Source organism: Scardinius erythrophthalmus, assembly GCF_964197995.2.
Source record: "Scardinius erythrophthalmus genome assembly, chromosome: 9".
NCBI classification, from domain to species: Eukaryota; Metazoa; Chordata; class Actinopteri; order Cypriniformes; family Leuciscidae; genus Scardinius; species Scardinius erythrophthalmus.
The window spans coordinates 24103806-24247984 of NC_138229.1; the positions used below are offsets into that span (position 1 = coordinate 24103806).

Below are 144179 nucleotides of genomic sequence, written 5' to 3' on the forward strand. Positions count from 1 at the left end.
CCGCCTTTTTTAAGAAAGCCTTTTATTTATTCTTTTTGCGGCATAGTTTTTCACCTATATTTAACAGCGCTTCGTCAGAAGTACAAATACAACAGCCGTTTTTTAAATCCTATCCAATGGTTGAAAGGAAAGGAGTAAACACAGTCACTAGTAGGTTGTGACGGCTGTCAATCAAAATGTGGAGTGGTGATTCGTTCCATGTGTTCACTGTCAGAAAACAAATGGATAATTCGGTAAATTTAAATTGAACAGAATTGATCAACTTGTTGCCTGCTGTGGTTGTTTTAAATCACATCCTTTCTAAATAAATATGAACGTTTTTGGTTTAATATATTCTTAATATAGGCTATAAGACTGTCAATGATCTAATTTCATGTTGTTTTATCTTTTATTTGTTCATTATTTATTTTGTTTGATTTTAGTTGGACTTGGTCAGAACTGTTTCAAAAAATAGTTATCTGCATGATGCCTGCTGCCTTTTGGCTCAGTGATGTTGAATTTAAATGACATTGAAAATAAAGACATGTTATGTTACATTGTGATGTAATGGTGTTTTCTGGAAGGAACTAAAGGACAAATAATTTTTATCAGCTGAAAGGCAGAAAATGTTTTTATTAAGTTATAAACATTATATAACAGTGTTATGTTTTAGTGTTGTTAGTAACAAGTCCCACATTGTCCCACACAAACTTACAATCGTCCCACATTTGGTTTGTTTGATGGTGGTCACCCTAGCTGTCACTTCAGCTTGTCTAACACTCAAACGCTGTCAGGTATTGAGTGAGTTTTGTCTTTTTCACTCAGAAAGACATATTCTCAAACCAGACTGACATTAATGGAGCAGCTTTAACTTTAACAGGAAGGTTTCCAAAAAGGAAACTGATTGCACATGTTTTATAAAGAGAAACACTGAGCATGATGTTTTCATTGAGACCAAAGTTTTCAATGAGTCTGCATAGTATTATAACTATTAATAGCCTTCTATTATAACTGATATTCACATCACAAATCTCCCTTTGATTTATCATACATGAGCTGTGGGACTTAAATGTTTAAAGGAATAAAAAGAGACCAGCAAATAAATGAATAAATAAATGTTTGTTTGCTTGCATATATAACAAAAATATTCCCAAATTTTTTGAAGCATTGAGCTTTTTAGCCAATCACTGACATGTCTATTTAGTGCAAAATGCAATGGCCGATCAAATGTTTTAAAATAAAAATGCCACAAAGTTCAGTGTGAGCTGTTTTGTAGTGTTATAACTAATAATTATTAGCATTTTTAACTAACAAATTTAATTTAGTTAATATATTTTATTTTAAATTTGTAAGATAAAACTAGGCCAAGTAGTTCCAATATTTTTGCTATGGTACCGAAATCCGTACAGAGAACTGTAACGTATTTGGTATCTGGTATTGATAGCGGCTGAATTTTGGTTGCGTGCCAACACTAGTGATTTGTAATGATGGTATTTATCAATTCCACAATGTGCTGTTTAGCCCCTTCCTCTTTCTCAACTGGTTTTTCTAGGAATTTCTCAGAGGAAAGAGGCAAGGAAAAGATTTCAGAAGAGCTTGCGGACTCTGATAACAGATGTAGCCTAGGCCTATATAGTGGAGCGGCTAAGTGATATAATCGTTCAGTTTATGATACAAGCGTGAAAATTGGCATGAGCAGTCTCCATGGGTCGCTTGACAAGAAAATTGTCCGAGCCACTTCTTCAATTTCAAGATTTTTCATTTTTCAAGATGGCCGACACCTTTATGGAGCAGTTAAGTGATATAGTGGTTTATTTGGTGATACAAGCATGAAAATTGGCATGAGCAGTCTCTGATGGTCACTAGACAATAAGCCACCCACAGCTACTTGAAATTTCAAGATGGCAGCCATTTTTCAAGATGGCCGACGCCTTAGTGGAGCAGTTAAGTGATATAGTGGTTTATTTGGTGATACAAGCATGAAAATTGGCATGAGCAGTCTCTGATGGTCACTAGACAATAAGCCACCCACAGCTACTTGAAATTTCAAGATGGCGGCCATTTTTCAAGATGGCCACCACCTTAGTGGAGCAATTAGGCTCATGGCAATTTTCATGCTTGTATCACCAACTAAATTATTTCTTAAGCTTAATCTTGAAAAATGGCCGCCATCTTGAAATTTCAAGTAGCTATAGGTGGCTTATTGTCAAGTGACCCACAGAGACTGCTCATGCCAATTTTCATGCTTGTATCACCAAATAAACCACTATATCACTTAACTGCTCCACTAAGGTGTCGGCCATCTTGAAAAATGGCCGCCATCTTGAACTTTCGAGTGGCTCGGACAATTTTCTTGTCAAGTGACCCATGGAGACTGCTCATGCCAATTTTCACGCTTGTATCATAAACTGAACGATTCTGCCAAAAATAAGCACTTAGCCACTCCACTATTACTAAAGTAGTATGTCAATCCTTGAGATCAAAATCTGTATGTAATGCACATTATCTTTTAGTGCAAAATTACTCAGGGCATGTCATTCAAAGATAAAAATGTTTGTCATATTCTTTCATCAAATTTGAATATCTCCTCCTTTTTAGCCACCTGCTAAACAGAAACCTTCTTTGATGATCTAATCAACTTCAGATGGAAATCTTCATTTTTTTGTCTCAAAAATACATCATATTATGGAAGTTTAATGGGTTCTTTGAGAATGACGTTTCATGTTGACCTTAAAATAACTTTAGTCTGAGGTAATGACACTTCACAAATTTAGAAGAGCTTGCTATAAAGTTTATTTTAAATTACATTATATACAACATACATGTACACTTCAAGAAAGCAGTGAGAACCTTGTCACGAATAGCTCAATATTTTTGTATCCCTTTGAGAATAAGAAACATCCTTTGAAAAGCAAATACAAAAGACATGCAACAGACAAAAAAATAAGATATGATGAAATATTCATAAAAATATTTGTCATGTAGACTGATCTACAACCCACTTAAGACACAATCATTTTACTATTTTATACAAAAAGTGCTGCACGCAGTACCTTAATGTGTTAAATTACTGTTAATAAGCAAATATTACATTGTAGGTCACTTGATGGCCGTTGTCCCATGCATAAAGCATGCGTTCCTTAGGGTTATAGTCGATTTGTGTGGTGTAGCTGTAGCTGTTTATAAAAGGGAGACGGGGTATCATCTGGGTGTGTGTGTGCGTGTCGAACGCGTAGGAAATATTGGCATGCGTGCGCTCGAAACTGTCAATGGCGTACAGAACGCCGCAGATGACGAAGCAGTTTCCATAGTAGTTCCTCCTCAGGCCCGTCCTCCAGCTCTTCACTTTCTGTAAGTCAGACGGTTGAAGCTTGCTTAGGATGATCACTTCCTGGTGAAATCCCTCTTCGTCCAGAGCTGGGTACACTAACCATAACCCGCTCTCGTCCACACTAAAGTTAACGTCTGAATGTCCTCCCCAACCCCAGGGCGCCTCCTCCTCCTCTAATACTGCATCATGAAGGGTGGTCCAGGCTGCTACGTACCGGAGACGAAGATCAAACCTGATTATATCACGAGAAAAAGCTCTATTGTAGAAGAAAGAGCCACCGTAGACGACATGGCCGGTGCCAATCCAGTTATAAGGGAGTTTGTAGGAGTTGCTGAACTGCCCTGTGAGAAAAAGAAGAGAAAGAAATGTAAAATATAAAGGCAACTGTATATTTGCATGTATAAAGAATCATTTATGCTATGCGAGAAAAGAAATTATGATCTTGTGATATGTTGTCTTCAAAATTGAATAATTTGCTTTTTATAATATTGTAACTGTACTACTGTAGCTGAAATGATTAAGATAATATCTGTAAGATGTACTTTGTGGTTTGTACTTTTACCATATATTTTTTGTAGTACCACTAAAGTAATGTTATATTACTTTATATATTACGTTTACTGTATTGCTATGTATAAATGTGAAGAGAAAAAGTTTCAATCTAAAAAATCTAAATAAGGGTGAGTACGATTTTTTTTATGTTTTTGAAAGAAGTCTCTTATGCTCACCAAGGCTGCAATTATTTGACAAAAATACATTAAAAACAGAAATATTATGAAAAATTATTACAATTTTAAATAACTGTTTTATATTTAAAAATGTAATGTATTCATAAATTCATTCTAAAGGCCCGTTCACACCAAGCACGATGACTATAAAGATAACGATAAAGATAACTATATATGCGTCCACACCAACGACCGATAACGGTCTTTTTATTCTAAGCACGCGCGCGCCCGGATGATCCAGATCCATTTTAAACGCGCGAGACCTTTAAATTAGAATGGATTCTGATTGGCTGTCAGTGTTTTATCGTTCGACAGCTGGAAAAAAATCGTTCTGAAAGTGATCCCAACGATATCGTTCCTCATATCTTTATCGTTATAGTTGTGGTGTGAACTCTGTTATTCTTTAATATGGAGAACGATTTTTAGAATTATATCTTTATCGTTATCTTTATAGTTATCGTCCTTGGTGTGAACGGGCCTTAATATGCTGATTTGGTGCTCAAGAAACATTTCTAATTATCATCAATGTTGAAAACTGCTTAATATTTTTATTGTGGAAACCGTGATACTTTTGTCAGGACTCTTTGATGAATAGAAAGTTCAAAAGAACAGAGTTTTTTCAAAAACAGATTTTTTTTGTAACATTATAAATGTCTTTACTGTCACTTTTGATCAAGTCCTTTCTGAATAATAGTATTTATTCCTTTAAAAAAATGCACTAACCTAAAGCTTTTAAACAGTAGTGTAGGCTATATGCAGATTTGTTATTATTTTGTACAGTTATGGCTCCAACCAGTCCAGTTCCAATCAAACTGTAAGAATATACAATTTGATAAAAATAAACTTTTATTTATTTATTTACACTGTAGACCCCCCTAGCATCCCTTTGCAGACCCCAAGTTGAAAATATACAGTACAGTATGCTTCAAATGACTATTTTAAAGTCAGATGTACCTTGTTTAAAGGTGTCCATATCACGGAATTCCAGAAGCTGGTTCCCATAGTAGTAGTCGGTCACATAAATAACTTTTCCATTGCCTTTTGGGTCTCTCATCCAGGCTCCTTCATTTTTGCCATATGTGTTGTGTGTAACAGGATCAGCAATGCTTGCTAATGTGTCCTTGCAGATCCCTGTCAACAATAAAAAAAGATGGGAAGTATCTACATATCACAGATCATACAGCCCCTTTAAACTCTTTTAGTTAATAATCATCAAAGCGGGCTCTAGATTCAAGCTTACCTTGTTCTTTGGTCTTCTTTGGGGGTTGTGTGTTTGTCTGAGTCGTAGCTTCATCCCAGCTAAGTTTGGACTTCTTTGCGGGTGCTGTAACACTGGCCAGCTGTTTTGGCACTGCAAGAGAAGTTGCAATGCTTGTTGTATTAGTGCTTGGTGTCGTTGTGGAAGCTAAAGTCACTGAGGTTGGCAGGGTTGCCCTTGCTGTTGTAATTGTGCCTGACTTCTTGGCTTTTACAGTCTCTTCTTTAGTTTGCTTTGTCACATTCGGCATGTTTGCAGCAGAAGGGTCTCCATTCTGTGGGTTGAGCTTCATTAAGGGTGTCTGGGTCACTGCTGCAGGAGTTCCAGGTCTTGTCACAGATGCAGATGCCTCTTGCTTATGGAGCTGGTCCTCAATTATTAAATCCACAGAGCCATCGCCACTTATAACCTCATGTGCTGCTGTGGCAACTACTGAGAGAAGAAACATAAAACGCTTAAGTTGAACTTGTTTGAAAAATTTCACCTGTAGTCTGAAAATAAAGGGTCTTACACAGTGCCTAATTTGTAAATGAATAATTGCCAGATCAAAAACAGCAATGAAAAGGCTGTGTGACCGACACTGACCATACATACAACTTAGTAGTACAAGACCATACAAGTTTTCCTGGAATGTGTCATGTCACTAAATGGTGATCTCACAACTATAAGAGCATCATATCTTTCTGCATGGCCCTAACTACATGTGTATAGCGATGTTGAGACCAAATATTATTCCGTTGATCTGTAATATTCTTTTGCATTTCATTACAGCTGTTCTTGTTCCGCCCACGACCACTGACGGACTGTCCCGTATTAGCATATTTCCGATCTCAGCCATACTGTCTGCCAAGGCATCACTTTACTTGTCTTGTGTCCACACCCCCCATGGAAGAGAGGGGTGGGGTGAGCAGTTCTCATTATTATTTAAAGAGACATGCACTGAAACGGGTCGCTGTGAACAGAGCTGTTTTTGAGGTTAAAAGGGTGTTGTTTTATACAATCATTGAGGATTTTTAACCAAAGTACGTTACAAACTTTACAAGACCCTAAAGAATCATACCAACTTGTGGAAAATGTTGAGGCATCCGATGACCCCTTTAAGGGATGTGGTGGTGGACAAAATTTGGGATGGGAGATTTTTTTTTTTTAATCTTTTGCGTTCCCTCGCAAAACTTTTGCCTACCACCAAGAAACTTTGTGTTCCCTCGCAAAGATATTTGAATTCCCTCGCAAAACTTTTGCGTTCCCTCACAAAGATATTTGCGTTCCCACGCAAAAACTGTTGTGAGCTCGGACAGACACTTCCTGTTTAATGTCCCGCTGGCAGCGTTTCAGACAGCTCCGTACGTTAACAATGAAGCGTTTCACAGTGTTTGAACTTGGACTCAAATGTAAAGAAATGCGGCCAGTGAGTGCTTTAGGAGTTCAGTAAAGTTGGCAATATATTCACAGATTCGAACTTCCCGGATCAATATTTGTGAGCTAAACGTTGTTAAAACATAAATGACACCTATTTACAATCATAGTAACGTAGACAACGAGCTACAACCCAATTTTCCTCAAAACGAGCTTTATAATATAAATTTGGTCTCTCAACATGCGGTTGAACATGGTCTGGTGCAATATAGCCCAAAAAACGTGACTACAAAAATAGTCACATACATTGAAATAGGATAAGTCTGTTTTTTAAAACTGATCCAGTATTATTATTATCTATTAAAACCAGTACCAAATCAGCATCTAAGTATGATTTCTGAAGGATCATGTGACACTGAAGATTTTAAAAAATACTAAAATAGAAAAGTTATTTTTAATTGTAATAATGTTTCACAATATTACTGTTTTACTGTATTTTTAATCAAATAAATGCAGCCCTGCTGAGCATAAAGAGACATAAAAACAGTGACCTCAAACTTTTGAATGGTAGTTTATTTATATGCATAAATATTTTGCAATACATTTTAAATATATTGATTTTAAACTTACATTTTGCTATAAATTAATAGTTGTACATTGTTTTAATTTGATTACATCATTTGCAGTAGTTCATTGCCTCATACCAGAAGACATTAAGTACACATACTTTTTTTTTCTCCAGATTTTCATATACCTTTTTGTTTTACATTGAATTTTGTAATGTGATTCATTTCAAAACTGGTTGGTTTAGTTCATGGTTTAGAACTCATTACTGAAGTGTTTTTTGAAAACCCTATGGATAAAATAAATAGGGAAAGTAGTACTTCTGGAAACAAGGTTGCTGTTAAAATAATGTGGGCGGTCACTATGTAATGCTATGAGTGATTATCAGTGTTGAACTTTCATTTAGCTTCCTGTTGAAACACAATAACTTCTTGTTGTTCCTTCTTAGTTTTTTTCCCCAGTTGCTAACATCTTTCATAAACACAGGAGCTGCAACTCGAGGTCCCAGTGTGACAACATACACTTTTAAAATGGATATAATAAAGTAAAATGAGATGCTGGACACTCACTGTGCTCTTCCCCCTCACTATCCTCCATCGTGTTGGCTTTGTAGAAGGTCATGCTTTTGATGGTCATGTCATTGGGACCTGCTTTGGTCTTCACAGGTTTATGTGGCTCCTCCTGATCCCCAGAGTTGCTTCTCTTCAGCACAGGCTTGCTGGGGCCCTGATTCCCAACAAACTTCTCCTCATATTTCCTCTGCTCAGGAACAGTCAAATTGCCAGTTAAATTATTATCTTCACAAATGCATGTAATTATCGCTGCATCAAATAAGCAGCATTAATTGTCTCTTTCCAAGCCGCCCATTTTTGTGTGGCTGCATAAATCTCCTGGATGAGATGGGGGAATTTGTGGTGTATTAATGACTTGAGCATGCTGTGGGAAAGTAGGATGGCTGTAATCGACTATTTCTCTACTGAAATGTCTTCAAGCTCACAGTAAATTCAACCACTGTTTCCACTGGGCAGGGTTTAGTACTGGTGGCTTTGCCCTTTGCATGAATTTTATAAATGACATTTGCAGTGTGTATTAGTTATATGTTGGCAGTTGCCATCTATGTGAAGTGAGACAAATATCAAGGCATTTGTAATGGATTGTGCTAGTGTGTCCTGTACCTCGGTGTGAGCAAACGCCGCGGCCACATTCTTCTGCAGCGAGGGCTCCAGCACACTGAGACGCTTCTTCTTCTCTTGCCGCTGGTTGGAGCGAGGCCCCTTCCCCTGCGCTTTTTCACCTTTCACGCTCATTTTCTCCTTTGTCAAGTTTCCGGAAAACGACTGTAGGGAGAATGTAAACACAATAGAGATCCATGGGTGGCAGTTCCGCCTAAACCACCTGAACTCAATTCCCCTTTGTCCAGTGGCAACATTTGAAAGGACACAGTGATTTCTGTTGCCATGGTAATACTGAATAGTGCACAGAAGCAACATTGTTGTTTTAGGGAACAGTATGATTAAAAATAAATAATGTGACAACCTATTCTTGTTCTTAATGAACCATGACTGGATTGGTCTGCTAATGTGGTAAAGGAAGCTTAACTTTTTTTTCTTTTACTATCACAGCACTTTTTTACTAATAAAAAAAATCACTTTTTAGTTATGGCCCACACAGCAAGTAATTAATTTACTGATTTATCATTGAGTGTGTAATATATTAATAAATGTAATGTACTATATATATATAACTCACTCACTTTCTCTATATTATCGACCCGTTCCAGAAGTTTTGTTGTGACGGAGTGAAGCTTTAATAAGTCCATCCCATAAAATGCTCCCTCTAGCAGGTCCATTATGGTTGAAAGCTGAAACATTAAAAAATAAGAGTTTAGATGGTTAATAGAAGTTATTTATAAATATAATACGCATTTATTTAAGTCTAAAACAAGAAGAAATAGGATAAGTCTGGTTTTAAAACTGATCCAGTATCCAGTATTATTAGGGATCATCTATTAAAACCAGTGTTGTGATGATTCCCTTTACCTTGATATCGTCCCGCCCGGCGTCTTGCAGCTTCTTAAACCTGAAGTCTCCCTCACAGGGGTTCAGGGCGGACGGAGGGGCGATGCAGGCACACTTCTGGCAGCTGGGTCCTGCAGTGACTGTCTCCACTGTGTAGAAGTCCTCAGCCTTGGCTTGACCTTCTTCAATGCGCTTGCATGCGCTCCTGCTCAGAGGCCTTACTACACACTTACACCGACAGTCTGAGCCCTCAGAGAGAGTCTTCACCTTATCGTAGTCCCCAATGAGCTATTAGAGTCAAGAATGGAATCATTATTATTTATAAAGTATAAATAAAACAAAATTATTAACCCAAATTAAAATTTTCAAATAGTGCTTTAAAGATTATTATATTATGTACATATGACTTGACATATATATTATGTGCATATATAAATTGGTAATGCAAATTCTTTAATAATATAATACAATTATTGTTAATAATATTACTATTAATGTAAAATGCACTCACTAACTATCATACAGTATGTTCATGTAATCATTTGATTAAAAAAAAGTAGATAACCAAGAATTACCTGTGTTAAGATGTTTTCTTGATTGTCCATTTCATCTTCTAGAGTTGCATGGTTTTCTATATTGTCAGCAGTCTGTTGCTCCGTCACACTTGCACGTGTAAAACAAAACGCGCCACAGCAAAAAATCAAAAACAATAATTCCATTATAAAAATTCTTCAGACAAGAAGAGCTGCTAAAGCAATTTTAGTGTTTTCTTTGTCTTTTCGTCCAAGAAAAAATGCAATTATTCTTCATGTAATCTATGCATCAATGGTCCATTAATTAATGAAGATGTAAAAAGTGCCCCTGGTGACGTCAAAAGGGTCCTTGGTTTGGTGAAAGCAGATGCTTATGCTTTTTACAGACAGAAAGAAGACCTTCAGTGTGTTGGATAGCCAGTGATGAATGGATATTTGAAAGGTTTGCTGTATGAACAGAAGTCAGTGGGCAGGAACCTAAAGCGGTGTTTGAAGACAGGGAGGAGTTCTGCCATTGGATCAATGACCCAAACTTTTTTACTGCTCCACATACAATAAATAAATGCAAAAACATAAATAAAAACAAAAACAGTACAGCTATAAATAATAAAAAATGCCCAATAGCGTGTTCATGGTAAAAGTATTCAAAAGCATTTCACAGTGGACATTAATTATGTCTTAATTATGAATAATTCTCTAGAGGTTTTAGATATATTGATCAGTTGTTTATGAGTCAAAAAACATCTATCTATTTTTGCAAGACATCATGATTTACAGAAAGAAACTCTCCAAATACCAATGAAGCTGCATCAGAAGTAGAGCGTTCACGCCATCTACTGCCATTTAGACGAATTGCAAGTTATCAAAACAAATGGGAAAATGTTAATGTGCAAATTACCTGTGTGAGAATATTATTATAAAACTACTTGGTTATTTCAACTCTGGGTAGTGTTTATTTTTCAAAATGAAAAAAGTGTTCAAAATATTAAGCAAAAATCAATTTGATATATTTATGATACTATCAAAAAAGATGTAGGTTTCCCTCCTTATCCAATGAATGACTATAAAACAATATATGCAACTAATTATTTATTTTAATCTCCCCTCCATATCACTCTGCCTCTTCCTCTCTCACTCATTTACTCATTCTCACATACACTCTTGCACAATGCACACACTTGAATTAGGGGGATATTGCCTAGACTGTCCTAAAGTGAACTGTCCTGAATTACCAAAAGCAAACAACATTTATTTTGACCAAAGTTATGTATATAAATTTTGACAATTTCAAAGAGATGTAAATTGTTTGTACAGTATAAAGAGTTGGGTTGACATAACAGTTAATTGCAGACGTCAAAAGTGGGGGAAAAAATGTCCTGGGTTACCTTAATTCACCCTATACCAGACTAGAGCACTGTTACCAGAGTTTTGCAGAGACCTCAGATTTTACATTTATGTTCTTAGCAGAACCATTCCTACCAAAAAGTGCATTTCATTTGTTAGTATTTACTACTTGAGCAGCTAAGAATAAAAACTCTAAACTTCAGAAAGACAAAACATTACAAAATAAAGAGAGGGTCCCCGCACCATCGGTGCTCGGGCACTGATAATAATAATAATAAGACAATGTTTCATAGGTTTCAGATAATAAAACAAAAGATATAAAACAAAGTATTTACACTTTCTAGTTGTCAAAATTTGTGAAACATACAGTTAACTACAGTTATGTCCTGGGGTCACTGTAGTTTAATTGTAAATGTTGAATTTGTAAAAAAAATAAAAAATACCCTTCCATGATAAAAGCATGTCATAACTCCTTATACATGATTGCATCAGATTAAATAAATGTACAAATACCAATCCAATACTGTCATAACTGTCTAACATTAAATCAGCACAATGATCGTGTCATTGATTTTAGGATGTCTCGGATACTCTAAAATGCCTGACAGATAGTTCTTTGTGTTTGGTAATGCTTGATCTACGTTTCACTTTATATTACTGGGAATGTCCATATGTCAGTGTCTGTAAGAAAAAGATTCCTACAGTTTGGCAGCTCCAAACAAAAGTCTATTGTGTAGGCACAATGCCCTTTAGCAGTGTGAAGCAGCACTGAAGCTGTTCTTGACATTGACTCGCACCTACAAGTATGCTGCTATAGGTCTTTAATCAAAAGTCATGTTTTTTTTTTTTATCACAGGTGTCTATTGTTTCATATATCAAGTGTTTGCAACAACCTGGCATTGTTCCCGTGTGGAGTTTTTATTCTTGTTATATCATGAATGATGGAGTCTTAATTGATGGAGTCTAAAAATACATGCACGCACACACACACACACACACACACACACACACACACACACACACACACACACACACACACACACACACACACACACACACACACACACACACACACACACACACACACACACACACACACACAGGGTTTTCATGTTCTATGGGGACATTCCATAGACATAATGATTTTTATTCTGTAACAGTATATTATATCCCCTACCCCTAAACCAACCCATCACAGAAAACTTTATGCATTTTTACATTTTCAAAAAACATAATTTTTGTTATGATGATTTTGTTGATTTATAAGCTGTCTTCCTCATGGGGACCAAAAAATGTCTCCACAAGAACAAGAATTTTGGATATTGCCATCTTTTTTGGGACATTTGGTTCCCATAACGTAGGGTTTACCAGGAACACACACACACACACACACACACACATAAATGCTTGTTCAATGTTATTATGCTATAGATGGATTGCTCTGATGTTTTATTTCGCAAATATAATATATTGGAATTAACAGCAACAGAATAGTGGGTTTACTTTATTATCCAGCTGTTATTTTTAAGTGGAAAGCACAGTCAGGGAAATCAGTGGAAGGACACAGAGCTCTTTTGCGGAGTGTCTGAACATGCCGTGTTGTCAGAAACCTAGATTTATGGTGGCATGAGAACAATATATAATGCCTTGTGTGTTGGTTTGAATATAATTACTCTGAGAATAATTAATAAGGTAATTAAACTAAGATTGTGTCATTTTTATGGACTTTCAGGGCATGCACACTATCGTTCAAAAGTTCCGGCCCGCCAATGTTTTCGAAAGAAGTGTCTTATGCTCACCAAGGCTGCATTTATTTGATACAGTAATATTGTGAAATATTATTACAATTTAAAATAACTGCTTTCAATTTTAATATATATTAAAATGTAATTTATTACTGTGAAGGCAAAGCTGAATTTATAGCATCATTACTCCAGTCTTCAGTGGCACATGATCCTCCAGAAATAATCCTAATATGCTGATTTGCTGATCAGGAATTTTTTTTTTTATTATGAGAGTTGAAAACAGTTGTGCTGCTTAATATTTTTGTGTAAACCGTGATTTATTTCCCCGATGAATTGAAATTTCAAACGAACAGCATTTATTTGAAATAGAAATATTTTGTAACATTAGAAATGTCTTTACAGTCACTTTTGATTTAATGCATCCTTAATGGATAAAATATTAATTCATGAAAGAAAAAAAATCTTACTGACACTAAACTTTTGAATGGTAGTGTACATTCAGTGCAGTAGTTCATCACATAATGATATGCATCATAATATCCAAAAGATGGACTTGAATAGGCTATATTTCATATTGTAACTGACAATGTTCATTTCGAGGGGAAAGTAAGCATCATGTTACAGCCATTGAGCATAATAAAAGCAGTTTGCTACATGGAAATGGTCCAATAACCCCTTAAGATTATAACATTTTCTTCTACACATGTTTATGGCTCGAATTAATTATAAAGAATATGTCAATAGCATAAAACTGACAGGCTGTGATCAGGATATCATGTTAAAACATGCCAGGTGATTGTGAGTGAGCTAGTAGCCTTTGTGGAACTTTGTCCTGTTATTAGTAGTAGTTCACTCAGACCAGTTACATGACTAATGTAGGCAAACTTCTGTTTCTGGGTCCTCATAGAGATGGATGCTGTACTTTGAAATTTACAAGGTCAATCACAGTAGGTCTGACCAGCCCCCTTTCTTTTCTTCCAGCAGGTTGTAAAGCCATTAATGCATCAAGGCTTTGGTTCACCGTTAGACCTCAAAGTGCGAGCCCCTCTCTCTCTTTAGTCTTTGGTTAAGATCAGGGGGGCGAGGTCTCCTTGTTCTCAAATGAACCATGTACTGTCTCTGGACTGCAAGATTCGGACATATTCTACTACACTACTTTGTCTTACACTTATGGATTATTAATACAGCAGCAGGTGCAAATGTTAAGGTAAATCGCGTTCATTTTTGTATATATCGCTGTGAAACACTCTTTGGGCTTGAAGTCGTACGCTTGATCTACTAACGCTGCTTTGAATAAGCGCTCAGTTACAAATGCCGGTTAAAATGCGGGAAGCGAGAAGAGCCAGTCTGTGGCGGGAGTAACGTCAAACTTTCACACCAAAACACGGGTTTGACCACGTCCACGAGCACGGCATTGCTCTTTTATACCGCGTTTTGAGCTCATTCGGATTCTGAGATCAAAGCCCAGACAGAGTTTTTATGTCTGGAATTTCCCAAATTAAAACTGCACATTAATATTACTTTTTTTTCGCGATTTATTAACCCACACGCACGTTTTAGTCATTCGCGAGAATAGCACACCGTGAGCCCAATTTTTTATTTGCCTATTGAAAATGTCTTTTTCACTTGCCTTCTGTACTCCGTGCCGGTGACAACTTTTCTTTCTGTTGCATGTTTGAGTTGATTCGAGGTGAATCTAGTGATGGGAAGTCCGACTCATTTCCGTGAATCGGTTCTTTCGAACGGTTATTTTCAAAGCACCTTGCTAAAAGACTGATTCAGTCGACATTTACGTCACCGCACGTTGCTATTATTCTGTTAGTTTACACGCTGTGCTCTGGGGGGTTATTTTCTTGTGTTCAGTTCGTTTTGTTCCAGGCATTATTCAGCACATCTTGACAAAAGTCGTTTTGATCGTAAATATAATTGGTAGCCTATTTAACGTTATACTAAACTGGTTAAAATTAATTTAAATCGCTCGGCTGGAAACGTTTTTGATGTTATTTCTTAAAACCAACATCTGTGTTTATAAAGCTGTCATTATTACTATTAAACATCCTATTTTTTCCCACATTTTCGATAGAGCGGTTTCAAAGTTGACTCGAGAACCGCTGGCGCTGATTCAGTCCGTTTCGTGAATGGTTCAAACAGGTTTTGTAACAGGTCTTTCTACCGATTTACTAAAAAAGATCCGAATCAAAAGAACGATTCGTTCACGAATCCCTATGGTTGTCCATAAATAGAGCATTGTTATTCGCTCAGTTGTTTGGTCTAACATTTATGGGCGTTATAGCCATAGCCTACATGTTGTTTGAAAGCAATACTGTTACTATAAAATATGTTTTGATGCTCATTCAGAATGTCAATATAACCAGTTCGACCTAACCGGCGCCGTGTTCTAGCATCAGCAGACTAAACTCAACTGAAGTGACATTTCGAAACTCATTGGGCCCATGTGGTCTCCATAGGGGGTCTCCAGGACTGCATTAGAAAGTGGGGAAAAGTCTATTGTCTATTTAGAATATAAACATCTAGAGGGCATTCAGATAAAAAACATATGGGCATGCAGACCCTTGTTTGGACAAGATCCCCTTAAGATCCCCTGTGTTTGGGGCGGGGGATACTGTGGCTCTAGCCAAGCTGTTTGGGTTTGTAGAGGGGGGCTGCCAAACCTCCTTAGCCTACTACAAAACATCCCATGATTATGCATTTCTACAAGCCTGCAGTAATAGTCAGTGTTCTTGCTTTAAGGGTCATATTAGTCCGTATTCTACTGTAATCATGCTTCTAAAGAGATTCAGTCGTGAAAAAAGACACAGCTATGTGCACATCTTTGTCAAAATGTCACTTTCATGCTTAAATATACCATAACTTTCCAAATGTCAGTTGTGGACTGAACAGCACACTATTCAGGATGGGTCAACGGGTGCATAAAGCTCTAGGAAGAAAATGGTCTTTGTGTAAATCCGCCTCCTTATACCAAAATCCAAACGTTGACCATTAAAGCTGGTTTGAGATCAACCATGCTGGGCAGCTCTTCTCTTTGAGAGCTTCACAAGACTTTCCAAGGAGCCGTGCCTGTGCTGTGTTAAAGCTCACTGATGCACGGCTTGAAGAGGAGTGATTAACCTGCTGTCTAGACAACAGGAGTCTGCTTAATTTGCCTACAGCCGCTTGCCCTTTCATCTGGGCCGTTAGGGGGGCTCCATCCACCTTCGTCTCCATCTCTTCCCTAAAACTGCCCTCCACTCATCTCTCTCTCTCTCTCTCTCTCTTAAGTAACAAAGTCTATCTCATCTTTAATGTCTAGGCTTGTCTGAGTTTCTGAATTCATAGACAGCCAGTCTGTTTCCAATTTCAGCCAAAGTGTTTTCCTTACTGTCCTATTTTTCTTTTTTTATTCTGCTCTCTATTCTCTATTCTCTCTGTTTTATTTATGAATGTGTCTTGAGTTGCTTTTTGTCTTAAAAGTTTTTAATACTTGAGTTAATACTACATACTGTAGTAAACAAGACCTGTACTACAACAACATTTGACTTATATTAGTGCCTTGAGAGTCATGACAGCTTTTACCCACAAGTTACACAGAGAAGTCGTTGTGTCTGAAAATAATTGCCATTGTTTACAGATTTTCCATGTTATCATGCAAGTGTGCAGCAGTGAAGCACTGTGTCTCTGTCTTTGCCAGGACAGCAGTGAGGGGAGGGATGATTTCCAGAGGCAGCCAGACGAGGTAGCTCAGTGGTGGGGTGAATGGAGCAGCTGGTCCACCTGTTCCCGTACCTGCGGAGGAGGAGTGCGCTCTCAAGAGCGTCACTGTCTGCAGCAGAGGTAAACCACTTTTAACTTGTACACACATGCTCATTCAGATCCAGCTCACCCGAGGAAAAAAGACCCTCTGAATCTGTACTAATCAGAAGTGACTGTCATTTTGACCCTGGTCTGAACCCACTTTTCACACCGGGTAATGTCACTCACGATCAACTAACAAAATTCATTTAATGTTGGATTATTTGGCCCTGAATTCTCAGTCTCTCTTTAATGTTTTTTACTTTGATTTCATGGACAATTTTGATCTGTAACTGGTTTACATTTAAAGTCAGCATGAAACGGAAGTTGTGAAAGTCTTTTCTGCCCTATTGCGATGTATGTCCGAGTCAAACGGCTTCTCAAACAAGAAAGAATGTAGGACATGGGACTTGATTTTGATTGGATCTTTTGATAGTTGTGGTTTGCTATTGCTGTGATCTCATGTGAGTGAAAGGTTGTCCAGTCCTCACGCCAGTAAACATCATCAGAGAAGAGATTATGAGAGCACATGGATTTAAAAAAATAATGATGTGCATTGATAAGTTATTAATAATAAATACAGCAATATTTCATTAACAAAAAAGATTTGTCAATTTTGCCCCATGGGGACTTTAATTATTAATATTATTATTCTTTTTTAACGAATTTATTTATGTTTAGTATTTATTTTAGTTTATTATTTTCTTCAAAGAAAGAGAGAAAATAGTGAACAATTGTCCCATCCATTGAAGATAAACCGTGTATAAAACAGTTTCCCTTCCTCAGCCTATACCAGAACGCAGACTAACCCAAGTGAACCCTCACATGAGAAAGGGGGGAAGTGGGAGAGAATTCCCCTTTGACTAATATCCTCCAGAGCACCCAGAGGAATGTCATGTGGAATTAAAATCAATCCACTGGCCCACATGACACAGGGAATTCTGCTCAGAATGACAAACATATTTATAAAATGGCTCTTAAAGCAAATGGTCAAACATTTTGAGGAGATTCCATTGAAGATAAGGGCCCTGGCTGAGCCAGTCCAGCTGGCTCCCATTAGCACTTCCCAGTATGGTGGAGGCAGCGTAAGGTGTGTGTGTGGGGGGAGGGAACGGAGAGAGCTAGAAAGATGAGGAGAATCATATACGGATACGTTTAGAGAGATCCCAGTGGCATATGCTGTGTTTTGCATGCTGGTTACCACCAGTATGGGATGCTGGTGTGCTAATGTTCCCAGTAGGGTTATTATCGTTAACTAAAACACAAACTATTAAACACATTTATTTTTTATTTTATTTTAGCTTCATTTAAATTAACAAAAGTCAATAAATATAAGATTAACAACTTTTAACTAAACAGCAATTAGAAAATTTGCCTTGACATCTAACTGAAATAAGTTTGATATGAAGCACTAAAATTGCTTACTGGAAATAAATAAATGCTAATACTGAACTGAAACTAAAACCGAAATAAAAACGAACCCAAAGTGGAATATTTAAAAAAAAGACAAAAGCACATGACGATGACAAAAAATGTAATTAAAGCTAATTAAAAATATTAATAAAAAACTATAGGCTAATATAAATACTAAAATAACACTGGTCCAAAGCTGAATAAACACTAGACCAGTGCTAACCCCAAAAAATCCCAGCCTTGACTGGTTTGGTACAGTCCTGGTGTCAGTTTTTTTTTTATATAGGAATGATATATCAAAAAAACCCTGAAATAACATTGTTATTTTCTAGGAATATCGATCCATAAAGGTTATCAGTCCATATTAAAGATTTATTGGTATTTGCTGATATTAGATATTTAATTGTGCTGCTCATTTCCCCTATTTTTATATTTAGATCACCTTTGTCGCCATCTAATGCCCATTAAAAGTTAATCTTTAAAAACACTAATAAAACTGTTAAATATAATCTTAAACTAATTTCAAAATTAATTTCCATTTTTTTATCATGTTGCGATGCCTTAATTCACTTGTAGCATTTAAAATGACAGATCTCAAAGTGTTTTATTTTTTAAGAGGGAATAGTAAAGAATTTTAATGTCGCCCATTTATCGGTTGTCCGCCATAGCAGATCCTTTCATGAATGAGTAAAAATGTTATGTCCCGTCAAGATGGACTTATATACAGATGAACTGTTTTCAGACTGACGTCGACACACAACATCAACAGTTCCTTCTGCACTGGACCATCCAAACAGTATCAGCTGTGTACAAACCAGGTATGACCTAAAGTTTATCTTCATAAAGATGCTTGTGTATAATTCAATTATAACCCATAATGTGACTGTGTTTACTGGGTGGAATACTCCATCCAGGCCAACTGGCATAACTGTGCATTTTTACACATGTTGGCTTGAAGCTCTAATATCTGCAGGCTGTTTGACCTGCTGCCTGGCTCACGAGCTGTGTCTTTATTGTTGTCTGGATGTTTGCCTAGCCGTGCCCAAACAGCAGAACCAGCTTCAAACAGCACCAGTGCTCTCAATTCAATGCCAAAGCCTTCGGCAGGAAGCACTATGAGTGGGTTCCACTTTATCCGGGTAAAAAAACGTCCCTCAGTGTTTTCTTTTTCCACCTCACTCTCTTTCTCTGTTTTTTTTTTTTAGTGTTCTAGTGTTCTGAGTTAATTTGCTCTCCTTCTCCATCTTTTAGCCTTTCAGTGTTCTAGACTCTTCTGAATTTCTTGTCTTGGCCCCTGGCCAGCTCTATTATAGCTCACAGATGCCCCTTTAGGATTATTTCCTCAGCCCATAGTCCCCTATGTACAAAAGAGGCCTCTCAATGCCATAAATACCTATTATCTCTAGAGGAATTCTCTAAAGCCTAGATCGTAATGATGTTTTGCTGATGTCACCTCCTGTTCAGATGATTACATCAACATCTCCAATAAGCCATGTGACCTCCAGTGCACCACAACCACAGGAGAAAGGCAGCTGTTGGTGCCTGCCCATGACGGGACCTTCTGCAGGGACGGCATCTACCAGGGCGTTTGCATCGAGGGACAGTGTCAGGTGTGTCAGAATAATATTTGGTGCAAAGATTATTTCCAAGCTTCAAGAAGCCAAGGTTCTGAAAGACGAGAAGGCTACGTTAATGATATATGTAGGATGCTTGACATTCTATCAAAAGGAGTTTTTTAATTGAATTTTTATTTGTTGATAGCATTGGGTCTCAGCTAACCGTTTTGTGTAGAAATCATGAATCATCAATAAGCTCACACTTAAATTTATCCGACATTTATAATAAAGCCAGACATGGAAAAATTGATTATGTACTAATATTTAAAATTCTGACCGATAATTATTTGCTTGTTAGGTCTGACAATTAAAATAACTAACCCCCAGTATCAAAATTACTTTTGTCCAGTTACATAGTGGACCTTTAAAAAAAACTGAAAAAAATTAAAATAAAATTGTTTACTACACATGTATTTAGGCATCACTACATTATAATATAAAAAAAGAAAATTAGAAATTAATTTTAGTATTTCTAGAGATTACATTTAACAGTGTTATTAAGCTATTAGTGATTTTAAAAATTAACTTCAAATTAGTGTTAGATAGCAGCAAAGGTAATCTGAATGTAACAATAGAGGAAATTAAAAGGAAGTGTGTCCTAATGGGATGGAGATCAGGGATGGAGGGGGCCTATTGCATAAACTTAGCAACTATGTTAAGACTATGTCTCAAGAACTAGTTTGACCCACTTACTGTTAACCAACGGGTAATTTCCATCTAACTTTTCCAATTCAGATTAGACCGATCTACCATCTCATGTAACTGACTTTAAAAAGTTATGACCAGTCTTGGAAAAAAAAATTAGGTGACTAAATTTTAAGACTAGTCTAAGCATTTTATGCAACCGGCTGATTTAAGCTCTTTGGTGTCGTAAAGTGATCACTGTAAACTTTCAGTTCAGTGCTAACTGTTCTGTTGTCTTTGTTGCAGGTAGTAGGGTGTGATGGGAAATTGTATTCCAGTAAAACCATAGACAAATGTGGAGTCTGTGGTGGAAACGGAGGTTCTTGTTATCGTGTCTCAGGATCTTACCGGAAAGGGATCACACAGTTAGGTATATCTTATGTTAGCATTAAGGGTTGATTAGACCATCTGTATCCTTTTTTCCATGCATTTAATAAATTAAAGGAATAGTTCACCCCAAAATTAAAATTCTGTCATCATTTACTCACCCTCACATTCTTCCAAACTTGTATGAATTTCTTTCTTCTGCAGAGCACAGAAAACAAATATTTTGAAGAATGTTGGTAACCAAACAGATTTGGTTCCCATTGACAACCATTGTTGTTGTTTTTTGTCCATACAATAGAAGTAATTGAGAACAGAAACTGTTGGTTACCAACATTCTTCAACATATCTTTTATGTTCTACAGAACAAAGAAAGTCATATGGGTTTGGAATGAGATCGGGTGAGTCAATAATGACAATTATTTTTATTTTTGGATGGATGTTTCATTTGACACAGTCATTAAACACAAGCATTATTTTAGCAAATAATTTCAAATGTTTTCGTTTGTCTTTGTGTCTTTAGGTTATGTGTTCATAACCAATATACCAGTTGGTGCCACTGATATCCAAATCATAGAGCGGCGGAAAACTGAAAATATTTTGGGTCAGAGTTCCATTGGTGGATCAGTCAAAATTCTGGTGGCCAAAGAGAACAATAAAGAGTGATTAAATGTATCTTTCATTATCTTCTAGCTCTCTCTGATGAAGCTGGTCACTTCTTCTTCAATGGGAACAGTGTGATTGACAATCCACAGAACTTCCATGTTGCTGGGACGGTCTTCAAGTATAGGAGGCCGGCTAACCTCTTATCTGATGGCTTTGAGTACATCATGGCTCAGGGTCCCACACATCAGGCCCTGAATGTCATGGTAGGTATATAGGTATGTAAAAATCACAACCATGTTTTTATTTTATCTCATATGTGACCATCTGATAATATCTCAGACAGCATGTAGTATATATAATTAAAGACAGGATTGGTTCACTTCAGAATTAAAATGTCCCCCCACATCATCCAAGATGTTCATGTCTTTCTGTCTTCAGTCGAAAAGAAATTAAGGTTTTTGAAGAAAACATTCCAGGATTTTTCTCCATATAGTGGACTTCAATGGGGTACAACGGTTTGAAGGTCCAAATTGCAGTTTCAATGCAGCTTCAAAGAGCTCTACACGATCCCAGCCGACAAATAAGGGTCTTATCTAGCGAAACTATCTGTCATTTCCTTGAAAAATTTTTTTTTTACATTTATATACTTTTTAACCACAAATGCTCATCTTGCACTAGCGAATGTTTCCCTTTTAAAAAATGCGAATGTTTTCCCAAAAACCTTAATTTCTTTTCGACTGAAGAAGGAAAGACATCCACAGCTTGGATGACGTGAGTAAATCATTCAGGAAATTTTAATTCTGAAGTCAACTAATCCTTTAGTAATATTTAACTGCACTGACACTATCGGATGAGAAGAAAATTTGAACAGAATTGAGCTGAATAATAACTGTAACTTTGCAACATCAACACTATTATAACAGAATTGAATCAACATTGAACTGACTTGAGCTGAATGACACTGTTGTCTTCAGCAGAGCTTGTTTCATAATTGATGAACTTTGCAACACTGGCATTTATAGAACTGAACTGAAACAACATTGAATTAAATTGTGCTAAATAATGATGCTATTATCTTCTTGTAGGGTATTTTTACAGCTAAAATTGAATTTGTGTCATAACTGATAAATTTTACATTAACACTGTTATTCTCCTGTTTAATAATGTGAAGCTGCTTTAAAACAATCTATAAAGCGATAATAAATGTGGCTTGACTTTTTTAAGTACAGTCTGTTTTTTTTCTTTGTATGTTTATGTGCAGTATTACAACCTCAATGGAAAGATGCCTCACATCACATATGAATACACAGTTCCTCGAGCTCCAGAGTTGAGAGCGGCACCTCCCATGGCCTCCACCCCTGAGCAACCTCAAATAAGCAATCTGATGTCAAAGACATCCAAAGACCCTTCATTGGCAGAGCAGAAGGTTAACGCGTCCTCTACGGAGCTCTTCTCCACTCATAATGAAATCGAGGCTCGTAAGGAATATGGAAAGAAAGACAATCAGAGCAGTTCTTTGGTAGCCCAAGATAACGTGGAGGTGCATGTGGGCCATGAGGAGCTGTTGTGGGGACTTCAGGCCTCTGTAAACTTCAGTGAGCTCCCTGGTCTGGTGTTGTTTAGACCTGCCAGTGAGGTCCTCCAGAACGAGCTTGATGATGAAATGCACCATCTTGAGGCACAAGGCAGTTTTGGTAAGTCATTTTAAGGGGGAAACTTTTTGGGTTCATTCGTTGGCATTTCATTCTGCTTTCACATTAGAGGTTTTGGTGCAGACAAGGGTAAAGTTTAGTTTAGTCTGATTTGTGTAAAAGCTGTTTTGCTTGGGAATTACCCGTGGGTCTGTTCGGAAAAGGGGGTTCTGTTCATGTGAACTACAGTATGGTTCATGATTGATGTAAATGCGGGAATATTTTGCCAATATGAAACAAACATTGTTCATTGTACAATTATATACACTACCTTTCAAAACTTTGGGGTCAGTAAGATATTTTTTAAATGTTTTTGAAAGAAGTCTCTTATGCTCACTATGGATGCGTTTATTTGATCAAAACACACATGGTATACACATTAATATTGTGCAATATTATTACGATTTAAATAACTGTTTTCTATTTTAATATATATATATATATATATATATATATATATATATATATATATATATACACTTACCTAAAGGATTATTAGGAACACCATACTAATACTGTGTTTGACCCCCTTTCGCCTTCAGAACTGCCTTAATTCTACGTGGCATTGATTCAACAAGGTGCTGAAAGCATTCTTTAGAAATGTTGGCCCATATTGATAGGATAGCATCTTGCAGTTGATGGAGATTTGTGGGATGCACATCCGGGGCACGAAGCTCCCGTTCCACCACATCCCAAAGATGCTCTATTGGGTTGAGATCTGGTGACTGTGGGGGCCATTTTAGTACAGTGAACTCATTGTCATGTTCAAGAAACCAATTTGAAATGATTCGAGCTTTGTGACATGGTGCATTATCCTGCTGGAAGTAGCCATCAGAGGATGGGTACATGGTGGTCATAAAGGGATGGACATGGTCAGAAACAGTGCTCAGGTAGGCCGTGGCATTTAAACGATGCCCAATTGGCACTAAGGGGCCTAAAGTGTGCCAAGAAAACATCCCCCACACCATTACACCACCACCACCAGCCTGCACAGTGGTAACAAGGCATGATGGATCCATGTTCTCATTCTGTTTACGCCAAATTCTGACTCTACCATCTGAATGTCTCAACAGAAATCGAGACTCATCAGACCAGGCAACATTTTTCCAGTCTTCAACTGTCCAATTTTGGTGAGCTCGTGCAAATTGTAGCCTCTTTTTCCTATTTGTAGTGGAGATGAGTGGTACCCGGTGGGGTCTTCTGCTGTTGTAGCCCATCCGCCTCAAGGTTGTGCGTGTTGTGGCTTCACAAATGCTTTGCTGCATACCTCGGTTGTAACGAGTGGTTATTTCAGTCAAAGTTGCTCTTCTATCAGCTTGAATCAGTCGGCCCATTCTCCTCTGACCTCTAGCATCAACAAGGCATTTTCGCCCACAGGACTGCCGCATACTGGATGTTTTTCCCTTTTCACACCATTCTTTGTAAACCCTAGAAATGGTTGTGCGTGAAAATCCCAGTAACTGAGCAGATTGTGAAATACTCAGACTGGCCCGTCTGGCACCAACAACCATGCCACGCTCAAAATTGCTTAAATCACCTTTCTTTCCCATTCTGACATTCAGTTTGGAGTTCAGGAGATTGTCTTGACCAGGACCACACCCCTAAATGCATTGAAGCAGCTGCCATGTGATTGGTTGATATATAATTGCATTAATGAGAAATTGAACAGGTGTTCCTAATAATCCTTTAGGTGAGTATATATATATATATATATGTATGTAAAGTAATATATTCCTGTGAAGCTGGACTACAGTCTTCAGTGTCACATGATGCTTCAGAACTCATTATAATTTCTTATGATTGTCAATGTTGAATTTTTTTTTGAAACCGTGATACATTTTTAATGATACAGCATTTATTTGAAATAGAAATCTTTTATAAAATACATTTTATTTTTAATATAAAATATTTTTTTAAATAAATAACTTTTTATCAATTTAATGCATCTTTGCTTGCTGAATAGAAGTATTAATTTCTTTTAAAGAACATACCCCAGGCCCAGACTTTTGAACGGTAGTGTATATTTTATTATTAAATATAGTCAATTTTTCTATAGTACATTCTGTAGAAATAATTGAAAAAAAAATCCAAATTGTTAAGTGCATATACTGTAAAAAGAACATTTATAATAGCAAGGAAATCTAATCTTAGCTAAAATTTCATGGACTAATTGACAGATTTCACATTTAAGCATGCTTTGCTGTTGTCCAGGTCCTGATTCCAACTTGATTGACGGTGATTCGTCTAGTTCCAGTGACTCCAATCACACCTCTATGCCAGTTCTGAAGAGTCTCTTCTATGATGGGGCGCAATGGCCCTCAGGCTCCAGACAGCCCTGTAAGGACGGTTCTGCACTCTCAGGTTGTGCCATCATCAAGCTCAACTCCAGCTCTTCACTGGACAACAGCCTGACACTGGAGATTTACCCGGGCAGCCTGGACATGCACGGTTCAGATGGAGAGTCTCAGCCTGAGCCCAGGACTAATGACTCCACAAAGCACCAGTCCAACCTTCTCCTGCTCCACCAGGTGGAGCCAGTGCAGACCCCCCACAGCGAGAGGTCAGACAGAGGGCATTTTGAGCGGATTGAGCCTTTTAATGAATGCTCTGACATATTTATTGCCATGGTCTGGCTTGAGTTGTTATGAATGGAAATGTGCACCAATCTTTCAAAACGTCAATGCATCCTTTCCACAGATGTGCTTGTTAGGGTAGAAAAAAGGTAGAAAGCTTTTCCTTTCCCAGCCTTCAATGTTTTATTCTCAGAGGGCAAGTTGACATGAAATTATGAACCATAAATGAGCCTTTTCTTAAATTATGGATATACAGGAACTCAGGGGATTTACATTTTATGCTGTAGTAACTGTATTGATGGTAATGTAGTTCAATGAATCAAATTCTGGTTCAGACTTAAACTTAAAAAAAGTGTGAAAGCGACAAAAGTGTCAGGGTGGGTGAATTCATGGTCTGATGAGTTATGTGCACTATTTTAGCCTATGTAATCTAAAACAACAGGCTTTAGTTTTTTTTTTTTTTTAAGCTATATTTTTGTGCCTTTATTTGATAGGACAGTTTGAATTAAGACAGGAATCACAGGAACAGGATTGCCAGTCTCACCTTATTCAGTCAAATGCCATATGCCATATAAACTCTTGTCTTATCGTAATTAAATTACTAATTCGAAATAACTAATTTCTGATTAATTTTCCAAACTACACCAGAATTTTTTTTTGTGCTGGTTTTTGTGGGTTTATTTTCACTGTCCCAACCACAAAATAATGAACATTTTCCTTTTAGCAATATATTTTTAAATATAATATGTGTAAAATATATACATACATACATTTTTTAAGTTTTCTTTATGATTTTTTTTCTATACTTTGCCTTTTTGCTTTACAAAAAAAAAAAATACACAATTTTCTTTAAACCAATTTATTTACTTTAAAAAAAGTAAATTTGAAAAAATGTGTACAGTTATACAACTACAACATAACTGTAATGTATAAGTGAAAACAAAAAAATCTGTATATTTTGTCTATATTGTATGATAGCATATAAAGGTCTATTTCCTTAAAATATACTTGTTTTTTCCCTGTGAATAAATATGTTGACTGATGAAAAACATTATTTTAACACTATATAAGCTTAATATAGTATATAATACATAATATTTCAATTGTGTGACAAATGTCAAATGTCAAAAGTAAAAAAAAAAATGAATCAGTCATTTGAACCAGCACTGCTCACAAACTTTTTTCTGTCCTTTCTCTCCTACTCCGGCAGTAATGAGTTTGAGGTGGAATCTCTGGATCATGACATCAGCATGTCCGACATGTACAGATGGAAGGTATCTGCGTATGCACCCTGCAGCTCAACGTGTACCACAGGTGAAATTACAAGCACACACAGAGCATATACACAGACACTGATACACATTTGGAAACACACAATGAACCTGACCTTATGCTTGGTGTCTGTAGGTATAAGCACTTCATATGCCTTATGTGTGAAGTATGATGGGTCAGAGGTGGATGAGAGCTACTGTGACGCTTTGACCAGGCCGGAGCCCACACATGAGTTCTGCACAGGGAAAGAGTGCCTGCCCAGGTTTGATACTGACACTTCATGCTGTGAATTGAGTTTAATATAATTTGCTTCATTATACAGTAAGTAAATTCTTAAGCATAGATGCAGATGCTGTTGATGATAGGTATTCTGTATTCTGAGACAGGTGGGAAACTAGTCGCTGGAGCGAGTGTTCCCGGACATGTGGGGAGGGGTTTCAGTTCCGCACGGTGCGCTGCTGGAAGATGATGGCGCCGGGATTTGACAGCACTGTGTATGATGCGCTGTGTCAGGCTGCGGAGCTGCAGAAGCCCATGACACGGAAAGCCTGCAAGAGCAAAAGCTGCGGCCCACAGTGGGAGATCTCAGACTGGTCTGAGGTCAGTGTGTAAAGCCTTTAGTCTCAATACTTTATTTAAAATGTGAATGTGAACTTAGTATTAGATGCCAAAATTGACATATTCCTTCACAGTTAGTTGCATTGATCTCAATTCAGTTTATTTGTATGCTCCAAATCAGCTTTACAGAAAACCCTTGTGGAAAGGAAATTAAAAAAGAGAAAAATAGTACTTATTACAGAAATAATATACTTTAAAAGAATATACTTAAGTGCGTACAGAATGTAATGTTTTCAGACACTTAATTGCATGATAATTGGAATTAAATGAAAATGTATTATAGTTTAAAATGATATTAAATGCAATTAGCTGAACTTTAGAGAGCTTTTTTAACCCAATTGAGTACAACTTTTTATGTAATAAGTCATTTATTTGACAATACTTCTATTGTCTTTGAAATATGGTTAAAGTGTACTGCCAAATGGACTGACAAACATTTATCGTATACGAAATATCTATTAAAACCTGTATGTTATGCATTTAAATATATTTGTAACTACACATTTGTAATGATCAAGTGTTTTAAGAAACAGTCATAAAAGTATACTCTCTTTAAGTACACTTAAGTGGTCTTTTATTTCATTAATTTTATATTATCTGCATTTACTTTGAAGTACAGTAAAAGTTCACATTCAGCACAATTAAGCACACTTTTTGTTTTTCACAAGGGATGTGCCTTTCAAACCCAATGGACCCACATCTCCGGGGTTCTCAGAAGCAAAATTCGTCATAGTTGGGTAAACTTCTATAGTGGTGAATGGGACAAAACAGCAAATATAATAAAAAAAAATACACAATAGTGTTTCCACGACTTTCCATAAGAGGGAAAAATATAGAGAGATTGATTATAGCAGTCAGAAGAGAGAAAGATTCCCATCACAACACCCTTGCAGCAGCATTTCTTTTTTGTCATTTACTGACAAGGTAATATAACACAAAGTTTAGAGTCATAAATGTGTATCTAAAAAAAATTCAAATTTTAATCACTTTGCAATGATTTGCAATGTTGATAACTGTGGAAATGCGTCCATAGTGAGCCGAATGTGGCAGGAACCGTAGTGTTTTTCATTGTGACAGTGTTCAGCGCGGTGCGGCGGTCGTGGGGTGAGGAGCCGTGAGGTGCGCTGCTCCATGGAGACCAGACTCTGTAACGAATCCACCAGACCGGCCAGCCAGAGAGAGTGTGAGGGGCCGCCTTGTGACCGCAGGTGGACCGTCTCTGACTGGGGGCCGGTGGGTTTCAGAAAACATCCTGTAAAATATCACATAGAAACTTCAAATAGATTGTCCATTAAACATGACATTATGTGTCTTTGTTTCTCCCTCTCTAAGTGCTCAGGGCCGTGTGGGGAGGGCAGGATGAGACGCTACGTGGTGTGTAAGAACAGTAATGGGAAGGTGATTTCTGATGGGCAGTGTGATCCAGAGCTCAAGCCGCTGGCGGTGCATCCGTGCGGAGACAAAAACTGCCATTCCCACTGGGTGGAACAAGAGTGGGAACAGGTGAGCTGAACTGCAGTTTATGAACGCTAACTCTTCCCATCCAACTCCTATGCTGTGTTATTAGCATTATTTATGTACTATTATAATATTTATCAATATTTTTAATTGGTTTGATTTTAGTTTTAGTGAACGATAACAACACGGCTCCTATGTGTATGAGTTTTTTACTGTAGTATTTTGTCTTGAACATTCCCAGTGTAATGCCACATGTGGCCGTGGGGTGAAGACGCGTCAGGTGGTGTGTGCAGGGCTGGAGGGTGGTGTGTTCAAGGAGTTCCCCGAACGGATGTGTGACAGATCCCTCAGGCCTGCAGACAGTGTGGCCTGTTTCGAGAGACCCTGCTCCAAGTGGTTCACCACTTCCTGGTCCCAGGTTAGGAGTGGTTATTATAGTTTAACTGGTTTGAAAACTCATTATTAAATCTGATATTTTCTATAGAATTCTATTTATGCCATATGTAGCAAGTTCATTTGGATGTTTACATATTAGGCTCATGCTGTGACAGTGTAGTTCAAAATTCTAAATATTACACAAAATGTCATGTGCCATTTTTTAACTGTACAAATCAATTTAAAATCTCAGTTATAATTTTGATTTCCATTGAGTAGATGTTCAACATCCTACTGATCATTTATGGAAGCCTTTTTAAAATAAGAAATAAAGTAATTGTGAGACATAGTCACGTAGTGAGAAATGGAGCCTCAGTTACAAGAAATAAAGCCACAATGATGAGAAATCAAGTTACAGTTGTGAGATATAAAGTCACAATTACAACAAATTGTCAGATTTAAACTCACAGTTATGCAAAAATAAGTTGTTTGAGATTATGAAAGTCAAAATTGTTCGATAAAGCCAGAATTATGAGATAGTATAGAATTGAATTGCAATTACAATAAATAAAAGTCACAATTACAGGAAATTGTGACATTTAAAATCACAATTACGAGAAATTAAGTTGTGAGACAATATAAAGTCAAACTTGCGAGAGAAAGTCTCAGTTATGAGATATTGTGGGATTTAATTAAAATGACAAGAGATAAAAGTTGCAATTACTAGAAATAAAGTCTCAATTCTGAGACATGAAATCGCACCTGTGAGCTCAAGAACATGTCCTATGTGAACGCCTCCTAAAGGTGCAGTCACATTTGCTTGGGGTAATTTTGCGAGTGAAATCCAGTCATCTAAATAGGAATCTGCATGATCTGGAATTTCATGTGACGGTGTAAAAGTTCCCCACAATTTTGATGATTTTGCTCATGTGCAGGTTGGTCACACATATTTGCCACATTGACCAACAGGCTTAAAAGTGACTTCTATGTGAGGATTGCTACATGCATCAAGGACAACAGATCTTTTGTTCCGAAAATGAATGTGTCAGCACTTTAAGAAACACTTCTGTATGGTATCTGATGCACATGACTGTTACCTAATTACAGGGCTTCTGTAAGACCAACATTTTAGAAAATATTTGCTTTTGCACATCTCTTTGAAAGTCATCAGTGCAAACAGTCTGTGATTTCTCTGTTCTGGTTAATAGTTCAGTAAAATGTTAGCCGCTCACACATGTGTTTGTGTGTATGTCTGTGTCCTGCAGTGCAGTAAGACATGTGGGATTGGAGTGCGTGTGCGAGAGGTCAAGTGTTATCAAGGAGAAGAACTGGGCCATAGCTGTGATTCAACACTGAGACCAGAGGCCAGACAGAGCTGTGAGGTGCAGCCCTGCACCACTGAGCCACCAGGTACTGTTAAAGCAAACCACAGCACTACAATACAAATAGATTGAGGTTTCCAGGCCAGCTTGAGATGGTCTAAGCTTGGATACGGACAGCAGATTTTCAACAAGACAGGCCCTGAGAGAATTGAAAAGAAATCCACTCTGTCTTTATTTGGAAAGATGCTATAAGGACGCACTCTGGCAAGGCTGTTATTTGATCATGCCAGTTGTAAGTAGTTTACGCTGTACCTTTTAATAAAACACAGCAACGAGTGCGTGTTAAACCGCTTGGCTCAATTAAAAGCACATGTGGATCTATCTTGGCACAACACAAGCTAATTCCTGTGAAATTTAGACCAGATTAATGCTTTGTTGTTTTTAAGCTTTGCAGGGCAAGTGCATTATGCATGTTGTCAATTTGGCAGCCAATTTTGTGTTTTTGGACAGCAGTGACATTCCTTGTTCTCAGTCAGAGATTTAGTAGGGAGAACATGGTACAGACCTGCAGTCGCTGATGTTCATCGAGATCTACTTAAAGCACTTTCTAGACATCTCTGCAAAGACTTGCCTTATGAAGGTGAAGTGTGTAATGTGTGTGCAACAAGCCGAACTGCAAAAATCATGATAGTTTCCAAACAGGTTTCCCAAACACTCCACCCATTCCAGTTTTTTAGTCAAACAGACAGTCCCCTGGGATTTGAACCTGACTTCAGCACCGGTCCTGGTCCTCTTTTTCCTCTTCATTGTTTCTAAAAAAGGCATAAAAATGCCACAAATATACTTATAACAAAAAAATAACAAATGTCCTATGGGTGATTCAGAGAACGAATGTCCGCACAGAAAATGTGCGTACGCCTCTTCCAAATGTGAAATCTATACATTGCAAATGATCTTAAAATGTTGCGCAGCTGAATGATTTCAGATCTCCACCTTATAAATGCCACCTAATTAATATCATTAAAATATAAAAGAGTACCAGTCAATGTCCAAATGCTTTAATTGAGAATGGCGAACAACAAGAATTGTTTAGACTTCCAAATACCTGCAATGACTTCGACTCTCTTCCTCAAGGAAAAGTGTGTACGTCTGCTTAGATCCTGACGTCGCGCTAAGCACTTTTCCACCTCAAAGACCGTTTTTATAAATATGAACGTTGACGTGGATTTCAACACTCTAAGTTTAAATCTGCCCAGACAGCAACACAGTGTCGGCCCAGATCCGGCCCACATCTGGTACGCGTTAAATCCACATGTACCAGATGTGGCCCACATCCAGAGGTGGACAGTAACAAAATACATTTACCTGAGTACTTTACTTTAGTACACTTTTTGAGTATCTGTACTTGAGTATTATTTTTTTCTGGAAACTTTTTACTTTAACTTCACTAGTATTGGTAGTTGTAGTAGTAGTCTAGTCTAATCTAAAAATTTAGATCTGTTCTTGGTCAGAAGGTTTGGGCAGAAACGACGCCTAGATGGCAGTAGTTTAAAATGAGATGCCAACAGGTGTGTGTAATCACATACAATATTATTGACCTTTCTCACCATTCTGTCTTTGTAAATGTGTTCAATGCTCGGTAGTGTTATCCCAAGTAATTTGATGGCTTATTAAATTTACTGATTATCTTTTTCTGTGATTTAGTGGCATTTCCGAACCAACAGATAATACAGCAAGTTAAAACACTTTCAATAAAAGTCAAGGTCCTTGAGTAGATAGTGGTAACGTCAGTCAGGGGATGATTTTGGTTGGAAATGAAAGTCAGATTGACGTCAGAACTCTACTGATGTTGGTTTCTGACGTCAACCCGATTTTCATTTTCAACCACAATACAACGTCTGTCCAACGTTGGAGATTAATGTCAATCTGACGTTGGATTCTGACATTCAACGTTGAGTTTTGGTCTTCTAAATGCGAATTTTGTCATTGTTTTGGAGCACACTAGCTTATAGATAACAGTAAGGTTAACATTCATACTAAAAGCCAAAAAACGTTAAATAGGGCACTATTTGAGGGAACAGCCATTTGTGTGTCTGAAACCATTGTGGACATTACTGAGTGCACTTATTCAATCTCACATTCAATCCCACTTCTGGAACTGTGTTCTAGAAATAAATTTGATATTGATATGAGGGTAGGTATGCAGGCATAGATTCGGAGGCATAAGGTACTGTAAGTATTACACACAACAATGCAACAATAATAAAACAATGCATTGACATTTACAGTACTTTTTACTTTTGATACTTAAGTACTTTTAAAAACAAGAACTTCTGTACTTTTACTTAAATAAATGTTTTACTTGTAATGGAGTAATATTTGACCAGTAGTATCTGTACTTTCACTCAAGTAAGGAAGTTGTGCTGTTTGTACTATTGCTGACACTATGTTTCTGTCTGGCTGTGCAGTGTGCATATGTATGTTTTTATAAATAAGGCCCATAAAGTCATGTGAGATGATATAAATGCAAAATTGTGTGATAAAGCCACAATTATGAGATATTATGTGATTGCAATTACGAGAAATGAAAGTCACAATTACAAGAAATTATAAGTTTGTGGTCCTTTGCATGTCTTGTTCCCCTCTCTCCTCCCATTTTTTTTCCTACATTGTCCTATATAATAAACCAAACAAACAGATCAATCTTTTGAAATCTTAATTATGCCAAGGAAATAACTCAGGATCCAGTCGTGAATGCAGTTCAACAGTTTATTTAATAAACAGTAAATAATCAAAGAAATGTAGTCAGATGTCGTGGGACATCTTATTTCCCATTATAAAACATTTTATTTATTTATTTATTGCTATTGTGATTTTAACATTTAAAAAGTTATAATAATTATATAATTAATGTATTTATTTCATACAAATGAATGATGTAAGAATCAAGTTTCACATCTTTGATGTCTTTTAAAATGTTCTATTTTTCCCCAGCTGAGGATGCTTGTCAGGATAAAGCGACCGCCAACTGTGACCTTGTCCTGCGGGTGAAGTTGTGCACTCACTGGTACTACAGGAAGGCCTGCTGTCTGTCCTGCAGGAACAAGAGCCAGTAGAGTCTGTCTGGCTCCTCACTGTGGCCTGGCAGTTAATGTGAAGACCCTCCTCCATATACTGGACGCACTGAACCCAGAACTTTACCCCTGCCTGTCCATAGTCCAGCCCTCCAACCCTCAATGCTGTCACTCTCCCCTCCTTAAAGAAAGGTGCTATATCAAAAGGGCACTGGCCCTTAAGTGGTCCCAGGAAAGGCAGCTCCTGTAACTGGACTGCGGAGGAGCCGTGGGTCTACTGATGATAGAGACACACTGTTCTCTGATCAAACAACTGTACAGGCTCCTCCTGTGTACTGTAGAAGCCTTGATTCTGCTCTTACATACTTCAAAACACATCGTATGATATATGTATGTACAAAGTTTTTTTGTTTTGTTTTTGTTTGTATTTTGTGTCCACTTTTGGTCTGGAAGAAGAAATAAAACTAAAGCGGATTTGAGATCTGGGCTGTGTTTTTTTTTTTTTCATACATCCAGACTCTTGTGTTAGAGTTACACCCATACTGTAAACATTCATGCTTTTGTAACTAACCTGTAAAAGACACTCTTGCAGAAGTAAAATGAATGAAAGCAAATGTACTGAACTAAACTTTTTTTATTTTATACAAAATAAAATTGGACTCTCATATTGCTACAAAATCAAAGCCACATGTCTAACCAAGTTGTTGATACAAATTAAGCATGGTAAGGCAATGTCTAATTTCAAGTTTTGAGTGTTTAAGCTTTAAAATGATACCTAATTTATGATAATTACTAAAATATCTGATAGGAAAAAAAGTGCACAATTTCCCACTACCGAGACACTGACATTTAACAGGCTACATAGTCTTAACATTTGATACAAGCTTCATTATATACTGTAAATATAAATATGACAGTAGGGTACAACAAGGCTTTTATGTTGCCCTATTAAAAGAAAAAATATTTATGTTACAATATCAATATATCATTGAAAAATGTAATATATTTTGAGACCATAAAAATGGCTTTTTTAACACCATTGTACTTCAACAATATAAACCTATTTGAATTTTAAACTAAAAGCCTATAAAACTGATTAGATTAAGGATTTTGTCCAGGTTTTTTTTTTTTTTTTTTAAATAATTGCCAGCAGAGGTAGAAAAAAAAGAAGACACCATGTGAGAGATGTTGATGGACTATCGTTAGTTGTTCGGTTGGGTGTGGAGACTGTCACGTTCGGTGGGGAGACTGTCACGTTTGGAGGATTTGTTGCCAGAAATCTAACAGAATCACTTTGAACACCAACCCAGAAGAGAGAGAAATTCTGCACAAATGTTGCCCTGCAAAAAAAACAATTAAATCCATTTACATTTGCAATGACAGCAGGAAAAAGCAGTTACCTGAAAAAAGGCACTGCACATCATAATTTTTTGTTGAAAGCATCTTTTAGTGTGTCATTTCAAAGGTAATGAGGCAAGGGAAGTGAAAATCCTCAATTGCTGCATTATGAATGCAACGTTTAAAAATGCTTGAAATATGATTAATCACTTGAAATAGGATGAAATTGCTTATCAATTTTGACCAATAGGTGCCGCTGTTACCAAATTGATGTTGTGTGGTTAGTGTGTGGAGACAACGACATGCACAAAGTTTGGTGTCAATATGCCAAAGCGTTGCAGAGATACAGCCTCAGAATCAGCTTGGCACCATGCCAACAATTTCGTTTATGTGTATATTCAAGAACGGTTTGTTCAACCAAAAAGCTTGTAATTACATTTGGCCAGCATTGTCTAAAGATGATCTGAGAATATATATAGGCCTATATGTTTTCAAAATCAGACCAACAATCTAGGATGAGTGCAAAAAGTAAATTCAAAATGGCGGACAGCAAGTTCGATCGGTATGACTCAAGAACTCTACCAAGACCAGTTTCATTAAAATAGGCAAAATTAACCAAAAGCTTTTAGCATTATTTGAAATTTCATTATAATTGGTGAACCTTTTTGAGAACCTCCAGGGCATGGTCCTGATGACACACAACAAGTTTCATAACGATAAACTAATGTGTTCAGAAAATAAAGCAATTTATGACAATCTTCAAAATGGCCAATGCCCAAAATTGCTGCTATGGGAAAATCGTATGACTCGGGATGCTGCAGTGAATTAAAAGAGAACCGTTTTATGATATTTGGGCAAACTGTATAAGCAAACTTAGCCATTTTTAATGTTATGCTGTACCGAAACATTGCCTCAGGTCATGCTTGTGATGGCATTTACCAAGATTCATCGTAATACACTAAAGCTATGCAGAGATATATCCTTGCAACCGATTTGGCGTGCTCTTAGTCAAATTCGTTTGCACGGTATTCAAGAATGGTTGGGTTTATCAAAAAGCTTTTAATATCTTTTTGTCTGCATGGTCTGGAGATGATCTGAGCCAATTTCGGTGAAAATTGGACGAACAGTGTTGGACAAGTTCTAAAAAGTTTTCTCCGAAAATTCCAAACAGCAGAAGAATTTTCATGACAGAAAATGAAATCATTTGCATGACGGGCAATCGAATCTTCTTGAGCCAATCAGAGTGGAAAGGTTTTTTTCTTTTTTTTTCTAGCCTTACGGTTCAAAAGTTATTAGCGTAAACGTGAGTCAGTTGGAGGTGCTTGAGGGAATCCAGAATTCCCGCGGTTAATGTTGAGACTGTCCTTTCAGTGTGGCAAATTTCATAATTTTCCCGCAAGCAGTTCTATGGGCTGCCATAGACTCAAGAGCAGAAGAAGAGGAAGAAGATACACTAACATATACAATAGGTGCCTACACACCTTTGGTGCTTGGCCTCTAATAAGTTTTACCTGAAGTGAATATCTGTGTTGTTACTGTTGGGAGCTTTCCAATGAGCCACAATAGTTGATTTGACATCATTTGAAGTATGACTGACAGATGTGCCCTGAAAGACAGAGTATGCTGGTTCACATCAACGAGTACAATCCTATCTTCATTCCTTCTTTGATATATGTAGATATTTATCAAGTCACTTAATTATGTAATGCAAGGTCAAAACTTCTTTACTGAAGGAAGCTTCCCAAAGTCATATATGTTTGGAATGACATGAGGGTGAGCAAATAACAGGAACGTCCACTGTCCCTTTAATAAAAGTTTTACCTCGGTTCCACAGGTGAGTAATTGAGCATTGCTCCCTGTGACTGTGAAAGTTCCTACTGGACCCTTCTCATTCCTGGCCTGAAGAAGAAAGCCCTTGAATCCAGTATTATTTGCTTGTAGTGTCACTGACAATAAAACAGTGATGTTAACTGTGAACTTGAGGAAAACTGACACATACATCCAATACAAAAGATTACAAGACTCCACACTGAAAAAAAAAAAAAATCATCAAAATAATTTTATTTCAACTTGTTTTTGTTTACGAGAATTAACTCGATTTCTTTAAGTTTAGTATAATTTAAGTTTAAATTAGTTGTACAGCCAATTTGATAAAAAAAAAAGGATTTTGTTGCTTAAAAATCATTGCCAAAATGGTAAGGAAAAGGGGTAACACTTTACAAGTAGTTAACATTAGTTAATGACCTTAGTTAACATGAACTAAGAATGAACAATACTTCTACAGCATTAATTAATCTCAGTTAATATTAATTTCAACATTTACTAATACTAAAAAATAATTTAGGCTACTTTTAAATTATTAAAATCAAAGGTTGTATTTGTTAACATTAGTTAATGCACTGTGAACTAACATGAACAAACAAAGAACACCTGGATTTTTATTAACTAAAGATTAATAAATATTGTAACAAATGTATTGCTCATTGTCAGGTCATGGTAGTTAATACATTAACTAATGTTAACTAATGAACATTATTGTAAAGTGCTAGTGGAAAAGTGGTTATTTCTGAGAAAAGCATGTGTTTGCAGATAGTGTTTAATGAAATGTAATTTATACATGTTTTCACAGATGAATAGGGTTGTCACTAACCTGTGATCACCTGACCATCTGTGTAGCTTGAGGCATCTGAGGTGACAGTATATGGAGGTTCTAATGAGGTTAAGTTAGTCCCATGTCCAGGAGTCATAGACATGCATGCCGGAGTCACCTGTCCATTTTTATATGCCGTTATAGCATGAAGATTCAGTCCAAAAACCAGGATGAGAAACTGTACATGCATCTAAAACAGGAAAAATCAAAAAGATGGATTTTCAATTTCAATAGCATATAGATAACAAGTTTAAATATTCCTAATGACAATTATTGACATTTGAATGAAAACAATAAAGTCAAGTGCACTATTTTGTACCAATAAATGTTTTAACCAAGAGTTACCAACTTTAACAAAACCAAACAGCAATGTTGTGTTGCTTTCCAGAAAATGTCACTATCTGATTTGTGTCAGGAAGAAGAGGGATGTTTATAACAATGTTCAATGTTCTCGAATGTTCTATATATCAATGTTCTTGATAACAGGAATGTAAATGAGCAGGCTAAAAAAAGCATCCTTATTGCTATCGGAAAACAATAAAGAAAAGGGAGTGGATATGTGATGTATGAGGAAATAAAACATTCGTCTCTCTTCTAGAAGCTAATATACTTTCATAATTTCACTTTAGAATACTGTTCCAAATAAGTCATTCCTTCTGAAGGATTTGGTAATATTTAAGTCATTACTAGTAGGTTACCATGATCTTTACTTTAGAATAAATTATACATTGTGCATACTCTCATTAATTATGAACCTGTATTTAGTAGTTCTTAGTCCTCTGGGAGTTATGAAAATAATAGAAGTTACTGAATAGTTCTCGAATGTTCTATATATCAATGTTCTTGATAACAGGAATGTAAATGAGCAGGCTAAAAAAAAGCATCCTTATCGCTATCGGAAAACAATAAAGAAAAGGGAGTGGGTATGTGATGTATGAGGATATAAAAGTGGTGAATTGTGAAAAATAAAAGTGGATATTAGAATTATGAGGAAATAAAACATTCTCCTCTCTTCTAATATACTCTTTTCATGTCTTTTGTACTTCTTAAATGTGTAAAAATGGATGAGTGGAGTTGAGTGCTTTTCTAAAACTAACAGAGATCACCTGAATGTGCATCATAAATTGTATCCACGTGACACATATATATTTATTATTGGACAAAGTTCACGAAGTGATAAGAAATCCGATTTATTACATGTAAATTGGTTGCCAGGTTTCTTGGCCCACTTTGAGTCATGTACCAAAAAACAAAACAAAAAAGCATGCCAACGGTATATTAGCTTCTAAGAACACTATGCCTACCATGTAAATATATATTTGTCATAACTCCATCCAATCCCCCAGCGCTAGACTCCTCAGCTCCACTAACTCGTTCTCTTTCCCTGGAATATAAACCATCTGCAACTTAAGAACTGTTAAACCACATTCACACTTACACCGTTGTCTGGTGTATAAAGTTTTAGGAAGTTTATATAACAACTATTTCTTTGAAAATATATTCTCTATTTTTATTTATAAATGTATTAAATTATTTTTTTTAATTATTAATTCTATTTTATTTTTAATACAAATTTTATATAATTTTATATATTATTATTTTAAATAATACTCAGCATAAATGAAATTTTGACTTGTTTAAATATCAAATAAATTTTGCTCTATGGTAAATCTAAATGAATGAGAGTAAATGTCCCAATCACAACCGAAATACATTTACATGGGAAAACTAGAACACAATATAAAGTTACGCATGCACAATCACAAATACAAAAGAGTTTTTATACACCCACATGAAATTCAATCTGTATTCAGTCTGTATTTATGGGATCGAAATGTCCTCACTCTCAATAAAGAGCATTCAAACAACTCCACAATCTGGATGAGCAAACTTCTCACTCTTACACAGTAGGTTTCACTTTGCTGTCTTTGAATGAGAATCTAACAGCTGAAGAACATGCAAATTATATTTTTTTAAACAAATTTTATTGGTTCCACAGCATCATAACAAATAGCAGAGTTATAATGCTTTTCACTTTAGAATACTGTTCAAGTAGTCATTCCTTCTGAAGGATTTGGTAATACTTAAGTCATTACTAGTAGGTTCCCATGATCTTTACTTTAGAATAAATTATACATTGTGCATACTCTCATTAATTATGAACCTGTATTTAGTAGTTCTTAGTAGTCCTCTGGGAGTTATGAAAATAATATAAGTTACTGAATAGTTAAAGGGTACATAACATGCACAGTTTCACTTAATCTCATGTTAATCTTGAGTACCTATAGAGTAGTCGTGCATCTTTAATATCTCCAAAAAGTGTTTAGTTTTATTATATTCATAAAAGAAAAATACAGCTTCCGATTCTCTCCGGAAAAGGCTGAGGTCCTGGAGGCGGAGCTATAGAGTCTAGCGGTAGTGCTTGATTTCCAGCAAAAGACAGAAATCTGATCCAGTTGTACTTACATGAATGGGGTCTTTTATCACTGGGACCGCTCCACGTTTTAATAGCAAACGATTTGCAAATCCAGCGTCGACCTGGGCCTTGTTAATAAAACATTCGTCACTGAAATGACCAGAACACACAACCGCACTTCCTACACTCCGTTGCTGCCTCGGAAAAACAGACTGCATCCACTGTTCCTGTAACACTGGGTTCTTTGGAAAGCTGAACACGGTAAGCTTTCCCTCACATCCAAAAACGTCTCCGGTTACTATCGTAACCTCGGTTCCCTGAGAGGCGGGAACGAGACATTACGTCACTGACGTATATGGGAACTCCCTTCCTCCTCATTTTCACTGAAATCTTATAGGCTAACGCCAGCTGGAGACAGCTGGCCAATTGACGCAAAACATGCAAATGCTGACCGGACCGCGGGCAGTATAAATAGCATGGGCGCGGCAATAACGTCAGAATCAAGACTGAACGCTAGCACAGCTGATCAAACGGCGAGCACGGCGGCTGACGTAATGTCTCGTTCCCGCCTCTCAGGGAACCGAGGTTACGATAGTAACCGGAGACGTTCCCTTTCAAGGCGGTCACTTCGACATTACGTCACTGACGTATATGGGAACTGTATAGAATCCCGCCGTGAGCGCAGTGAAGATAAGCCCTGAACGGGGTCAAGCTACACTCCCACGAGAGACAACAGTTCTCAGCCAGCAGCGCCGCTAGGAGCACTCGAACTGATAGGCGAAACTAGAGTAAGAAACGTCTGTTCCGACCTACCCAGTTGCAAATCCAATGCAATGAAGCGAAGGCTGCACTGGACAGGGCAGCACAACACCATAAGCACTCAGCATAAGAGTTAACACAGTGTCAACGGCAAAGCGGTGACAGCTGCATAACCTTATAGCCATACACAGAGTTAACAGTACATTGAAAACTACTGTGTAATGCGGAAACAGCTATGTATAGTCATTATATACATTATAGTCATAACACAGAGTTAGCAGCAATGGTAACTCTGGATAATGCAGACTACTGTACAGCTGGTGGTAACAGTTCATGAGTACATTAATAAAACTCACCAACCCACGACGCTATAGGCAGTGCATAAAACTTGAAACCCTGGCGAACGTGTTCTGAGAAGACAGCCAGCATACCTAAATCCCGTGGGCATTAAGCCAGATTGAAAAGCGTCAAATTCAGTGAGAAAGTCTCAGTCCCTAGTACCATCCACCAAGCACACAAACAGCTAGTCAGACTGCTGCCTAGTGGTCCACGTACATCCGCAAAGCCCTTACAGGGCCAACAGCACTCTGAGTATCAGCATCATGTGAGGCTGACGGCTCAGCAGAAGGCGGGCAGGGATCAATCTGTGCTCTGAACGGTGTAAGCGACTGGAACGCAGCCTGGTATTGGACGGAGAGTGACGCTGCAGTCACTAGGTCCGAGACAATGCAACATCATTCATGTAGAATGAGCGTAGGTCTCCAAGTGCTTCGCTGGGGCGAGAGCAGGTGGAAGGTCATTCTCAAGGAGATCTCTCAGCACTTATTAGTGTGAAGTGTCTTGTTCAACTAAGGACCCAGCAGCAGACACACAAGAAGGTTCCACACCTTGGGGCTGGGGTGCCAATCATCTGAGGGGGATAGTCATGGGGGAGCCCCATAACTCTCTCAGGTCCGTGAACCGGGGATGATAGGCCAGTAAGGGGGTCACGAGGAAACTGACACTGCCTTGTAGAACATAGCCAATGTTCTAAAGCCGATGTACCGAAGTGCAAATTAACACATAACTGAATGTACATAAACACAGTGCCAGTGGCCGTAGCGACAACAACTGTGAATATACGCAGTTAGAAAATAGCCTTCCATAATAGCATAGCACCTCAGAAGTACACAAACACAGTCGTAGCCGTAGCTAGAACTGTGAGTATACGAGTTAGTACAGAATAGCCAGTTGCACTGAAGGAAACGGGGCAACATAACAGCGTAGCACATGTACGTAACAGCATCGGTCGCTGTAGCGCCAACTATACGCAGTAGCTCAGTATAGGCACTGAAGGATACGGGGCAACACCGCAGCATGAACACATCCATGTGCAATAATGCAGCGCAGGTCACAGGTCGACAGAGACTGTGAATATGCACAGTTCGACTGGGATAGCTAGTCGCACTAAGATACAGGGCAACATGACAGCATAACACAAGTGCGTAAGAATAGCGCATCCATGTATGTACATAACGCAGCGTAAGTCACCGTAGCTGAGATGCACGGTTAGATCAGGATGGCTAGCTGCACTGAAGGAAACAGGGCAGCATTACAGCATAACACATCCGTGCACATACATACATCCAGAAACTGTGAATATGCACGGTAGATTAGGATAGCTAGTTTTGCACTGAAGGAACAGGGCAACAAAATAGCAAAAACACATCCTTGTACATAAGTGCAGTGTAGTCGCCGTAGCGATAGAACTGTGAATATGCACAGTTAGATAGGACAGCTGGTTGTTGCACTGAAGGATAGAGGGCAACATAACAGCATAACACATCAGTGTGCACATTTAAAACATCTGTGTGTATAATGCAGCGCTAGTCGAAGCGACCGAAACTGCATGAATATGCGCAGTTCAAACACAATGGTCAGTTACGTTGAGGGCAACATAACAGCATAACGCTTCAGTGTGTACACAGATGAAGCGCAAGTCGCCGTAGCGACGACTGTGACTATGCACAGTTAGATAGGATAGCTAGTTGCCCTGAAGGATACAGGGCAACGTGATAGCATAGTTACATTGATGTGTACAAAACACAGCGTCAGAAGCATAGCGACATCGACTGTGAATACGTAGTTAATCAGAATAGCCGGTTGCACTGAGGATACAGGGCAATATATAACGGCATAAACCATAGACACATATCAATGTACATAACACAGCGTCAGTGGCAGCGCACAACAACTGTGAATACACAATAAGAGTAGCCAGTTGCACTGAAGGAACAGGGCAATATATAACGGCGTAATCGTAACACATATCAGTGCGTAGTGTGTACACAGCGTCAGTTGCATCGCATAACAACTGTGAATATGTAGTAATCAGAATAGCCATTTGCACTGAAGGATACAGGGCAATATATAACGGCAAAATCATAACACATATAGTGTGTACGTAAACACAGCGTCGGTTGCATCGGGCAACAACTGCGAATACGAACTGTGTAGTAATCAGAATAGCCATTGCACTGAAGGATACAGGGCAATATATAGTGGCATAAATCCAAACACGCAGTGTGTAGTGTGTACATAACAGAGTCAGTTGCACCGCGCAACAACTGCGAATACGTACTGTGTAGTAAACAGAATAGCCATTGCACTGAAGGATACAGGGCAATATACAACGGCAAAATTCATAACACATATCAGTGTGTAGTGTGTGCATAAACACAGCGTCAGTTGCATTGCGCAACAACTGTAAATACGTAGTAGTCAGAATAGCCATTTGCGCTGAAAAATACAGGGCAATATATAGTGGCATAAATCCAAACACGCAGTGTGTAGTGTGTACGTAACACAAAGTTAGTTGCATCGCGCAACAACTGCGAATACGTACTGTGTAGTAAACAGAATAGCCATTGCACTGAAGGATACAGGGCAATATACAACGGCAAAATTCATAACACATCAGTGTGTAGTGTGTACATAAACACAGCGTCAGTTGCATTGCGCAACAACTGTAAATACGTAGTAGTCAGAATAGCCATTTGCGCTGAAAAATACAGGGCAATATATAGTGGCATAAATCCAAACACACAGTGTGTAGTGTGTACGTAACACAAAGTTAGTTGCATCGCGCAACAACTGCGAATACGTACTGTGTAGTAATCAGAATAGCCATTGCACTGAAGGATACAGGGCAATATACAACGGCAAAATTCATAACACATATCAGTGTGTAGTAATCAGAATAGCCATTTGCGCTGAAAAATACAGGGCAATATATAGTGGCATAAATCCGAACACATAACAGTGTGTAGTGTCGTGTGTACGTAACACAGAGTCAGTTGAATCACACAACAACTGTGACTACGTAGTAATCAAAATAGCCAGTTGCACTGAAGGATACAGGGCAATGTCGTGGCATAAGCATAACACACACATCAGTGTACATAAACACAGCGTCAGTGGCGTCGCACAACAACGGTGAATACATAGTTGAATCAGAATAGCCAGTTGCACTGAAGGATACAGGGCAATTTATGGCGGCATAAATCATGAACACATAACAGAGTGCGGTGTACACACACAGCATCATTTGCGTTGCACAACTACTGTGAATATGTTGTAATCAGAATAGCCATTTGCACTGAAGGATACAGGGCAATATATAACGGCACAAATCATAGCACATATCAGTGTGCAGTGAGTACATAAACACAGCGTCAGTGGCGTAGCGACAACAACTGTGGATACGTAGTTGAATGGCCAGTTGCACTGAAGGATACAGGGCACAAACATAGCACATATCAGTGTGCAGTGAGTACATAAACACAGCGTCAGTGGCGTAGCGACAACAACTGTGAATACGTAGTGAAATAAGCACATCAAAATGTAATGTTACGTAGGCCCAGCGTCAACAGCATAAGCGGTAACGACTGCGCAACCCCGTAGTCAAGACTGACTAGGGGTAAACAACACTCACCGGATTGTGTGGCTGTGCACTTTCCATTGTCAGAGCGAGGCGGCTAGAGACCTCTATGCTAGAGACTCATAACATCCGTACTTCCCTTTTTTCTTTTTGGACACGGAGCCATGGGCTTTGCCTCGTCTCTCTAGACGCGCGTCTTGCGCACGACTACCAAAGGACGCCGTGGAAGACGGCGTCTTTCTTGAAGTAGCCTGGCTGAGATAACGTACCGGGCTAAGTATCCTTATCGACAGAGCCTCTCGCGTCGAGTCCTTCTAGCGAGCCCGCGAAAAGGACCGGTCACCGGAGTGGCGACGGGCGGCGTCAACTCGTCTTAGGGCGGGAGAGGGCCCACCAGCGGCCTGCTGGCGGCAGTGGGCCTCGTCTCCGCTGATGCCCGAGTTTATTCCCCTGAGGGCGCGCACTGTCCGGCACATGCCCGCCGTCGTGAGTGCGGCCTCGGTTGATCCTTGTAAGGTAGAGCGAGTCGATAGGACCCGCACATATCTGGCATGAAAGTTAGCAGCCATCGGATGCGGGGAGGAAACATGCTGAGTAACCTCTATTGCAACTTCCACGATGACTTCAGATAAGACTTCTAGCGTGAAGAAAGAGATTCTGACGTTATTGCCGCGCCCATGCTATTTATACTGCCCGCGGTCCGGTCAGCATTTGCATGTTTTGCGTCAATTGGCCAGCTGTCTCCAGCTGGCGTTAGCCTATAAGATTTCAGTGAAAATGAGGAGGAAGGGAGTTCCCATATACGTCAGTGACGTAATGTCGAAGTGACCGCCTTGAAAGGGAACAGCTATGTATAGTCATTATATACATTATAGTCATAACACAGAGTTAGCAGCAATGGTAACTCTGGATAATGCAGACTACTGTACAGCTGGTGGTAACAGTTCATGAGTACATTAATAAAACTCACCAACCCACGACGCTATAGGCAGTGCATAAAACTTGAAACCCTGGCGAACGTGTTCTGAGAAGACAGCCAGCATACCTAAATCCCGTGGGCATTAAGCCAGATTGAAAAGCGTCGAATTCAGTGAGAAAGTCTCAGTCCCTAGTACCATCCACCAAGCACACAAACAGCTAGTCAGACTGCTGCCTAGTGGTCCACGTACATCCGCAAAGCCCTTACAGGGCCAACAGCACTCTGAGTATCAGCATCATGTGAGGCTGACTGCTCAGCAGAAGGCGGGCAGGGATTAATCTGTGCTCTGAACGGTGTAAGCGACTGGAACGCATCTTGGTATTGGACGGAGAGTGACGCTGCAGTCACTAGGTCCGAGACAATGCAACATCATTCATGTAGAATGAGCGTAGGTCTCCAAGTGCTTCGCTGGGGCGAGAGCAGGTGGAAGGTCATTCTCAAGGAGATCTCTCAGAACTTATTAGTGTGAAGTGTCTTGTTCAACTAAGGACCCAGCAGCAGACACACAAGAAGGTTCCACACCTTGGGGCTGGGGTGCCAATCATCTGAGGGGGATAGTCATGGGGGAGCCCCATAACTCTCTCAGGTCCGTGAACCGGGGATGATAGGCCAGTAAGGGGGTCACGAGGAAACTGACACTGCCTTGTAGAACATAGCCAATGTTCTAAAGCCGATGTACAGAAGTGCAAATTAACACATAACTGAATGTACATAAACACAGTGCCAGTGGCCGTAGAGACAACAACTGTGAATATACGCAGTTAGAAAATAGCCTTCCATAATAGCATAGCACCTCAGAAGTACACAAACACAGTCGTAGCCGTAGCTAGAACTGAGTATACGAGTTAGTACAGAATAGCCAGTTGCACTGAAGGAAACGGGGCAACATAACAGCGTAGCACATGTACGTAACAGCATCGGTCGCTGTAGCGCCAACTATACGCAGTAGCTCAGTATAGGCACTGAAGGATACGGGGCAACACCGCAGCATGAACACATCCATGTGCAATAATGCAGCGCAGGTCGACAGAGACTGTGAATATGCACAGTTCGACTGGGATAGCTAGTCGCACTAAGATACAGGGCAACATGACAGCATAACACAAGTGCGTAAGAATAGCGCATCCATGTATGAACATAACGCAGCGCAAGTCACCGTAGCTGAGATGCACGGTTAGATCAGGATGGCTAGCTGCACTGAAGGAAACAGGGCAGCATTACAGCATAACACATCCGTGCACATACATACATCCAGAAACTGTGAATATGCACGGTAGATTAGGATAGCTAGTTTTGCACTGAAGGAACAGGGCAACAAAATAGCAAAAACACATCCTTGTACATAAGTGCAGTGTAGTCGCCGTAGCGATAGAACTGTGAATATGCACAGTTAGATAGGACAGCTGGTTGTTGCACTGAAGGATAGAGGGCAACATAACAGCATAACACATCAGTGTGCACATTTAAAACATCTGTGTGTATAATGCAGCGCTAGTCGAAGCGACCGAAACTGCATGAATATGCGCAGTTCAAACACAATGGTCAGTTACGTTGAGGGCAACATAACAGCATAACGCTTCAGTGTGTACACAGATGCAGCGCAAGTCGCCGTAGCGACGACTGTGACTATGCACAGTTAGATAGGATAGCTAGTTGCCCTGAAGGATACAGGGCAACGTGATAGCATAGTTACATTGATGTGTACAAAACACAGCGTCAGAAGCATAGCGACATCGACTGTGAATACGTAGTTAATCAGAATAGACGGTTGCACTGAGGATACAGGGCAATATATAACGGCATAAACCACCATAGACACATATCAATGTACATAACACAGCGTCAGTGGCAGCGCACAACAACTGTGAATACACAATAATCAGAGTAGCCAGTTGCACTGAAGGAACAGGGCAATATATAACGGCGTAATCGTAACACATATCAGTGCGTAGTGTGTACACAGCGTCAGTTGCATCGCATAACAACTGTGAATACGTAGTAATCAGAATAGCCATTGCACTGAAGGATACAGGGCAATATATTGTGGCATAAATCCAAACACGCAGTGTGTAGTGTGTACATAACACAGAGTCAGTTGCATCGCGCAACAACTGCGAATACTTACTGTGTAGTAAACAGAATAGCCATTGCACTGAAGGATACAGGGCAATATACAACGGCAAAATTCATAACACATATCAGTGTGTAGTGTGTACATAAACGCAGCGTCAGTTGCATTGCGCAACAACTGTAAATACGTAGTAGTCAGAATAGCCATTTGCGCTGAAAAATACAGGGCAATATATAGTGGCATAAATCCAAACACACAGTGCGTAGTGTGTACGTAACACAGAGTTAGTTGCATCGCGCAACAACTGCGAATACGCACTGTGTAGTAATCAGAATAGCCATTGCACTGAAGGATACAGGGCAATATACAACGGCAAAATTCATAACACATATCAGTGTGTAGTGTGTACGTAAACACTGCGTCAGTTGCATCGCGCAACAACTGTGAATACGTACTGTGTAGTAATCAGAATAGCCATTTGCGCTGAAAAATACAGGGCAATATATAGTGGCATAAATCCGAACACATAACAGTGTGTAGTGTGTACGTAACACAGAGTCAGTTGAAACACACAACAACTGTGACTACGTAGTAATCAAAATAGCCAGTTGCACTGAAGGATACAGGGCAATGTCGTGGCATAAGCATAACACACACATCAGTGTACATAAACACAGCGTCAGTGGCATCGCACAACAACTGTGAATACATAGTTGAATCAGAATAGCCAGTTGCACTGAAGGATACAGGGCAATTTATGGCGGCATAAATCATGAACACATAACAGAGTGCGGTGTACACACACAGCATCATTTGCGTTGCACAACTACTGTGAATATGTTGTAATCAGAATAGCCATTTGCACTGAAGGATACAGGGCAATATATAACGGCACAAATCATAGCACATACCAGTGTGCGGTGAGTACATAAACACAGCGTCAGTGGCGTAGCGACAACAACTGTGGATACGTAGTTGAATGGCCAGTTGCACTGAAGGATACAGGGCACAAACATAGCACATATCAGTGTGCAGTGAGTACATAAACACAGCGTCAGTGGCGTAGCGACAACAACTGTGAATACGTAGTGAAATAAGCACATCAAAATGTAATGTTACGTAGGCCCAGCGTCAACAGCATAAGCGGTAACGACTGCGCAACCCCGTAGTCAAGACTGACTAGGGGTAAACAACACTCACCGGATTGTGTGGCTGTGCACTTTCCATTGTCAGAGCGAGGCGGCTAGAGACCTCTATGCTAGAGACTCATAACATCCGTACTTCCCTTTTTTCTTTTTGGACACGAAGCCATGGCCTTTGCCTCGTCTCTCTAGACGCGCGTCTTGCGCATGACTACCAAAGGACGCCGTGGAAGACGGCGTCCTTCTTGAAGTAGCCTGGCTGAGATACTGGGCTAAGTATCCTTATCGACAGAGCCTCTCGCGTCGAGTCCTTCTAGCGAGCCCGCGAAAAGGACCGGTAACCGGAGTGGCGACGGGCGGCGTCAACTCGTCTTAGGGCGGGAGAGGGCCCACCAGCGGCCTGCTGGCGGCAGTGGGCCTCGTCTCCGCTGATGCCCGAGTTTATTCCCCTGAGGGCGCGCACTGTCCGGCACATGCCCGCCGTCGTGAGTGCGGCCTCGGTTGATCCTTGTAGGGTAGAGCGAGTCGATAGGACCCGCACATATCTGGCATGAAAGTTAGCAGCCATCGGATGCGGGGAGGAAACATGGTGAGTAACCTCTATTGCAACTTCCACGATGACTTCAGATAAGACTTCTAGCGTGAAGAAAGAGATTCTGACGTTATTGCCGCGCCCATGCTATTTATACTGCCCGCGGTCCGGTCAGCATTTGCATGTTTCGCGTCAATTGGCCAGCTGTCTCAGTGAAAATGAGGAGGAAGGGAGTTCCCATATACGTCAGTGACGTAATGTCGAAGTGACCGCCTTGAAAGGGAACACACTTTTTTGGAGACATTCTTGAACAAATCCTATGCAGCGCTGGCTGCCGATGATTTCCTGTTGAAGCGCGTTGATGTGCGCGGTCTCGCTCTCCTCTGGTCGACGTGTGCGCGGGCGCGCTTTTCGAGAGAAATGCTCATAAGGAGTTCCACTCTCATCTACGTCATTAGATCCACGATCGAAAAAAAACAGCCGAAACTTGTAGCAACCCGGAAGTAAGATTTTCGGCACAGAAATGATCCGTTATTCGTCCAAAATATATTTTTTAAACTTTGCCCATGTTTAGCATGAGAATCCATCTCTTTAACACTGTAAACAACTCTGAATTAGAGGGCTGCATTGGGATTGAGTCCCGCCGGTCCCGCGGCACCCAACGCAAATCTCGCGGGAGCCGGCGGTTTGCTGCGGGCGGGAATGGGCGGCTAAAAAAAACACTGCGGGATCGGGATGTAGCCTCGCCTCGCCTCGGATAGACTCAACTCGCCTCGCCTTTGTTTGAAAGTTGTAACTGCATCTGCTTCCAGGTACTTTTTTTCGTACCACCTCCTGCGAGGTTCTGAGCGAGCTGAGGCGATACTAAAATGTGACGTGAAAACACGGCAGACTGCTGATCAGAGAGAATCATCACTATTCACTGCGTCATCATTGCACGCGCCAGACGGAGTATCCTGAATAAAAAACAGCAAAAACAAAACCAAAACCATCCAAAAACAGCATACACTCGATTTCCTCCATTGTCCTGTGTATAAGTGAATAGAATACATGCCGGCCAGGAAAACGAAACAATCAACCCCATGAATCTCTTTAATAATAGCAATACAAATAGGCTCTACTCTGAATACATGAAACACCATTGTACCCCCCCTTTAATAGTGACTAGCCCATTCAACTGAGTGCTATTACTAACTAATTCATTAATCAGAGCTTCTTGTTAGTTAATAGTAGTTACTAGAATGTAAACATTGTGCTACACATTTGTTCCTGTGTAGTGATTCATTAATGACGGAACCATATTCTCTAAAGTGTTACCAAAAAGTGAATGGGACTTTCCCATTTTAGAGATCATCTGATTGGACAAAAATAAGTGCAGTGCAGGATGAGTCATTAATATTTAAGACTACATTTCAGAAATTGCTAGTAAATTTCACAGTTAATTACAAAGACACGGCAAGAGACATTAATAAAATGTGACATTTTGAAGAAGAATGAGAGGAAAAAAATATTTTCTTGTGAAATATACCCCAATAATCTTTTATTTACATCTATTTTTTTTTCAGTGTATACATTTTAAATGCCCATATCAACTAAAACTGAATTTGTCAACGATCATGTAGGCCTTATGCGCTAGAGAAACAAGCGCGCAGCTATCTTTAGAATTTTGTGTTTGAACTTGCGTTTTTGCAGTAGCTCTGTATATTTCTATGGCATTGCTATCAAAGAGTAATTAGCTGGTGATGTGGATTTACTTATTGTAGAGTTAGCAAAAGTTATCATGAGCATTGTAATTTTTCAAGGGGATGTCATTACATATGTAAGAAGATTTTAAAACAAGTTCATTCATAAATCCGTAAGATCTTACCTTCATGCTGTGCAAATACAAACAGGAAGACAGAGCGCAGCGCTGAAAGGAGGCAGGGTTACATAAGGTCTGTAGAGTTCATGGGGTCTTCTTAAAGACTTTTATTTGTAATTCTACCTTAACGCCTTAAAATTACGCTGCGTTGTTAAGAGTAATTTCATGGTTTCACATTATGCCACATCACTACCATTGTAGTTTCCCCAATAATGAAAAGCTCATGATTATGTAAGCGGCAGGGGTCAACTCGAGTTACGCTGACAGGCCCGGAGAGGTCAACACACATCTCTGTGTTTAACTCTCAGTAACCCTGCAGGCGGCGGAGAATGCCTCCGAATTCCAAGGCTTCATGTTACAGGCTCGAGAGGTGGACGGAAAAACTGCAGTGGGACGCTTCACATCAATAAATACCGTCCAATCCCGTGCCATGAACTGCTTTAATATAGAGGTGCTTTATTGTTATTTTAAGATGGAGTCAATGTATTTCATTGTTCATTCGTATTCATTGCAGACATTTAAATATTAGCTGCTTTAGTGCTAAAAGGAGGCATGAGTCATGGAAACACTCTGGTTTGGCCCTCAGAATTCAACTCTCAGCCAAGCATCTGCAGTCAAGAAATCCCAGTTTGAGGCTACATGGGAAGCACCGACAAACACCTCCCTGTGTTGATATTCAGTTTTTGTATGTATTTAACACTTGTTTAAATAGCCAAATTATACTTTGCAGTCTCTTAAATTATTAAAACTCCTTGATCATAATTCTCCATTATTTTAATGCCCTTACAGTGTGACATTTGTCAGAGACTATACTGTTTTCTGGACCATGGTGAACAGCTCTACAATTCGTTCAATTGACAATCAGTCCCCTCCAAACAACACTACATCTACAACAAGACCACCGGCTGGTTCTCAACAAACTTTACCAGTGAGTGTTCAGAGACAATGCGTCTCATTTTCAAATCATCAGGTGCTTGAATGTTGTTTTTTTTCTTTTCTTTTTTTTCTGACAGAATTCCTGCCACAAAAACACACATTTGAGTGCGATGCAACTCACTGTGATTCTCCTTGCATTCACTTTTACTTCAATCAACCTTTGATAGGTATAAATAAGTTCTATAGGAAAATAGTCTGTTTTAGATTAAAGGTAATAAAACTTGATGATAAAAGATTAGTATTTATAGAATATAGCCATGCAATAATTGTGGAGAATGCGAATACTTTAAACATGTAATAAAATAAATTGCTGGCAACAAAAATGTCTTCGCTTTCTGAATTAAAATCAAAAAGTTATAAAGTTTAAAAAAATAACATTTTCCAGATACTCAGTCTTTAAACCTTTTTATTTCACATTTATCCATGTTTTTAGTTTTTATAATTATTCAGTCATTTCAAACAAGCAAACAAAAACATTTTTTTTTTGAGTTGAGATGCATCCTAACCTTACAGCAGAGTGAAAGACGTTTGTGTGCAAAGAAGAAGGACTAACACCACACATTAACTTACAGCACTAACAATGGGTTAAATGGTTAATTATAGGTTATACTAGACATGTTCTGAATATTCTGACAGAATAACGACAACATTTTGACTATGCTCCTCAATTCAGCTAAGGGCAGATTCACAGTCTCTAGTAGTCTAGCAGAAGCTGGACGAGGGATGGAAGACAGTGAAACAAGGAAATATCGTATTAACATTACTGGAAGTACAGCATGTTGTCTTGTACTTTACACTGAAGCTCAGGGAGGTGATGTGTCCTCAGACCTGTTAAAGTAAAGAGCACACAAATAAGATTGCACAGGATCTCTGCTCACAGGTCATGAAGAATCTCAAGCACAGCGGCAAGAGACCAGGCCTGAGTTTCACAGCTAAAAGGGCAGTACTGGCCATTCTCATTAGTGAGCTCTGGCAATCCCTTCCAGGATGACCTGAGGAACAAAACACAGATATATCAGATCCAGATGACATGGGATCTCCAAATACAGCATAAGATTCAATCATCTGTTTTCATAATCATTTATTGTTCCATTCACATGCATAGTTTCTCAGTTGTTGGAACCGCATTTTGATGACTACAGTGGTATTGAAATTACTCACTATAAACTGGATTATTGAACAGGTGTTTATCTTTATGAACTTACTACCTCATTTGCTACGTAAGTAATATTTGCACAATACCAGCCATTAGTCATGGCACCAGTAATTTAAAAATCCAATTTGTTCAACAAAATAATTAAGAGAAAATACTGTTCACTGCTTCGGAGAGCAATAATTGATAATGCAATGGCTACCGTTCCATGTGGATATAATGGCGAGAGAGGACATTCTTCACCAAATACACGGTTTTGTCATAAGTGTCTTCGCCTAACTTCTTAGCAAAGTAGATCTTTGCACGGAGGAAGAAACCGATAGGCCAGAGCCACTCCTGATGAGGGTAAATGAACAGAAAGGTAAGTGATCCCTTAGACTGAAAAGCTGAAAATGTGCTGATGAAGTAGTACATATATGGATCTTACAGGGCCTTGATGGTAGTTGAAGCCCCTGGCAAGGTTGTAGTTGTCATTGTCCAGAGAATTGTCATAAACGCCACAGTAAACCATGTCACTATTCAAACAAATGATCTCGAGTCACTCACAGGAAGCAGGAATAATGGTAATGCAGTATAATTAATGTAAGCCGGTAGAAAAACATGGACTCTCACTCAGGGTCTAAGGTCTTCATCCCAAGAGGTCCAAGCAGTTTCTCTTCTGTAACATTCAGTGCTTCCCAAGCACGCTCCACGGTAAACAGCTCTGGAGCCTGGGAAGGGAAACCATTAGAAATATACAAATTACAAACTATAAATCTTTTATTAACTAACGAATAATTTGCTCCCTATAATTGATTTTCACTGGCACTTTTGAGCATTATGGCATTTTTTTCCTACCCATATAAAAACTCAGCATGTGTCGCTCATTTAAATAAAATACTTGACTTGAATGATCTCATTTAAATTAACTGCCGATCTAAGTAGTTATTGATGCTACATATAAAATCAAATGAACATAAAACACAAAAATATCTGCAAATGATTCTAAATGCCCTAAATAATGCTAAAGATTAGGATAAAACATGAAATACACCAAATATTAAAATATCAAATAAATAAGCAAACAAGCAAATAAATAATATTATATTTATAAAGTATATGATCCCCCTATTACGGCACCCCTGCTCACACGAAATGAAGTGAAGGGATCTTTGATCTTTTAGATCTGATCAAGACCTAGTGTGTTACATTTAGAAGGAATCCTCACCACCACCATGGCAATGGTAAAGTTGGGTCTGAGCTGGTAGTCACACCAGGGGCTGGAGGCTCCGTAGCTGTCTTTGTAAATCCCCTGCTTATGGACCAGCTCAGGATGCTTCTCGTTGGGGTCATTTGGGTCATGAGACACATAGAACATCTTCTCAAAGTTCTCTTGGATTTTTCTGTCCCACTCTTCATAGGGCACAGAGAGCTGTTTGCCTGCAGGTATAACAGAAACAATTGTGATTCAAAGGTTCTGGATGACAGGATGAACCAGTCACAAATATTAGCTCTGTCCCAAAGTTTAGTGAGCTGCCTTGTTGTCTACAAAGGCAGCATCCTATGATTTGAAATGCTCACAAACAATATACTCACACAAATAATTGGAGGAAATGATAAAAGGAATCTTAGAAGGTAACATCACTTGCATTGGGAGTGTGCTTGATGATGCCTTAAAAATAATGTCTAGGTAGGCAGCTGACTAAGTTTTGGAACAAAGCTAATGTTATGAGCACTGTCTGGGCCATCTGAGCTCACCGTCTTTGTGTATGGTCATAGTATTGTAAGGAAAGAGCCCTTGCTTATGTAGCTCCACCAGCCAGCGCAATGTAGATTTGCACAGACCCACTATTTCCACCGCGGAGCCATCTCTGCATTAGGAACAAAAGAGTCATATTCAATCATGGGAACAGACATAGAATGTGAGACAAAGAAAAGAGATCCACTTATAAATGGTGTCTTATAAATAGAGTATATGTGGCTTTAAGAGATTTCAGTGCATGCCTGGGTGTAGCCGGTATCCCTTTATTGCGGGCCCTCTCGCTCTCTCCCATTTTGTCCATCCAGGTCCCGCAGTTAAACCGATTTCCACCATACACAAAACCAGTGTCGGGGTTCACCTTGGCCACTATATTGAAGCCTGAGAAAGTTCACAATAAAACAGATTCATAAGTTTTTCAAAGAAAAGAAAAGTCTAAAAATTATTTCAAAAGGCTTTACCTTCATCTCTCATGTTGCGGTCAATCTGTGGTCCGGCGTTCCTCTCTCTGAACTCTATACCCTGCATGTGGCGCGTCATGGCCTCATGAATGACCTCATACAGCAGCTGATCCTGTGGCATCATCAAAACAAAGCAATACTGGTGACATCTGGCTAACAGCGAAGCTAAAATTTTAATAGAATGCATTCACAATGCATTAAATAGTCTATTTTGAATGACTACTGAAATTGATACTTTTATTCAGCAAGGATAAATTTAATTATGTTACAGCAAAGACATTTATAATGTTACAAAAGGTTTCTATTTCAAATCAATGTTCTTTCTATTCATCAAATATCATGAAACATTGATACGAATAAGAAATAAGTCAGCATATTACAATGATTTCTCCTGTTTTAAGGAGATACTATTAAAATATATTTTAGTGGAAATCAATACAAAAATACAGGCCAAGAAAATGATTTTTTGGTGGTGTGCTCACCACGGTGCCAGGTGTCAGGGGTTTTGAGTCGTCTGTAGGGAACATCCTGGACACGGGGCTTTGGAGGATGTCATTGCCATTTGGCACCATAGTACAGTAGTCCTGAATGCACTGCAGCCACCACCACACTGCATCACGGCAATTAAAACGGGCCCCTACACCCTCTCCCAGCAGGTTAGGGATCAAGCCATGTCTCAGTGTGCCTGCAAAGGCCAGGATGATGTTCCTGTAAAGCAGGATGAAGAGAAACAGAAAGAACTAAGAGAGAAATCTACTAGTCACTCAAGAGTAAAATCCTTTTTCTCAGTCTGAGGTCATCCATATTAGCAGAAGGGGAAAATAATCCATTAGCGGTTGCATCACAAATCTTTCTCAAATGATTCTAGATGGAGCGATACTTCCCTGATAAGTCCCTGAATCAAAATCAAATTCTTACGCCTATTTCACATTGGTCTCAGTTGATTGCTTTAGAAATGAACTGAATTCAGTACCTGGCCTCCAGGTGACGGCCAGTGACCAGCATCAGTCCTCGCAGGGCGATGAACGTGTCCCTACCCCAGCAGCGAAAAATTCCAGCAGAGAAATGTGGCAGACCTATGGAATGAGGAAATCATCAAGGCCAAGAATGATAACACAGAGCTTGAACACTGTCCCTGGACACAGTTCAATTTAAACCTACAATCCTATGTTAGCAGCCCAGACACTTTGGCTATTCGTCTAGCAACACTCAATAATTCATTTACTCTGGTGACCTGTGCAACTTGTGACATATATAGGATTGTCTATGGGGAACTATAGAGTCACCTGCAGCCAATGAGACACAGCACTGCTCCTTCTTCTCAGTGATTTCATTGACACGGTAAGGCACGTCGCTCAGGGCTGGTGAGAGAGGTGGAAGAGCTGGATATCGTCCCACGCCACACATTTGGACCGATCCCAGAGCCAACATCTTCACAAAAGATGAGCCATTCTGCACAAAACTAACACATACACACACATGCACACAATAAATGATTTAAACAGATTTAAAAACAGTTGTTATCCAACAGCAATAACCACCCTCAATGCCATAAAAAACATTCTTAAAACAATACTATATAGTCAGATTGTGCAATAACTATGACAGAATGAATGGTGGTATGTGTGTGTATCTCCAATAGGATGGGGAGTATGTGTTGATTATTAATGTTTTTATTGATATTGTTTTATTGATGCACTTAACTGTCTGGCACTTTTTAAATTTCGTTGTACAGGTTACAATGACAATAAAGGACTACTACTACTACTACTACTAAATAGCAATCTTATAACAGCCCAAAGAAAACAACCCCATTACAACTCTCGAAACAGATTTTAAGTGGATAGATCTTGGCGGACTAGATCTGCAATGTTGTTCAGAATTACAGGCATTAGGATACGCTCTGCTTCTGCAAGGTAAAGTAGGTAGAACCCCATAGCAGATCTAGACAAGTGGTGCTGGGGAGGAAAATTCCCATGTCATACAGTATTGAGCTGAACCAGCTTGCAATGGTAATAAATAATCTTGCTGAATAAGATTGGAAATAGAGATTGATTGGTTGCTGGATTAGGAGAATCAATCGGCTACTTAAAAGAGTTTCATGACTGAACTGTTTGTTTGTTTAATTAGTGATGCACAGACCCTGTAATATAGTTGTTTTTGAAAGTGGAATCATAATAATAATAATAATAATAATAATCATACAGCCCAAAAAGTTGAGGATGGGCTAGGATAGACACAAACACCAGGCTGATCATTCTCAGTCTTGTTTAGACACTGACCTTGACATCTGTTTGAAGGTCGCATCAAGTGCAGTGGTGTAGGCCCCAACCAGGATGGCATCAAAGTAACAGGGGATGAGGTAGCGAGGGATGTGCTTCAGGTAAGCAAACATAGCCTGGAACCACTGACCCACCTAAGCACACATTAGAGTTGGAGTCAAATTTAGGTCACACTTTAGATTAGATTAGCCTATCTATTAACTATGACTTTTGCCTCAGCAAACTCCTAATTACTGATTAATAGTTGATAAGGTAGTTGTTACTTTTAGGTATTGGGTAGGATTAGGGTTTAGGATTATGTAGAATATAGTCATGCAGAATAAGGCATTAATATGTGCTTTTTAAGTACTAATAAACAGCCAATATCCTAGTAATATGCAGGCTAATAAGCAACTTGTTAAAAGTAAGAATTGGACCCTAAGAAAAGTGTTACCTGAATTTAACTAACTACTGGATTTAAAAGTAGGAGCAGCAGTTTTTAACTTCGGCTCTTCCCAAAGCTTTTAACAAACACCCTGAGATTATCAGGTATATACAGTATTTATTTTAATCGCTTGACTCATTCACCTCGGCCAGTGTGCCCCCGCGTGACATCAGTCTATTGCTCACATAGTCGATCATCCAATCCCCCTGCCTAAGGTTGTCACAGAACGGGTGGCCAAGATCGTTTTTGGGTCGAACGTCTGCCATCACAGACAACAGACCTGTGTGGGTGAAATCACAACAGTTATTGCCAGATACTGTGACTTATTTAAAGGGATAGTTCACACAAAAATTCTAATTCTGTCATTAATTACTCACACTCATGTCATAACAAACCCGTAAGACTTCCATTCATCTTCGGAACACAAATGAAGATCTTTTTAAAGAAATCTGAGAGCTTTCTGTCCCGCCGTTGACAGCTGCGCAACGCTTCAAAAACTTCATAAAGAGATTACAAAACTAATCCATATGAATGGAGCGGTTTAGTCCAAATTTTCTGTAGAGACTCGATTGCTTTATATGATGAACAGATTTAATTTAGGCTTTTATTCACATATAAACATTGATCAGCGAACATAAACAGAAGCTCAACCGAACCTGCTTGATGCGTGAGAACAAACCTCATTGGTTCTTCAGAGCTCAAACGTGCTGTGTAACACGAGAATGAACCTCATTGGTTCTCGCGCGTCAAACAAACATGCTTGAGCTTTCTTTTACCACAACTGAAGTTTGAGTTGATGAACGTTTACATGTAAAATAAAAGCCTAAATTCAATCTGTTCATCCTATAAAGTGATCGTGTCTCTACAGAAAATTTTGACTAAACCACTCAATTCATATCGATTAGTTTTACGATCTCTTTATGGACTTTTTGAAGCGTAAAATTGTTAGTTAATTTTCATTTTTAGGTGAACCAACCCTTTAAGACATCTGGAAAGCATTTATTCGCACAAAATACAAACCTAGTGTTTAAATCCTTTTAAATACAATCTGTACCTTGCAGACCACCATATTTGAGTGGCGTCCAGTCGGGGATGTTGTAGCAGCCCCCTCCATCTTCCTTCTCCTCTGCGTCACAGCGAAACAGCAGAATGTTCATATCCGCCAGAGTCATCTTAGACATAATCCTGGTGTGGAGGAGAAACATGAAAAAACGTCTTCAGAAGTCCTCAACAATGAACAAAACATACATGTTCAGTCCTCTGTGCACAGAAAGAAAATCTACGTGGGACAGAAAGACTATAAGGCTGCAGTAGCTCTTAAGTACAAAAAAAAGAGGAACGGGATGTCCATTAGCGTCAGTGGAAATGTGCGGAACGGATCTAGATTGGGCACAGGCACCATGGTGGTGGAAATTGGTAAATGTGGATGTGTCTTGAATATATTAGAAGAAAAAAATAATTACATCACATCAAAAACTCAAAAGCTGAAATGTGTTAGTGTGAACTCACTGTGTCAGGGTGCTCTTCAGTATGTCGGGTGTGTTTGGATCAGATAGACTTCCTGCTTTATACAGTGGATTGAACTGAATGAGATGGTTCCTCAACACACCAACCAGCTCCTGGGATTTGGGGTCCAGACTTACCCTGAGAAACAAAGACATTTCACTACGTACTACAAAATAAATTTTATTAGAAGTCAAAACTTTTTTCCATAGGTCAGTGGTTCTCAGTGGTGGGATCACAGGAGTCTGTACTGGATCAGCTGAGTGTGGATAACAGGAAACAATTATAAATGCAAGTAATAAAATGGAACTAACTTTACAATTGTAAAACTAAATAAATAATACACTACCATTGAAAAGAGTGGGGTCAGTAAGATTAAAACAAAAAAAAACAGCAAGAACGCTTTAAATTGATCAAAAGTTACAGTAGACATTTATAATGTTACAAAAGATTTCTATTTCAAATAAATGCTGTTTTTTTTATTTTCCATTCATTAAAGGAGAACTCCGGTCAATTTTAACATTGAGCTCATTTTTTTGTACATTTGGAGTGCTGGGAATACAGAGAACAACGACAAAAATCGGTGTTGCTTACACCGAGTTATTGTATTTTTAAAATTTGCACCCTGTTGACTTCAATGGGGCAAGTACTAAACCTGCTTTTAGCCTCTTAACATCCTTGATGTGTCATTACAAGTGCACAGGTCATGTGAGTGATTCCTTCAGAGTGTTCACGGGTGAATCTGACTGCAGTAGATGTGAAAGATATGTATAAAAATGATGTTATTTAAGCCAGCGCAAATACCTGTGTTTACATCCTGTTTTCTGTTGAAGTCCAAAGTAGTCGATTGCCGAGTTCACGCGCGTGATCATAGGTAACTAAACCTATGTGCGTGAACTCGGCAATCAACATTTTTATACATATCTTTCACATCTACTGCAGTCAGATTCACTCGTGTTCACTCTGAAGGAATCACTCACATTTTCTGTGCACTTGTAATGACACATCAAGGATGTTAAGAGGCTAAAAGCAGGTTTAGTACTTGCCCCATTGAAGTCAACAGGGTGCAAATTTTAAAAATAGAATAACTCGGTGTTGTTCTCTGTATTGACAGCACTCCAAATGTACAAAAAAATGAGCTCAATGTTAAAATTGACCGGAGTTCTCCTTTAAACCCATCAGCACATCTGTTCTCATAAACTGTTCTGATAAAATACTATATAAAAATATATTAATATGAAAATAGAAAAGTTATTTCCTCAGTTCTTTGTTTGTTCTTCTTTGTGTTATTGTGTAGTTACTGTTCTGATTCTCCTGTGTATTTTCCCTGTCAATTAAAGATTCTTGAATCTGTTTGGATTCGTGTGTTTACTACACCTGACAATTACTGTTTTTACTGTATTTTTTAATAAAATAATTGCAGCCGAGGTAAGCATATGAGACTTCTTTTAAAAAACATCGAAAAATCTTTCCAACCCCAAACTTTTCAAAACTTTTCAGTTCTTTGTTGTTGACATTAAAGATTAAGTGTCCAATCAAACTCAATTTGAACTTTTAAAACATTGTCCTTATTCGCCTATTACATGTTTATTTTGTATATTGTCAAGCCTATGCAGTTCATATTAATATAAAATACATTTCAAGTTTTTTTAGGGCCTGAGCACCGATAGTCTGAGGACCCTATTGGAATTGCGCCGTTTATTTGTATTTTTTTTACTTTTTGTATGATACACAATTTTGGCATCACCACTTCATGTCCAGTGCAAAATCCTGATGCAAAACCATTTGAAAACCACTGTCATAGATCGGTTAAGGGACAGTAAAGCTGTTGAAGTCTAACCTGAAAGCAATAACGCTTCCAGGCGTCAGCTGCTCAAACACGATCTCCTGCACATATTCACTGCGCCCTCGAGACGTCACCCCAGCCTGCCGCACCACCTTGCTGTCCTTCAGCTGAGCAGACAGAGACGCAAACAAAGGAACATCTGAGACCAAAAGATACGATTAACTCGTGCAGTGTTGACAGTACAGCAAATCAAAAGGCCATGCAAGTCCAGGCGGCAGACTTTTACAACCAGGCAGGAAAGGGGAGGTTTACCAAAACAATTTGTTGAGATGAAACGAGAGCTCTTTGAGGGCTGTAGGGTTAGAGCTTTTGCTATTTTGTGAATGAGTGCTCTCTGCTGAGGCCATTGTGTCGTCTTAGAACGGTTATAATTAGAGCGGTCTCACAGCACTCGAGTTACCTGGATGTGCTCTTTAATTTCCACCGTGTACCCAGGCATGCCATTAATGCTCCTCTCATCTTTTTTGTAGGAGCCCGTCTGCCTCTCCACAGTACGCACTTCCAGCACCACCTCCTCTATCTTACCTGTGAGAGAGGATTTGTTCAAAGAGATTTCAGGGATTAAGTACAAAGGACACATAATAGAGACAGAATAAAACCAGACACCAGAACTGAATCTCAGTAGCTGCGTTTACATGGACCCTAATAATCCGAATGTAATCAAACTAGTAGTCACAGTCGAAAAAAAAAGTCACATGTAACCGCGTCGATCGGAATTAATTGGCCAAATACGATTAAAATTTAATTCGCATAGTAAGGGGTGGTTTAAAGCTTTTCTAATTCGATCGAGAGGAAATGTAAAAACTGGATGGGATTGAAACCCGAAACTGGAAAGTGCTGTGCTGTGCATGTGCAATGACGTAGAAATAGTGTAACAAAGTATTACGTGTGGAACGAGCTGTTGTTACTCTCATCCACGGATGCCTTGTTTTGGGTGCGGGAAAGGGCGTTTTTACTGCTTGATAAATATAAGCAGCACGGCACAACGGTTCATGTGCTCGTCGTCTCCTATTTAGGACACGAAAAATATAAATATTAAGTCTGCTCTTTAAAACAAAGAAAAGAAGACATATAGGAGAATGGTTAGTATGCACTAACAGCGGGAAACTCTGTATATTCGTGCAGTGTCAATTGGAATGAATTCAAACAAAAGGTGTCCATGTAAAAGTAGCTAGTGAGAGCGAGTGAGAGAGGATGTCTCATCCAGTTAAACACAAAGAAGGTTCAGCATCTCTGATAAGCAGCAGTGAGCCTGTGACACACCTGGGATGCACATCGGTGGAACCTCATCTGCATAGCGATGGTGTTTGGGGTTCTTGAATGCAGTGCGGCACACAGCCACCACTGACTGGTGTGTGCTGGGACAATGACGGGTGACCGCCACTATGTCCTCATCCACTTGGTCCACAAACACCTAAGAAAAGACCCAAAGACAAAAGGTTTTTATAGTTTTGAATTTCAGTTTGGTTTTTATTTTTATCGTGTTTACAAATGTATTCTATTCTTTTCAGGTCATTTCTAGTTCATAATTGTATATAGCATTTAGCATTTTTTATATATAGCATACTATACATCCAATATATAATATATGAAATACTATCTATAAAAATATAAATATTTAACATTTATTTACTTAGCTGGTTAGTTTCAGCAATGGTTTATTTAGTTACACCTTTAATTGATTCAACTTTTTCAAGTTTATTATAGTTCTGCATTTTTTATTTCATTTTTATTTTAATACCATTTATTTGTAACTGTATTTACTCCAACATTTTTTCTGGTTATTTTTAGTTTATAATATAGCATTTAATACATATAGTTAGTAGTTTTTATTTTGATAAAATTATAAAATGCAGGTTATTTTTAGTTTCTAATTAAAATGTAATATTTTAATTTATATCTAAATGTATACTTTTACATAACATTTTAATGTGTTGGCAAAAATTGCTAGATGAACTTTAAAAACAAGTACTGACAACCTTACTTGTGTCATGTGTCATATCGCCATCTGCAGATATATATATATATATATTAGAGGTGGGCATAGATTAATTTTTTTAATCTAGATTAATCTAGATTAATTTTGAAATTAATCTAGATTAAAATGGCTCATTTGAATTCTGCCGAAGGCATTCAGAATATATGTGCTACCCAAATAATGACTATAAAAGTAGGCTAAGTCTTTGAGAACGGGTTTCTCAAGCCAGGTGGCGCATTAGACTAGGGGCTCATCTCAGGAACTGTTTCCAAAATGCATCACAAACTGCTTGAGAAAGCTGTTCTACTCATAGACTGTAAAAGGTTACTTCTGTACTGTTACCGTCCGTAGGCAACATAGGCCTATGTTATTATCAACTACTATAGGCTATCAATTAGGGATGGGCGATATGGCCTAAAATCTATATTTTGATATACATTGCAGCCTTTTGCGATAACGATATACAGTATATTATAATAAAACCATTTCAGAACAGGTTACACAGACCCTGCTAAACAACTGCTATTTTTTTTTAAAGGGTATATGTAGTTTTGAGAACATATATTGTGCAAAACTGTAAGTATACAACATAATTTTGCAGATAAATAAAATTTAAGTACACTAGCTGCAGAGATCTTAAGTAGGTCTAATGTTTATTATAGCTTTGAGCTTATGAAACCCCAAATTTAAAGTTATAATATTGTCTAACTGATGTCTTTTCAGTTAAAAAGAAACACAACAACGATTCTTAAAATCGGGCGTAGACAGAGATTATGTGTTAACGTTACACCACTAAGATATATTGGATTGAGAATAATACGCGCGCGCTGGTATTCAGTGATTTCAGTTTCGTTTCGAATTTGAGGTGGTAGAACGGATTAGTCGTGTGTTAATTTACCGAACCGTTACCCCACACACTCGGATAGTTTGCTGCTGTTTGTCGGACGGCTTAAATCCGAACCAAGTCCAAATAATGGACGTTGCAGCTTTCACTTACAGCCGTGTTTACTTAAGATGACGACGAATATGCGTTGCAGCCGGGTTACCTCGCGGCCGCGGGTAGATTGCGTCATCATAGCTTGTGTAGTAGAGCCATCTCCCAACCCAACTTGGGGAATAGATTAACGGCGATATTTTTTTTATCGCGCGATAAGAGTCTCGCGTTAACGCAGCACGTTAACGCCGATAACGGCCCACCACTAATATATATATATATATATATATATATATATATATATATATATATATAATATATAATATATATTCCCAAAGGGTAGTTACAGAAACTAGCCACCAGGACAGTCCTCCGAGAACTAAATTTTCCCCTAGGGCAATTTTCCTGGTTGCATTCGCACCACCAGTAGTAACTCTGAAGTGCCGTAATCTACCGCGGCATTCAACAACGTCATCAACTGGAGAATGGTGGACGCCGTGATCTGAGCTGTGTTTTTGTTGAGTGTCGTGGTCTTTGTGATAATGGAGATGGAATGTAGACATATAAGTTAAGTGATTGAAAGAGCAAAAAGGAGAGCTACGAGACAAAATCTTCTACAGCAACTTGCAGTGCAACATATCACTGAGGCTGAGAAAAGAACATAATGCAAGGCTACAGGTAAATGCCGTTAACATTAGCTTTCTGTATGCTTATGTCTTATCGCTGCGAGTGTGTTACGTATAGCATGCGTTTGGCCAATCAACGTACAGTTTTGTCACTGGTAGTTCCTATTGTGCTGGGTTAGACCCTACTCTGAAGTAGGAGCTAATTTAGTCCCCCCAAAAGGTATTCCTATTACTAAATTCGTTCCCAGTTTCTGCGGTGTGAAAACGCCAAAAAGTGGGTACTTCTGCCAATAGTTATACTGTAGGAACTATGAAAACATTCCTCCAGTGCAAAAGCCTCTTATGTGGCTAAACCATCACTGTGGACCCCCAGGGCTGCATTTACCTGGTTAAAGCCTTTTGCAGCCAGTTCCTGGTGTAGCCGATTGAGGGCCAGCTTTCCAGCGATGATTCCTGATTGCAGGTTGACCTCACCAGGGGATGATGGCTTAGCCTGAGGATTCCATTTGCTATAAAAGCGCTCCTCTGAAACCACTGAGATCTGATGGTAGAGACAAAAAAGAATGGCTTTGAAGATGTACTCAAATAAAGGAACTCAATCCATGTTTTGTGAGTCTGTGTGAAGTTGATATCTTGCCTGGTGGGGTACTAACTCATCGTAGCCTCTGGTGCTACCAGTGGCACAGCAGGCCATAGAAACAACAGCAGAGCTGGGCAGTGAATCATATACAGAGCGGACCTACAACACAGAATATCAACATAAGAACTCTTTCAAGAAGCTCCATCAACATTAAAGTAATTCAACGTTTTTGAAAATGCTATACCTGAATAGGGCACTCATTATCATGTGTGACATCTAGGAACATGGCGTGGGCAATGCTGGGCACCAGAGGCCTGAGACTGGGCTGAAGAAAAGCCCCTACTGGTTCCCCTCCGTACCGGTACACCAGCCTGCCCTCCTCATGACTGTCTCCTGCACTCATCGCCTCTACAACAGCACAAGGAATGACAAGTAACGCAATGCAAAGTATCAATACTTCATTTAAAGTTTAAAGTGCCCCATTCTGCTATTTAAAAGTCTTCTGATTTTGTTTTGGAGGTCTCCTACAATAGGTTTACATGCATCCAAAATAAAAAAAGCACTTTCATTTTCTCAAAATATACATTGCACATCACCTCATTTCTCAAAGATTCTGAAAACGGTACTTTGGAGATTCTGTCTCTCTAAACTCCTCGTTTCCGAGAGTCTACTCTGCTCTGATTGGTCAGATGGCCCAGTCTGTTTTGATTGGTCGAATCGCAAAAAAATGGCAATTAACATATATGAATTTTCAGCTGCGAAGGCGTCCTCAGCATTTGTATATAAAGTGAAACGAACAGTAACGACTAACGATGGCGTCGGTTTTAGCAATTTGAGCCCGAGTCCTCATCCTTTGGAAAGTGCATGCAAAGTGGTTTCGCTTTTAAAGTGCAGAAAACAGCGTCTTCTCATTTCAAAACACAAACCAAACACCTCTAGGCCTCAGCTACAACTACAGTATTTAAGTAGGGTTAAAGTAGACGTTGTTCGCAGGCAGCCAATGATGAGCATAGGCTGAGGTAATGCAGTTTTTTTTACAAACCTACATAGGCTCGTGCAGGAAGAGAGACTGGAATTACTGACGACTCATTTCAGGCAGTTCAGAATCGCATCTTTCTTTTGGGAGACAATACTGTAACTCTGTTTATCGTGAGTTTGAACTTTGATCTTTGAAACTTTACAGAACTTTTATGATCACAAACAGCTATATTACACACTACATGAAAGTTAATATCTGAAAAAGCATAATAGGGGCACTTTAATAGGTGCTGCTTACTTCACTTAAAAATAGAAACTTCATCATCATTCACTCACATTCATGTCATTGCAAACCTGTACTTTCATATTCAAAGTTGTACACAAAAAATCATTCGTACCAGTTTTGCTAATCAGATCAAATTGAAAAGATCCAACTGAAAAAAGTGATTCATAATGAATCGGACATTGCTACCTCTCATGAACGTGCCAAGGAGTGCTAGATGTCAAGATTTCAAATCCAGTCTGTTTCTTACCCAACTATATTGTATGACATCAGACAACTTGGAATGTAGTGCACATGTCATGTGGACTACTTTTAGGGCAGTTTTAGTTAGTTGTATGGTGCTTTGTGTCCTTTTAAAGTTTTTAAGTTCTAGTGCAGAAGAAAGAAAGTCATACAGGTTTGGCACAACATGAGGCGAGTAAATGATGAAAAGCTTAAAACACATGTTTATTTTGAAAGAAATTACTAATTTTATTCAGCAAGGATGCATTAAACGGATCAAAAGTGACAGTAAAGACATCTATAATGTTAAACAGATTTATATTTCAAATAATTGCTTTATATTCATCAATGAATCCTGAAAAAAAATTGTATCAAATAGAATATTCATTGTATATTCAAATAGAAAAACACTTATTTTGAATAGAAATAAAATTTCACAACATTGCTGTTTTTACTGCATTTTTGATCAAATGAATACAGCCATGTTAAGCATGAGACTTCTTTTAAAAAACATTCAATCCCTAGTGACCCCAACCTTTTGAATGGTAACAATTCAGGATGTTTGATAATAGTGTTACACTTCACACTATACACTTATGTACGAACAATATAATAAAATAGCTACAATGCAATTTTGTCAAAGACCTGGGTTATTAGAAGGCCATACCTCTGATGAGTGAGGAGATTCCTAATCTAGTCACAAAGACATTATCCAGCTCCTCGCTGCCCGTGAAGAGCTCGGCCACAACGTACAGGTCAGGCCTCAGTGTGCGGGCGGCATCCAGCATGAACTGCAGCAAGCAGGGTTAAGTGCATGACACACAGCCAAGAGGAAACCAAACCATGGGTGTTAGTATGTCAGGTGAGGGGCAAAAAATGGGTTCAGAAAAGGAGGAGAGTCATGCCTCAAATGAAGCCAAAATGAGTGAACAGGAAACAAGGTCCAGGAGAGAGTTTTAGGACGGAAATATTCAGGAATGATAGTTCAGTGAGGAAATGACAGGATATGCAGAGCAAAGAGAGAAAAACAAACAGATAAGACATTGTTAGTGTCATGCTTACAGACATCAGTACCTCTGATGAGACTGGTTATTCCGAGCCGGTTTACAAACACATTGTCAATCAGCTCGCTGCCTGTAAAGAGCTCGGCTATCACATAGAGATTGGGTCTGACGGCTCTGGCCGCCGCCAGCATGGCCTGCAGGGCACAACATGTGATAAAATTCAGAAGTGTTGCTGCCTAGAAAACCGTCAACTGATGTTAAATTTAGCCGGGTTTCATTCATGTCCCTTAAAGGTCCCGTTCTATGCCCCTTTTCACAAGATGTAAAATAAGTCTCTGATGTCCCCAGAGTGTGTATGTGAAGTTTGAGCTCAAAATACCCAACAGATCGTTTTTTACAGCATGTTTAAATTGACATTTTTTGGGGCTCAGAAAAACGAGCCGTTTCAGTGTGTCCCCTTTAAATGCAAATGAGGTGCTGCTGGACGACACAGGGGGCGGAGCTTCATGAGCTCGTGCTCAGTCTGTCAGGAAAAATTCATCTCACGGAATGATGATAATATCAGAAACTCTCAGTAACGGCGTTCATTTCGAGTCGGACAATAATGCCTACAGAGTCAGATTGCTGTACAGAGATGAAACAGGTATGGTTTAGTAGTTTAATTACGGTTATTATAACGTATTTGTCATCTGCTTGTAGGCTATGTATCCATTATTTATTAATAGCCTACAAGTCTGCTGTCTGAATGATGATCAAACATGTACTGATGAGTTTAATAAAGTTTATTGTACATCACACAAAAGATGAAGCGTCAGTTTTACTTCAGAAAATCACCGTAAGAGCTGAGTAAACACAGTAGGCTAAGTTATAAGAAGTGCGCAAGTAGCCAGTAGAGTTGAGGGAGCATTCCTGTGGGCGGAGGTTAGTCAAGAAACGGTTCTGGTGATGTCACTAATGCAGGAAGTAGAGGGGTGTAGTCCAATCGAGCCGTTTTTTGTAGTCAACTTCTGTTAAATAAAATATCTCGCTTGGCATTGAACTTTGAGCTTTATAATTTTACAGATATTATTTATGCTCTAACAGCAACATTACACACTAACTAAAGTTTGAAACATGGAATCGCATGCAACGGGACCTTTAAATACAGCACATATGTGTAAAAATAACTTTAACCCTAGAATGCATAAACCACAAAATAATCCACACGAATGCATGAAGTGGGTCAAAATGACCTGTATTGGAATTAATGGTTTTCTTCAAAAATAGATGCCCTATAAATAGAATAATTAAAATAATTGATGATACACTAATGTTTTAATATATCAAACATTTTATGTGTCCACTTTTCTTGCATATATGCATTAAATGCAGTTGTACTTTTTCTTAAACTCTAAACTAATATAGATTTACTGTAGAGAATATTGTGAAAATGATCTTTTCAGACAAAGACAGAACATTTCACATAAGATATGCACCTTTTCTAAGCATAACTTTTGGGCAGTTGCACCTTTGGGCAACTTCAGCTGTTCTTTCCTATAGCCTGAAATCGCATATGCTGTCTTGAGTAGGTTCTACATTTGATGAAGAACTACATGACTGTTACAAAAGTATGCATGTGTATATGAATATTATCATGAATGTGTGTAGTATTAATGCAGTCTGAATGTATTACATGCGCCACTTGTAATGTGAGCTATAGAGTGAGTTGCATCAGTTCCCTGTTGAATGTTAAAGTGTCCATTGGATGTGATCTTCACAATCATGGCAGAAGTAGTAGGAAATCTGGATACTTTTTTGCCTACTGTTTTATGAATGCCGTGAACTCAGACATCCTACTAATTTAACATACTGCTTGTCACCTATTATAAAGTAGGGAGGTGTCATATGCATATTGAGACACAGGGTTGGTGTCTGAGGCAAATTCTTGGCTCAGAGCAAAAACGTATATTTAAGTAATCCATATTTTAAGAAAATAAGTATTATTGACAAAAAATATATACATCCAAAGTTATTGTGTTGAGTCAAAGTTCCATAGGAAATTAATACAGGGCAATTTGACCCCCTTTATGCATTCTAGAGGTAGTAATATAAAAAATAAATAAAAAATTGCCTATCAAGAAATATGAAAAGTACATCGATGAGGGTATTGGAATATCAAATAAATAATTGTTTTCATTGATATTTTTTTTTAAATCACACCATTCCAAGTCAATTTGACCCACTTTATGCATTCCAGGGTTAACAACGAACAGCTGTTTCCAAATTTATATGTGTTACTATATATTTTTATTTCATCTTTCATCTTTTTATTTTTTCATGAGGTTACTTTTGCCCTTTACTTTCGACTTCTCACTGTATTAGCAAATATGCACATTTCGAAAGCTATCAATTTGTCTTTGTGTCTGTATTTTTACATTTTAGTAAAATCTTAAAGTTGTCTTCAGTAGTCTTAAGCAAAACAGACTTAAAGTTGTCCCCAGGTTTAACATTTTCAATAAATGCTTATGCAACATTATTTTAATGACAATCAATTTAAAGAAGTGAACTATTGGAACTAAGGAAAAGTCAGGCTCTTTTTAAACACTGTTTAAGAGACAATCTGTTACTATGTTTGTGTGTAGTAAACTGATAATTGAAAAACATCATGTCAACCCTGTTATCCTTCTGAGGGCATAACTACATCCCAACATGACTCATAATGCAATTTATAAAGATTCCAACATATAAATTTGTCTAATAAAATATTTATAATTGTATGAAACCTTTTGGGCACCACTTTATATAAAGTGTCTTTACTATGTACTAACATTTAAATGAATAATTTGTTACAATGCACTTATTGTGTACATACATGTTTTACATTGTAAATACCTGCATGTAATTACAGCTGCAATTAATTTTTTGTAATTACATCTATATTTACCCTGTTGACCCACCTCAATAGCAGCAAATGTGTTTTGGAATTCAACATGAACACAATAAGTACATTTATTGTACCAACTATTTTTTTTTAATGCAAGTACATAGTAGTTAAAGACACCTAATATAAAGCGGGACCAACTTTTGTAATTTAAAGATCACCATGTGATGAAAAGGCGTCAGTTGCACAGCATGACTCTTATACCATCACTGATTTATCAATAAGCATAGGACAGAGAATAAGCCACACTTAATATTTCTTAGTGTGAAGTACAGCAAATGACGGAGCTATCGGTGGATGGGGAACAGTCAGCAGCCAAAACGTACTAACCAAGACAGTAACTAACGAGCTCACCATATAAAAATGTGTAGGGGAAAAAAACATTCCTACCCCCCATGTCTAATATTCATCTTTACACATAGTTAATCTCAAACAGGTTATTTATCTGCGATCTAGCCAAAAGTAATAATCCATCTTTTGACACTGCCGCTGTACCTCAGCCACATGCAGTGGAGTTGAATGGCAGTTATCCAGACGCACTCCCACAAAGTGCTTGGCCGTGATCTCGGTGTATTTCTGCATGTGGGCCCACAGGTAGGGGCAGTCCTCGGGCCCGTTGCCATACCGCAGTTTAACACTGTCACCCCAGCAGATCAGCTCCCTCCTGATGTAGACATTGGACCCTGACCAGAATGAGGAGAAGAAGAAAAAGCAACTTTGATTCACCTCACTGCCAAAAAGGTTTGGCAAGTGTTGTCAATGATTAGGATTTAAAAATGTGTTGATATCGCCACCTTGTGTTTAAAGTCAGAGTGACATCACTGCCATCTTACAAATCCACTGTGACAGAATTCATTTTTACAATACACTTTTAAACTTTTTTTAAAACTTTGTTGGGGGGAAATCTGTGTATTTCTGAGGAGTGGATTTAAATATGGTTAAAGGCGTTAAACTTCAGAACTGAGACTATTAAAGTCTTAATGGTAGATGAAAACTTTTTTTTTTAATTTAGCCAACAATAAACTTAATTACACTACTGTTTAAAAGTTTGGGGTCAGTAAGATTTTTTTTAAATGTTTTTTTAAAAAAGGTCTCTTATGCTCACCAAGGCTCCATTTATTTGATCAAAAATAAAAGTAAACTTTGTAAATATATATTATGTATAATAAATGTAAATTTAAGGAATGTAATTTATTCCTGTGATGGCAAAGCTGAATTTTCAGCATCATTACTCTAGTCTTCAGTGTCACATGATTCTTCAGAAATCATTCTAATATGCTGATTTGCAGCTCAAGAAACATTTTTATTATTATCAATGTTGAAAACAGTTGTGCTGCCTAATATTTCTGAGGAAAATGTGATACTTTTTTTTGTGTTCAATGATGAATAGCTTTTTTTTTGAAAAAAAGAAAAAAAGAGCTTTTTTTTTTTTTGTCCTTGCTGAATAAAATAATTAATTTATTTAACTTAATTTTTAAATCTTACTGACCCCAAACTTTTTAACGGTAATGTATTTTCAAAGCTCTTTCAAAATTGCCATTTCAATGAAGAAAAAACTAATAAATCAACATGCAACTTTATTTCATGTAAGTTTCTTTACGGTCTGTATATAAACTACTATATTTACATAATTAAAGAAAACATGTAACAAAATTCTGTTAGTCAAGGGAGTCTGCTAAACCTGGCTCTGCGAAGTTCCTCAGAGGATCGTCCCCCATGACCCAGCCATTGTGGGCCAGGAAGTGACATGACTTTTCTGGTTGATTCACCAGTTCCAGATCTTCCTCCAAAGTTGCCTCCTCGAATGGGAAAGTGAAATATCTGCATACAGACAAAAGTTTTCAGAAGCACCATAATTACATATTGTATTGTATTCAGGGACATCACTAGAGGGCCGAAAGTTGGTGATGATTCCAACCGACAGAGACCCACAACAACAACCCGCACCAGGGCTCCGGATACCTTAACTACGGCCCTTATTGTATACATTCATTTTATTAAACAAAGGAACATGATGCTAAAACTTCAGCAGAGGCTGATTGAAGGAACTGTGCTACCTGGTAACCAGAGGATGCTTCTTGGTGACGGGGCCCAACTTGGGTCCATGGTCAGCAAGTCTTTCATAGCTCACGGTTCCATCAATGCAGTTAGTAGCCTGAGAGTAAAGAAATGATATTACTGCACTGGACTATATTGAAATTAGAGGTAATGCTACAGAGAGACACTCACCTGCTCCTGATGGTGCTTAATTTCATGAAACTGTTCACCATTTATTTCCTCTAGTCTCCTTCTCAGCCAGTTACAGCAATCTTCAATGGCACCAGGACTGCTCCTACAACAACATAAATGTATAATTCATCTGAAGAATACCAAATACAGCATAATAAACAGTGTACAGCAGGGGTGCAAAACTCAGTTCCTGGAGGGCTACAGCCCTGAAGAGTTTAGCTTTAACCCTAAATAAACGCACCTGATCCAGCTCATCAAGTCCTTCAGGCTTATTTGAAAACTACAGGTGTGTGTGTTGGAGCAACTCTGCAGGGCTGTGGACCCCCAGGAACTGAGGTTTGCACCCCTGGTCTACACTTAAACATGCTCAAATGTGCATCTGCATACTAACCCATGGGGCACAAAGGTTTCTAGAGCGGAGTTCATGTCCACTGTGTTTCCAAAGCGCCTGTACTGAGGGTCCTGAATGATCTTCAGCTGTTGTTTGCCATCAGTCTTGATCCTATCAGGTTTGGCTCCTGTACAGACAATTTAGAACAAACCACTAAGTAAATTTGTTCACTCAAAAATGAAAATTCTGTCATCATTTACATGCCATTCCAAACCCAAGAAACTGGTCAATGTTTATATGTGAATAAAAGCCTAAGTTAAATCTGTTCATTATATAACACGATCATGTCTCTTCAGAAGACTTGGATTAAAACCACTCGATTCATATTAATTTATTTTACTATTTCTTTATGAAAGTTTTGAAGCATCAGAGTTTTGGGTGAATAGACTTTCAATGGAGGGACAGAAATATCTCCGGTTTCACTTAAAATGAAAATATTTTCATTTGTGTTCCGAAGATGAAGGAAAGTATTATGGGTTTGGAATGACATGAGGGTGAGTAATTGATGACATATTTGGGTGAACTAATCCTATAAAGTCATCATGAAATCAAATGGAATATTGAAGTATTTACTACAAATGATTTATCTGTGCACATCATAATTTTTTTAATTCATGTGCCCTAATAATAATCTTTAATCAAAATATCTTCCTCCCCCTCTTGCAGAGACATTTCTTCTCTTCTCTAATGACATGTTTACTGGCACGAGGGACAACCTGTCGCTCACATGAGATCAACCAATAGAAAATCACAACCATCCAACATTTTTCCTTGTCCAACAAGCCGTTTCACTCGCATATCCATCACAAAAGACTATCGCAACTTCCATTTTATGCCGACTTTAACATTTTCATTTCTCTTAACCTAAGTGTCTGAGAACCAACCAGGAACTCACCGCTTTGTAGTAAAGCTCTGAACTGCTCCACCGCCGGTTCCACTTTGACTTGGAAGAACTCCCACAGTTTAATCTTGGGAAACACATCCTGCCAGAGAACTCCACGAATGGCCTAGTGAAAACACATTACAGTTAGTTTTGAAGGAAATAAGAGCACCTTACACTTCAAAATGAATTCCATTCTATGGCTTTCACAGAAAGCGATTCACTCACATGGAGGTGCGGGTGATCCGTGATTAGGGCAGGGAGACCCCTGTCTTCGTATTTGCCATCAGCTATAGCACAGGTGACGTGCCACAGGGCCCTGTCCAGAACCCAGGCCGGCTTCAGATGAGGAGAGTTCACCAGGTTATAACCACACTCAGGATGTTTCTCAATCCATTTGCTGTTAGCAGCTGAGAAAGGCAGACGGTTAAAAGACACAGCGGTTATCGTGACATTGTAATGCAAAATAAATTAAAAAAGGACATAGAATAGGAAGCGGGCATCACGTAAGTCACTGAATTGGTGATTCTACTTTTGCTGAAACAACCCCCCCCACCCCCCCAAATGAAAAAAGATATGGACTTTTTTGGATTTAAATGACAACAACTTTTAAGAATAAGTTGTTGGTTCTAAAGAGACAGTATTTACAATAAATGTATAGATTACAAGCAATTTACAATGAGGTCCAAAGGTTTGAGATTTCTTATGAAAATGTGCCTATTTTGCATTTTTTTATTTTAATGCAACAATAGTAATTCCATTAGTGACCTCAAAATAATAATAATGAACATTTATTACTTTATTTAATTATTTATTCATTATTTACAATACCGTTCAAAGGTTTGAGGTCGGTAAGACATTTATAATGTTACAAAATATTTCTTTCAAATAATCAAAAATCATGAAATAATGTCTTGCGGTTTCCACAAAAATATCAAGTAGTAACAATTTTTTGTTATAAACTGTATATTAATTGTTAGAAAAATAAGGAATGTTTCTTGAGCAGCAAATCATCATATTAGAATCATTTCTGAAGGACCATGTGACACTGAAAACTGGAGTAATGATGCTGAAAATTCAGCTTTACCATCACAGGAATAAATAAGTTTCAAATATATTAATAGAAAACAACTATTTCAAATTGTAATAATATTTCACAATATTACAGTTTTTACTATTTTTTTTATCAAATAAATGTTTGTATATTTATATGTATATTTGACTTTGATTCCCAGATTCATAATGTGGCCTCCCACTGTTTGGACCCCACTGTATATATGTAACCTGCACAAATACACACATATGCTATGCCGTACTAGACTTCACCTTGTTTAAATGTTTGGCATTTGTACACAGCTTCAGATAAGGTATCACACACCCCCTGACCTTTAGCTGTGCTGAGTTCTGGTAGCAAGAAATGAACTATGAACTTTGCTTTCTATGAAGCCTGACTACTCTAACACATGCATGCACAGCAAGACAAGATTAAGGAAAAAGAAACATGATTTTATAGTGACATGCTTAGAGATGTCAAACAGAGATGGAAGAAGCTCTGTAACAAGACCACGCAAAACAAGTAAACAATTCAAATTCCACTGCAGTTACTCATCTGTAAACACATTAGCCTTCTCTAAACCTTCACAGTCAGTCAGCTTGTCTGAAAGAAAGTTTTAAAGTGCTTCTCTTTAGTATTCTGCTCATGTATTGGGTCCATACAACAGCTTAACTAACCGCACTATATCAGACAGGCTAAATGTTTCACCGATAGGTCCTGTCCTCTGCAAATAAACTATTTTTAGAATTGAAGTCAATGCAAAGGCTTTTAGAGGGGGCTTACTGGAGATTACAGTCATTCGCTTTGGAACTGTGGCCTTTTCCATTGGAATAAGAGAACCCACTATATCTGGACCCTGCAAATGGATAATTGACATGCAATACTTTTGAGAAGTCCAGTGGGTGTGATATGTTATACTTAATCTAAAATTATTTAACAACCTTTTGACAATTCTTTTATAATGGTTATGCATGTAGCTTTTCTGAGTTATTAGGATATTTTAAAAGTTAAAAAGTACCAAAAATGCATAAAGCATTGTTGAAAATTAAAAAATGGAAAAACGCGCACCCGTATGATTGTAAACCACATCCGTGATGCAAAGCATATTCCACTCATTCTTCATTTTCTCCACCAGGTTGCCAACATCTGTCCAGGTGTAAGCTTGTCCAGGAGGGGAGAAGTCTGGGTTAAGCTCCAGCTGATCGGCCAGAGAGTAACAGGAGCGAGACTCACCCAGCGTCTGCAGTGGTGTGAAGTGAATCATATTATATCCTAAAAAATAGAAATGAAATATGTTACCATATAATTTCGCTTAACACTAAGAATTTGAATAATTGTAATGTGACGATCGGGTGTGGTTCGGGTGCAGATATCTAAATCAGAGAAAATCACTGTTTGGATGGGTGGCGGGTGGATGGTTTATTTTTAACAGTAGATTCGGGTGATGTTAGAGCTGACCCAAGCATCTCTAATGGTCATTATTCTGAAATAAAGAACTCAAAAATGTTCACTTTGGTAAAACTAACTTGGCCTAACTAACTTTGACTAACTTAACCTCATTAAATCTATTTGTTCAGTTTCTGCATAGTTATTGGTTATTGATTTGTTCATGTAATCAAATTGACCGCAGATAAGAGAAGTTCAAATGGAGTTAAAGTTGTAAGTGTTAAAAGTGTAACTAATATAGCACCTGCTGTCTTCTTACCTGCCTCTTTGGAGACTCTAAGCCTGTCCAGCCATTCATCCAGGGGGCCGAGGCATTTGGACAGGTATGTCTGGATACTGATGCAGTCTAGGGGCAAGATGTGGTTGTCCACCCCTACCCGGAGCACTGGGTCAACCACAATATATCCACCACCAGACCTCTCCTTATCTCTGAAGAGTAAAAAATTAAATGAATAAGGACCTGTTGTACAGTTTTTAACAATATTTAAATGCAGAACTGACAGTATAATCTAAAAAAAACTTTTAGATAATGCAAACTAATTCACCCATGGCCAAAATAATACTGGTATGAGCCTGAAATCTTGAGGTCAAGGTTGCAGAACTTGTCCGAATCATCCTGTCTTCCAGTAGGGTTAATCCAGTCTAAGGCGTGAAACTTGTGGCGCTCAAAGCGCTCCCCTTCTGCAGGGTAGTTGGTGTAAACGTGCACGTGCTTCCCCTGAAGAGTGGGACCCAGGCGAAACTGGAGTTCAAACCCTGAGCAGAAACACAACATAAGCTTCATGACACAGATCTTGCCGTTTTTTGAGTTACAATAAATAAATAATAAAAGGAATTGATACAAATACTGGTGGAACTTGGCACAAATTGTTCATGACCTATGTATTTATTCACAAGCTTTCTTTTTTTCAAATATATTTCAATGTCTTGTGGTACCATAGTAACAGTATCAGATGGCAATATGATGGTACTTTGTATTGATTCCTTATTATGCCATGATATTTACATGGTACTTCAAAGTTCCTTGGTTTTACCATCAGTAGACTCTAAAATAAGCATTGTATTATCATGATACAATCCCAAAAAGTTATCATCAGAAAAAAAAACATATTATACCATATTATGTACTTATGAAGGATCTATAGGGATCATAATATTATTAATAATAATATAATATAATTATTATCATTGATATTAATTATATCATTATTATTATTAATAATATAAATGCAAATAAAATAATCTCATCTCATAGCTTTAGCATATGCAAATTGGATAAAAACTAGACACTAACTATATTCATCTATTTTGAAATTATGTATTAACAGTATCTGAGGAAAATTATGCATATAAATTTGAACAAATACATTGATACAAATGGCAACCTCTTCATTAGAGTATCCATGGGATTGTTCTGAACAAGATTTGTTTTCTGGATTCATTATATAATGAACAGATTACATTTCTCAAATTTATTATAGCCAGTGCCAATCTCCTCTGCTATATTTACTCTTTATTAGTGCATGAATGAATAGGTACTTAATAAAGAACACCACCGTCTATAAATAAGCACAAACGTTCCGCACGTAACACAGACTACTGGCCAATATCACACTACAATGAATACACTAGTACTTCTGTTGTGCCTCAGGACAATGCAAAGAGTTAAACATGAGCTGAAACTTGCCTTGGTCCAGACGGAACAGGGTCCTGTCTAGTTTCTCCATGTCATTGAGGACCATCACTCTTGTTTGTTTTGGTGTCATGATTGCCCTCCTTATTTTAGAACGTCCTTAATACAACGATGAACAGGAATTCAACGGGACCCCATTCACTGAGAAGTGAACCAAAAAATATGTCATACACACACACACACACACACACACACACACACACACACACACACACACACACTGAATTACAATAGATGACGACTTCATTCAACTTAACAGAAACTTGTAGCTTCTGAAAAAAAAAAAAAAAAAACACAGAATTGCAACAGTTTCCTTTAAAATTATTACAACATTTTACCATGACAATGTAAGAGCCACATAACATGATGAGTGAGCATTGCAACAACCAAAACAGAGAGCTCTGCCGGAATACGGAATATACCTCAATATTGTCAAGGTTTGTATCCGTGCGTTAGTATCTACGCTCTATGCACCATCACCACCTCTGATATTAACCGTGTCCGATATTCGTGAACGAATCGTTCATATGAATCGGATATGTTCAATAGGTTGAACCGGTTCACTGGATAGAACATGTCCGATTCGTAATGTGCCTACACTTGGAGTGACGTGACCCGAGGATCTGACTAAAGGGCGAAAAGTAGCCTAAGTTTGCCGAGACGAATTGCAGAAATGATTAGCTACACCCAAGAGATGTGAATTCATTTTAGTTTTGTCTAATGTAAATGCAAATTATATTTATCTTACAAAAGACTTGTTTTATGAGCCGACTAAAATTTAATAACACATGAAAATACAATTGTTAAAATTATTTTAATCATACAGAATAACCAACATTATGTTTACGTATTTACTAGATTATTTTCTCACTAGACTACACCGAGATGCAAAAAGAATCAATGAATCGTTTTGTAAAGCGGTTCTCTGAAACAAATTGTTCGAAAGAACCGACTGGCGGAAATGTATCGGACTTCCCATCAGTCCAGTAAACATGATATACTATTTAAAAGGCACGGCCAAAAAAGTATCCTCTATCTCATACTGGTCGAGGTTAAGAATTTAGCAGATAAAGGCCAAGTCTATTTTAAATGAGTAATCGGGGCAATGTCAATGCCAAGCCATATTACAACATGCATAAATGTCCTATTCTGATGCACGACAGTCTAAAATCTAAACTTATATAAACATTTAGATCAGTTTTGCACGACAATACAGTGTTATAGAGTAGGGTTAAAAGACACACCAGTGTTTTTTTCCTGTTTTCGGCTTAAGGACGTTCCAGTCGCTGGTGAAGGAGGCGTGTGCACGTCTCTGCTTCCCTCTACCGTAAATACACTAATAAAAGACACATTGCCATTTGCATTAAATGTTTTCAGACACAGTGTGTATGCTTATGCACATTATTAGATAGATTTTTTTTTTTTTTTACTAGTCACGTATTGGCATTAAATTCATAGGTAGCCTACGAGTAAATAAATAATGAATAAACAAATAAATAAACATATGAAAAGTGAAAACATAGGCCTACAACCTGCTGGGAGTTGTTTCAGGTTTTGTCTCCATCGTGTGGTGGCAGGCCTACAAACTCTTAAAATGCGACATGTCCCGCCCATTCATGTTCAAACCATAAAACTATTATCTGCCAACATTACCTGGTCCTGAGCAGACAGGTTGCTGACAAGGTAAGAGCAGTGCTTTCTTTTGAAAATCTTCAATAACTTTTTTATTAAAATCTTTATTTACACACATACTACATTTTGTCATTGTTAAACTGAGTAGTTTGGAGAAGTCATGGAAAATTAAACTAATTGGGCAGCAAATTATAATGGCTTTTTCATGACAGAAAGTGAGTTGAGAACATTTTTTCATATTGGAAAAAAAACACATTTTATATAACTTTTAATAATAATTAATTATAATGGATGGTAACTGACATACAAATATAAATTCACCCCAGCGAAAATCAATTTCCACAGAAATCACAAATATGTAATGTAATGTAATATAATGTAATGTAATATGAATCATAAGGAGCAAGGTATAAACTACAGTATGATATAATGACTAATGGCCATGTTTTACTCCTCTCAGGATCTATCCACAGACTAGGATCACTTTGCCTCTGCTGGAAATGTGGAATCTGCAAACGTCTCTGGCAATCCTTGGGACTTTGTGTTTGACAGCTGTAAGTGGATACAAAAATGGAAAGGTGGAGAAATCTTGCGAGAGCATGATGCCGGAACATCATAGCCAACCCAACACTACTGCCAGTCCATACACACTGACTGTGAATGCCAGTAAATTCAGCCCAGGGATGGACATCAGAGGTGAGGGGGGAAAACACATTAAACAACGATGATCATTTTGACCAATTTAGATGTTTTGAGTAAAGTTGAACAATCATGTTGATTCCTTTTGCCAGTTGCCTTTATTTACTGACACTTCCACTGTCTATAGTCACTCTCTCTGGAAGTGAGCACTTTGAAGGCTTTCTAATTCAAGCCCGAGATGCCACAAACCCCGATGGATCAGCTGTTGGCTCATTCGCATTGGTAGATCCCAAGATTTCCCAGCGTTTGACATGCAACAGCATAGAGGTACTTTATTGGAGGCCATGGTTTTCACGAAAATATTAATCAGCACAAATGTTTTCCACATTGATAATAATAAGAAATGTTTCTTGAGCACCAAATCAAAACTGGCATAATGGCTGCTGAAAATTCAGTTTTTTCAAAAACATTTTGAAACTTTTACCTGGTACTGCATTTAAAAATATCACATGAGCAAAAGTTCTATTATACTAAATATCATTTGGTTGGTTGATTACAGCCCTGCTGTTGTATAAATCACTTACAGTGAATTATTTTGTATTACAAAGTATGTTGAAATGTGTCTCAAAATCTGCTTTTAATGTTAAAGAGTTGCCGTACAATGAAAGTATGGTGTCTTTCAAAGGGCTCTGCCGTTAGTCACACCAGTAATGCCAAACAGACCGAACTTCAGGTGATCTGGAAAGCCCCGTCGAATGCTCCTCCCACTGTACAGTTTCTGTGAGTGTGTTTCTGATCTGAAATGTTGAAAATACTAATAAACAGGTCACTCACTGTACTGGCTCTTTTCAAACCAATATTTGTGGTATATTCAAATTTAATGTTTTTTTTTTTTTTTTTTTTTTGACATCAAGTGCCACAGTTCTTGCCCACTACAAGACATTCTGGCTCAAACTTCCTGGTCCGGTCATATCTCAGGGTGACGTTACTCCCGCTCCACCTCAATCTACCACCGTCATGTCTACAATCTCTGCAAGCACCTCTATACTACCTGAGCCAGTACGTGCCAAAATGCTAAAGATAATCTGCTCTTATAAGCTGCTTTACAAAAACCCCCTGCATGATGCCACTTCTCTTACAGTTCACTCCAGAGGGATGTGGCAGGTGGAAGTCTTGTCTCATTGACCCTGTCGGCTGTAACCCTTCTATAGACACAAACTGCTTCTTCCTTTCTTTTTCTACTTTGGGTCAAAACGTTTCGTTTGAGCTCAGCGGCCCTGCACAGGGATACGTCTCCTTTGCCCTGTCCAAGGATGAATGGATGGTGAGCATGATCAAATGCATTTCAAATTGTTGTCCTAAAATTGCATTCAGTGCATTATAATGAACTGACTTAATATTATATTCATGTGACCCTGAAGATCTTATTGTTTTTCTAGGGAGATGATGATACGTACTTGTGCGTAAATGACGGGGGTCGTGTAAGCGTTGAGTCTGCACACACAACAGGAAGGACATATCCAGAGGAGGCATCCCAGGTGAGAGAGTACTAGGATTGTAATGCTGCTTTTAGTTTTCAGTATGTTACAACATAAATTTAAAACCATAAAAACACTATAGTCCAAAAAGATGACATTGTGTGCTCTAAACTTTATGCAGTGTCAGTCATAAATGTAATCAGCAGGCTTTTCCCTTCCTCTGCAGTCTGTGCTGACTGATGTAGGCTGGAGAGTTTCCGATGGGGTTATTCAGTGCAAGTTCTCTAGATCCATCTACACCCCTCAGGATCCGGTCCAATTCAGTCTTAACAACAGTTACTACCTGTTCGTAGCACACGGCACTGCGGAAAACGGTGAGCTTTTTTAACTGCATCATTGACATAGATTTTTGTTATTGCCAAATAAAGCTATAAAAATCATTTTCACTCATTGAAATAAAGCTAATATATATATATATATATATATTAGGACTGTCAAAAGATTAATCGCGATTAATCGCATCCAAAATAAGAGTTTGTGTTTAAATAATATATGTGTGTGTACTGTGTATAATTAAATTTGTATATATAAATGCACACACATGCTTGTATATATTTAAGAAAAATGTGTAATTTATATATAAAAAAATTATATTTATATATAATATAAATTATATATAAATATATACAGTATATGTATGCAAATATTTCTTAAACATATACATGCATGTGTGTGCATTTATATATACAAAATAATTATACAGAGTACACACACATATATTATGTAAACACAAACTTTTATTTTGGATGCGATTAATCGCGATTAATCTTTTGACAGCCCTAATATATATATGTATATATATTAGATGAAACACTTAAACTTAAAAATCAAAAATTGGAACCACTGCCTTGGCAACGGTTAAAGTTGAAGTACCAAAATGACTAAAAGTTAAACTGAAAAAAATCTAAATAGAAATCTAAAAAAACTTATAAAATCACAAAAGCACATCACAAAAGCACTAAACTTAAATAAAAATAAAAATTAAAGAATTAAAAAACTAAAATGGAAATGAAAGTTGAAAATATAAAACAATAATATAACACTGATGATATATAACAGAATAGATAAGCTACTGTAGTTTGAATTTTTGTCTTATGTGTGTTGTCTCTTTTTTAACTGCTACATTTACAGCATGATGAAATAGCAGGAATTGTCTTTCCGGTCATCACGTCCTTCAGGGCTGTATTTCTCCTTTTGGCAAATGATCATGCATCTCATCAGATACAGTGTCACATATAACTTTGTTTTTATGGCCTCCCCACTGCGTGTTACTCCACAGATCCGGATTTCTGACCTCACTGGTTAACAAGTGTCTGTGAACGCCTGAGCAATCAGCACTCATTTCCTTTCATTTATTTTATGGCAGGGTCATCGGGTGCACAGGGAATAAAATAGTTACAGCTGGTTTGTTAAAGTCTGAATTAATCTTTACAACGAAACGAGCACACGTGCATTTCTTAAAACATTTTGACCAGGTGATTTTCTACGAATTACACAGCAATTATCTCACATTTTAGATAATTTTTATTGTATAATAAATCACCATTTTTATTGATAGAAATGGTGTGAGATTATGCTTTATCCAAGTTATCTCATCAGGTTTATTGTTGTTTTGTTGTGCTGCAGGTATGATCCATAGACACACGTGGCAGCCACTGATATCGTCCCACCATCAGATCATAACCGGCCCTCCTGAGATACTGACAGGTTCTCGATCTCCACTGCTCATGAAATGTCATGGTAAGTGTTTTGCGGCAATTAAGTTTATTGCAGGATACTGAGACTTCCATGAATGGTTAAATATATGGTCAGGAAAAGGAAATGTTGCAAGTGCTATTATCATCATTGTGCCATTGAAAAGTGTATTGTAACTGCTGTGGAATAAAAGCATGGCAATTTGGTAATTAGATAAACTACTACATGTGATTGGTGTAAATTGCAAAATGCTGTCATTTGCAAGTTTACAAATATAATTCCAAATGTAAATGCAGGAGCTCTAATGCTGATTGCCTGGATGCTAGCAGGAAGCACTGGAACATTAATCGCTGGCTATTTTAAACCTGATTGGCCAGAACGAACATTGTTTGGGCAAAAAATATGGTTCCAGGTATGAATTATGTTTTTATACAGGACATTTATTTGTCTATTGCAAAAAAAAAAAAAAATCTATGAAACAATCTATTGGTTGCTGCTTATTACTTATTCATGCTTTAATACTTTTCAGTTTTCTGCACATTTCACTTGTAATCAGCTTTTCATAACTGCATATATTTGTCATTTTCTCTGTTTACAGGTGCATCGCATGTTGATGTCCCTTACAGTTTTGCTCACAGCTGTGGGCTTCATTTTTCCTTTTATCTACCGAGGAAAATGGAGCACAGTGAGTAAAGCCTGTGCTCTCTGCCTAGACAATGTTCTGCAATAAAATGCAATGCATATTTTAAACAGACAATATTCAATGTATTAAATGCCACTGTTACGCTCTTTGCCCTATTTCATTTAAATAGTGTCTTATAATTATGGTGTGGTGTTATATGTTGTATTGTCTATAATATGTGTTTAGCTGTACAGTAGTATTTATGAATATTTTTAATTAACTTTTATTTTTGTTTTCAGATTTTATTTCGATTTTAGTTTAAGAGTAACACTTTACAATAAGGTTTCACTTGTTTGGATTAGTTAACTACAGTAGTTAACATTAACTAACAATGAACAATACCTTTACAGCATTTATTAATTGAATATAGTAATTTATTAATACATTTTAAGTTCAAAAGTTGTATCTTTTAACATTAGTTAGTACACTGTGAAGTGTGAACTAACATGAATTTGAACTTTTTTATTAATGAACATTAACAAAGGTTAATATATGCTGTAAAATATTGTTCATTGTTAGTTCATGTGGTTAATGCATTAACTAAAGTTAACAAATGAGACTATTTCAAAACATTTTTTTTTTTGGGGAATTTTATTTAAATTTCTGAACATAGTTTTGGTTTTAGTTTACAATCCTATTACCAAATGTCTTTGCAGAGAGCAGGTGCTCATCCTTACCTAGGCTGCACAGTTATGATTCTCACTTTCTGTCAGCCTATAATGGCTGCATTCAGACCAGCTCCAGACTCCTCAAGGTAATAACTCATCAGTGAACTCATATTTACATCTTCTGCTTACTTATCTGAGTAGAATTACACCAGGATAATCCTTTCATTTTCCCAGGAGGTGGATATTCAATTGGTTGCACTGGGGTGTTGGAAATGCTGCTGAAATTATTGCCGGTGAATTCCGCTCTTTGGAATTTTGTTGTTTAGAAAATGTACCTCAAATAAATCCATTTCTATCTGTAATAATTCCGTTTTTATTTTTATTTTATTGTTGCAGTGATTTCCATATTTTTTGGAATAAAGCAACAGTCTCTTTTGCTACCTTACCCGTGGACCACAGGGGTTCTCTCTGCCTTTGTGGTTTGGACCATTGTGTTAAAGCTTGTGTTAAAACTTCATAAGCATAATGTTATTAGAAAAGGTTTGTATAAATCATTTTTACATTAAATTCCTCTGAAAGACTGTGCAAAAGCAAAAGTCTGATTTATTTGGAAGTACACAGTATCTGTTTCAGTCACGTTCCCTCTTCCTGAAGTTCAGACATACATTTGAAGATGATTCCAACTGAGAGTGAAATTAAGCAAAATATGTTTTCAAAGATATGTAACATTAGTCATTTTTCTTGTTTCAACAGGAAGTGTCAATGAAGATGAACTTCCAGTTTTCCCAGACTTTTCAGGGAATGTTAACTGGGTAAGTTTACTCAGACTTAAAGGTGGATATTTAAAAAAAAACGTAATAAATAATAAAAGAAATCAGTGTGTATTGCAATAGGCACAACAAAGACTTACAGTCAAATTATAAGGCTCAAAAACAACCTTACATAATGTTCATCTAAACGCCCTTCTTTCTGCTTCCACAGGATACTAAGTTTAGATTGGCTGTCCTTGCTGTTTTTGTGCTCGGAAACTCAGCTTTCTGTATCTCAATGCTCGGCTCCATAGGGAACGTATAACCAACATATGAATCACATGGCAGCTTTTCAGGACATAAACTGGGATGAAGGCCTACAATTATATATACAGCAGAACAAATCATTATCAGTTGTCATTTCATTTTATTGCAAGGTTTGAACAGTATTTTTGCATTGAAACCATCCTGCAAGGAAAAAGCATATCTATTAAGATGCCATTTCAAACATGAATATTATGAAGTGAAATTCACACATATTTTCAATTATTATTTTCACACAGGAATAAATGTTGACATTATAAGCAGGCAATCAAAGCATAAAATATTTAAAAGGCTCACAATGTAATAATGGTACAGAAGCCAGCTACTTATCTGTAACACCTCTGGAAGCTACATCCATAATATACTCTATAATAGACATTCCAAGAAGCGGTTACTCTCTTAAATTGCACTTTTAATCAGATTAAATCAATAATAAATGTATTTTTTATTTACTTCTGCTCTCCACTGTATGGCTAAAGTGACAAAATATCTTATAAACAAGAAACTAAATTGTAAAGACTCAAAATTAGTATTTTTTTTTAAACAATGTATGTTATGTGAAATCAGAATAATATATTTCTCAGTGTTTGGCGTTATTTTTGTACATAGTGCAATTTAGGAATGCATTACTGTATAAATTTTCCATCTGCAGTAATATAAAAGTGTACCCAGGATATAATTCAAAATGAAAATACTTTTCGCATCCAAACAATTAAAAAAGGTATTACGTCAGTTCTGAATATTTTTACTCACCTATTAAGTTCCAGGTTTGTACTAATGACTGTTTTACTGTTTGAATCTATTTCTACATGCGTATACTGTAACGGAAACTTGATTTGTGCGTCGGTGCTTCATTTAGGTGAATCATTCAGTCTTGTTGCTGATGATTGGCAAAGATACCTGCCTCCCACCTCTGGGCCAGGGCACTTTTTCGTCTGACTCGAGGGAAAGGAGCTTCAGGGAACTAAAGGAGAAAACTTCACCTGTAAAACTGCATGCAGTTTCCAGTTTCAAGGTGAAATGGGCACAGATCAATGAGATGTCAAAGATGTGTAACAGATGAAAAACAGTTGCTTTGCAATGGAATTCAGAACACTTATATATGATTCATGAGAGGACAAACAGAAAAATATGTACAGTTTCAAATCTGCAACTTTGAATCAGCATGCCTAAACTGAATGTACCTTGTGGTCGCAGGACAAAGCGAAGCGATCCATTTTGCGCACCTTTGATGGAGATGAGGGTGATGACTTGGATTTTGCTGGTACCTCTCCTGTAAAGTGTCCAAATAAAAGAACGACGTTTGCTTAACTACATCTTTGTGTAATAACATCATGAAGTAAATACTTTACTAGTTGCAAAATGTGCTACCTGGTCTCTCATAAGTGAAATTCTGCAGTTGGCTGGGGGACACGAGGACTGTGTCATATCTCTCCTTTACATATAGTTGTGCTCTCTGCCTCCTAAGCTCCTCTTCTCTTTGCTTCACCAACTTGATCTCCTGATCCACCAGAGACTGGGTGCTGTGAGAGCGCAGTTTGAAGAAGGGATTGTTCTGAAACGTGCTCTCTTGTGTCTCTTGACATGCGGTGCTCAGGCAGAATTCCGAGGCACTTCGAATTATGAGATTTGATGTCTCCAGGATTATCACGTTGTTCATGTCTGGCCATTCATGGAAACCGCTGGTCCCTGGAGAGAGCAGCCCACCATTCCCTCGATTCCGTGGACTTGTGGGGTACAAATCCGGCTCGAGTATAATGACATTGCTGGCGGTCATTTCATGGTATGTGGGATTTCTTCCAGAAGATGCAGTGACGGACAAAGTTGGAGTTCTTGCACTAGGGGACCTCTGAGACCTGCATCTGTCCTCCGGTGTGTCAAACATCCGTCCTTTCTCCCCAGGCTCTGATCTGCTGTGGTGAAGAACACTAGGCCTGGGTTGAACTAGTGTAGCGTCACCAGCAGACATCTTTGCCATTGCCCTCTCTCGTCTGAAATTCTCCTCTCGCTCGAGAGCTTCACGGATCTCCCGCTCCACTGGAGTCTCTGGCTCATCGTAAGGTGACCTGTAGCTTGTGTCGTCCAGACCAGAATCCTCTGAACAGGGGCTGAATTGAGTGTACTGGTTCTCCCCCAGACCAAGACTCTCAATGTCAGGGTCTCTTCTAGGGCGATCAATGTTGCGGACAGGTGTATACATTAAGCTGTGCCCACCCTGGCAAGATCCCTGCTTCATCACTGGCCGGTGCACCAGACCCTTGGTTTGCTCTTCCATCTTCTGCCATTGCTTGCGAGCCACCCTGAAATCCAGATGCTCTGTGCTGACATTCTCGCTCTTTATTTCCTGAACCACGCAGAAGTCATGCGGCAACTTCTTGTCGAGCTCTGAAGTTGAACAAGACAGGCGCTGCAGGTTGTGCTTTGAGGTTTTCCCAAGCTCATCTTCGTCCTCTGCAATCTTTGTTAAGCTGCAGTAATGGACAGAGGAGTCCAAAGAAATATCTTGCAGCTCACATTCGGTGGGACACTCTGGTTGTTCTAGAATCTCAGTTTCATTAAGGTTCAAAGTTAGGGCCTCATCTTCAGGTTCTGCATTGCTATCAATCACTTCAACTTCTTCCTGCCTTGCTTGGTCTTCCGGGTTTACCTCTGCTTCATCCATACCCAAGAGATCCCCGTTCTCTTCAATCTCCTCTTTGTTGACAGCTGGTGGAACTAAAGATCTCAATGGCTCCTCAGCATCACTGTCTGATGAAATGATGGCCATTTCCACAAGCAGACAGTCACTCAGGTCATCTCGATCCATATCTGGGCAAGTTTCAGTCTGGACTTCAGAAATCACCAGCTCGTTCATATGCTGCTCCAGCACAGATTCTTCTTCTGCCTCCACACTCTCTTCAGGTTCATTGTGCTCCTCCTCCTGGGCATCATCAGAATTGTTGATTTCCATTTCCTCTTCTGGTTGGTCATTCGTGTCTTCATTAGGGTCTTCATGAGAATCAGAGGTCAAAGATTCTCTACCATTCGGCTCTTCTTGTTTGTTGACCATAACGCTATCTTGAGATTCTTTGCTCCCATCAGATTCACCTGAACTATCACTTGCATTGGTTATGCCTTTGTCGTCTTGCCCATCGAGGTCTTCGTGGGGGCTGCTCTTTCTGGTATCCAGGCACTCTGAGAAATATGTGTCAAAACATTCATTTACCTCCTCCGTGAATTGGCATGTCTGGCCCTCTGTACACCCAGGATCCATTTTACAGTCTGTTAGATCAGCCATTTCTGAAAGCTGGCTGGTCTCCATGGTGACTGTTTCAGAGAGGTATTTCTGCTCTTCTTGTTGCTGATTTACAGAGGTGCTTTTGCCTTCATTTAGTTCACTTCCATATGACCTTCCCACACCAGCTGTGGCTCTCTAAGAAAGTTACATTGAAACAGATCTGTTTAGAATTAAAGGAACCAAGCTTAGAAAGACTCAAAACATGACAAACGCTAACATTTTTTTTCAGTCTTGGTCCTTGAAAAGTCTCAGATCCAATTAACATAGACAACCAGCCTTGTGCTGTTTTCTGCAGAATTGCACAGTGGCATCCATGCTGTGAGGAGTGGGTGGACCTCTTTGATATACCAAATATCCATGAGAAGTGGTTTCTAACAAAGCAGGCAATTACAAAGTGGGCTGAAAACCTACATTAAAGGATGTTTTAGTAGCCTCAAAGAAAATATGTGACTTCTGCTTTAATTTTAAGTATGTCATTTTAAATAAACTCGGGTTGGCCAATGAGTTAATTCAAGTTGTGATCACAAAACCTTCTAAGCTTAAATAAAGAGAATGCTAACACTACTGACAAAGTACACTACTTTCTTGAAAGTACTATAAATCCAAAAGCTAATTGGACGACTGCACTCAGTTACAATCTACAATAATTCATATTTCCTTAAAATGTATCACAAAATAGTTTATCATTCCCCTTTTTTGTGCTGGTTCAGTGCTCACACTCATGAAACAAACTGTGAGAGGAGCTTACATTATGTGGATGATCAAAATGCCATTTTATTTAATACTGTCATAGTCATAATTTATTTGCAAGATATGACTTCAGAGGGTCTGTTCTGTGTTTTTTTTCCCGAAAAGTAGTGGTTGCCTGGCAACATGCTCCATCTGAGGAGGCTGTCTTGTTTATTATACAGTAAGAGCCATGTATAAGCATCTCACTAGTCAGAGACAACCTTATCAAAGTGCCATGATGCAGTTGGTTTATTAGAGCTATCAGCCTGAGTTTATCCAGTAAGAGAGACAGAGAAACAAATATATTGCTCATATCGAGCGGATATGATGTTATTTTATGCATGCCTGCTGGTGCTGTGACCACCATTAACCCCTGTCTGTTTTGGAAAATAGATTTCTGATGTCTGAACATCGCATCCACTTTGCCAGAGGTGGAATTCTGCAGATAGCAAAATTATGTCATCAGTTATTAATTATCCAATAAGTGTGACTGTTGCATTAAAGGGAAATATCCCCCCACAATTAAGATGTGTTAGGGACTAACACCCTCTGTCACCATTTACTTTCATTGCATCTTGTTTCCATCCAATGAAAGTGAATGGTGACTGATCTCAATTTGTTTTCCACAGAACGTATATGGATTTGCTTTTTGTGGTGAAGGTGATTTATCCCTTTAAGTCAAACTTCTCTTTGGTAAATGGGTATATTCTAGCTACTCTATCACTGCAGTGTTGACACTACAAGCAGATATGGAATTTATACCGATCAGTCATAGAGATTAAGGATATAGACAGCATCATCGTAACTCTTTTTAAATACACTGGACACTCTTACAAGCACGACAGTACAAATGCAGCACACAGAATTCCTGCATCACTCGCTCGTTGTGCCTTGCGCATGCAGATGTTCACCAAAGCATACGGATGCAACAGATGCACAAAGCTTCAGTATTTTGATACCTACCAGCAGCTTTAAAAAGAGGAGCCAAACGGATATCATCTCCAATCTACCGCAATACGCACATGCCTGAATAATTTGCACTGATAACGCGAGTAACCAAATGGCGACGCGTCGCGAGTAATTCATATGGTTGAACTCGATGAGGGAAAATATAGCTCGCGACAAATTCCTGTTCAGACCTATCGATCCGTCAGCAATTGTCAAATGTGAAATAGAGCAGATAAAGATATTGACAGAAACGACAGCGACTGAATGCACGAGCCCCGCAGCTCTGGTTGCACTGAAACGGAGCCGCTCTGTCCCTCTGGCGCCCACACTTTCTCAACCAACTATTGAACGCTTGGTTGTGCCCACGCGATTTTTGAACATGCAGTCCATATTCTAAGCAAGGTCACTCTTGGACGCTTCTTTTATATATGGGTAGGATGGGGACCCATATATAAAAGAATATTCTTTTATATATCCCCCTCCCCCAACAAAAATGTGGATTTACTTTTAAACTGTAACATATTTAGATAACTTGAGCATGTGCATCAGTCAATGTTATTATTGGAAATAAATAGAAACATTTGCTTATTTAGTTGTTATATAGCACAAAAAGTAAAACCCCCTCCCCTACCTGGGGTAAGAAGCCCCGGGATACACTTTTGCAGAATGTATAAATAACTTTTTGTATAATTCTTATTAATATTTATTTATTGTTTTGTAAAGTGTCATTAATGTAAATACAAAATCAACTATTGTATTTAAAATGTTACTCTGACAATTTGGTTGATAATAATTGAATAACCATGACACAGCAGAATCCCAGTAAAGGGATAATCTGAAAGGTAAAATTATTCCATGACTTGAATATGTAATGATTATATTCTATTATGTTGCTTGTTTAGTTTGACCTAATTTCCCATGCTCCCGTTCCTTATTAGTTGTCATAGTTATTGATTTGATTTGTCACCTCTGTGCCATCTAGTTTCCTTTGTGTATTTAAGTCCTCAGTTTGAGTTAGTTCCCTGTCCGGTATTGTTTGTGTTCAAGTGTTTGCGTTTTTTGATTTACTCCTGGTTTGTTCCTGTGCAACCTGTGACATATACAGGCATTTTATATTTAATATTTTAATTGAAGATATGACATAATAGCAACACTATGAATGCATATTTAATGATTTCATTCAACTAACCTATAGGTTTTAAGCAAAGATGTCTGATATGTACATCTAATTTTTGGAAATACTAAATAAAAACACCATTAATTACAATAATTAGTCAATTTAAAAATAATAACACTAGTAACAACTTGGCACCAATTCTGGGGCAGGGGGATCATCATACCCCAAGGGTCTAATTTTATATTTTATACTCCGAAATAAAAACTATAACTTTTACTCATACAAATCTAAAAAACAATGATGTGTCCACTAATTTCTCATTAACAAATAGACAAAAAAAAAAACTTGGTTTCATAATAGTTTCCAGAGATGCAAATTTAGATCAGTTAACCTCAAAACTGTTTGGACTGACTAAGTCTCACAAATGTTGATATTCTATATTTATTATCTATAAAACTCATCCTCTCATCCTCCACTTAGACTCTAAGCCAAACCAATCCTCATGTATCATTATATTTTTCCAGGACTAACCCAGAATGCAGTAATACTCAACTGCCACATCTGTTCTATTGTAATAATGTCACGTGTGATGCAAACTCTATTCATTGTGTAATTCCACACTCTCTAACTTTATATCCAAATGTTTACGTCTTTTTGTAAAACACCAATTCCAATGACTTGATCATGAAATTGGTGTGGGTTAAAGTGATAATATTTTGACAATGCATTTAATTTTGTGAAAACTAATCATGGTTTTTTGACCATATTTACTACACCCATTTTGGGTGATCTGATTGCATCTTGTAGATAAACCGAGATTACCTTTGGATGTGGAAGGGAATGAGGCAAAGCTTTTTTTTTTCAGAATAAGCAATTCAAATCTGCTTGCAGAGCATCATAGTAAAAATAACAAAAGTAAGTTTGTTCGAGGATATTCTGTCTGTTTGCTGCCTGTGTTAGTAGCTCAGTCTGTGCATGTTTTCCCCCATCTTTTCTGTTTTTGCTACCAACCCACACAATTGACGGAAAAGCAGCATGAGTACACTCCAGCAAATTGCAAATGTAACAACAAAAAAGGCATCATCTCTCTCTCCTCCGTCTTTTCTACTTAAGACCTTCCCACTACAATGCACAAATCTGCCAAAACTCCAAAATGTACATCTGAGCCTTTTTAAAACTCTGTTGAAGATGCATAAAAATGCATCAGACGCAGGTGCACAATGACTCTCCCCATCCAGACCGATGTCTTACACTACAGTAATGTATATTCCATATCAATACAAAAGTTTGAAATGTGAATACTTACTGTCATGGAGCTTTGAGGTCGGCTGGTTTAACAGTGAAGGTCTCGTTTGTTCCTTTGAGTGCATGTATGTGTGTGTTAGTGTGTATGAATGTGTTTGACAGAAGCCACAGCTGTGATTGAATGCGTGGGAATCAACCAATGGCAGCACAGTAACTCCACTGACAGACATGACAAGCTCAAACACACACAGACACGTATAGAGAAAGGAGAATATAACTAAAATATATATTTGCACACAATCCTCAATGCTCAGGGAAAAAAAAGCTCACACCAGACGACTGTTATCAGACAGTTTTGCCGGTGAACAGAATTAAATAGGCTCAGTGTATTAAAGGATCAGCTTTAATCTGATTTAGTATTTTATTATTTATTTTTTTCACTCTACCATCACTTTTGCAAAACTACAGGGGGACCAAAAACAACATTATATGGTGTTTATGCATCAAAAATATTTGTCAGATAGGCTATTTCATAAAAGGGACAGTTCATCTATCATCATTTACTCACCCTCATGTTATTACAATAACCCTGTATGACTCTGTGAAACACAAAATATTTAGATATTTAGCAGATTGTCCAAGCTGCTCTTTTCCATAATGAGAATCCCTGGTCCACATTCACTTTCACTCTATGACAAAAATATCAGAAATGTCAAATATTTAATTAACATTGAAAGATATCTTTAAAAAAGAAAAGAAATGATCAGCTTAGAATATTAGAAGAGAGAAAGTTTTATAAAATGAGGTTGAAAAACTGTTGACAGATTTAAAATTTTTGAGTGAGCTATGCCTTTAATTTTTTTAGTTTTGATAAAGGTAACATGGACATCTAATGAAAAAAAAATCCCCACAAAAACACAACAGAAAGATTCATTCATTAGCACAGATAATAAAGCTGTCCCAAACAGCTGTCAGCCACATACACACGCACATCATGAGGTTTGACTGTCATTCTGGGGGTTTCTCAACAAGGAGAACACATCTGAAAGGAAGCCTCAGACTGTGACATATCATATGACAACAATATCTTCCTTTTTGGACGTTTCAAACAGTCAGTGTCATTTACAGCAGATATCCGTGTGTGTTGTATTTCTTTGAAGCACCATTATGAATAAAAGAAACTGACAGAGGCACAAAATGTTAAGCGGTTTAGTTATAGAATATTTTTCCTGAAAAGTGTTAATAGTACATCCTCCTTTCACTTTCAGAAGACTCCGCCGAGATGTTGATCTACGTTTCTTGTCTTGCTGGCCACTTCGGACAATCGTACAAGATTCTCAGAGTTCGCAGAGTGTGATTTCCACAAAATTTGCGTGTCGGGCACTATGCGCTTTGACCCAGTTTCTCCATCTGGATCTGTAATGCTGTTGGGAGCATGAGAGAAAAGACATTGATTTAGCTGCTCAGTTCAATCCTCCCAACCAAATAGAAGTTAATGGACAGCTGATGCACACCAGTAGCTTCCCTCTGAGACCCATCAGCAGTGCTCCACCTCCTCACTGACTCATCTTTTGTGCAAGGGCAGTTTAAGTAAAAGGGTAATCTTAATAACTCAAGCTATAAAGACATTTGTCCTCATGAAACAATCTATCCCCATTTATATAATCCCCAAGATTGATTATATAAGAGTGTTTCAAGCACACCAGCCAGCCTTCTTAAAAGCCTCTTAAGGTTGGAAGACATGCACAGCAAATTATCTGCCCACCACTGGAGCGCTCCGAGTGTGCGTGTTTCTGAAGAAGATTGACAGGGCTCGATTGCATATTCTACAAGGAAGAGATGACAGAGAGGGGGCCATGTGTGGGAGTGTCCCCTATTTTTATTTTTTTTGATAAAGCATACTGTTAAATGACATCATTTATATTGAGTCTAGCAGCAACATATTGCCATAATGGCTTTAAGTTAGTGTAGCCTCAAAAGTTGTGAGTCACTTATCTTTTCATGCAACATTTGTGTAGGTGGATGCTGTCGTAATCAGTTTGTTTTTCAGCATTAAAGGAATAGATCACTCAAAAATGAATATTCTGTCATTTACTTGTGGCTTTCAAAATAATAATAATGACAGTGGCTGTCAAGCTCCTTTTGTGTTCCATGAAAATACAACTATGGAATAATTACAAAGCTGCTATTGTTTACTTAAACTAAAACTATTAAAAATTGTTTTTGTTAAAGCTGAAATAAAATAAAATATTAATATTAAATGAAAACCGTAAAAAAAAGTTGTTTTGACAAACAAACAAAATAAGTCTGTTGAAGTACTAAAATTAGTAAAAGATTATCTTCAAAAATAAATTGAAGCTAAATATAAAAAACTAAAGACAAACACACATAACAGAATTACTAAAAATATATAAAAAATCTAATTCAAAATATTAATAAATATAATAGCATTTAAATAATAATAAAAACCTATTAATTAGCATTTTGTTTGAACTATCTCTTTAAATAGAACATATTGGGATATTAAAAAGACAAAAAAAACAAGACTCATTCAATCAGTTTTATTACAAAGATTAATCTCTCACTCTTTTCACACTCTCATACACTCAATGTCAAAGCAAAATAAAGGATGCATGACAGAAAAGAAACACAATCAATGAAAGCAGGCATGACTGTTCACGTCACAGCAGATGGCATGCTCTCATGCTTATTATTGCAAGTGGAAAAAGCACAGGGAGGAAATTATAAGCAAAATATGAAAAAAGAAATATAGCATAGAAAGTTTGGCAGTTGAAAACAAAGGAAAGTTATTGCATATTTCACGTATTATTTTGAAAGAGAAGTGCATTTCTGCCCTTTCACCATTAGAGGGAGGTAAAGCTCTAAACCAGGGGTCTTTTTTTTTTCAAGGAGCCCTTGGTGGACACATTTTGCATAAAATTTAATTGAGGTATTTTAAGCTTGACCATTAACAACATGTATACTGTATAGGCCCTAATGCATTTACATACTTATGTTTACATTGCGCATTCATTAAAAGGATCAGAATCACATATTAAGTGTATTAGGTGAAATTAAAACGTAAATGAAATGTACATCTTAATATGGGAGGTACAATGACTTCGGTTCAAAAGTTTGGTGTTAAAAATATTCTGTATTTTTTTTTTAAATGAATGATTTTATTCAGCAAATATGCATCTACTTGATCAAAAGCGACAGTAAAGACTTGTTTTTTTCGTACAAAAAAAATCTATTTCAAATAAATGCTGTTCTTTAGCACTTTCTATTCATTAGAGAAGAAAGTGTATCACAGTTTCCACAAAATTGTTAAGCAGCACAACTGTTCCCTTTCGAGGGAATGAGACACTGTGTCATAACGTTGATGCTACGGCTGCGCAATTAATCGCAATGAAAACGCATGCGATTTGGCAAAGGCTGCAATTATTTTATGCACAGCTTGTCAGTGCAGCACAGCTGATCGGTAGTAAATGCTACTCCATCTGAACACCAGAGGGCGCTCTCACGCAGACACGCCAAATATTCCCCGCACATTATTCCAGGAAATCCCTATCGGGCATCATCAGGGGCGTAGCAGCCATTATAAAAGTGGGGGGGGGCAAAAGCTGTATGTGACCATAGGACGTGACCCAAAGGTGATGTTCATTTTCCTGGCTCAAAACGAGGCGGAGGTGGTAAAATCCTAATAATGTTTAATAATAAGATAATTAAATGTGTATTTTTTTGTAGATCATCATATACCCTAATGTGTTTCCCACATTATTTTTGTTGGTGGAGCTTGGTACCTCTAGGGGGGTCCGGGGGCATGCCCCCCCGGAAGAAAATTTTGTACATTTTAAAGATAAATTCATTAATCTGGTGCACTTTGAGTCACCCGAATCCACTGTTAAAAATAAATAATCCACCCGCAAACCGCCCGATGATATTCTCTGATTTAGATATCTGCATCTGATCATCACATTACAATTATTCAAATTCTGGTATCAAATTATTCAAATTATGGTAACATATCACACTGAAGTAGGCTGATTTAAAATGAAAATTTATTTAAAATAAAAGTTCTTCTTTTGGCAAAATTACATTTCCTTATAGCCTAAACAGAGGCTTTACTCCCTTCAAACTTAAATTGTCAATGTTTCATTACATCACTGTTTGAAAACACAATTTTTTTTGTACCTTTTATAAAGGCATTTTCCCCCTAATTTTATGCTCCATCTTTCATTTTAAATTCTTAAATTTGATCAATATATTCAATTAAAATAATAAGACACTAGGCTGTTACCAATCAAATTAAATAATTTACATTGAAAAAATATAACTGTATTAAATTAGATTATTTTAAATATTTTTGAATATACAAATAAGGAATGTTGAAAAGAATGATACTTTATGAAACTAAACCGCCAGTAGGAGGCGGCAGGCGACCGTCTTAATGAGCGAGTCATTGAGTCATTCATTCAAACGATTCGTTCAAACGGCTGATTTATTCAGAATGAGGCAGTTTATGAATGGGTAATTGAATCTTTGACTCAACCGATTTGTTCAAAACGCTGAATCATTCAGTAATGCAACGAGTGTTGCTGTGAGATGCGCGTTCTGCTGTGATCTTTGTTTGGGACTATTTTCGCTGATGAAACAGAGCAAAAACAGTCATTGCGACTAAAATGTAAGTGAGTACATTTTTGAGTACATCAAGTAAAATTATTGTAAGTTAATTTTAACTGTTTATTGAACTGTTATGAAACCAGTCACGGTTTCAATCTTGATGGCATTCAGGAAAACAGCTGGTCGTGTGTAGCCTAGCTATATATTGTTTCTTAACTAGGCTATATTGTTTCTAAAATGTTATAACTTCACGAGCCTCGACAGCGCACATTAGGCCTGTATTATTATCAACTATAGGCTATCAATCGCCACTTACATCAAATGAAATAAAACAGAATCATCCATTCCTCCACACGCATCCATCCATCCATCCACACACGTTTTCGGTGATTGCCTGGTTATTTTTTATTTTTATATTAAAAATTGTTTTAATCAGGGCATTTGTCCGAAAAAAAAAAAAAAATGCGGGGGACAGAATCACCGGTTTCTAAAAGTGAGGGGGACATGTCCCCCCCGTCCCCCCCGGTTGCTACGCCCCTGGGCATCATACTATCTGCAGCTGAATGAACAGAAGATTGATTAAACATGACTAATAAACACAACTGCCTTATTCTGTGTAAGAAGCCACATCATCTCACAGAGGGATGCTCACCTGTTGTCATGAAGTGAGCTTGGAGTAAAAGCATGTTATTAAATGTTGTCTTTTGTTAGACAAGAGGTTCATAAATGCTTCTCATGTTTGGAAAGATGTTTGACGCGTGTCACTTTTTCAAATGCACGTTATAAGTGACTTAAACTCACAGTGCTTTCAGGTATCAGCGTTTACAGAGCTGTACATCAATGACAAGCTGCGCATAAAAAAAATAATCGCAGCCTTTGCGATTTCAAATTCGCGATGAGCCAAATCAGTTTAAGTGCAATTACATGGAAATTGCGATTAATTGTGCAGCCCTAGTTGATGCTATGCGAATGCCCCCAGGAATGACCGGTGTCTGAAGCAGGTATGGAAACACAGCAATTGATTGGCAGATTGCAGCCCTATGACATCACATGGAGCGCCCCGTGAGTATAAAAAATTGCCTGCCTTAGACGTCATCAGCTCTTTGACTTCAGGATCCGCTTGTTTAAGTGTGTGTGTGAAGTAGGGCTTGCATAGACTAGTCGAGTAGTCGATAGATCGACTACTTCAACCACTATTCGACGCTGTCGGAAACAATCGACTACTCGAGCGTCCATTAACCATAAATGAATTAAAAATGTCGAACGTCACCAACAGACAACACACGTCAGATGTGTGGAAGTATTTCATCAAGGATGACAAAAATATTGTAATTGGCCAACTCTGCAAAAGGCCGTTCACATATTGCGTCTAAAAACATGTGGAAAGCGCGCGTGGCCGTGCCGCAGTCTCCTACAAGCGCTCCCGTGGCGTCTGTCGTTGCTATGCAACCGAACTGCGCTCTCCATGATGACGACGAAGAAGTATCATTCAGCAAAGGATTCATTTATTTCTAGCCCTTGCATTAGCTTTACTACTAGATATATTTCTGGAGATGAGAAGGAAAAACCCGCCTGGAAAAACTAGCGCACCATGTTTCTTTCATTATGAGCGCGCTCGCCGCGCGCCTACATTTGAAATAACGACCTTGAGCGCGGAAAAGATGCGATATGTGAACGGCCCCTAGAAGCAGACCTCTGAAATGAAAGGCAAGAACGGCTATTTATTTGGCTTTAGACTTGTACATGAAAATTTAAAAATGAAATGTCATAATTATAATGTTTTGTGAGTTTACTTATGTAATTGTTGCATTAGGCTATGAATTAATAAATGTTTATTGATAAGATCTAGCTATTTCATTTACAGTAGCATGAACGACGAGTAGTCGAGTAACTCGAGTATTGTTTTGATAAGAAATCGACTAGCAGAAATCAGTAGTCGTGCAACCCCAAGTGTGAAGATATTGCCTGTCAATGTAAGCTTTAGAGCAGAGTGAGTGCTGTCAGCTCTTGGGGGAGCTGTATGCAGGCACTGCAATGAGTCATGGTGGGGAAGCTCTGCTCTCGATTAATCCTGTTCTTGAGGGATCAGAATAGAGTATCTGCACATCACGTTTTAGACCCTGCGTTTGCAGAGGCACCGCGGTGGTTCTGATCACGGGGACCGCGGATATAAACTGTTGAATGAGTTTGACGGGAGTTTTTCTTTTTTTCTGCTTTCCTATTTAGATCACCAGTTGTTGTCTCCCCAGTGTGCATTTAGGGTAGAGCATAGACAGGTCTCCTCTCGCTCAAGAGGGTCTCTGTCTAGACAGTGATATCAGGTGTGGAGGGCTCCCTCTGAGCCTTCTTTGGTAAGCTATCTTTAGGGTAGAGCATAGACAGGTCTCCTCTCACTCAAGAGGGTTGTCATGCTGAAGCCTCCGCTCCTCAGAGATCCATCTAGTGCTGTATTTAGTGCTGGTACAGGTTAGGTAGACTGGGCAACACCGCCACGGACGTCCCACTGCCTCATCTCATCTGTCGGCCCTCCAGTTTGGACCTGGAAGTGATAATGATGGAAGCGGCTTGTACAGATTAGGAAGACTGGGCAAATACCCAGACTCCACATCTGTCGCCCCTCCAGTTTGGACATGGTGATAGTGTGGTCATAGTGGAACTATGTAACATGTTTGCAAAAGGTTCATGAGGAGGATAAAGGTGGCATTGCGCTGTGGCAGCTCACTTTCTGTCGTCCTCAGTAAAGCTGTGGGAATAGGCATTTATTAGCCAATGAGGCTAAGGGTATAGAGCTTGGCCCTCCCCAATCATCATTGCATGCTCCCCTGGGTATGAGTTGCTGTTAATAATGCCCTTCTTCAAAAGGCGTAGTGAAGGTTGAAGCAGGTTTCTTGACAGAGCAGAAGTAGATTGAATCACAATTGGTGATTCATTCTCTCATCTGTCACCCTCTCCAGTACTTTAAGTCTGGAGATCAGCCTGCTGAGGAGTTACCTCACATGCTCCCTTCGCTAATGCTGTTCCTAGTGCTTAAGAGGTAGTAACGGGTTGAGGATGTTTAGAGTTGCAATAGCAATTCTGTATCTCATCCATTGTTGGGCTGTTATGGAATTTACCTGGTTAGTTAGAACATTGAGCTTCGGGAATGTCACAAGCTGGGCTGCTATCTCTTCTAGGTATTAAGGGCATTGCATGTCATGGTTATGCACCTGAACAGACTTTGACATTTATTTCCGGTGTAAGTCCCTTGAGTTATTGACACTGGCTTACTATGATTGTGCATATCTTCACAGCTTAGTGAAGCAGGTGCTTGTTCAGCATGGCGAAGTGGGTATTAACGTTTCCATAGCATCAACGTTATGACACAGCGTGGAGTTCCCTCGAAAGGGAGTGTCTAGGTTATGAATATAACCCAAGTTCCTTGAGAGGGAACGAGAGCTGATGCTGAAAATTCAGCTTTGCTATTAGAGGAATAAATTACATTTTAAAATGTATTAAAATAGAAAGTTATTATGAATTGAAAAAAATATACACAATATTACTGGTTTTACTGTATTTTTAGATTTTACTGACCCAAAACTTTTGAACTGTAGTGTATTTAGATTACCTTAGATTTGTTTTTAGTTAACTTATTATCGTTTCTTTGTTATAAAATTTCATTTCATAAAAATGATAATTGTTGGACCCCCTGCAGTTGAAGACCCCTGCTCTAAAGCTACACATATACGACAAGGTGTTTTTACAAACACTGTCAGACAACATGAAGGACAACATGAAGGACGGTTTAAGACACTGAACAACTGAAAACCACAGCAGTGTCCAGCATGCAGAGTGAGGAAAGCCAGTCTGGTGAGAAGCTGCATCATAGAAGAGCTGATAGAGTGTTAGTGCAACTACATCAGCACACAGCAGTGCTTGTGTCTCTCTTTGACTTTTTTAATCTTACGGGTACCTGTAGTTGACGGGTCCTCTATGTCCTCTCTTTTGCCTTTCCATCTGGCAGAGTAGGAAAAGGCATTGTTGACGTTGGAGCTCTGATGAGGGTGGAAGCTCTTGCTTGCGTCATCTTCACCGTCTCCAACGATTACCAGCTCTGCCCGAACTGAGCCCTCATAGCTCTGGCTGTCATCTTCGGCATTCTGGTAGCCCATGAAGATCATGGTGACGGGCTCGTCCGAAGGCATGGCATTCAGGATGCTGACTTTGGAGTCCTCAGAGTAGGCCGAGCACAGGCTGTGGTTTCTGATGTCACAATCCAAATGCTGCGTTCCCCGGTTGCTCTCTCTTCGGTTGTAATATTGTCCATGCACGTGTCTTTCCCCTCTATATAACTCACGGCTGTAGTTATTCCCATTGCCGTTTTGATAGTATTCGTCTGGTCTGTCATTATAATCAGGCATTGGAAGGAGTGGAAGTCTATGACCCGCGTCCTCCGGATAGCGAACACCATCATTGTACACAAGCTCGGGCCATGCAGATAAGTCGATGCTGTAGGGATCTTGGTGTCCGTTGGGTTTGTGGCTCTCCATGTTGTTGAGGTCTGATTGTGGTTCATGGGAGATGTTGTAAGGATAAGAAGGGTCCATTTGTACCTGATTGGACCTCTTCTTTTTCTCAGAGGCCTGTCTCAGCAGCTCCTCAACCTCCACGGGACTGAGTTCATCCACTCCGTTCGCACCAGGCTGATCACCGTCCGTGCGTAAGGCGTAGACTGACTTCCGGCCATCGTCGTAGACTTTGATGCCTCTCTGCTGGAGTTCTTGGGGAGAAATGGCAGAGGTGGACAGCACTTGGCTTTCACCTGTGCGCAAGTCCTTCTGAACATTAATTTCCATGGCAAACAAAGCTGTAAGAGACAAATGGAATGTGTGTAATATATAAGATTTTTAAAGATTGTTTTAAGATGTTAAAATATTAACCACTATCTTTGCGTATTAAAGGACAATTCCGGTATTTAACACTTTGAGTCTATTTTGTAGTTTGTTTTGGATGAACAAGAGTGGTGGACAAAGAAATTTTGACAATGGTTCCTGTCGCGACTTTTTGACTATTTTAGAATTGCCCATGACCGCTTTAGAATGGGAGTCTATGGCCATGCACGAACATGTCCTTAAAACAACCCTTAACATTCGTTTTCAAAACTGTGCAACTCACCGAGTGGTTAGTGGTGTTCGTTGATGTTCCAAAACAAGTAGCGTAGCGAAATACAGTTTATGTCGTGTTTTATTTGCCATTTTGTAAAATCCATTGATTTCCGTTGGAGGACACATTGCTCGTTGATATTACTGCGCTACCGGAAACGGAAAGGAGGCTGTTTACATTTGATTGTAGTCTTTTAGGTCTTTTCGCTCGGTTCTCTGTCTCTCAGAAGGCTAGCGTGAGCAGAGCAACGGAAGTTGCGGAAGAGCGGAAGTTTATGCGCGGTTGTTAGGTATCTGAAAAAATAGTTCCACTATAGAAAAATAAACGGATTGAAATCATACATTGCGCCGATATTTGTTTTTAATCGTCAACGAACACCACTAACCCACTCGGTGAGTTCCACATTTTTGAAAACGAACGTTAAGGGTTGTTTTAAGGACATGTTTGTGCATGGCCATTGACTCCCATTCTAAAGCGGTCATGGGCAATTCTAAAATAGTCAAAAAGTCGCGACAGGAACCATTGTCAAAATTTCTTTGTCCACCACTCTAGTTCATCCAAAACAAACTACAAAATAGACTCAAAGTGTTAAATACCGGAATTGTCCTTTAAACTTGGATACAAGAAAGTAAGACATTTGTGTGTCCATATCCATGAAAGTGTAAAGACTGTGGCTGTAGCGCTCAACCAATGGTGTGATTTTGGAGGCAACCAAACTGTTTGAACAACCAATGACACCTGGGCTGTGTTTCTCAAAAGCATCTTAAGCCTAAATAGATCGTAGAACCAAACCTGTTTGAAAACTATCATATCGTTTTTTTCCCCATTTGGTGGCACAGAAATGACACACTTCAGCTATGAACATTTTACAACATGGATTCCCAACCCTTTTTGTCAGCAGAACTCATATGAACCAAAATATTAACTTGAAGTACACCCTGAGATTTTAAATGAATATTTAAAAAATTAAAACACAGTAATTTTGTTTGTAATAATGTTCACAGTAATAATGTTCACAGTTCTCTGCTTTTAGTTAATGGTCACATGACAAGCAGGTAAACTTTTTTTTTTTTTTCATCTTGGTTTAGTAAATGTTTCATTTTGATTGTTTTTATTTAAACTTTTAGTCAAAATTATGATTTGATTAATTAGCTTTAAATAATTAATCAACTCACAAACTCCCTGCTATTCCCCAGGGATTTGTGAAACCCAGTTTGGGAAACCCTGTTTTAAAAGATTTGTTTTGCTAGTTCTACATTATAGAAATATATTGAAGACTTTTGAAGTCTTCTTTCAGTTTACCAGGTTTGGCTTGATCATTTTTTGCTTCAGTTTCCAGGTCTCGTTTCTTCCTCTGATTTAATAGAGGAGTGCTGGGCTTTAGCATATTTGGAATTGTTGAATGTATATAGACCGGGTCTGCAAAAAAAAAGTTACAATATTCATAAATAATCCAGAATTCAAAACAACAGTTTTATGGTCCATAAATATTGTGATTGTGATGTAATTTTACAGTAGTTACCTGATATGAAATCTGCATTCACTGCCTGTGAAAATACAAACAGAATATTTTTCTAAAATAAAGTGTCTTCAATTTTCAGATGTATAAAGCCTATTTTTTTTTTCTTTTTAATATAGTTCAAGCAAAAGACAGACAATCAGAGTTTCTGATTGTTTTAAATGAACCATAACAAAAGTACTGTACCTTAATGATGTCCTCTGGAGATTTTTCAATGGCTTTTAGCCTCTTTAGAATCAGCCCCTCATTTGTTGAGATGTTCATTTCCTCTCTCTCCAACGCTTCAATCTCTTTCTCTATCCTACAGAGAATATGTAAAAATAATTGCTTTCTAAAGCTTCCGTCCTTTAGCGTTCTCGTCGCATGCGCACACGCACACGCCTCTGTTACTGGGTTAAGTCACACAAGAGTGACAAAGCCTGTCACTCTCTGTTTGTACTTTTTGCTGCATAGACATGCTAGATCCAATGAGTTAAAGACACATTGAGTTGTTAAGAGGGTATGAAATCATTATAAACAAATATTTAATAACAGACATTAGAATATTATTCTCTCATATGACAGAGGTTCAGTCAGAATCGCCATCGGCCAGAATCATTTAACACACCCGCAAAGAATGAAACCAACAGCAATAGTTGTACCAGTGTGTGACCTGCATGTAGCAGCTCCTCAAGGACATGGGAAAAGCTTTTTTAAGCATCCTTCTCTGACTTCATTGCTACTACAATGCAATGCGGTTACAAAGCATTGCACACTGCTTGCCTCATACTTCACTCTAAAAGATTTTATTAGGGCACCACAGGGCAAAAAACATTAGCTTAGAAACATCAGGCCAACCCCTGAAGCTACAAAATACCCTTAAGTAAAGATTGAGAGTGTTTTAACTGTATTCAGAAGATGCCAGAATGCTAGATATGCTATGATAATCTCAACAAACTAGCTGACATTCTTTATGGAAAAATCTTAAATAGCAAAATGGTGTTTGGATCAACAGCCACTCTTGAGGTGAATATGGTATAAATAAAACTACAGTAATGAAACCATTGAAATTAAAAATACGATAAGGCACAACACAATAATTTGTCTTACCGAAATATATTACTCTTGAGGTGTTTCGTTTGTTGGGCATCTTCAAGAGCTTTTTGTGTTTCCTGTGCATTACTGCTGTTCATCCCATCCATGAGCCACAGATCTCTCATGGACCTTTTCTATAAAGAAAAATAGAGAGATACTTTAAATTCCAGAACCTTATAATTCAAAACATAAAATTCAGAAAAATTCTGATGAAAATGACACTATACTTCTAACATCAAGAAGGTACCTTAACATGCTGAAGCTTTAGTTTCTCTCTGTCAATCTCAAGCCGTTTGTGGGCAATTTCCTCTTGGATTTTTTTCTTATTCTGTGGAAAAATGGACACGTGTCCAAATAGAGACATGGAACAACAGTAGCACATCTATGTGATAGGAAAGCAGTTGCCTGATGTCAACTATACAGTTCATTGTTGAAAAATAATAAAGCTGAAATAAATGTCTTATCAAGTTGAACTACTAAAATTACTAAAACGGAAATAAATATATAAAGCTAAATAAGAATATATATAAAGCTAAATATGAATAAAAATAAAAATGGGTTATTAAAGCCCATTATGGGTTATTAAAGCCAAATTAAAATAAACTGAAAATAGCCTACAAAAAATTAATTCAAAATATTAATAAATACTATAAGTGTATAATGCAAAAAAAAAAAAGAGAAAAAGAAAGAATAACACTAAAGTAACACTGATACTGTTTAGCAATCATCATTAAAAATATTTTAGCAGAGATTGCAGCCTTTAAACAATCACAATCAAGTATTTCAGAGAGCTTTGAAACAAGTAGACAAGGTTACCGTAATAGCTTGAAGTCGCTCCTTTAAGAGTTCTGCTTCCTCCATCCTGCCTCTGAAAAAAAAAAAAAAAGAAAACGAAAAAAAATAAAATAATTTACCTTAATATGACACTATAAATCATCATCCATACTAGTGGGGCCTCAAAAGGGTGTTGGCCAATATGTAGGTCAAACTCCATACGGTGACACTGATATTTTGATACATTAATGTCCATTCATCACCACTTGCTTCCTGCTTTCTAAAGATCACTGTGGTTCCATGAATAGCAGCAGTGGTAAAACAGTCTCTGCGATGCACCATAAATTATCTGCCTGACAGGATTTGGTTGCCTGTGTCTGAGTGGGTGACCCCTAGTAGATATTGTCCAGTTTAATAGACAACCAAGTAAGGCCTTAGGCTAGAACCTGCCCCTTGAAGTAGCTTCATGCTTCATTCAGTTAAATATTTCTTACAACTGGCCAGATGTGACCTGCAGTGATTCCCACATCAGTGCAATGCAAGAGTATGAAATATTGCAAAGGTATGCTTATGTATAAAAAGATTATGTTTTATTAGCATGTGTAATCCACAGTTATGAAAGTTATGCTGACATTTTGACCTCGTAAATCTATAATGGTTGTCCTGCATGTTTGTGTTTTTGCATGTGGCCAAAGACAACGGAACTGAAAGACATGCTGTCTTTGCTTTATTTTGCCATACTTTTAACTGATAGAAGGTAAAATACGTTTTCTTTTGCTGTGACGCTGTAGATTTAGCAGTGTAGATTTAGCAGTGGAAAAGAACACAAAACACTGACTGCAGTTGACCATCACTTTCTATATCATTTCAATTTACAGTATAGAAGACATTTAATGTCTTCTATACCCTGTCAGTTGTTTCTGTGCTAAATATACTTCATTTACAAGTTTTTGACCAACACAAGCATTTGAAAATGTAACACTGTCATGTTATAGTGACAGCAGGGCCTGTGTCTGTGGGTCTCCAGGCTGCTCTTTCTTTTCCCAGGATATGTGAGACCGACTGAGGCCAGACTTCATGTCTCTGTCCTTGCTTCATACATAGACAGTATCCAGCGCTGACTCAACACGACCCTGCTCATCTGCTTTAGATATAAGGCTCTCACTGCCCACAGTTCAATGTTAATTTCAGTGGCATATTCTAAAAGCTCGCAAGAGAAACCGCTTTATGTATGCAATGAATATTAACGCACAATAAAAACATTACTCAATATATACACTACCATTCACTACCATTCTTCAGTGTCACATGATCCTTCAGAAATCATTCTAATATGCTGATTTGGTGCTCAAGAAACTTTTCTTCTTATTATCAACTTTGAAAACATTTGTGCTGCTTAAATTTTTGTGGAAACAGTGATACATTTTTCTTCAGTATTCTTTGATGAATAGAAATTTCAAAAGTTAAAAAAGGTTTTAGATTAGTTACCAGTTCTGTTTAATTGAATTAGTTTTAAATTAAATGGTGTAAAAACAATTATTGTTCAAAGATGATGTTTCCAGGAAAGATAGAATTTAATCTTTATCTGATTAATATTTTTATTTAATATCAAAAAAGTTTAAAGTAGTACATTTAGTTTGAAATTAATTTGATTTCATCTTAAACTTTTCTACAATTTTTGTATATTTACACTCTAAAAAAAATGCTTGGTTGTTTCAACCCATGTTTGGATCAAATTTGGACAAACCAAACTGTTGTTTTAAAATTTAAAATTACATTTTTAAACCCAACAGTTGGATTTGTCTATATTTGACCCAAACATGGGTTGAAACAACCAAGCATTTTTTAGAGTGTAAACCTTAAAGAACCACAGGCCCTGAACCATAAAAGCTTTTAGCATCAAACTACAATTCCCATTACAACCTATCAAGTTATCTATCTATACATCCATCTACAGACCCCTATCGAACCCCTTATGCTCCAGAAATTCACTAGACTAAGGCACATCTAAAAATAGCAAGGCCACCCAGGGGTACATTGCCTAATGAGTCTGAGGTTGTGGGACACCAGTACTAGGTCTCTGTTTGTCTCCCTGCCACAAAAACCCACCAATTGTTCTGAAACGGACCAAAGTGATAAAACACTTGTGAAGCTGATGTAAAGAACGGCTAACATGAGCAATAAATTCGGCTAGTAACAAACAGCTTCATGCCTTATCTGAATGTTTTTGATGGTGTAAAACCCAAAATAAATGCAAAGATAACCAGATAGGCTACATTTGCATTTGCCTATTTATGAAAACTATGCATTAAGAGTGACAATAAAAGTTCCTTATATAAACAGTTTGGGTTACAGGCTAGCTGACAGCTTTATGGCATATAGGAACATTTCAGCACAGATCCAAAGCAAACTGAACTAGCTGATTGGCAGAGACAATCACATGAATATGATACTCTTTGCAGGCCACTCCTGCACATGGTCAGTTCCCCTGTCAGTTTTAGCACAGAGGAAGTTTCTCTCTAATCTCCTCTAATCTGATCACAAGTCAGTTAAGATGTAAATCTCCTGTTGTGGCATCTGCTCAATATCCTTACTGGACAAACATCCAGGAACTGTACAGTGATTGTATTTGAATAATAAAGATAAAGAACATCTTAAACTTTATAAAATAATACTTAAAAGCCAACAAAAATTAATAATGAAAAAAAAAACACTCTTTTAGTAAACATGCAGGTGTGTTAATTTGTGTAGAAATATAATAAACGGATAGAAAATTAAAAAAAAAAGTTTCCATGTCACAATTGTTTAATTGCTAACTTTAACTTTTTAATTACTTGTGGAAGGTGTAAACTTTCACTTTATTTTAACTTTTTCCAAACTAAATGTCACCCACTTTTCGTAGATTCGTAGAAGTGACGGGAGAATTCTTCCGCCTTAATGACATTTAGATGATACGAGACCCTCGATTAATTTATAAATGAATTAATTCAGCAAAACTTTAGACAAACCCTAGGCATAATTTGGTATCATTAAATTGTCTTTCACGCTATGTTGTCTGTGAATCAACAAAAAGAAGTAAAATAGCAGAGAACACACTTACCGGGCTGCTGAAGACGAACGGATATCCAGAAGGGTTTTCTGAGTTCACGCGCAGTCGTCACTCGTCACGCAGCGCTCATTAAATGGCCACAGCGCTCGCAGGTGCTGTAGGCATGATTGACAGTTCTGCCCTCAGCCAATGAAACGCCAGTAAGCTGTTTCAGTTGTTCAGTCTCATCAGTTTCATGAGTGAATGTTTGAAGTGAATGACGACAGCCCACACCCATGCAGGCTTGAATGTGTCAGTATATAGGCTACTTCTGTTTGATGTCTGTGGAGGTTAACAAACCTTTGGAAACAACAATGTCTTGGGGGTGGGAAAAAAACATAATAAAATACTGGAAAAGTTTTTAAAAAGTATTTTTCACTTAAAGTCACCATGAAATCAATTTGAAATAAAAAAACTGACAATTGTTACTTTTTTATGGAATATCGCAGTATTTAGCTTATTATAAAGATTTGTCTGTGCATATTAAAAACAAATAAAAAATTTATCAAAATAACTTAAACAACTTGCAATCTATTCTCTTCTCTGATGACATGCTTATTGGCGAGGGTGGGACAACCTGTCAATGTCCAACTGACAACTCCAATGATGATCTAACAATCCAATCAATTCCTTATAGACAAAATCAAGTCTCGCCCTATATACATTTGTTCTTGTTCTCTGTTTCACTTAGCCTGGCAAGCCAGACCTACACCGAGATGTTAGGTCTGGCAACTCACCATAGACACGGCTCAATCCGAGGAGCGGGATAAACGGCTGTCTTTCAAATTCCCTCTGCACGCAATAGGTTGTTTGCATATGACGTCACGTTACTGCGTTGCCATGGCACGAAATGCAGATGGAGGGCAGGAAGTGATTTGCTACATTTAGGAAGCACTATAACAAACTCAAAATGCCTATGTTTTGCGCCGTTTATGGTTGCTCAAATCGATCAAACCGAGAAACCATGAGGAGTTTTTATTGTGTACCAAAAGTTGTTCATAAAGGGAAAAAATGCAAGAAATTGACCGAAAAAAAAAACGCCAGAAAAATGGCTTGCAAACCTACGTCTGCGGTCGGGAGGAGCTGAATCGGAAAATGCCCGTGTGTGCAGTGATCACTTTGTCAAAGGTGAGTTAATACAACTTATGTGGCTATGTTTGTGTAACGTACCAGTTTCCGAACTTTGTAAAGTCAAAGTAATTGTTTCTTCTTGTCTTTGAGTTTGTAAGTTACCCCCTGTAACTGAAGACAAACATGTAAAGTTAGCAAAGCTACCTACAAAGTGTTTTGAGGGTGCAGCCTTCAGTGGTTTAGTGGTGTTTCGGCGGACCTTTGAGAGTGGTTAACCTAATAACGTAAAGTAAACAGCCGTAAAAGTAACGTCGAGAAGCGCCGCAGCGTTGAATGGTTGTTAGGGTTAACGTTACGGATTAATCCACAGGACAAAAAAGAAAGAATGACAGCCTCAATGACAGGCAAATCTTTCAATTCAGTTGAAAAATCACTCCTCTTCATAACGCAAGGATCACATCCAAGTTTAGATTATTTTTGTCTATAACATTTTCTTGTAATAGCGTCTAAAGTAGTACAGTACAGACTTTCCTCCATCTCGTCCATTCCGCTCTTCACTTCCTGCCCTCCATTTGAATGTCGCGCGTCATAACAATCACGTGACTGCAAACCACCATGGGACAGCGCTTCAACCAACCAGAGCGTTTTCCCAACAGGGGAGCTAATGTTAGTTGATAGATTCAACTTTTGCCATATCTGGCCGGCAAAACTACGAACACATCTTCCTTTTTTTAAGAATGACTTAGGTGCCGTTCTTTGCTCTTTTCTCAAAGAAAAACATAACTCCAAGTCCTCCAGAGTCGCGGAAAAAGCCGAATCGAAAGATGTTCACCAGCAGCAGCCGTCATTCTTTGTTTTCAAGTGGCAGGTAACCATCGCAACTCTGTCGTCATTAGGCTATGTTAAGCCCGCCCCGCCTACTCTATACACGACGTGATTGGCCTGACCCAATTTAGGTTTTTGCAGCTCGAAAGTCAATGGAGAGTTGCTAAGACTGCCCTGGCTGCAAAATACATTTTGCTGCCGCTAGGGTGCGTCTAGATTTCTAGGCTATGTTTCACTCAGATATACGTCACAATAGACCCTTTTACAGTTGGTAAACACGGTGACATATTTGTGTGGGCGGAGCTTAGCTGGAGGCAGAAAGATCCCTCTGGCCGCTTCACTAACGTTAGTTTGCAAGTTTTGTTAGCTTGTTTTTTAACAATGACTGGAGAAAATCCGATTTTGTCTTAATGTGCAAGGTCACTCTGTCCAGGGCCGCGATTGTTATTTGCAAAAGTTAATTTTAACGGACGGAACCAGATGACCGTACACGCTCAGTCAATGGACGAACTGACAGGATTAACGTTAACGCTACCTCCGGTTGAGTGGCCTGACTTCTACACCTACACGATAGAGAAACCGAGGGTAAAGAGAAACTGAGGAGATATAAATATAGTTAGATGCCTATAATATAACTATGTGCTGAATGGTCATGTAAAGACTTGTGTGGTTCAATCCGCAGTTCTGCCTAGCCAGCGCCAAGACGACAATGTAAAGAGTGACGCTACGGTGCAATTTTAATGATATGAATATTTTCTAGAAATAAAAATTCCAGATACAGCATACTCATTTTTCATCGATTCTTGCACCCAAGAACACAACAAGATGACTTTTAATAAGAAAAATAATAATTTAAGCTCCTTATTATGTAGCCGAATCTGTGCTGGTTTGTATTGGCCGCCTCCAGTTTTCCGTTTGTTTTGCCTCCAGCTAGCGCCGTGACGTAACTGTGACGTCGGCGCAAAAGGGGTCTATAGGGAACAACATATTATCTTTCATTTCATGTCACCTTCAATTGGCCTTGTGAATGTCTACATTTTGTCTAAATTGAGTTTTGACTAAAATCTAAATCTTAGACTATGGCTCAATGCTGAAAAACAAAATGGAGTGAATGTTGATATCAAATGAATCGATTTATAAGGAAAGCTTGTTTGCCATTTTTCTCAGTTTCAGTGTTAGTGCCCTTTGTAAGGCAGAAAACAGTATGATATAAATGGTTTCACTGCAAAGCTGTTCTTTTAATCCAATTAGTTAAATTTTTACTGGCCTTTAAGGGTGTACATTAGAGAGTCTCTTCACTTCAAATTTTCCATTGGGCTATACACTTCAGAGCTGCTTTCGTGGCAGAAAAACAGTGTGACAAATCATTTTGACATGGGGCGACTCACAAGCTGCAGTCAAGTGTCAGACATTCCTACATGCACTCTCCTGTTTGTTCACACTAGCTGTAGAAAATGAGACCAACAGCAGGATGGGACATTCCGACTGTTGCATCTAATGAACAGAATCAAGAATGCTGTTCTCATCTAATCTTTTAAATCAATCTCAAATTGATGTATTGGCCCACGCATTTCAAGCAATAACATTGAATGTACTATGAATTTTATTTGAATGTAGTTGATGATTTCTTGAGAAACAGACACTGCAAATGTAAAGCAAAACTATTCAAAGGATATTGCACAAGCCTTCCTACAGTAGCATCTGCCATACTTTCTGCTTCCTGATCAAATGACATGTGCATTTAGATATTTAGGGTATGTGTGAGGTGGGGCATTCACAGGCTCTTGCCCTAGTGACAGCTGAGGGCACCCAATTCTTTTACAGAGACCTCTGGGAAAAAAGCAACAATCATCGGACTGTAAGCCTGCTTCAGAAATAGCATATTGATAACATATGTTTCCTTTGTAGTTGTAATGATTAAGACAGAGAGACTCTGGTTAATTTGATTACTTGTCATTTAACTGATGATTTTTTACAAAACCAACTTGCATTACACTAAAAATAAAAAAAACGCCCTCAAGGACGGCCCAGCATAATTATATACATATATAGTCCTTATGCATTATTATTAGGCCTATATATAATATATGTGACCCTGGACCACAAAACCAGTCATATGGGTAAATTTTTTGACATTGAATAAATAAGCTGAATAAATAAGCTTTCCATTGATGTGGTTTGTTAGGATAGGACAATATTTAGCTGAGATACAACTATTTGAACATCTGGAATCTGAGGGTGCAAAAAATCGCAACATTGAGAAAATCGCCTTTTAAAGTTGTCAATTTATGTTCGCGCTTTTGCTGTATCTACTCACAAAAATACATTTTTGATATATTTACAGTAGGAAATTTACAAAATATCTTTACATGATCTTTACTTAATATCCTAATGATTTTTGGCATAATATAAAAATCGATATTTTTGAGCCATACGATGTATTGTTGGCTATTGCCACAAATATACCCGTGCGATTTGTGACTAGTTTTGTGGTCCAGGGTCACATATATCACATAAAATAAAATATCATACATCAAAGTATAAATATGTCAAATATTATTAAATAATAAACATAGATACAAATAATAAACAAATATAATAAAAACTAATAAAAATATAAATGTAAAAAATGCTCATGATTCAGTGTAATCGCAGTGTGATTATTTTATTCCATATATGTATTGTAAATGGTATTGTAAAACATATTTTTGTCAGTAACTTTCTTATATGAATGAATTTTCATTAAATGCATATTTATTTAATTAGTGTGAATTTGATTTTCTAATACTGACTGATCAGATCAGCTAGCTTATATTATTTACTGACCTCTAGAGATGAGACCTTTAGTTTGTCTCTATCACTTTTAGCTCTTCTAAATTTCTACAGAATTCCAGGCCTTTTTTCCCTGTTTGGGAAGTGACAGAATGCACCTCTACGTCTGATATATTTGTGGCATCCAAGAAGATGCTTAACCCACTTTTCTGTCCTAATCCAATAAGGCTGTGATTCTTTCTGGGTATTGATCAGACAAGTTGCGAGTGTGTGTGTTCAAAAGTCACATGATCCTCATACTCATTTTAAACTGCTTATTAAATTTGAAGGTGCACTATGTAACTTTTTCAAAATTAGGTAAGTCAACCACTCAACAGGTAGTGATTTTATTGAACAGACACATTGCCATATGTAGCTCTCTTACAGAGTTCATTATAAAGCATTGTATATTGTGAAGGGTCATATTCATCCGCAGAGTCATGAAGAGCCGAAGCACAACCAAAACAATGTTCTTCCACAAAATGCATGCAGTTTTTTTAAACAGCTAGAGGGCAAAAAGTTACTGTACCTCTAAAAGTCAGAGAGTTGTTATTATTTATTGTGACCAGATCATATTTTCCCACGCCCTGTCATTTTTAACTCATAAATTTGTGGGTGCTACATGTTACACAGCAGAAAGGCATTTGTGTGGTTCTTGTGAGACAACCAAGGTCTGGTCAACCCCATAAAAATAGATACCTGAGAAATGCGCTAATTTTCGAGCTCTGTTGCCATTTCATACAAAATGACTTCAAAGAGACCTTCCTTTTAAAGAACATTTAGTGCTGTAACGCTTAGAAGGAACAAAAACATGTCAGGAATGTAATGAGAGGTGAGAAAGTGCTTTTTATATACTTTAACCCATATTAATCAGCAAATGAGAATAAGGCAAACCAGTTCAATGTTATAATATTGCCATTTACACCACATTCTAGCAGCCTGTCATTAGTTGCTCACAGTGAACTGTTCATTGACAGTAGGAACTAAATGTAAATTTAGAATCTAAAGCCTGAACAAGAGAAAGGATTCCTGTCAAAAGAGCAGCTCTTTTTTTACCAGCCTGAATGATATGTTGTTTCTCTGTATTAGATTTTAACCTTAAATGTATTTGTTCTGATGCATCATCATGGTTGCCAAAGCTCAATCTCTTGTTCATAAACTCTGTTTAAATATAGACAAAAATTCCATACACAGACTTAGAGTGTTATAATGTTTTGGACAACAGTATAATTTATTGTATTCCTACCAAAAAAAAAAAAAATAAAAAACATACAGTAGGCTACCTATAGGAAAACAATATCTGGGAAATGGGATATTAATATACTGTAATATATATAATAAAGTTCTAGTTTTAGCTTTCAGGAATAATATTCCTAATATTATAATAAATATAATATTTATAGTTTAAAGTCAAATAATAAGTCAAATAATAAGTGGAACATACATTTTAATTATCTAAAATAAAATGAAAACTTTTAAGTAAAATGCATGATTGAATTCAAAGAAAAAATGGACATCAGAATATATATTTGTATATCCCAGCATTGATTTATAAATTGTGCTTTATTCAAAGTTCCAGTAGATGGCATTGCTCTGCATCCGATGCTCATTCCAGGTGGATTGCTCAAAAGATAAAGAAAAATCAGTTGCAGATCTAATATACCGTAGCTTGACACACAGTGTAGGCACTACGATAACTCAGTTATGCAATAGCATCATAGACATAAATAGCGTCCCACATAATGAAAGTGTGTTGACCTTGCAAAATTTGAAAAGAGCTTGCCATTTTGAAAAGCTGCTTCACTCCAGTGATGCATCAAGAGCTATTCTTTGAAACATTTTCATGCCGTGGCCAGTGGATACAGGAAAGCAAGACTACAATACAATCATGTCAATTATTCTATTACATTATATGGTACCTTCAATAAAAGGTCCTCATGCACCTTTGTCATTCATTCTAGACTCATTTAGCTTAAAAATAACAATGGATTTGCTCCACCACTGGTACAGACTGTTTTAATATGCTAATGCCCCTGATGTAGCCTTAATCACACACTTCAGTTTGCTTTAACAAAGGTTTTGGGGCAGCGCCAAATAACACTTCAATGTTCTTTGATAGGGGTTGTGATAACAGCACACCCACCTTAAAATTTACACACACGCTTACACACTCAGACACACAGCTAAAAACATGCCTACTGAAATCTGTACATATAGGAAACACAAATAATACATGAAAATGTACATGCTAATTTGTATGCATGAATTAAATGCATAATTGATTGCTGTATTAATAATGCATAGGTGAATACTGTACATGTTAAAAGATTAATCTGCAATATTCAAGGATGTGACAGTATTCTGGCTGTGCTGTGTCAAGCTGAGTCGTCTATTGCAGTGAATGACGCTCTAGTTGCTTCAGTGGCATGGTTGCTATGGTGAATTTTCACATGGATTGCATGTTCTCTAGTGCCCTCCACAGTATGTCACTATAAAAATGCACTGAAAAAAGAGGATGGGAAAAAACAAAGGTATGTTATGCCTCTCTCTGTAAACATGATTCACTTTGGGCCTCTCTGCTCCTGAATCTCAATTATAAAGGCCGTTTTCTTAGATTCTATGAACATTATTCATAATCAAATGAGAATGGAAGGATGTAATTGCAAAAGGAAATGTAACTGATTTATTTTAATGGATATTGTATCACTAACTGGTAAGTATGGGATGTATTGATTGAAAACAGCTGTGCAGTCACCTCTGAAATGTCACATCTGTTAAGTCACCTATTGCACCCCAACCCACGTGTTTCTTTAAAGGAATAGTTAACCCAAAAATTTTGTCATAATTTTTCCACCATCATGTTGTTCCAGACAGTTAAAGTCAATGTGTGCCATCAAATGTCTGGTGGCCAACATTCTTTAAAATATCTTCTTTTGTGTTCAACAGAAGTTAGAAACTCATACAGATTTGGAACAACATGAGGGTGAGTATATGATCACAAAGTATACAATTTTGGGTGAACTATCCCTTTAATCAGTGTGTCAGAATAAGATTTTAGATCATTTTAATGTGAGTCATAGATCATCACAAACATGTATGTTTAGATTTCCATTGGCAAACTGATCTATCTTTGTTACACATGTTAGGCTACATGTTGTATAAAACTTTATTTCGATGACATTCTGTTGACTAATTAATGATGTTCCTACAAGTCAACTAACTCATAGTAGAGTAGACTGTCTGCATAGTATCTGCTAACACGTTATTGTAAATGTCTCCCAACAGACATTCTGCTGACTATACTTTGCAAGTACTGGTGCAGGTCAACTTATTCTACTAGCCATAATGCCTTATTCTATATTATCCCTAACCCTACCCTAGTCTACTAAAACTCAACCAATACTCTAATGCAATGGTTCCCAAACTTTTTCTGTCAGGCCAAGACCCTAATAGGGTCTTGTATCTCCCGGAAGAGGTTTCTTTTGCATATCAATCTGCTGACTGTACACATCCCTTAGTCTTGCCGCACTCCTCTTTAAAAAAAAATCTTACCGACCCCAAACTTTTGAACGGTAGTGTACATTCTTGAACTTACTGTAATGCATTTTGCCCACACTGAAACATCTAGCTGAACTTTTGTTAAATTTTTGTTTATCCCTTAATCGCTGTTTGGGGTCATTATGACCCCACTGGACTTTTCTTTCATTTTTTAAAAATGTTACCTTCATATCAGAGGCATGAAACTCTGGGACTTTTCCTAAATAACCTATCTAAACATGCACAAAAAAACTGGGCTTGATTTGGTTGTTCTAAAGGTGTGTAAAAAAAAATTTACCGTTTAAGCTGTTTGGGGTCAAAATGACCCCACATTGAAAATGAATGGGAAAATGAAAAAAATGACTTTTTTTTATTTTGTTTGTCAAAAAAATAAAATTAAATCCATTATAAATCTGAAAATTTATACATATAAACCAAGGTCTGGTCCTAGAGCATAAATAAAAAGTAGAACGAACTTTCTATCTCATACACACACACACACAGACACACACAAACACATAAACAAACACACAAATGTATGTGTTTGCAACAGAGAGCATTTTTACAGAAATTGGTAAATAAAATAAACAAAACTGGCATAAATCTAAAAAAATTTACATTTAAATCAAGGTCTGGTCCTAGCGCATAAACCCAAAGTGGAACGAACTTTCTATCTCATACACACACACACACACACAAACACACACAAACACACACAAACACACATGTATGTCACTGCAACAGAGAGCATTTTTATAGAAATTGGCAAATAAAATAAATAAAACTGGCATAAATCTAAAAAAAAAATTACATTTAAATCAAGGTCTGGTCCTAGAGCATAAACCCAAAGTGGAACAAACTTTCTATCTCATACACACACACACACACACACACAAACACACACGTGTATGTCCCTGCAACAGAGAGCATTTTTATAGAAATTGGCAAATAAAATAAACAAAACTGGCATAAATCTAAAAAAAAATTACATTTAAATCAAGGTCTGGTCCTAGAGCATAAACCCAAAGTGGAACGAACTTTCTATCTCATACACACACACACACACAAACACACACATCTATGTCACTGCAACAGAGAGCATTTTTATAGAAATTGGCAAATAAAATCAACTAAACTGGCATAAATCTGAAAAATGTCACATATGCAACATGGAACAAGCTTGTTCACACACACACACACACACACACACACACACACACACACACACACACACACACACACACACACACACACACACCACAGTCATGTCATAGTGGTGACTTGTAATGGTTCTGCAAATGTATGTATAATAATTTGCAAAAGCAGATAATTCAAAATATATCAGAAAACAACAACAAATTCTAACTCTGACAAAAATACAGATTTTTTTATGTATTTCAAAATGTTTAAATAAATATTCACAAAATATATATATCAAAGTTGTGAGGAGAAGTTGAAGCATCACAAACAATAAAGTGAAAATTAATGAGTCTCTATGGCCCTCTATTGGATATATGTGGTCATTGCACTTTCTTTCTTTAATTATAATTTCTAAAGTTTTTCCACAAACTAGCAGATGTCAGTATTCTATCTCTAACACATAGAGCAATGTCCAAAAACTATTTAGATTTAATTAAGATCATCATTTAAGTGATTTTTTCTTTAAAAAATCATTTTTCATGAGCCAATTTATGGCCTAGTTATGTAATTGTGCAGTAAATAGGTAAAAAACTTCAAAATTTCCACAAAAACACAGCATAAATGTATAGTTGAGAAGTAAATAAAAAAAATTATATATAGTTTTCCATAAAAAAAATGTATATTTCCTTATGCAATTGCTCTTTAAAAGTTTGGGGTCAAAATGACCCCAAACAGCTTAAATGTTGTCCTTTTTTAACAGCGATTAAGGGTTAAGCATATTTCATTTTTCACAAAACTTAGTTTGAGAGCAAAAAAATAATTGGGGGACCCCCTACAGTACCACCACGGACACCCTGTGAAGACCTCTGGTTTACAGTGTATTCAGACACACACGCATGCATGCTTGCAGATGCACAGACTGCTTTAGCCAAGTAGACACAAGCACACAGTGTAAGTTCTTCAAAGATTCTATCCCTGTCAGGACGATGCCTAATGAGTGTCATTCATGGAGGAGCTGAAGATGATTCATCCACTTCATGTCTATAGGGACATCACTGAGTTTGCAAAGGAGGAACAATCTGAGTGTACTTAGATGAACTCATATTTCACAATTTGATTTCTGCGTTCCCACATCTATTTCTATGTGATAAATCATATACGTGTAGGTTGTAACTGTGCATTACAAGATAACTCGGTCACTGACCCTTGTCTCACTCCAACTGTATATTATTTATTTATTTTCATAAACTTAAAATTAGGTGCTATGCAGAATTTCAGTGCTGCTCCACTACATAAAATAAAAGTGTGAGTTGATTTTCCTTAGTCAATAGTCACCTTGTCAAGTCACGTTTATTAACGCTTTATACAATACAGATCGTTTCAAAACTGTCATACTGGATTAACGAGGAAGCAAAAGCAGGTGCAGTCAACTCTTTATTAGAGACAAGCTGAACAGAGGCAACAAACAACACAGGTGGGTGGGCAGCGCAGGGACCTCGATGGCCAAACACAGAGAGAAGAGCTGGTGCAGGGTGATGTGATGATGATGATGATGAATCCGACGTGAACACGAACTGGAACAGGTAACAGGAAAGTCGAACAACACCACACGATCACAGACGAGGAACACCAGACATCTAGACATCGACAACGATCTGACAGTGGAGAAAAGAAACCGGTGAGTATAAATAGGCTATGGAGATGAGTTGCAGCTGGCGCCGAGCTGATTAGAGATTGAATGAATGAACAGGATTGTTTGGGCCACGCCCAACCCACGCGACACAGACACACACACAAATAACAAAGGCACGAGACAAGAAGGAAACAATGCATCTGAAAACCGTGACAGTACCCTCCCTCCTAGGAACGCCTCCTGGCGTCCCCAGACTCCCTTACCTGTCGATTGTAATCATCGATAAGGGAGTGATCCAGAATGTCTCTAGTAGGAACCCAACTTCTCTCCTCCGCACCGTAACCTTCCCAGTCCACCAAGTACTGGACTCCGCGTCCCCTCCGCCTAGAGTCCAGAATACGATTTACCGAATAAGTAGGTTCCCCATCTACGAGACGCGGCGGGGGAGGAACCAGAACTGGCGGGTTAATCGCTGATCGAAACACAGGCTTAATCTTGGATACATGGAAGGCGGGGTGAATTCTCCTGTACACGGGAGGAAGGTTGAGGCGGACTGCCACCGGACTAATGATCTTGGTGACAGAAAACGGGCCAATAAATTTGGGTGCGAGCTTATTCGATACGGAACGGAGAGGAATATTCTTAGTAGAAAGCCACACTTTTTGACCAACGACGTATACGGGAGGCTTCGACCGGTGGCGATCGGCTTTAGCCTTGGTGCGCGACCTCACCTGGAGTAGAGTCTCACGGGCTCTAGTCCAGGTGCGGTGACACCTCTGGACAAAGGCGTGTGCGGAGGGAACCGCGACTTCGGACTCCAGACTGGGGAAAATAGGTGGCTGGTAACCTACACTACACTCAAACGGAGAAAGACCCGTGGATGACACTGGTAATGTATTGTGGGCGTACTCCACCATAGACAGTTGTTGACTCCAGGAAGAAGGATTCTTGGATACCAAACACCGCAACATTCTCTCCAGATCCTGGTTGGCTCTCTCGGTTTGACCATTGCTCTGGGGATGAAACCCTGAGGACAGACTAACAGTCGCGCCCAGCAGTTTACAAAACTCTCTCCAAAATTTGGACACAAATTGGGGTCCCCTGTCGGAAACCACGTCAATCGGAAGGCCATGTAAACGAAAGACGTGATCCACGACAGCCACCGCTGTCTCCTTGGCTGAGGGTAATTTGGGCAAGGGAATAAAGTGAATCGCCTTCGAGAACCGGTCCACCATGGTCAAAACTACCGTGTTGCCCTGGGAGGGTGGGAGGGCGGTAACAAAATCTAGCGCGATGTGGGACCAGGGTCTCGAAGGGACAGGCAGCGGTTGAAGTAACCCATCTGGGGGTCGATTGGAAGACTTACCAATGGCACAAACCGAGCAAGCCAAAACAAAACTGTGAATGTCCCGGGCCATGAGAGGCCACCAGAATCGTTGTTTAACCAGAAAACTAGTACGAGTCACTCCTGGATGACAGGCTACGTTGGAACAATGTCCCCACTGAATAACGTCTGACCGTAGTCCCTCCGGCACAAATAAACGGTTCGGTGGGCAACCGACCGGGGGCGTTACCCCTTCTAAGGCCTTCTTGACCTTCGACTCGACCTCCCATGTGAGTGTGGAGACAAATAGGGTCTCGGGTAAAATGCACTCGGGAGTAACCAGGCGTTCGGAGCGATCAAAAATGCGAGATAAGGAATCGGGTTTGATGTTTTTAGAACCCGGGCGGTACGATAGAGTAAAATCAAAACGACCGAAAAAAAGTGCCCACGAGCCTGCCTGGAGTTCAATCTTTTAGCAGATCGAATGTATTCCAAATTCTTGTGATCGGTCCAGACGATAAAAGGTACCCCCGACCCTTCTAACCAGTGACGCCATTCCTCCAACGCCAACTTGACTGCCAACAACTCCCTATTACCAATGTCATAGTTACGTTCGGCAGAGGACAAACGATGAGATAAAAACGCGCAGGGATGCATCTTTTCGTCTGTGGAAGAACGTTGGGACAACACCGCACCTACCCCCACCTCTGACGCATCGACCTCCACCACGAACTGACGTGAAGAATCAGGGGCTATCAGAATGGGAGCCGAAACGAAGCGGCTCTTCAGTTTGGCAAACACGGCCTCAGCCGCGTCTGACCACCTGAACGTAGTTCTGGGGGAGGTCAAGGCAGTCAGAGGTGCGGCTAGTTGGCTGAAATTACGAATGAAACGTCGGTAAAAGTTGGCGAATCCCAGAAACCTCTGCAGGGCCTTGCGGGAATCTGGGATTGGCCACTCCACCACAGCCTTAACCTTATCAGGGTCCATACGTACTCCCTCAGACGAAATGATGTACCCAAGAAATGGAACCGACTGTGCATGGAACTCGCATTTCTCCGCCTTGACAAAAAGCCCATTCTCTAGCAACCTCTGAAGCACTCGTCGGACGTGCTGCACATGTTCCTGGAGAGAAGAAGAAAAAATCAATATGTCATCCAGGTAAACATATATGAACTGATCGACCATATCTCGCAGCACGTCATTGACGAGAGCCTGGAAGACTGCTGGGGAGTTGGACAACCCGAAGGGCATGACCAAGTATTCAAAGTGACCCCTGGGGGTGTTAAAAGCAGTCTTCCATTCATCCCCCTCCCTGATGCGGACCAAATGATAAGCATTACGTAAATCCAATTTCGTGAAAAGTGACGCTCCCTGCAACCTCTCGAAAGCTGAAGACATCAACGGCAAAGGATAAGTATTCTTTACCGTGATGTTGTTCAGCCCCCGGTAGTCAATACAAGGTCGCAGAGATCCATCCTTCTTCCCCACGAAAAAGAATCCCGCCCCCGCCGGAGAAGAGGAAGGGCGAATGAACTTCGTTGCTAGAGAATCAGAAATATATTTCTCCATGGCCTCCCTTTCTGGAGCAGAAAGTGAATATAACTTGCCCTTAGGCGGAGATTTACCTGGTAATAAATCTATGGCACAGTCGTAGGGACGATGCGGAGGTAGAGAAGCAGCTCGAGACTTACTGAACACTTCCCTCAGGTCGTGGTACTCCGCGGGCACGTTAGACAAATCCACTGCTTCCTCCTGTAACACAGACATAGGAACAGACGAACAGGCAGACAAAAGACAGGACTCATGACACTCAGTGCTCCACTCCGTGATGGATTTACGGAGCCAGTCCACCTTGGGATTATGTCTTGTTAACCAGGGATGTCCGAGTACTATGGGTGCAAGAGGTGAATCCATAATGTAAAATGACAGAGTCTCTGAGTGGTTACCAGACGTGATGAGGGTGATGGGACCAGTGGAGAGTGAAATCATAGGAAGTTCTTGACCATTTAGAGCGTGAACAGAAATGTCTTGAGGAAGTGACTGAAGGGGGATCTGGAGGTTATGTGCAAGAGTGTAGTCCATAAAATTACCTTCCGCCCCGGAGTCCAATAGTGCATGACAGTCGTGTTGAAGTGTTGACCATCTTAGTCTTACCGGGAGGAGAGTAGATGTCGATGAGGTCTTCTCGGCGGAGATCCCACCCGATAGTAGCCTCACTGTTACTATCGGGCGTGGCCTTTTACCGGACACGTGATGGAAAAATGTCCCGCTCCGCCGCAGTAAAGGCAAAGGCCACGGGACCTCCGCCTTTCCTTCTCCTCCCGGGAAAGCCGAGCTCGCCCTACCTGCATGGGCTCGGGATCGTGGGTAGGGCTGACCGCGTCCATGCCGCTGGACCGCAGACTCTCTGTAGCTCCAAATGAACGACCGGAAAGGGCATGTCGCTCGACTCTCGACAGTCTAGCATCCACTCGTAGTGCTAAGTCAATAAGTCCGTTCAACGTAGTGGGCAGGTCCAGGGCGTAGATTTCCTTCTGGACGCGGTCAGCCAGCCCATGCAGGAACATGTCCCACTGCGCCTCGTCGTTCCATCGGCACTCTGCCGCGAGGGTCCGGAATTCGATCGAATAATCCGATACCGAGCGATCACCCTGACGAAGCTCGGCGAGTACTCTTGCCGCCTCTCTTCCCGTGACCGCCCGGTCGAACACTTGCTTCATGGCGGCGGAGAGTGCCTGGAACGACGCGCAGCAAGGGTCTTGGTTCTCCCACACCGCCGTCCCCCAAAGTGCCGCTCTCCCAGTCAGTAGCGACAGCACAAAGGCGACTTTGGCTCGCTCATTGTTGAAGGTTCTAGGCTGTAAAGCAAAGTGCAAAGAACATGCATTCAGGAACGCTCGACAGAAACTGGGTTCTCCGGCATACCTCTCGGGTGCAGGCAGACGAGGTTCCGACTGGGAGAGAGGATCAGATGGTATAGGAGGAGCGGCCGGTGTGGGCGGCGCAGTGGGAACACGCAGCTGTTGGACCTGCTGGGTGAGCTCGGACACCTGCGCCACCAGAGCTTGAACCGCACGACCAGTGTTGTTGAGCCCGTCCTCCTGGGCATCCATGCGTTGAATACTGCGATTGATGAATGCCTCCATGGCGATCTGAGCTCCGCCCGCTGCTTCCATGCTCTGGTCAGATCGTTCTGTCATACTGGATTAACGAGGAAGCAAAAGCAGGTGCAGTCAACTCTTTATTAGAGACAAGCTGAACAGAGGCAACAAACAACACAGGTGGGTGGGCAGCGCAGGGACCTCGATGGCCAAACACAGAGAGAAGAGCTGGTGCAGGGTGATGTGATGATGATGATGATGAATCCGACGTGAACACGAACTGGAACAGGTAACAGGAAACTCGAACAACACCACACGATCACAGACGAGGAACACCAGACATCTAGACATCGACAACGATCTGACAGTGGAGAAAAGAAACCGGTGAGTATAAATAGGCTATGGAGATGAGTTGCAGCTGGCGCCGAGCTGATTAGAGATTGAATGAATGAACAGGATTGTTTGGGCCACGCCCAACCCACGCGACACAGACACACACACAAATAACAAAGGCACGAGACAAGAAGGAAACAATGCATCTGAAAACCGTGACAAAAACAGCTTTACTATGATAACAGGAAAATTATTAATTGATTGATAATTGATGTATTTATTTTCTACCAGGTGTTCAAAATATGTAATTTTGTGACAAAATTACATATTTTGCGTTATAGCGTTATAATGTTTCATCATAACGCTCGAATTGATATGGTAAAATAGACGCCATTGGAACTGTCTTTACAGTGTGTACAATCGCTGAGCTTTAGGAAGCTTCCGGAGCTGAAATTCAGTCATGGTAATGGACGTTTAGCTTTCAACACGTGCTGCAAGATGTAGACTAGACCAATCACACCCGACCGGGCCGTCTGGCCAACCAGAGCAGATTAGGCTCGCGGAAAGGAGGGATTTTGAGAGACTGAATCTTTGAACGAGTCGTTTGAGAATCATTGAAAAATGTAGTGATGTGCATATATTATGAGAATATTAAAGTGTTTTTTTTTACCTTTGATGCATGTAAACCTGTTGTAGGAGACCTTCAAAACAAAATTAGAAACCTTTAAAATAGCATAATAGGGGCACTTTAAATGAACAACTATCTCCTTTTCTCTTTCACCGAAGAAAGAAAATAATACAGGACTGAAAAGACCTTGCCGAAAACAAATTCATTTTGCCTTAGGTAATGCAGCCCTTGTGGGTTTGAGATCTCCCATCACTGCCTGTAACAACACATTTACTTTACCACTCAATTCCAACTCTTCTGACTCTCATCCAGGCCAAGGCGTAACTTCCTACATACAGGCTGAGCTTCTGCCAGTTCTGTGCCGTTCTGTGCACTTCTGTGCAGTTCTGTGTGTGCTGCCCAGCAGGGGGGAGGCTCACAAATGTTTTTTTTTTGTTGTTTTTTTTTTTGCAAAAAGACTGCTGCACGTTCACATGCATGAGAACAGTTTCTTCCCCTGCAGGCAATGAAACCGCCTGCTGATCACTCCAATCCACAAGCAAACACTATACACATTTCTTTTCAATATTACAGAGGGTCCAAGCAGAAACAAAACATCACATAAAAGCCTCACAATAACTACCAAGCTAACAAAAATATGTTCTAAGAATGTTTTGCTTATGTTCCCATTAAGTAATGAAAAAGTATTTTCTGAACGTTCTCAGAACGTTCAAAACGTCCAATTTATTAAATGTTTTTTATTGGTTTTACGAACGTTAGGGGAACATTCCATTTGATCATTTTGCAAACATAATGGAAATTCAAAATTCTGAAACAAGTAGCATTAGAAAATGTTACATTAAAACAACATTAAATGAACGTCCAACCAAATAGTTTAAAGAAAAAAAGTTCCTGTTCCCTGTTAGCTGGGTAGAGTGTTTGTCATTCAACTTCACATTTACATGCTTGACAAGAGTCAATTTGGTTTGTTTAAATGGATTTGTCAATACTCTGATAGAGAACAGAAACATGTACATTCAAATGTACAAATGTACATCAATAGATTAAGCAATAGTTCATTACTATCATTATCTAACAATAAGCGAGCGTATATTACTCTCAGATCTTTTTAACACATTTATATGTTTCAATCAACAGATTTTCCCTCAAAATAAGTGCCGGAAATGCAAAAACAATCCACATATTCCAACATAGCCTATAATAAGCCAGATTTTAACTATGTGGATCAGTATGTTTTAGTAAATATTTTGTTACATCAACACTTCAGTTTCTTTTGCATTCCCAAAGCCTCTGTGTGGATCCTTGTAACGGGATTTGGGGGTTTCACAAGGCATGACCTACATTTTCCACAATCACCATTTTCAGGTGTTTCAGCCCAAAGGACACACTGCTTCGACCTTTTAGCAACATATGAGAGCCAGAGAAAAATGTGAAACAGATACAACAACAAAAAGCATAAATAATTCTACAAAAAAGGTGAAAACAGTCAGAAGCATATATAAAGCAGCATGATTGATTTATCTGCTGAGGGAGGGGAGAAAAACAACCCTGCAAAAGAATGAATGAGACTGAATGATGATGTCTACTACTTAATTACCAACACATTTGCTTTTGGATTGGCTCAACAAATTCAGACAGCAGCCAGACTGGAGTCAAGGGAGGACCTTGGAAGCTGATAAACCAGTGTAGCTGTTTTCACATATTCACAGTTTTTACATATTGTAAATTATTACACTATAACCACATTTACATATTAAACTTGGTCAAATCTAATTAAAATGTTTGAAATTACTTTTCCAGTAAATCAGCAAAAACTATATATATAAAAAAAAAAACATGTCTGCTGTTCACACAAGCTGGATCTTTGTCCGGACCAAAAAAACAACAAAAAACATTTAGCCATGGTCCGCTTAGTTTCCTTTTACGCAAAGAAGAAGATATCACGGGATAATCAAGTTTGTTGAAATGATCCATCCTCTGCCCAAATAATCACTCCGCCCAAGTAGCAGTGCTTTGCCTTCTGAGAATATAGTTCCCAGTACGGTTAGGGTTAGAAGATGGCTGTGTCTCATGTGACCTTGTTATTTGTACACGCTGTAACTATACAAATCACAACATTGTTGGCGCTATTTTGTCACTTATTGGGAGCAGTATGCTAGCTGGAGCCATTTACCTCCAGTCTTTGTGCTAAGCTAGGCTAGCGGTGGGTGCGTCTGACAGAGTTACGGCACTCACGGAGATGAACAGGGTATGTATGGACTTATCTAACTCTGGGGGATACGGTGAACAAGCTAAAGTCCCAAAAAGTCGGCGTGTTCCTTTAAATGATTGCTTAAAGTAGCCCTATTGATGATCTAAATAATAGTTTTGTTTTTCATGCTTCTAGAGGACCAGTGGTTACGTTCACACTGTAAAGTTTAAGGAGTGATAACTGCATTTAAATGTGGGAGTGAATCCGCTAAATTATAGTCCTGTCAGTCATGAAATTGCGACGTACATGAGACATGAGAACGTAATAACCATAGCAACATTCTGGCGTCTAATAATGTTACGATTTTGTTACATTTACTTTAGTCATAAATTTACATACACCTTGCAGAACCTCCAAAATGTTATTTTGATTTATTAATTAATAAGAAGGATAATAAAAAAATTGTTTTTATTTAGTACTGCCCAGAAAAAGCTTTTTCACATAACAGATGTTTAAGTAGCCTAGTCCACAAGACAAAATCCAAACACAAAATACAAGAGAAATTACATAGCCTAAACTTGATTTATAATATTGTGTGTCATTGGATGGTTGTTTTGTTTTGTAATAGTTGTTCATGAGTCCCTTGTTTGTCCCGAACAGTTAAACTGCCCAATAGTCTTCAGAAAAATCCTCCAGCACATTATCTTTTCCAGCATCTTCTGCCTATTTGACTCCTTAGCAGTTATTGTATGATTTTGAGATCCATCTTCACTGGTGACAACTGAGGGACTCATAGGCCTACTCAACTATTACAAACGCTGCAAACATTCAGTGATGCTCAAGAAGGAAACATCCATAAAGAGCCAGGGTGTAAACCTTTGAATTGGATGATTGGTGTGTAAATTGTTCTTATTTTGTTGAAAAAAAAAACATGTAAAATTGCTATTAACATGTAAAAGAAAATAAGAAAAAAATTACACATCACCATCATCTTGCTCAAAAGTTTCCCCCTGGCTCTTAATGCATCATGTTGCATTCTTCAGCATTACCTTGCCAATTCTGAAAGATGTACAGTAGGTAAACTCATGACTGCAACTATACATTGCAATCCTTTTGTAAAGGTTAATATATAAATTTAAGAGCTCAGTGTTGAGACCTTTCGCCGGAGTTTGATTGACAGGCGATCTGACGAATCATAATGGCATTTTTGTCTGACAAACAAACCAAACAAGTCAGTGGATTTAAACTTGAAAAATTGTATGTATTGACATCTTCCTGCAGTTCTGATGTTCACTCATTTATAATTCGTGCCATAACTAGAAGAGATGATCAGTTCACGTGCTGCTTGAACTGAGGTGCTACGTTAAAGCGTCACAAAATGGTATTGTTGTTTGAATTTCATAAAAATTAGACTTTATTTCATGCCAAAAGTAGCATGCTCTGTCTTGTCTGTTGGCGCATTTGTCAGTGTCAAATATTTTTCACTGTGTGAGAACATAATGTCTGGAGTGAGAGCGGAACGGTTTGTCGGACGTAGCAACAGTAACTAAGAGGGGTGGGTCTTTGTTGGCCGGACTTGGCCGGACTCGACTCGGATGTTAAGGACTCGGATTTAAGTCCGACTCAGCCCCCTTTGGACTCGGACTTGATTGGTTAAGGACTTGGACTCGACTAGGACTCAACAAAGGTGGACTCGGACCCAACACTAGCGAACCGTGCCTCGTTCCGAACTAAACTGCCAGTGTAAAACGCCCTTAAGGTCCTTGCACACTGTGTCCGAAATTTTCGTATGCGTTTTTCGTATTCGTCATTCGGTGGCTCTGAATTGTCAAAACACCTCTCAAAATACTTGCTACGGATGCGAAAAATGCAGAATCGAACCCTATCCGAATTTTTTTTATGACGGACGAAAAACAGGATATGATGTCACCAGATGTGACCCTAAAAAAAACAGAATGCTTAAAGAGGCTATATGCGATTTTCTGAAATTTAAACTCGCGACTGACACCTGTGGCCAAAAAACAGAACTGCTCTTCCTTTCTGCTCGCTCTCGCAGCGCGCGCTCGTACGTGCACACTTCACAAGTCATCTGCTGCAAAGAGGTCAACATTATGTTTACAGAGGTAAGAACAGTCAAATACATATATTGTTTGAGAAACTAAGTTTGTTTGCTGACTAGCGGTGGTGGCAGAGTGATCTGAAACGTTTAACATGAACGCGCTTGACGTCACATCCGCAGACAGCGCGCGAAAAATCCGACCCGACAGAAATAGGATACAGGCTTATAGGTGCACCCACTGTGAGCTGACAAGGTGTCAGTATGCTCATCAGGAGATGTTTGAGTCATAAATGGTCAAATAAAAAGGCTATTGTTACGTTTATTTTGGGGGAAAAGTTGCATATAGCCCCTTTAAGTAGGCTATAGCCTACTTGTTTTTTTTTCTACGTTGCCCATTGCATAGTATTTTCTTCCCTATTGTGATGTATACCAGAGTTAAATGGCTTCTTGAACAAGAAATAATGTAGGGCGGGACTTGATTTTGTTCATCAGGAATTGGATCGTTGTGGATCTCATGTCAGTGACAGGTGTCAGTGTAAGGTCGCATTGTGAGATATAAGGTCATCAAAATGTTGACTAATAACATTGCGATTATGAGATATAAAGTCAGAATGATGAGAAATAAAGTTGCAAATGTGAGATATAAGGTCACATTGTGAGATATAAAATCAATATTATGTGAATTAAAGTTGTAGTTGTGACATATAAAGTCAACATTTAAATCTATTGCGAGATTTAAAGTGAACATGGTTAGAAATAATGTAATTATAAAGTCACATTATGAGATTGGAAGAATTTTTGAGGCAGAACCAGGCTTCCATAAGCAAGAGCCCATCAGATCATGCCATATTCTGCATACAAAGAATATTGTCATCATTAGAAAAGTAACTTACAGTTTCTTCTGCTCATGCTGTGAGGAACCATAAAAATCAAAATACATAGGAGAGAAAAATTAGTGCAGCATCCCAAGAGAAACATCTACTGTAGACTGATAATACTGTTACATCATCATGCACAGTCTCTTAGATTCACACGGGAATTAATGATATCATAATAGCCAAACAACTTAATTTACATGTCAGGTAGTGCATGAATACAGTTTTACAACTTATTTACGCACCACTATTCCCAAGCAGCTCTTTGTGCCTCCCAGGGCGATCCCATTAAATTAGGAAAAACTCTGCAGGAAACAGAAATACAATTTCCTCATTCAGCTCGTGAGAGAGTTTTCATTTTGCGGTTAAACCCCAGGCTCACCATAATGGACTGGCTTCCAATAAAAGTTCAGCTTTATTTGCCTGCCTCTGTTGCCACAATGAGGTGTTGTAAGAAGAGACATATATGGTAGACATGCAAATGTTCAGTGGCTTGAGCTGAAATTTGTTAAACAATCTTCATCGGAGGATAAGCGTAGGCGTCCTGTCCTTCTGGTAACCTCAAGATGTCTGCACAAGCTTTTTGCACCTTGCTTATATCAAGCATGAGAGTATGAATAGTGTCTAAAATGTTGTTTTTCAGATTCAGAAGCAGCACCGCCAAGGCCATCGGCTACACAATGTGCTCTCACACTCATCTTAGAGGGAAAAAAGCATTGATTGGAAACACTCTCGTTCTATACAGAGTCTGCTGAGGAGTTGCCATGGCAACCTCGCAGAGATGGAAAACTTGCAGTTCTTTGCCTCACAGATTCATCGTCTGGCTGTGGTTAAATAGGACAGTGTGTTGTCCTGTGTTGATAGCACTGTGTATGATGGACGGAGCTGATTGTGTTAGGTACATGCACCTGATGACTCTGTGGATATCTGTGTTTATGAAATTACATATGTGATTGTGGAAAAATACCACTTTCTGAGGCAATAGAGGTAGGAGGGCATTAAAGCACGTCCAGATCCACTGTTTACGTAGCCTAACATCCTGTCAACTAAGATGCCTTTGTATGGATGTTTTTGAAGGAAGCATGCATGCGGTTTGGGCGGATGGTGGGACATTTACAAATAGCATCTGATGAAGACGTTGAAAGTAAATTAATTCATGAATGTCATTTCCCCCCTTTATTTAACTTGAAGGCATAGTTCAGCCTGTTATACTTACTCTTATGTCGTTCCAAACGCATAAAACATTGGTTATTTATTCTTTGAAACACAAATTAGGATTTTATATTATTTTTTTTAAACCTGAGAGGTTTTTGGCCCTCTACTTATTCCACGAAAACCTAGAAGATCCAATAAGGTCCTAAAGGCAGTAAAAGTCCAAGTCTTGTGAGGAGATATGATGGCTTATATGATGATCAGATTTAATGTAGGCTTTCATTCACATCTAAGCACATACATAGAGCTCATCAAATATGGTAAACATGGAAGCTCAAATGTGCCTGCATCACACTTTAAAATAAAACTCATTGGTTTGTGTTTGAACTTCCGTGCTTACCATATTTGATGTGCTCTATATATGTGCGTTGACTATTGTTTAGATGTAAAATGTTAATATAAAGCGATCTTATATATTCACAGGACTTGGATTAAGACTATAAGTGAATAGATAGAAACCTTTCAGGTTTCATTAAATATCTTAGTTTGTGTTTAACGGTATAAGGGTGAGTAAATGACAGATTTGTCCTTTTTGGATGAACTTTCCCTTTAAAGTTGCATTTCTGCTGATAAATTAGCACAGTCATCAAATATTTGCTTGGTTATGTCTTATGCATCATTAGATGTGACATAATGGTGCCTTGTAAACCGACAACAAGTTGCATTCTGTGTTATAGGGCATCAGAAGAACAAAGACGTTTTATGTGCTGCCACTGTTACCTGTTAATAATGGTCTAATGCAACATTGTAGTCCAGAATATGCAAAGTATAACGAGAGGTCTGCTGTGTGAAGGCTTTATTTGACAGTCATGTCTGTCCCTCTCTGTTGGAGGAACCACCTTGACATTACCTTGACAGGTCGTGCCTGACCGCCATGAAATGAACTTGACATTGTCTCTCCCCCTTGGAGCTGATCTGTGGATGCATTATCTTTGCCAGATGACCCCTCCATCTGTCTCCCTCTGTGTACTGCATTCAGGCTGTCCTCAAAAAAAAAAAAAAACATTGCTTAGATCATGCAAAGCAAGTTTAGACGTTCTTGCATGTATAATCTCAAAAGTTTTTGTTGTTGAAAGCTGAGACATTACAAGGTGAATTGATGGGCCATTTGTAGAGAAATCACAAAAAGAGCACTTCTCTTACAACAAGTGGGGTTCATCTACTTGCAGTCCTGTATTGATAGAAAGTAAAACATTATCTAGTCTAGTCTAGATCAACTTCTAAACCATCAGTTCACATTCAGATAACACTGGCAATTATTCAGATAAATATCTCCTTTTTTGAAAACCAAAATTTGTCTCTTCAAAGTCTTGAAATAAGACAGCATGATGCAAAAAAAGAGCACATTAATATTGACAGTCTTATTATAGACAGTCTGCTGGTATATTTGATAAACCCATGTCCTTGCCCATTTTGTTAAGCAATCTATAGGGCACAGATGGTTTGGATACATGCAATGTTATTCTACATATCAGAGAATAAACACAATGTGCGCTTTCAGGTTTGAAATGACAATTTAATTGAACAAATGGAAGAAATGTGAAAATGTAAAATTACACTATGTACTAATGTTGGAATGATAAGGGACTCAAACATCACTCACCTTCATTTTAACAGACGCTGTGCTGTTGTTTGCATTAGGTGACATAAGAGATGTTTTCATGGTGCAGTATTTTTAGTGAGCAATGGCTCTTCGCTTCAGGGCAATAACATGATGTGCATCGGCCCAATGACAAGCTCGAAAGTAATGGATCAGGCATCTATGAATCACTTTTTCTCTTAGATGTCTCTGTTTCCTTGTTGTCTTAGTCTCTGATACATTACACGGCTATTCACGCTCTACTCCCCTCTCAACACAATGCATTAGGTCTTCAGGGGATGCTGTATGAAATGATGGGGAGTGAGAATCTCTTCCTCAATTTAGGTCAGCTTTCTGACCTACTTAGGACCCACTGATTGGATTCAGCAATGCTAACCAGACCCACTTTCCCGGCTTTTAACACTTCCTAGAGGAATGTGTTTAATCCAAAATGCCACATCTCTGAGCCAAACACTGAGCTTGGCAGAGGACATAAATAAAGATGAAGTGATTGTGAGGGGAACTTTGATTCTAGCTATGAACATAATGTAAGGTCATTTGTTAGAGCTGGTCAGTGCGTTTACTTTAGATGTGTCCTAAGGACAGACAAGGCTTGGATAAATACACTTGTACAAAGACATGGAAACTACAACTCAGCACAGACAGACTGAAGTAACCTTACATACAAAGGGAAAATACTTTCCGCTGTTGTGCAATTTCTGAAATAAGATGCTGAAAACAGGTTCTTTGTTTAGCTGTACCCAACTTTTTTCATTTACAATGTGCAACTACATGAATGGCTGAATGGGGTTCTGGCTCAGAGATGTCAACTTCAGGGACATTTTGAAAGGCATCATTATTACTATTTGTCATACTTGGGTATTAAACTTAACCATAAATACTTCAGGACAATTATGCTAACATGCTAATAACCACTCAGAACACCTTAGAAACTGCATTGCAAATGGTTGCCAACCATGCCGAAAACCCTGGCCTCATGGCAGAGAGTTTATTCTGGCCAGGAACCGAGCCACCTGACTGAGAATTAATTGTTGTGTACAGTATATGTGCCATTTAGGGGCATGTTTATTATACCAAAATAATAGACTAGCATAGAAAAAAAGAATAATGTCATGGCTCTATGAATGATTGTACAGAAGAAAATAGCAGAAAACATGACAGGACAGTATTGGAAATTAGTACTATTTCACAAAAATAACTGAAATCAAAGCACATATATACAGTGTAACAAATCTATGAGAATAATTCAAAGATTTGATGTCACTAACCTTGCAAACAACTGTTGTTTTCCAGACTGATAAAAATTGTGCTCGTACTCACAGAAAATTGCAGAGCCAGTTAGTTTTGTGTACAATATGCATCAGATGTTTAGTGAACTGACTGTGGGTGGTCCGTGGGCATGTTGTTTGAGGCTGAGACTATATACTGTCACATATAGAAGGTGTATTTTCCTATAAATGTGGAAGAAATAGATCACTTCACAAAAGGCACATAAACAATGTGATGATATACTTTTTGATATTTTATGATACAATGTGAAAGTGTGGAAATAAAGGAAAAATGCTTTTTTTGGCTATGATACCAAATATTTATTTCAATATATATTAAGACATATCCTCAGTTAAAATACAATGCTAAACAAAACCCCAACAAGGCAAAACTTCCAAATATCTGTCAACGGGTTCAACTGAAAGAACATTTCTCTGATTTTTCGGATCTGGTTTAGAGCTCTAATAAAGGAAGTGTGTCAGTGACACTCAAATTATAACCCACTGATCTCTTTCACATCTCAGTTTGCTGGCAAAGTTACAAATAATTATTTACAGGGGTAAAAAGATTTTATGATTATCCTGTTGATTCCGCAGAAAGTACCAGCCATCACTATTAAAGGCATAATTTACAAAAGAAAAGCAAAACGAAACAAATCCTTTAGTTACAGTACATACAGTATTAAGTCACCATGCATATGCGGACAGGTTAAAGGACAGGTTAAAGCCATAATGTGGGGTACAATTATACTGTACAAGCACATATAAAACTTTAAAATGTGTTGGTTCTGATTCACTCTTTTAAAACAGACACATTAAAATAGGTATACTATATAATTGAAATCTAAGTTCAATTAAAAAAAACCCAACATCATATAAATGACACTGTACATGAATTAGGTAAATGTATCAGTCCCCTTTTTCAACATACATTCTTATTTGGCAATATTTATGTATATTACAACATGATCCTAAGAAGGATGTAAACAATGAGCTTAGAACTGTTTAGAAATACACATGCCACACAGGACAAATCCTAACATTGTCTATTATGTGGATTGTATTAAAACTTTAGTTTATGCAGCACTTGTCATACGCAACGAGTGAGTCCATTTTCCAATGCCACAGACAGTGGTTAAAGCAAAGTCAATGAACATCTGTCAATTCTTCACCATAATAATTACAGCAGCAACTTTTTGTATAGTTACTGCAAGATGGAGCCAAGTAATCACCAGCTAATAGGCATGTAGTTCTTTTGAGGCACTCTATGAATATGATTATTAGTGTTTTTTTTAGTTGTTTACAAAAATAAGCAATGAATTCCCTCTGGTACCTTTGGGGGCCTCCTATTGCTCTTATATTGTGTATGCTGCTCAGCAATGTGCAGTGAAGTATGAGTCATTTGTTTATGCCCACACGCTTAACAATGAAGACGACGACGCACCTCAGTAGCTATATAACCCCATTCTGCCAGGCAAAATGGGGGGGACAACCAAGAAAATATGCCCACTACATCACTGTAAACATACAGCAATGGACCATAAAACACAATTATTATACCTGTGCTCAAAGCACACTAGTACAAAATACAGGGGCTTGCAAATCAATATATACGAGTGAAATAATGCTCATTGGCCTGTGGAACCAAATAACAGTTCTATATTACACAAAGGCAATACGACATTAATATCTGAAGAATGTATTGTTCTCTGCATTACAATGCCAAAGGCTGAGTCTCTATAAATTCATTGTCTCTATGCCAGCAAAGAGCGCTTTCAGCTGTTTGAATGAAAATAGCTCATTCATGGTCACCAAAACACACAGTGCATATGGTTAAACAAGCCCACCAAACAAAACATCCATTTGGTTAAAACGCTGTCGCTAAAACCTTCTGTAAACATCACAATAACATTCTCCTATTTGTCTAAAAGCTATGAGTCTGATTGAAAGACCGTATTAAATATTTCATAGCGACATAGTGAAAACAGTTATTTTCCTTAAGCATGTGATTGAGTGGTCCAGTAAACATACAAATATTTATATTCAGAAAATATATATAAATTTACAATGTTTTTAAAAGCACCCACGTTGCCATGAGACAACAGACAGATTCCGATAAGACAATGGATTCGATAATAAAATGAATCTGGAAAATCAAAGGCAAATTAAACAATCACCTTTACCAAACAGCCTCAAATTTGATATTTTGTGCTTATGTTTCCGTAACGAGACCTACAGAATGTAGATTGAAAATGCACAACGTTTCCTTATGTGTTCTGGAGAGTTCATGTGTGTCTAAAGGTCAGGGAATGTAGATTTACCCAGAATAACTAGCTCTACTCATTCCCTTAACAGAGCCTCCAGTCTTCAGAGTTCAGAGAGCGGGACAACTCTTAGGATTGGTACGGAAAGGGGCTTCTGTCACTCTTTGAAAGTCAAAATGGGGGGAGGTGTAGGGGAGGGTTTGAAAAAGTGAGGCAGGTTCCTGGTGTTATCCGGACTAGGTCCTCTGTCAGGCAGCAGGATGATGTTGCCTTTCCTGCGTAGGGTGGAGTCTCGACTGGAGGTGGTAGAGAGAGTTTCCGAGGTGGCTTCACTGCTGGCTTCCACCGGTGTGACTCGGATAGTGGTGATACTCTGTTGGCGGTGGTGATGGTGGAAATGGGGATGATGGGGGTTGCTGATGTCAGGTAGGCTCCGGTTGCCATCTATGGAGCCGTAGCCATCTTTCAATGACTCGCAGCTTTCAGAGTCCCGGTTCAGGTCGTTGAGCTCAAGCGACTGCCGGATGCTGACCCGCTCCTGCGGTTTCCACCTCCAGGACCCACTGCCATCTGTGGATGGTGGTTTAACCACGGGCTTGCTCTCAGGGTGCGCCTCCACTCGAACAATGCCCGAGTTAGGTTCCTGATCCATCAGGGCTTTGTAACGGATGGATCCAGTACAACTCACGGTGCTGCCCTCACTTTTAGGACTACCATGCAACATGCCTTGCTGCTTGGACATTGCGATGACCTGCATTATACGTGGCTGGCTGTTAGTCCGGCAGACGGTGCTCTTCTCTGCCACCTTCAACCATTTCGACCGTGCTGACCCACCCCCTCCCCCACCATCATTCTCCTCTCCACAATCCTCCTGAGGTGAGGAGCTCACATACTCTTGGGCCTCCTCAGGGATGTGCACCAGTTGAGAGGATCCTGGTCGTGACTGGATAGATACCCTGGCTCCACCAGCTAGGCCACCAGAGTTATTATGATTGGCTAATGGCACAGCACTAGCGGCAAGCTTCATGTACTGTCCGGGAGGTCCACCACGGAGTTCACCATCCAAGCCCACAGCTGAGGGTTCAGAGCTGCAGCGGAGCTCCATGTTTCGCTGGGGAGAAAGTGGTCCAGCCTCATTCTCCATCACCTGCAGAGACATCTTGCGGTTCTCGTTCTTGGTCTTCCATTGTGAGAGCAGCTGCTTGGAACGTGTGGAGTCCATGGAGGCATGGATAGCTGCGTGGCGGCGAGGCACTGGTTCTTCAAATCCGGTTGAGTGCACGCGAGGCAGGGTGTTACTGAACGTCACAAAGCTCTCCTTGCAGAGAGGACTGGGTGGGGTAATGCACTCCACCTCTGTGCTTGCCCTCTTCAAGCTGGACATGGAGTTCTCTCTGTAGGACGGGCCACGTAGCAGGATACTTTCAGAGCGTGCCGAGGTGGGACGTTCCCGCATGCTCAGGCTCTTAGGTGGCAGTAAGCGTGGTGGATCTGTGTTCAAGTTGGGTAGAGGTCTCAGAGGCTCCCGCATGGAAGGTGGAGGCACCACTGGCTGGGGCTGTGGTGGAGGCTGTGGTGGCTGTGGTTGCCGGAGAGGAGGATGTGCATGTGTCTTCAAAGATGTGTCTTCACTAGGTTTAAAATTCCCGACTGCATACAGACCCTAAAGTAGTGCAAAAAGGTAGAATTTTTCCCGCAATGAATCAATACCGATAAAGTTAAGATGCCATAAAACTTATTTTTTTGCACAACAAATTAAGGCTCTGAGAGATACTTGCACAGTCTGTTCAAAAGGTTGTATTCCCTGCTGAAAAAACCAAGCGGGTGTTTGGCTGATTAAGCTCAGTAGCCGGCAAGACACCCAGCCTGACCACCTGTAAAGTACCCAAACCCCTCTAGGACCAGTCGACAGACCAGCCTGACCAGAATATTTTGTTTTTCTTTTCCTTACAGAGTTGTCCTAAGGTCCAATGTCACCAGTAATTGTTTTGCCAAGACATATTTTCAACATTAATACTACCTGAGTGATTGACAGCCTTTTTATGTCAGTACGGTTCCCCTACAGACTAAGGTGCATTATGAGCCTACATTAACTTCTGAGAACTTTCCTCATACTGTCTATGGTCTACACTCTGAATGTGGGACTTCACAGTCAAGAGTATCAAACAGCATTACAAAGCTAATCTCTTGGCCTGATTAATGTACTTTATGTTAAGCAAACAATAAAACCAGGACCTGATGTACTGATTTGTCTCAGCTTCGTTAATTCCTCCTAAAGGTGTATTGGCATTGTTGTCGGTGTTAGAAACCACGGGATGTACATAGCCCTCAGAGCAGATTGAGCAAAGAGTAAGCAGAGAGAGTGAGAGAAAACGAAAGAAATGGTGGGAGGTATGTGAGGGGTGTGTGTGGGTGGAGAGCAGAAAAGGAGCCACAAGGGATTTGCATGTGTGAGCTATTTTTACCTCTATTAAAACAGCATTGTCTTATAGCACCTTGCTAATTCTCTATGATTCTTCTCCAGAGTCAGGTTAAATAGAGAATTATGGATCTTATCATTGAATTATCATCCTCACATTGCCTTTGATTCTGCATTGCTGTGACAGCAGGACTCACCAGGTAGACGGCTATGCTCCCTCCAATAAGAAAGCCACAGTAGACATCCACGGCATGGTTCTTGAACTGAATGATACGAGTAAGGCCGCAGATAATGCCGCAGATGATGAAGGAGAACACCAGGAGTGGCTTCAGGAGCTTGGATGAGTCAGTCAGAGTGGCATTAAAGTACATCTGTGGAAGGAGACCAGCCTTTTGACTGAAGTTTTAGGAAATTCTTAATAGTGGAAAGGACAGTGAGATTATTTGGCAAGCAGTTAGAAATCGCTTGAGTCAACTGTGCCATGAGTCAAGTGGATTACTTACGGAGATGTACACAGCCGCAAAGGCTGCCAGAGTGGCATGCTGAGATGGGAAGGACTTCCTGTAAAGAGAGACAGACCGCCTTGTTAGATCATTAGATCTTTTTCACACTGAGCACATTTGAGGTACTGTACCATGCTAAAGGACAGATGGGAACGGAAAGCCACAGATGATCACGTCCACAGTGCCACAATTCTTATAGTGTGGCAAACAGAATCAGGGCTTTTGATTTCCAAGAATGTTCTCATAAAAACCAAGAGATATGTCTGGATATGCATGTCTGCTTGATATTCTGGAGAGACATTTCAATACACGTCACAGTAGTGTAAGCCTTCGGGGACACGCGCACCACACTGACCCTCTTTGCGTCCAATTTTTACGTTATAAAAAATGTCTGCACAACATATAATTGTGGCTATTGAGAGTGCATGAAATTAGTGGAAGATTGAAAAGCAGAGCTGTGCAAATGGATGTGAGTGGGTGTGCTGGAATGGGCAGTCATGTTGTGAGTGAAGCATCAAGACTCAACCCTGTGTGGGTTTTACAGGAACTCCATGTGCCAGAGGACAGCGCCACATTCATTCTGCTGCCTTCACATTTATCTACACTGTTTACACCAATGATTTTATACAAATCAATCGATCCATTTAGACCTTTACTGTAAATAGAGTTGTTGCGCAGCAGGTCCAATTAAATTCGGTCAGCCACAATATGTCTAATCATCTTTGCTTGGTTATATTGTTAATCTCCCACACTCCATTATCAGAGTTTCTGAGCCAGTTTTTCATAAGGTCAGTCTTGCAGCATTGATTATGCATTGGGTTGACAAACTACAACATGACACAGATACTGCTCTCTGACCTGCCGGCGTTGATGGCAGCTGGATCAGGCCCAGAGCAGATGTCATCCACAATGAAAGAGTTCTCATCACAGGAAGTGTTGAGGCTGGTGTAGTTGGGCTTGCACACAGTAAGGAAGTAGGGGGCATGATATCCTGTAGCCAGCTGGATAATATCTGTGATGAGTGCTGTGACACACAGGCCAAACACGTGGACCCCTGCAAATGAGACACACAGACAGAGACACACACAGAGACACACACACACACCTTTTTCAAACACTAGATTTCATAAGTAGCAAGTAGACTTCATAAGCTTTTAATAAAATAAATGGAACTTTCATTATTACTAGCAAACTCAATTTAGTACAAGACTATAAAAACGACAGAAGGAGTCAAGATCAAGAGTGTATTATTCCAAACAATATTTATACAAGCTATATGGCTTTTTAAAAAGTCACAAAGGGCAGAAAAATATACACCCACCCACAAACCTCACAGCCCGTCGGATGTAAGAGTTGAAATTGCAGCCAGCTGCATTTATGTTAGCCTCTGTTTTGATGCTGATATTTCTTCTGGCCAAGCAGCAGTACAGGATCCCTTCCCCAATCATAATCTGTGGGAAGATAGTCATCTGTGTTTACCCAAACATACAACACTGTCATAAAACTCCCATCCCTCCTCTCGTGGCTTCGTGGGGTCATTTCTAATAGAATCACTGACACATCAACCCCATTACTGTAATTAAAGTAATCACTCTCATCCATCCATCCATTCATTCATAGCCATATGACGGGGATTTCATCCAAAACTGTAAAAACCGATGAGGGGAAGAAGGGTATCTTGTAAGTCGTTCAGGCCTCCACTAATGCAAAGACTAAAATGTTAATTCCATGTAAATGAAAAGCAGAAACCCATAGATTTACATGTAAATGCTTCTGCTGTGAATGACGAGACAGAGAGTGAAAGAGATGAACAAGTGATCATACCCCCCTGAGATCACACTTGCCACACACCTACAGTCAAGTGCAGCACTCGAGTGTAGCAGGCACTACCGTAACAGCTGGAGCTACCAGCAGGACACACATTCACATACCCATACAGCACTGAGGCACAAAACTCAGCTGGGTAATTTAACATCAAGAGAGTGTTGTTGAGTGATTAGACATGGAGCAAAAGTTAAAATTATAACTTAAATATTTGTGCTAAGATTTTGGGTGCTCAGACTGATCGGCTAACGATTGCTATCGGCCGATAATCGCTTCTAATGACTCAATCTGCAATCTCTCAATTTGCTGATCTCAGAAACCAATCTCATGCTGAGGACACATAGAGATGAACACCTTCTTAATCTCTGCCGTCTCAAAACACATGTATAACAGTATTTTGGATCCGTGCATCAGGTCTTAAAGGATTAGTTCACTTCAGAATTAAAATGTCCTGATAATTTACTCACCCGCATGTCATCCAAGATGTTCATGTCTTTCTTTCTTCAGTCGAAAAGAAATTAAGGTTTTTGAGGAAAACATTCTGGGATTTTTCTCCATATAGTGAACTTCAATGGGGTATAAGGTTTGAAGGTCCAAATTGCAGTTTCAATGCAGCTTTAAAGAGCTCTACACGATCCCGGCCGAGGAATGAGGGGTCTTATCTATCATTGTCTAAAAAAAAAAAAAAGAATATATATGTATATTCTTGATGCAAGATGAGCATTTGTGGTTAAAAAGTATATATATATATATATATATATATATATATATATATATATATATATATATATATATATATATATATATATATATATATATATATATCATGTAGAGCCCTTTGAAACTGCATTGAAACTGCAATTTGGACATTTTAATTCTGAAGTGAACTAATCCTTTAAAGTGACAGCAGCCTATAAATACCTGTTGCTGTCTGTGTCATTAATGGTAATCAAACAACAAAAGACAAAGAGAAAAATCGCTCACTGTTCTTGAAAGAATAACTTTTTTAACTTTAACTGTAAGGATTCATCTGTATTTAATTAATTCAGGGAAGACTAGATTATGCCAGAATTCAGGCCTTGAATTTATGTCTGTAAAATCCTGATTGGAACATCCCAAAAAATAATTCTACATGATAAAAATAAGGTTTCATATAGACCCCATGATCGGTATCGGTAATCGTTATTGGTGATCGGTTGATCGTTTATCTGTGATCGGCCCCAAAAATTCTGATCAGAGCACCCTTAGGAGATTTGTAC

At 38.6% G+C, this 144179-nt stretch overlaps 7 protein-coding genes across 11 annotated transcripts in view; 2 read left to right on the top strand and 5 right to left on the bottom strand.

The window, feature by feature from the left end:
* Positions 1-2752: 2752 nt before the first annotated feature.
* Positions 2753-9953, bottom strand: olfml2bb (olfactomedin-like 2Bb; the record flags this gene model as incomplete). Its single annotated transcript, XM_081375544.1, has 8 exons — positions 2753-3651; positions 4993-5169; positions 5279-5725; positions 7786-7975; positions 8392-8553; positions 8970-9077; positions 9256-9522; positions 9810-9953. The coding sequence occupies 8 exons, from the start codon at positions 9951-9953 to the stop codon at positions 3053-3055; spliced, it is 2094 nt and encodes a 697-aa protein (XP_081231670.1). The 3' UTR covers positions 2753-3052.
* Positions 9954-13964: 4011 nt separating this feature from the next.
* On the top strand, positions 13965-34148 carry LOC308695840 (ADAMTS-like protein 2; the record flags this gene model as incomplete). The annotated part of the gene is made up of 18 exons (XM_081374087.1): positions 13965-14063; positions 16545-16687; positions 18801-18876; positions 19095-19197; positions 19523-19668; positions 20605-20728; positions 21206-21286; positions 21376-21551; positions 22550-22982; positions 25191-25539; positions 26763-26866; positions 26960-27086; positions 27211-27424; positions 28520-28675; positions 28775-28945; positions 29142-29318; positions 30541-30685; positions 33592-34148. 18 exons carry the CDS (start codon positions 13965-13967, stop codon positions 33711-33713), a joined length of 2946 nt encoding a protein of 981 aa, XP_081230213.1. The 3' UTR covers positions 33714-34148.
* Positions 34149-52662: 18514 nt separating this feature from the next.
* Positions 52663-80225, bottom strand: agla (amylo-alpha-1, 6-glucosidase, 4-alpha-glucanotransferase a). Of its 3 annotated transcripts, none has more exons than XM_081373988.1 (34): positions 80144-80225; positions 78894-79040; positions 77752-77962; positions 77466-77635; positions 76829-77032; positions 74935-75116; positions 74722-74833; positions 73827-73953; positions 73436-73538; positions 73264-73361; positions 72888-73027; positions 71702-71889; positions 68357-68480; positions 66044-66207; positions 65857-65958; positions 65605-65760; positions 62945-63095; positions 62082-62206; positions 61676-61788; positions 59842-59976; positions 59387-59517; positions 58476-58612; positions 57909-58042; positions 56913-57088; positions 56600-56702; positions 56109-56334; positions 55627-55738; positions 55411-55546; positions 55165-55277; positions 54635-54846; positions 54040-54137; positions 53855-53942; positions 53630-53763; positions 52663-53266 (listed from the first exon to the last, which is right to left on the bottom strand). In XM_081373988.1, the coding sequence occupies exons 2-34, from the start codon at positions 78970-78972 to the stop codon at positions 53149-53151; spliced, it is 4602 nt and encodes a 1533-aa protein (XP_081230114.1). In that variant the 5' UTR covers positions 78973-79040; positions 80144-80225; the 3' UTR covers positions 52663-53148. The 3 variants fall into 3 exon arrangements, with proteins under 3 accessions (XP_081230114.1, XP_081230116.1, XP_081230115.1); XM_081373990.1 differs by lacking the exon at positions 80144-80225 and adding an exon at positions 79322-79439; XM_081373989.1 differs by lacking the exon at positions 80144-80225 and adding an exon at positions 79238-79344.
* Positions 79262-87497, top strand: frrs1a (ferric-chelate reductase 1a). Its single transcript, XM_081373994.1, has 16 exons — positions 79262-79336; positions 80992-81227; positions 81358-81497; positions 81856-81950; positions 82085-82229; positions 82312-82494; positions 82610-82708; positions 82875-83022; positions 84335-84448; positions 84700-84815; positions 85002-85088; positions 85742-85839; positions 85928-85986; positions 86090-86233; positions 86447-86505; positions 86675-87497. Exons 1-16 carry the CDS (start codon positions 79263-79265, stop codon positions 86765-86767), a joined length of 1890 nt encoding a protein of 629 aa, XP_081230120.1. The 5' UTR covers position 79262; the 3' UTR covers positions 86768-87497.
* LOC308695783 (uncharacterized protein) lies at positions 86852-90172 on the bottom strand. Of its 2 annotated transcripts, XM_081373992.1 has the most exons (3): positions 88138-90172; positions 87951-88039; positions 86852-87757 (listed from the first exon to the last, which is right to left on the bottom strand). In XM_081373992.1, exons 1-3 carry the CDS (start codon positions 90065-90067, stop codon positions 87746-87748), a joined length of 2031 nt encoding a protein of 676 aa, XP_081230118.1. In that variant the 5' UTR covers positions 90068-90172; the 3' UTR covers positions 86852-87745. The 2 variants fall into 2 exon arrangements, with proteins under 2 accessions (XP_081230118.1, XP_081230117.1); XM_081373991.1 differs by lacking the exon at positions 86852-87757 and having other exon boundaries at positions 87908-88039; positions 88138-90118.
* A 5105-nt stretch (positions 90173-95277) lies between these two features.
* Positions 95278-110378, bottom strand: palmda (palmdelphin a). 2 transcript variants are annotated; one of them, XM_081375547.1, is made up of 9 exons: positions 110312-110378; positions 107254-107305; positions 106685-106765; positions 106453-106571; positions 105550-105664; positions 105367-105391; positions 105147-105263; positions 102655-103548; positions 95278-95506 (listed from the first exon to the last, which is right to left on the bottom strand). In XM_081375547.1, exons 2-9 carry the CDS (start codon positions 107296-107298, stop codon positions 95466-95468), a joined length of 1437 nt encoding a protein of 478 aa, XP_081231673.1. In that variant the 5' UTR covers positions 107299-107305; positions 110312-110378; the 3' UTR covers positions 95278-95465. The 2 variants fall into 2 exon arrangements, with proteins under 2 accessions (XP_081231673.1, XP_081231674.1); XM_081375548.1 differs by lacking the exons at positions 95278-95506; positions 110312-110378 and having other exon boundaries at positions 102484-103548; positions 107254-107301.
* A 27953-nt stretch (positions 110379-138331) lies between these two features.
* Positions 138332-144179, bottom strand: part of plppr4a (phospholipid phosphatase related 4a) — a gene marked incomplete at both ends in the record, with an annotated part of 12045 nt that continues 6197 nt past the window's right edge. The window contains 5 exons of the mRNA XM_081374060.1: positions 138332-139837; positions 140791-140964; positions 141097-141154; positions 141955-142150; positions 142418-142547. Of these exons, the coding sequence (XP_081230186.1) occupies positions 138332-139837; positions 140791-140964; positions 141097-141154; positions 141955-142150; positions 142418-142547 (2064 nt within the window). The remainder of the gene's footprint in view (positions 139838-140790; positions 140965-141096; positions 141155-141954; positions 142151-142417; positions 142548-144179) is intronic.

Excerpts from the sequence above, each read along its gene's own strand:
- agla (XM_081373988.1), bottom strand. The coding sequence starts at position 78,972 with ATGACACCAAAACAAACAAGAGTGATGGTCCTCAATGACATGGAGAAA. Across the intron at positions 73,954-74,721 it reads CAGAGCTTTACTACAAAGCG|GAGCCAAACCTGATAGGATC; the intron begins GTGAGTTCCTGG and ends TTGTCTGTACAG. Across the intron at positions 66,208-68,356 it reads AATAACCAGTCTCATCAGAG|AGGCGATGAGTGCAGGAGAC; the intron begins GTACTGATGTCT and ends GTGCTGTTGTAG.
- frrs1a (XM_081373994.1), top strand. The coding sequence starts at position 79,263 with ATGATGAGTGAGCATTGCAACAACCAAAACAGAGAGCTCTGCCGGAAT. Across the intron at positions 81,951-82,084 it reads CCTCCCACTGTACAGTTTCT|TGCCACAGTTCTTGCCCACT; the intron begins GTGAGTGTGTTT and ends TTTGACATCAAG. Across the intron at positions 85,840-85,927 it reads CCAGCTCCAGACTCCTCAAG|GAGGTGGATATTCAATTGGT; the intron begins GTAATAACTCAT and ends TCATTTTCCCAG.
- LOC308695783 (XM_081373991.1), bottom strand. The coding sequence starts at position 90,067 with ATGGAGACCAGCCAGCTTTCAGAAATGGCTGATCTAACAGACTGTAAA. Across the intron at positions 88,040-88,137 it reads TTTCACTTATGAGAGACCAG|GAGAGGTACCAGCAAAATCC; the intron begins GTAGCACATTTT and ends GACACTTTACAG.
- palmda (XM_081375548.1), bottom strand. The coding sequence starts at position 107,298 with ATGGAGGAAGCAGAACTCTTAAAGGAGCGACTTCAAGCTATTACG. Across the intron at positions 105,392-105,549 it reads CTCCAGAGGACATCATTAAG|GCAGTGAATGCAGATTTCAT; the intron begins GTACAGTACTTT and ends GTATTTTCACAG. Across the intron at positions 105,264-105,366 it reads GAATGCAGATTTCATATCAG|ACCCGGTCTATATACATTCA; the intron begins GTAACTACTGTA and ends TTTTTTTTGCAG.